Consider the following 144179-nt stretch of genomic DNA (forward strand, 5'->3'; position numbering starts at 1 on the left):
CGCACGCCGAGTGGAAAGTCCGGATGAACATACGGGCGTCATAGCCTTCCAAAGATGGTTTAAGATCGGGAACCGTGAGTTCATGAGTCCAGATAAAAGATTGAAATTACTACGTTGCATGCTTTATACCCGAAGGTAGAGAAATACATACGATATGAAGATATAATGCAGAGAACGGCAAAGGAACATTAGAGGTCGGGAAAGGCAGTGCAGGAGGTTGAGAAAGATGATCGAAAGGGTAAAGGTAGAATAGAGGACAGAGAAAGAGGATCTTACAGAGGGGAGAAACGAGGGCCAGAGAGAACACTAGATCGGGGCAGAAGAGAGGTGCGAGAGAGAAGGCCATACCGCGAAATGGAACAGACTCCTTTTAACCGACCATTAGAGGAAATCTTGTCTCTAATTAAGGAGCACCAATGTTATGAGGGGCCGCGGAGTATCCCAAGGGAGATAGAAGGGAAACCATTTTGCGAGTATCATCAAATCCTAAACCATGCCACGAACGAATGTTACGCCTTGAAGTGGTTAGTAGAGAGGATGATTGAAAAAGGAATGCTTAGAGAGTTTGTCGCTGAGGTGCGTCAAGCCGATAGAGTGCCAGCTCCGGCTAGGATTTTGGGTACAATCAATGTCATCTTTAGTGGAGAGACTCTGGGGAGGAATGCACACAGGGACAAAGTAAGGAAGACAGCAAGCCTGCGACAGGTGAATGAGGTGGTGAGTGTACCGCGGTTAGTTAGCGGAGCCGCGACGGCCGACGGGATCATTATGTTCACCCCGAAAGATTTGAAGCCGATAATTTCGCCGCATGAGGACGCCTTGGTGATTACCATAGCAATGGGGAATTATCTAGTTCGGAGGGTGTTGATAGACTGCGGCAGTTCAGTTGATTTGTTGTTTAAAGGGGCCATGGAGGAGATGAACATCGACAGAAGCCAGTTGAAGGTTCCTCAAACCAATTTGTATGGGTTCAACGGCAGTATGACAGAGCCCATAGGGGAAGTAACGCTGCCGGTGACTGCAGGCCCGTCGACAGTATTCACTAGATTCATAGTGGTGGACACTGCGTCACAGTATAACGCAATTTTAGGAAGAAAATGGATTCATGAAATGAAAGCCATTCCATCGACATATTACCAAGTGATCCGCTTCCCCACGAATGGGGGACATATATGAAATCGGGGGATCAAGGGACGCTAACATCCAAAGCAGATTACGGTGGACGAAGTTTCAACCGAGGAACAAAGGGGAAAGGGCCATCACAGAACAAGGATTCGCGTAGCAACTACAGGAAGCGGCAGTGACAAAAGGGTGCGAGCCGCCGTTGGGACCGAAGACATTGGATGCGATTGAAGTAGTTAACTTGGGAGCGGGAGTTGAAGAGAAATTTACATCCATAGGGATTGATTTGCCCGAAGAATGGAAAAAGAAGCTAGTGCGGTTCTTGATAGAAAATTCAAGTGTGTTCGCATGGGCAATTGAGGATATCGCGGGTTTAGACCCAAAGTTTGCATGTCACCATTTGCACATGAATGAAAGTGCCAAGCCGGTTAGACAAAAAATGAGAAGCTTACGTCCCAAATATGCTGAGGCTATTCGCGAGGAGGTGGCACGATTGAAAGGGGCGGGGATAATAAGGGAGGTAGAATACACAGAATGGTTGTCTAACGTAGTCATGGTCATGAAAAAAAATGGCAAGGTCAGGATGTGTGTTGACTTCACGGACGTAAACAAGGAGTGCCCAAAGGATTGTTACCCAATGCCGCGGGTGGACGAGTTAGTGGACAGAACTGCAGGGTTCAAAGTGTTCTCTTTCATGGACGCCATCCCATGGGTATAATCAGGTCGCTATGCACGGCCCGGATCAGGAAAAGACCACGTTCGTGGTGGAGGGTGGCACATACTGTTACACCAGGATGCCCTTTGGTTTGAAAAATGCTGGGGCGACATTCCAAAGATTAGGAGAAAAAATGTTTCAAGGGAAGATTCGAAAGGGGATGGAGATATATAGTGATGATATGGTGGAAAAGAGCATGTCGGAGGAGGAACACTTGGAAGGTCTTCAGGAAACTTTTCATATACTGCAGGCACATAAACTAAAACTCAACCCCGAGAAGTGTACTTTTGGGGTAACTTTTGGAAAGTTCTTAGGTTACATAGTTACACACCGCGGTATAGAGGCAAATCCTGAACAGATCAGATCGCTGATAGAAATGTCGTCCCCTCAAAATGTGAAGGAGGTGCAAAGCTTAGCAGGGAGAGTAGTGGCACTTAACCGATTCATTTCAAAGTCATCGGATAAATGTCGACCACTGTATCGATTATTAAGGAAAACACAAGACTTCAAGTGGACCGCGGAATGTGAAGAAGCCTTCCAAGAGTTGAAGAATTATCTAGGGAAGGCGCCTTTATTGTCGTGACCGGAACAGGGGGAAACACTATATTTGTATTTGGGAGTTTCAGAGTACGCGGTGAGTTCTGTCTTGGTGCGCGTCGTTGACAAAGTAGAAAAGCCAGTGTACTTTCAAAGCAAGACCATGTTAGAAGCAGAGACCCGATACAGCCGAATTGAGAAATACGCTTTGGCTTTGGTATTTTCTGCCCTAAAGTTGAAACCTTATTTCGAGGCGCCCTCAGTGGTAGTAATAATAAATCTGCCTTTCAAGCAGGCATTGAGGGCAGAAAAGTCAGGAAGAATGCTAAAATGGGCGGTAATGCTGAGTTGCTATGAAATTCAGTACCAAATCAGAACCGCAGAAAAAGCACAAGCAATGGCGGAGGTATTGGCAGAGTTCCCAGCCGAGGACCCGACGTGGGGTGAGGAGATGGTAATGGACCACGAAGGAGAGACTAACCACGACCCATTGGACCCATGGGATGCCCGAATGGGTGGAGAGTTTTCGTGGATGGCTCTACTACGGATACAGGGAACGGAATAGGCGTAGTCCTGGTAACTCCGGAGAATACTAGGCTGGAGTTATCAATGAAACTGGGATTCGCGACTTCAAATAATGAATCAGAATATGAAGCTGTAATAGCGGGTTTAGATTTGGCACAAGATCTGGGCGTGAGCGAATTATCTGTTTACTCTGATTCTAACCTAGTGGTGTGCTAAGTGAATGGGGGATTTGTGGCTCGCTGCCCGAGGATGGCAAGATACTTGGAGGTCCTACAAAGGAAAGCGAGCAAATTCAGTAAGATCAAGTTTACCCATTTAAACCGCGGAGAAAATAGACATGCTGATGCATTAGCTTATGTTGCGGCGGTATTACCAGGTTCGGAGGGGCGATCTATTGAAATAAGGGTGTTGAACAAGCCCAGTACCGCGGAAGGAGAGTATGTTTGTCTTACCACCGAGATTGATCCTGAATGGATAGCTCCCATCAAGACTTTCCTGATGGGGGTAGAGATTGAAAACACACAAGAGAGGCGCGAATGGAACAAATTGAGCCAAATATACACTTTACTAGATGGGAACCTATATAGAAGAAGTTTCGAGGACCAATGTTAAAATGCATAGGGTCGCCGCGATGTTCGTGAAGTGGCAAGTCGCAGTGCACGGATTGGGATTGTGGAAGTCATTCAGCGGGGCTTAACAACCACACACCGCTTGCTCTCTCGGATACTTTTGGCCACACATGAAGAGAGATGCCACGTAATATGCCAAAAGATCACGAAAAATGCCGAGGGTTTGCAATCGCCGATTCATGCGCGGCCGAGCCGCTACACAATGTGCTTTCGGCCAGGGCCATTTGCCATGTGGGCAATGGATATAGTTGGACCGCTGCCCATGGCAAGCGGTAAAAGGAGGTTTATGTTAGCGGCAACAAATTATTTTACCAAGTGGGTTGAGGGCGTGGCGCTGCAACAAGTCAAGGAAGAGAATGTGAACAAATTCCTATTGGAGAATATCATTTGCAGGTTTGGATTGCCACAAACAATCATCGCGGATAATGGGACACAGTTTACTGGGAAGAAAGTCTGAAATTTCCTTCAAGCATTCAAAGTGAAGCAAAGGTTCTCAGCCCCAATCTGGAGGGAATGGACAGCCGAGGGCTTCAAACAAAGTCATTATGGATAACCTTAAGAAAAAAAGCGAGGAGCCGAAGGGAGCATGGGTGAACACTTACCTCATGTCCGTGGGCATACCGAACTACACCAAGAACATCCACTAATGAATCACCGCTCGCGAATGGCGCACGGTAGTAGAGGTCGCCATTCCAAAGAGATGATAGAGTCCACGACGAGAACGCAAGTGCGGGAAAGCGGGCTGAATGAGAAAATATTAGCCTGGATTTGAATCTTGTGGAAGAAAAAAGAGATAGCCCGTGATTCGGTTGGAGGAATACCATCGGACTCTGCAGAGACATTATAATAAACGAGTGAAGCCACGGAGTTTCAATGTGGGTGACTATGTGCTGCGACGTGTTACTCCAGCCACCGAGAAAGAAAACGACGGAAAGTTGGGGCCAAACTGGGAAGGTCCATATGTCATCAATAAGAAGGGTACATCTGGAACTTATGGATTACAGACTACAGCAGGAGAAAAGATAGAAAGACCATGGAATATCAGAATGCTGAAAGAGTTCTATGTCTAGGACCTTTGTTTAATCTTTTCGTGTTTGATAGCGCATTATCTGTATTGTTTATTTTTATGACTATGAAATAAACAAGCACTTCTTCCAAATGAGTTAGCAGTAGAATATAGAAATAAAATAAAGGATGAATATAACTGTCCCGGCAAAGCTTCAATACAACAAGAGAGAGCGGGGGAAGAGCCTTCATACTTCATGTCCGAATCAAATCAAGGCAACCCTAACTAGCTTCACAGCTAGACAAAAAGGGAGTCTTGGGGAAAAGCCCTTCAGCGGACTTCATGTCCGAATCAAACTAGGGGCAACCCTAACTAGCTTCCACAAATATACAAATAGAGAGTCTTGGGGAAGAGCCCTTCAACTTCATGTCCGAATCAAACTGGGCAATCCTAACTAGCTTCACAGCCTATACAACAACAAGAGAGCGGGGGAAGAGCCGCCCGCGGACTTCATGTCCGAATCAAACCGGGGCAACCCTAACTAGCTTCACAGCTATACAAATAGAGAGTGCTTGGGGGAAGAGCCCTTCGGGCTTCATGTCCGAATCAAACCGGGGCAACCCTAACTAGCTTCACAGCTATACAACAAGAGAGAAGCAGGGGGGAAGAGCCGCCCAGCGGACTTCATGTCCGAATCAAACTGGGGGCAACCCTAACTAGCTTCACAGCTAGACAAAAAGGGAGTGCGGGGGGAAGAGCCCTTCGCGGACTTCATGTCCGAATCAAACTCGGGGCAACCCTAACTAGCTTCACCGCTATACAAATAGAGAGAGAGCGGGGGGGAAGAGCCCTTCGCGGACTGCATGTCCGAATCAAACTGGGGGCAACCCTAACTAGCTACACAACTATACAAAAAGAGAGAGCGGGGGGAATCCCTTTGCGGAGTTCATGTCCGAATCAAACTGGGGGCAACCTTAACTAGCTTCAAAGCTATGCCAAAAGCGAAAACGGGGGGAAGAGCCCTTCGCGGACTTCATGTCCGAATCAAACTGGGGGCAACCCTGACTAGCTTCAATAAATTCAAAAGAGCGGGGAGAGCCTTCAACCAACTGAACGTCCGAATAACATGAGGGCAACCCTAGCTAGTGTCACGCTAACTGAGTTTGCAAATGCAAATGAAAAAGAGATTAAGTCAAAGTACCATATAGATCAATGGCTCCAATGCATAACGAAGTAGAAATACGCCGAAATAGAAGTACGACAGATAGTAAATTACAATGCAAAAAGAGTACAATACAAGTCGATTGACACATACTACGCAAAAGTAGTGTCTCGATGAAGCATTTGTCCAAACACATAACAAAAGACATTGTTCCTCACAAACACAACGATAATTGTTCAAACTAAATTACAAATCCAAAGACATCTGCAAAGAAAGAAATCCGACATGTGTTACTGCTGAGGATCAGTAGTCGGTTCTTCATGAGAAGTATTTTCATCTTCATTGACAGCGATGCTGGCGTCTTCATTCGTCTCTACTGGAGAAGGGTCAGCGCTGGTAATGGGAGTCGTCACATCAGTGGTAGGGGTCTCGGCAGCTTCAGGATGCACGGTTGGTGATACCAAGGGCGGTGTATCAGCAACAGGAGGAGGCGATGGAAGAAGTCGGCTTGCAGCGCTAAGCTAATCAAGTTGTTGTTATAATTCGCGTGCAATCTTCTTCGCAGCGAGACTCCGGAATCGATCCGCGGCCTCTTTGACGGCCTTATCTACAGCAACTTGAGTGGCAAGTCTCTCCGTCTCTTTGAGGCTTTCCATTTTAGAATTGACCCCGGCTACGTAGTCGCGGTGCTTGTCCTTAGCCACCTGGAGCTCCTTGTGGACCTTGACTGCCTTTATCCGCAACTCGTCCCTATCCTTCTCCAGCTTGGCATACTTTGCTTTCCAGCCATCAGGGCCATGTATCTCCTGCTTCGCCGCCTCCAAATTCTCCACGGTGTTGGTAAGGCCGTGTAGCACATAGCCAATATCTAGACTCAGCTGCAGAGACATATTGGGTATAAAGGGTAACACAAAGGATAATGAGCAAGTAGAGTCAATAACACATACCTTTTCCCATCCAGTGTAAATGGAGACCCTATGGGAAGCAACGGTACCAGAATCTCCATAAGCTTGATCCCGAGGGAGATGAGAGCTGAAAAATAAGGAGGAGGCAACAACTGGATTTTCCAAAGCTGAGTCTCGCGTAGTGACATCGCGGTCCCTAGCCTTGAACTTGGGATGCCACACTTCGACAGGGCCAGATGTTAAAGGACCAGCTGAAGAGGAATCCTGTCTGGGGCGGCGCGAAGATATAGCAGACCACGGAGGTTCATTGCGGCCAGTGGTATGTGGAGGAGCAGTGGAAGAAATTTTAGCCCTTTTGGTGGGAGGGCTCTTGTTTGACACGTCGACAGGCGCATCTCCATCAGAGTCGCTGTCCCAAAGCTTGTACTTGTTCACATCCATTTTGGGAGCAGAAGGGGGGCGGAAGTATGGACAAAATCATCTTCTTACTCAGCCACACGAGAGTACGAAGGATGAAGGGTGTCCGTGGTAGTAGTCTTAGTTTTAGCAGCAGCGGCACGTTGGGCAACTGCTCGGGAATGAGAGATTTTGGTGATATAGTTGAAAGACTTGTAGGCCGGGCGCTTTCTTTTTTGAGGTGGGGATGGTTTGGGCTTTCTTTCTTTGGGGGGGGGCAGACGATAGAGGGGGCCTTGGTATTTGCCAATGTCTTTTAGAGAAGGGTCAAGTAAGAGAGGAGTGGCTTTTTCCGGATCAATGCCGAGGACTTCGCACTGTGCACTCCCTAGTTCGCGGAGGGATTGGAAAATTTCTGAGTAAACACCGTTGTATATCTGGGATCGCGAATCGGGTCTCCAACCTACATCACCAAGAATAAAGACAAATTAAAGACAAGTGAGACATAAATACCGCAACTCAAAACGGCTTACTTACCACTTGTTAGGAAATGGAGATGCCTCAGAGAAACTTCCGAAGGGAGGTCCGCGGATAAAAAACTACCGGACACATACAACGGGTACTGGTGCCACACCTTGTCAAAAGTGGTGATGTGAAGAAGGAAAGACTTCTTTTGTGGACGAGTGCAGAAGGATTGATATCCCACACTCCCCAATTTAGTGCTTTTTTTTATATAGAAGTGGGCAAGGATATCGCAGAGTTGGATTTTGGGGGAGTGAGTCTCATTGTAGTGGTTGGCGGCATACATAACACGCCAGAAGTTATCTATGCCTTGGCACGGAGGAATGTTGAAATGGTTACAGACCTCGACGTCAAGAAGAGTCAAGGGGAACGAAAACCGCCCGCTATCTATCCGGCCCCACAAGATGGCGGCGAGATAACCGGGGCGCGGTGGTACCAAGTGAGGAAAGTGGGTGACGCCCGACACGTGTTCGAGAATAATGTCACTAGGTATGCCATAAGCGGCTTTAACAACATCTAGATTGGTTCTGCGGTAGTAGGACGGCGGTGGAGGCAGAGAAGGTTTCCTACCAGAAGTAGATGGAACAATGGGGATCGGTAGTGTCGGGTCGGATTCGATCGGTTCGCGGAGTGCTGGCTAGATCTAGGGGTAGAGGATCCAGATTTACCGGATTTGGTGGCGGAGGATTGGGTGGAGGAGATGGCCTCACATTCCGATGAAGACATAATGGAAACAGTGCTAAGAGGGAAGTTTACAAAAAGATAGATGCGCAATCTTAGAAAAGAAGAAAGTGAGGAAGCAACCCTCCCAAAAATAGTGAATACACAAATAATGAGAGGAAAGGAAAACAATTTAAGGGGGAAGACAAACCTGTAACGAGAGAGGGCCAAAGCAATGGAGGGCGTAGAACCAAACTGTGCTGGAGAGCTATCGAAGAAAATGACGAGGGGAAGATGAGGGAAGAGTTTGAAGAAGGGGAAGTTGAAAAGATGGTGAGGGTTTACTGTTTTGAGGGTTTTGAGAGAAGAGAGAGGTTTGAGCGGGATTTGAAGGGGCAGGGACAAAAGGGTACTAACCAACAAAGAACCAAGGAAATGGGGACACGTATAGTCTCGATTTTCGAAGGGGCAAAGTACGAGGCGCGTGCGCCGTATTTCCAGGTGGCAGCACAGAGGAAGCACGTGGAACACGTGCTGGGAGAAAGAAGATAGGGGGACAAAGTGGGAGGGTCAGGAAAGAGAAGTATTCCGCGAAATGTGTATGAAATGAGAAAGGGAGTTCTCGGCCCCATTGTCGTTCGCGGACCATCAATAAGACCGAGAGAGGGCATCTGTATAGGACGTATACATGACCTAGGAGGTTAGTGGTAACAATGGGACGGATCTGATGGTATAGCCGGGGAGATAGGGTTGCACAGATCGATCTGCGGTATCCCAACCGCTCGAACCTAACTGCGAGACGGGAGAGGAGAGCGGAACCATAACTGCAAGATAACTGCCGCGATACGTGGAGGGAAGAGAGACGATGGACGAGAGAGGAAAAAAAAAAAAAAAAAGAAACCAGAAGAGAAAGAGAGAGGAGAAAGAGAGAAGAGAAGGACTAGAGAGACTTGTGAGATTGTAGGTTGTAATACTAGTTTATACAATAAACTCGTAAACCTGTACAAGAAAGAGTTTGTAAAACAGTAGTTCTAAGTTCAAACAGTCTGAGAGCACAAAATACGTGGGAAAGAACAATCAAAATGCTTCATTAAGGAAGTTTTTAGGCCAGGTTCTATCACAATCATAAAATCTTTGAATGGGCATACCAAAATTAGTATTTCTAAACTCTTAAAGTGCTTCACACCAACCACCATCTACTTGGGTCTATATCAAGCCATTCCACACTACACAGCTTTGGGTGCTTATACTTGTCACATTACTACGGAAACCCATTCAGTTGACTTATTAATTGAACAAGTGTGTTTCTTATCTTAGTTTAAAAATCCTATTGTCTCATCATTGTAATAAAAAGTTTCCTCAACTACTATTTTAAGACCTCTGAGAATTTATTTCAATCCAAAAATTTACCTTCAAGAAACTTGAATTCCAAAAAAAATCCTACATACCATCCATTCAAAATCTTATATATAAAGCGGATACCAGATTTCCCAATTAGTTTCCGTATTCCCGGTTTTACACCAAAGTTTTTAATGGGAAGGGTACCGGAAAGTTAGACAGCCACTTATTTTTTGTTCTTCATTGAAAGGGTACATTTGTAATTAGCTTTGTCACCCGAAAAATAACTCCAAACAGACGCCGCTTCGAAAGCGGCGGTTTACCAAAATTAGAAAAACTAAGCCGTTTCGGTCATCTTCTCTAAACCAATCTCTTTCTCAACTCTCTATCTCTGCGCCTTCACATTTTTTTTCATAATCGATTGATGCATTAAAGAGGCGATTGTTTGAGATAAATCCGTTTCATGAAGAACTGCAATACCAAAACTCGTTTTGAAGTTCGTTAATCTGCAATGAAATTTCTGATTACTTTCTTATCTCTGAACAAATTTGTTGGATTTACTGGTATGTTTTCCCATTATAATTTATTATTTTGTTTAGATTAGATTTGTATTTAGAGTGATTTTGTTGTACTTTCATATTGCAATAGCACTATTAGGCTATCAACAATTAATCCAGGAGTGTGTGTTCTGTGACTCCCATTTTTCAGGTGTGTTCCATTCAATTTTCGTCGTTGGTGATTCTCTCGAGAGTTTAGTACATTCTTAATAAATAAGTACTACTAATTTATTATTAGGACTGATTCTGTGTGAACCAGAATGGATTTCCATACTGTTATTGCTTATGTTCTTCATTTTATAGTTGGTATCATTCATTATGTTACATGTTGCTCGTTTGTTTCCCCAAATAATAATATTCTTTTTTTGCTTTGGGAATGATTTCATTATTGCTCCATATATAAAATTATGGTCTCTGGATTATTTGTTTAATATATAAAATTATGGTCACTAGGGTGTCTGCTACATACCATTCTTTTGTGGGTCTTTAATTTCTATATCTCTTAAGTGTTGACTCACAATGTAATAAGACATCTCTTTGGATGCATTACTTTTGACATCATTTCAGTTTACCAATCTTAAATGCAGCTAGCATAGCCAAAAAGTTCTCCCCTTCTTTACCTTTTATAGTCTGTAGCCTATTTAACTTTTTCCTTCGTTTATGGAGACTCACTTTTACATTTATATTTAGCGATGCTATTGTTCAGACTAAATTGTTGTCTAAGTTACTGTATATAGTATTCTGTCGTGCTTAGCTTCCCTACATAAAGTTTTAATTTTTAACGTCTCATCAATAATTTCAAACAGAATTCACATTTCGTCTATTTTTCAACCATCTGCTATGCATTTTGTAGTTTGTTCAGATAGTTCAAACTACATTTCACGGTAAACAATTGCAATTTAGTTCAATTCCTAATGTACTGTGATTTTCCTCTCTTTGTTGGCGTCTTGGTGTATGTTCAAGGTTTATGAGGACGAGTCCAATCAAAAGGATCTTCTCCCTCTCAACTCCATCCACTCCTCCAATATTCTTTTTAATGTGTATTTCTTAATATTTTTCTAATGTCACGGATTTAATAGTAATTACATTATTGATAGGGCTATTTTAACACCGAGGAATGATGTTGTTGATAAACTTAATAATTAGATGATTGGAATGTTCCCAGAACAAGAAAAAAACTACACTCATTTGATATTGTTCCACCTGATCTTCAGAACTTATATCAACAAGAATTTTTAAATTCTATTGCACCAGGTGGGCTGCCACCACATCAATTAACTCTGAAAAAGAGATGTCCAATCATGCTTCTTAGAAATATTAAACCGAGTATAGGGTTTTGTAATGGTACTAGATTAATTTGTCTTCATTTCTATGATAATACTATATATGCTGAGATTTCGACTGGACAGTTTAGAGGTAAAAGAGAGTTTATACCACGGATACCTCTTGAGCCAAATAAAAGCGAACACATGCCGTTTGCTTTTATAAGGAAACAATTTCCAATTAAGCTTAGTTTCGCATTGACTATTAATAAATCACAAGGACAGACTATTCGTGATGTTGGTATAGTATATACCTTCCTGATCATGTTTTCACTCATGGCCAACTATACGTTGCATTGTCGAGGTGCGTCTCAAGAAATAACATAAAGATTTTAGTCAAAAATGGAACCTTAACTAAACGTAGTGGAACTTACACTAGAAATATAGTATATCGGGACGTGTTACTTAAAGATAATGATGATGCTTTGGATGCTTTACATTGAACTTATTTTCATGTCATTATGCTATCATGCAATGAATCATTATTATTATTATTATTATTATTATTATTATTATTATTATTATTATTATAAAAAACTCCCTGATTTTTGTCTGTATAATAAAATCTGATGTATTCCTGCAGTACCTTTATAATTTGATTTATTTGACGATTATTTGTCTACCGCCGTTTAAATAAACAACATGGTTAGTTCGGGATACCCACCCACAATTAATAGTTGCAGTTAGGCATACCTCATCCCTACTACTCCCCACCTCCTTAGACAAAAAACAGAAAACTATTCAAAAAAAAAAAATGGTGATACCCCCGCAGTTGAAAAATCCACTAGCGATGATTTTTTTTTTACATGAACAAGGTTTGCTAAGCTTTCCTTTTGTTGGTACAATACATGAGTGCCTTTTGTTTTTACAATTAAGCCCTTACTGTAAACAAAGCAAACAGCCAAACAATAAGAATAACAACTATTAAAGGGAGGGTATCCACAAGTGACCCAAAACATTTTTAACTTCGCCAATGCATTTTGCGTTTTTGCGTTGCTGGTCCCAAGTGTTGGAATCTCTTGTGTATTTCTAAATACTAGTGTGTGTGTGCAAAGTGGAGGAGATCAACAAAGTGTGTTCTCTCCACTTTAGTGCATAGTAGATAGTCCCACATTGGTTATCCACCACATCGGGTTGGGTTCGGGCTCGGGCTTGGGCTTGGGCTTACTGTTGTGGGTAGTGGTTTGACCAATAACCTAAACTTGTTTTGTTTTTTTCTTGAGCAGCAAGTTTTGGTGTTCTATTAGGAGTTGGTCTCTCTTCCTTATCTGTTTAGGAGACCAACCTAACCTCTATAAATAGGACTGTGAGTCCATAGAGGTATGGACTTGATCAGAAACTCAATTCAGAGAAACAGAAAACTCAAACCTGTCCTTTTCTTCTTCTCTTCTTCCTGTCAGCCGCCAGAGAAAGTTATATTGCTGTTCTAGAGGGTAGTCTGTTCTAGTGCAAAGTCAGGCTGCTGTTAACCATTGAATCCTGTGAGGAAGACGCCATTGTTGCCTTTCTGCACCATTGGAAGGGGCGAAATCATTCCTTAAGGACAGCCTAATCCGCGCCTTGGTTATTCCCAGTTACTGCTGTCCTTGTCTCTTTATTGCTACTGATGTCTACTGTTCATTCTGTTCTACTCTAGTTGTTGTGTTGATACAACTATTCTAACAATCTTAAGGAAAGATTTTTGTAGTAGAACAAAGGAGAGTGCTTTAATCCGACAATCAAAAGATAAGTCTTTTACTTTGAGTTATTGTTTGTGTTATTGGGTTATGACTTTAGAAATTTTCTAATAATTTCGTTTTTGTTAGGAAAACCAATTAAAGATTGAATATTTATTGATCTTTTGTGGTTTATCAAACCCTATATGGTTGTAGACCTTACTCCTACGTTTGTGGGAGTCAAATATGAGATTTATATCAAGAAAAACGTCAAAGTTCGTCTTTTTGAGTGCTGCGTCACTCGTTACGGAAATTGCTATAACTTACAGCTCAGAACTCGGTTTTGCAATCCGCTTCTTGTGTTGGATAGCTGATTCAAAGAGCTTTCCAGTGGTATAAGGTTTGATACCCAATTCGTCCTGAGCTGGTTCAGAGTTACAGTTCTTTTGAACTGTTTTTCTGGAAGGAGGAAAATATGGTAATCCGGTTTTTCAATCGGTTAGGTATCGTATTCTTTCACTCTTTGCAATTCTTTTGGTTTGATTATATGGTGATATTCTTGCCTTGAGTTGCATGCTAGTTTTTCTTATGAGGGAAATCCCTAAGCTTAATTTTTTTTTAATAACCTAGTCAACATTATACATGTTGACTAGAAGTAGTTTGATATTAATTTTCTTTGTACATATGTAGATGTACGTAGATGGTCTAAGAGAGACCTTAAGATAGTTAATATCAACCACATTCAAATCTTTGATAGTAATTATAATGTATTCAATGCATAATTGCTTATCTCTATTGAGTGTACGTGTTGTTAGACGATGGTTATATTTGTACTATTGTGCAAATACATGTTAGATGAAGTAACTTGTAGCTTATATCCAATATAGCATATGTTAAAGTTGTATAGCATGCTAGTTTTGGATATTAATCATCGTGGATTTACTTTGAACTTGATGATAGTTTATTGGTAAATTTTTTATAGTTTAAGACATTAATGGGTTGAGTCATTAGATGTTGTGGTAGTACTTGAGGTCTTGCTAATAGGGTATCCTATCTTGCTTGAGCTCATGTAAAAGGAGGAGGTGGAGTCCTCAGTTATTTTACATATTTAGTGGCTCGATTTGCTTAAATATCGTATACTTTTTGTTGTGAGGGGTACAGTTAAAGTTTACTTTTTCTGAACCTATGATATGATATTAAGCATATTTGGCATGGATGCATTATTTAACATTGACATGAAGCTTAACCATGTCATATATTATTAAGTAATGAGCATCGTTGTCTACGAGAGGAAACAATATGGGAAACAATCAATATCCTCTTAAACCTAATTTAGTCAAGGAGATGTAAGGTAATGGATTATCTTCTTAGACAATATCCTCCAGTGACTATTTTAGACAAAGAGATGTAACGCTTGTAGATTGTCTTATTCGGCAATATCCTCCTATGACTATAAATAAATAGCCAAGGTGATGTACAAGTACGTGGATTATCTCCCTATGACAGTTGGAATGTTGAATGATGAAAAGAAGGATGATAATGATATTATCTCGGGTAAAACCCTTTTCGGTTTGACCAATAACCTAAACTTGTTTTGTTTTTTTCTTGAGCAGCAAGTTTTGGTGTTCTATTAGGAGTTGGTCTCTCTTCCTTATCTGTTTAGGAGACCAACCTAACCTCTATAAATAGGATTGTGAGTCCATAAAGGTATGGACTTGATCAGAAACTCAATTCAGAGAAACAGAAAACTCAAACCTGTCCTTTTCTTCTTCTCTTCTTCCTGTCAGCCGCCAGAGAGATTTATATTGTTGTTCTAGAGGGTAGTCTGTTCTAGTGCAAAGTCAGGCTGTTGTTAACCATTGAATCCTGTGAGGAAGACGCCATTGTTGCCTTTCTGCACCATTGAAAGGGGCGAAATCTTTCCTTAAGGACAGCCTAATCCGCGCCTTGGTTATTCCCAGTTACTGCCATCGCTGTCCTTGTCTCTTTATTGCTACTGCTGTCTACTGTTCATTCTGTTCTACTCTAGTTGCTGTGTTGATACAACTATTCTAACACCAAGCCCAGATAAAGAAAGAGGGAAAATAAATTTATTTTGATGTTCTCTGCTCTTAGTTATTCTTAGTCTTGATAGCTCATTTAGGACTTTAAACATAGCATGTCAGGCTCTCGAACTTTTCTTAGGAAGTGCTTACTATCCAGCTGTTAATTCCTGTCATTTCGTCCTTTTTCCATTTCAGGTTCTACATGTGGTGGTGGAGCAATCTAGATGTCACTGAAGCTGATTTCAGTTTTTGCATGTGGTGGTGGAGCAATATACATGTCGCTGAAATTGATCTGTAAGTACAGGTTAGTAAATGTGTTATACAAGATGTGCAGCCATTATTGGGTCTATAAGATTAGGATTTAAGAATTTAACTCTATACAAGACTATTTTGTTTTTGGATTTGATTTATGCATTTTCTCTACAATCTGTGGACTGACCTCTTTTGGAATTCAAGTGAGTATAGTTCTATTGGCCCATCATTGGACCAGTTTCCGATATTCTACACGCTTTACCTCCTCTTTCTTTTTATCTTCAAGCCAGCTTTGTTCAAGATATACAAGTAATCACGTCTAACTTTTGTTACATTAACAATCGATTGTGACTCTGAAAAGGTCCAATAGAGTCAATGGTGTCGCAAAGGATGGGATACGAACAGTGTTTTCAGGCTGAACAAAATGCAAGGCTAGGTGTTGCCGTCATTGTGATTAAACTTTAAATGATGATGAATATGTTATCACTCGAAAGAAGCCGATGCACATTGGCATCGCTCTCATCAATGGAAGATTCCTACAAGGAACATTACTCTACTCCTACAACCATGTTATGCATGGCTTTAGTTCGAGAATAACACCATCTCAGCTATCCGAGTTGCATCAACTACCAGGTCATCATGTTGCATACCGTGAGTCATATGGAAAGCTATTCACCACTCGCACCCCCAAGTTCCTTGGCTTAAAACACATTTCTGTTTTATGGTCTGCAGCTTCATATGTTAAAGATGTGATTATTAGATTACTTGACACTGGCATTTGGGCAGGTTGCAGTAGTTTCAATGACAAAGCAATGACACCAGTGGCAGAGAGATGGAAAGGTAACTGTGAAAATTGAACAACATTCAGCCCTTTCAATTGCAACTTCAAGCTCATAGAGGCTATGGAACGCACACATCCTCAACAGCTGTAAATAAATCTGTAATCACTGCAGCACATCCCGCATATGCCAAGGGAACATTAAGAGGCGTCACCCCAGGCGCACTCTTTGGACTTGATGTTGGAACCCCTTAGCCAGCTGGTTTTGCAAAATAAAAAACAACTGAGTCAGTGAAAAGAAATGACAGAGAGGAGGTATTTGAGAGAAATTTCAAAGAAAAAACAAGTCTGGAACACAGTATTGAAAAAATGTCGCTTGATCACAAGAAAACCCAAGGAGTAGCCCATGTGGAAGGAATCAGTAGGGAGAATCTTAATGCAAAAACTCCTTATTCTAATCTCTTGCTGATAAATCGTACTGCTAGCCCTCTTTCATGGTAAGTTCATTTTCAACGTTGGTATTTGTCTTTAGTCCTGTATTGATAGAAGGGTTGAGCAGCTCCTAAACAGTGTAGTTTGACCATAATCAAAACTGACTTTGATGTGAAGCTTGAGATTTTTAGACCTAGGATTTGTTTGACTTATAGTGCAAGTTTTTCATTTCCCCTGTCAACTCAGTTGGAATATGTGTATAGGCGTAACATTGCTAGCTTCTGTTATACACTGATCATAATTATCAAAACTTAAAACTAAAATAAACAAACAAAAATAAATAAAAACTGATCGTAATTGCCATCCAGGTTTATGGAGTGCAAGGATAGAAACAACCGCAGTGCTATAATGCTACCATATTCATTTCTCCCTTCTATGGCATCAAGGAAACTAAGAAATGCAGCAGAGAAGGTGTGTTGGTCTATAAAATCTATTTGTATACACATTATTTGCTCAGTGTATCTTCTTTTTTTCTATTTTTATATAATGGTTATGCTCTCTAGCCAAGTAAAAATTGGTGGACCATGTTACATGCAAAATTCTGCTATGAGTATTGCCTGGTTAATCATCATTGAAAGTAGCTGTATTTTCTTTGTCCACACATGTGATGTGCAATGTGTAATGTGTTGAAGTAACATGTTAAAACCCATAAACCGATACCCCTTCATTTTGGGGTGAGGTGTACGGGATACATCAACATTAGACTTTGGAAAACAACATAAAAATTAGGTGCATGTAGAAAATCTGGGAATCGTAATTGGGATTTGGTCAGCCGTACAAGTCATTTCTTACTAATTGTGCTTTAGTAATATGCTAAATTACTTATGACTGCACTGTTGGCTTCACTCTGGACTTCTGCCGAATGGGGACCTGATAGACTCTAGAGAATGGACACTTATAGACGCACAATTGACTACACTTGGTCCGTACTTTTATCTGAAGCATGATCAGAGATCTTCTAGAACATTGCCCTATCAATTTCCACTTTCTTTTTGCTCTTTGCGGAAAGGATAAATATGTAATTACATGGTCCTCGTACTCTTTCAGTTAGAATTGTAAAATTAAAATACTCGCAAAACATACACACCGTTCCTCTTTCTCTACTTTCTCAATTACAAAAAAAAAAGCGTATCTCCATGGCATGCGCTTCTCTCCATTGAATTCTGCCGATTTGCTACAAAACCGTCGATCTCCTCATCTCTCCTCCTCCAAAACACAACCAAACACGACGGGAAAAAAAAAATTAAAAAAAAACTAAAAAAATAAAATAAAATCAAACTTTATGGAAGAAGCTAAGTGAACTATTTAGAATTAAACTTTCTCTGTTTCCACTTTGTAGGAAACCACTTTCAATTATCTTGATTTTCTTTTGTAGGCAATCACAACTATTATCTTATGTTCCTCAATATCTTAGGTTGCACTAGTTTGCCGCAGAATGACTAAATCAATCAGAATATGGTCAAAAAATAATGGTTATTATCATACCACTTTAGACGAAACTCAAATACCGTCACAGAATGAAGGTTTCATATTGATGACAGAAGGATCATTTGACAATACAACCCTCCTAATGAAATATAATGTACATCTCATCGTCGACCTTTGTTTTCATTCTAGATTGGAAGAGTATAAAAGTGACGCACAAGTCATCTTCAACTATCTTTATCGGATTCGAATGAGAATACTTTTTTTCTCTTGCTTTCACTTTTTTTGGATTTTCAGTTTGCCATTTGATTTATTAGTTGCAGGCTACTACTTTCTTCCATTGAATGAAAACCAATAGTTAAATACCTTTTCAATTATATTTTTACTTTTGTTCCTTTATAACTTTTTTAGCCATGTGGTTATTTCTTCATCTTTTATATCCCCATCTCATTCTTAATTAAACCAACTCTATTGTTTACATATCCTGTTCCAGCATTCAAACTCATTTCCAAACAAAGCATTTCTATGTAAAGACTCAATTTTTTTTTTACTGAATTATTCTGCTTTTCTGTTTGCTAGCGCAATTATTGACATTGACATCTTTCAAATAAAAAAATTAACTATTTTTGCAACACGTGCATCGCAAGTGCCCATTTACTAGTAAATCTAAAGAGCTTAAACATTACACTTCATACATCAACAACTTCATACATCAACAGACAACAGCAAAAATGAAAATAAATTATCAAAAGGATGATACTTGCACTTAAATTTTGGTAACTTAACGAGTGAAATGAGGAGGGAAAGAAAAGTACTTGCACTTAACCCGTAGTAGTGGTGATTTGGGGAGTTCGTGAGAAGATAATCAAGTAATTAATGCGTACGTAGCGAACAGCGTTTCGGAAGGCGTGGGCGATTGGGGTATTTTCTTTCATAAACAAAAATAGGTCAAGAGTGAAGGAGGAGAAGTGAGTTGTAGATAATTAGATATTGCATGGAACCCTGAAGGAACAATATTTCCATTCTCTCTCTCTCCAATTCTCTATCTCATTTCAAGCATATAGTAGCAACAATATAGAACTCAATTTTCGAAAATAAATGCATGTGCAATTTTATAAGTTAATATCTCATACAGTTAAGTTATATTGCATGGATAATCTTATGCATCAAAAATTCAAAATACTTGATCTTAGTAGTGATCTCATACAATATTTAGTGGAGCTCTGGGCTTAGGTTTCTGACAAATATTTGGGTGAGAACAGCTGAACAAGACTATCAATCAGCAGGTGAAAACCAACAGTCACTGGCTTTACACCAACACCGAACTTACTTGAATAGCATGGAGATGAGGAAAACAGACAAACTTGCGACTTATTAAAAGTATGCACCGTGTGATCGATATCACTTTAGATGTGGTGTGGTGCTTTTGTTGAAGGCTTAAAGCCAATTAGCACCTGTTATTGAAATTCCAAAGTTCGCGCAAAATAGGTGGTGACCAGTGGCCGAATAATGTTCAAGACTTGGGGGACTAAGTGCACACTTAATTCTCCGTACACTTCGTTTTCTTCGAATTCCCCCAACTTTTTTTTAACAATCTCATTTTCCCTTTTCTAATTCATAAGATTTCAATCTAAACAATCTCTGAATTATTGTGTAAAGATATCTTCCTCTCCAGCGGGACATGTATACTGTATAGCTTTATGCTAAATAATGTAACTACATTTGCGCAAAGTAGGCTAGCGACCTTCAAAATGTTGACAACTTAACACGTGCCAAGATACTAGAGTGCTATAATTTTCGGCTCGCAATCTCGACGAATCCAAATAAGTACCGTCCAAACAAAAGTGACGGGCCTGGACTCTTTTAGGCCCACAGACCAACATAGAACTAAAACTTGAGGTAGATCCATGGATTTTAGGATTTAGGAAACCGAAATTCTAGGTACCAATGCGCTACACAATCTTAATCTTTGAATCTTTATCTTGAAAAAATCTTTGATGCCAATGCCTTGGAGAGGTGTACTTCTGATACAGAACGCATGTCAGTGTTTCATTGTGACATGCGTTCTCTTAATACTATAGATCTCTGGACTCGACAGAATACCATACATCATAACTATGACTCGTTCCCAGCGCGAGGATGAGTGTTGGGAAGAAATGAAGGCAGAGATGGAAGCACAGCGCAAGTTCCGAGAAGAAATGTTTGAACGCTTCCCACCCCAGGGGGGTTCTTCTGAGGAGGAGGCGTTTGTGAGGCACGAACGTCGTCGCCGAAAGACGAATGGCTCAGGCCCATTGGGAACTCAGGCCCAATCTTCATCTCATGTTCCATCTTCAACCAGTAGCGCGTGGTTTAGGGAATGTATTGATTGATGTTGTTTTTATTATTTTTATTAGTTCGGATGTTAAGTTGTTGAATTCAGTAGTTAAATTTGAATTCGGTAGTTAATTGTATTTGAATTTCGATTTTAATTTAATTTGGTTCTTTTCACATTATGCATTGATTTTAGTGTTAATCCCACATTCCCGAATTGTTTGAGGGTGGTATTATTTCTTTTAGCATGGTTTTTATATGATCCACAATTTTAGAAGTAATTTTGCGATGATTGTTGGGAATGTTGCTGATATTAGCATGCCTATGATTAGATATTGTGGTAGGATGAAATTTCAATGAGTTAGGAAGTTACTATTCTAAATTCAACCTAAAAGATATTAGGTTTGTTTTAGAATAAGAAATATGAGTTGTTTCCATTTTAGGTTTTGAAAATATTTTGTTTCCGGCAATTGCCTTAAAGCTTTTTAGCAACTTATCGATTCGTTTTAGAAACTAAAACCATATATATACTTCTTTCATTCTACACTCACACCCCACACTACAAATGTCACACCCCGAATTTCGACAGAATTCGGAAAAACTCTTCGATCTCCGAGGTGTGACGCACTCTCCACTTCCAAAAACCCATAAACAGTTTTAAAATATGCGGATAATTAAAACCAATAAAAATTTTAACTTAAATAACAGTCATCTTCATTACCAAAAACAATTTACAAATGAAAATGCAAATAACCTTATCTCAACTGAAAATCTATATCACCTCGAGGAAAACAAAACTTATCCTCGAGATGAATGCTAACGCAAAACCACAAGCAAAGAACCAATCTTCTTCATCACTAAACCTCGTCAAGGCTTATGAACTATGTTCATTTAATGAACACACACCGATAAGCAAACATGCAAATCGGGTCAGCATTATAAACAATGCTGGTGTGAGTAGCCCTAAAAACAACATATACTTATACAAATTAGTTCCTCCACCGAGGCGCCTTAACTTTCAACGACAAATACAACATCCTTAAGAATAATAATTAAGGCAGGTAGTTCCTCCACTGAGGCGTCTTAACTTCCCACTAACCACACAACAAACTATACACATAATAAGTAAGGCATGTAGTTCCTCCATCGAGGCGCCTTAGGTTCAACTAAACAAATAACCAAACAAACATATTATATATAATTCCTCATTTCATGCTCAATCCAGAGTGGGTCGTCTCGCCCAAGTAATTAGTTTGACCCACCCTTCAGCAAAACCATATATAATTATCTATCTACATATACATCATTAACAAATATATTACCATAATTATATTAATTAAGGTTTTCTTTCGCGTGTCCCTAAAATCACGTCAGATATCTATGTCTTACCTAGTTTCCTCGGCTACCACAATCGCTACTCAACGCCGAACATGTACATCCACATGCCTCCCCTTAAATAATGAACCACTCGTGCGAAACCACCTCGAAATGGATGCCGCGACACCGTAAATCCTCACACGGGAAGCAATTATGTAAGTAATGCCACTATTCGCATAAAATATCGCGATCATCGCTTCTATTTTCGCGAACGGAATAATCAAAAACATTATTCGGGTTACGCCAGAGGGCCATTCAAACTTTATGAAACGCCGGAAGGGGGCCCGAAGGCCATTCAGATTAACTCAAACGCCGTAAGGGCCAATCACATGAGTTGTGGTAGTCGTTCTGGATTTTCGTTATGTAATTTATTCGTGTCATACATTAATGACTCATAAACATTCCACTATATCATCGATGCGGTCAATTGCCTTTTATCAACTAAGCCACAAAATATAGAAATATCTCAATTATATCTCATAACCAATTTAAATACTTTCACGTACCAATATATTATTGCAGACTACACCACACTCCCGGTGCAAATATTCACCAATACTATATTAGCATCTCACATATAAAATAATGGAAACAGATATACATTTCTCCAAGATATTGCATTAATATAAATATCCCAAAGATATTATATCATGTCACAATGCTTCAACGATCACATACATTTTATTATAACGTTATTAGGAATATAAAGTCTCCTAACATCTCAATATCGCCACGCAGTCAAAAATACACAACATCAATGTCAAATCTTAATTAGATAATGACCACCACCAAATTTATACAAGCTTCCACAAAGATTTTAGCATTTGATTGTCCATACAATATACACATAAAACGTAACACGCGGATAAACAAATCCATCACCCACAATCAAAGCCCAATATATATATGTTTTACACACTACTCATGTCAAATCTAAATTAGATAATGACAAACCAAGTTATACAATCTCAACAATATTTTATTACTATATTTATCCATATAATCAATATGTGAAAAACCTGAAAAATCGAACATTCTCGATCCAACGGTCAATACCAAAAGTCGACGGTCAACAAATCAATGTGTCATGGTCAAAGTCAAAATCAACATGGCCTGGTCAAAGTCAAAGTCAACATGCCATGGTCAAAGTCAAAGTCAACCTACCATGGTCAAAATCAACAGGTCATGGTCAAAGTCTAACTGTCCTTTCGCTGTTTCGACAGTTCAGGTCATAGCCATGGTTCATGGCTTCAGTCGTTAGAAGAATCGTAGCTCATGGCCAAGACCAGGTAATGGTTCGGATCCAACTCCGCCAAGCCCAACCTAACCCGATAGTTTAAACATAGAAAACCCAAAAGGTCTATTTTAAGTCCTATGGACCTACCAAACAATATTAAACCTACCAAAAACGCGTGGTTCGGGTCCAAAAATACAAATGAAACGGGCCCATAGACTAATATTAGAACTGGTCCCAAAACTTAAGTTAAACTGGGCCCAAACTAAACTTAATTAAACTGGTCCAAAGATTTCAAAACAAATAGAAAAGGGCCCAACCACTATTGAAATTTCGGCCCAAAGAACTAATCTAAACTGGTCCAAAACTTAGTGGAACTGGTCCGACCCAACAACTTAAAACAAATCGGGCCCAACCAAAACAAAACCCATTGGCTTTGGCCCAAGCACAAGCCCAATCATCTAAACCGGCCCAAGCCCACACCGAAATCACTGTTCATCTTCTCCCTCCACCAACAGCCACCAAAAACCGACCACCACCATTCCAATCGACCACCCAAACAAACCAATCGGTTTTAACCCTTGCAAAAACCCCTATAACATTAACAAAAGCTAAAACCTCAAATCCTAAAATCCAAACTTCACCAAACTAGATCTGGAAATCAATCCCGCCGCCATTAATGAGTTTTGGGAGCTTCCAACAGCCCCCATCCATCCCTACTACCCCCAAACATCATCAAACCACCCACAACAATATCAAAACAATTCAAACCACAAAAAAACCCACAAAAACCGATTTCCCTCACCTCCAAAACTCGACCCCCGACCGTCATTGCCGCTGTTCACAGCTTCCCACAGCCCAACCACCGTACTCCAATCGTAATTCGACAGCCACCTTCCACTCACCATCACTAGCCACCCCCGATTCTAACCCGACAACCAATCAACACAGTCCAACCCAAAACTAATAAAACCGATAATCCCAACAATGATACTCACACTAACAGTTGATTATATGTGGATTATTAATTAAAATTAATTAGTAGTCGCCTCCATTAACGAAGCTCCGAAGCTTGAACAGCTTAAGTTCGGAGTTTCCAAAACCACGACCAAACAGAGTATAAACGAACCCAAGCCGACCTCTTTTCCAACAGTTCAACAGTTTAACAGTTTAACCAAAATATAGAAACAGAAACCTATACACCGATATACGAAAACTATAACTTTCGGTGAAATAAAGAAAATAAATACTCACCACCATTTAACAAATTCCCTACGAATTTCTCCGAATCCGAGCCGTCAGCTTCCCACCCTCCGTAAATCCAAATTTTCATCTCTGCTTCCCATTTTTAATATTTTATTATTCTCTTAACCCTATTTTCTAAAAGTGTTTATATACTGGGTCCTAAACCCAGCTCTCAACATGCACTTCGGCCCGTAAAACCGTGCCCATTTGTCTCAAATCCGTCCAAATAATTTTGAAAATAAATAATTAAATTAATTAATTAAATAGATAAAAACGTATTTTTAAAATACGGGCGTTACAACAAACCTTGCACTCTCACCTTTCACTCCCAATTTTTCTCTTTTGTTTTTTTTCACTTTTGAAAGTAGTACACGAGCGCCGCCCCTCCCCTACACACACCATTCCCCGAAGCACCCTCCTCCTCGTTGTCCGAACTTGAGCAAGACCAGAGCGCACCTTGCACCCATCCCAGGTCAGTTTAGAGCGCACCTCGTGTTCTCTTGTCTGGAAACCAGTCAAGGCACGAGCGCACCCTGCGCCCAACCAAGTTCAATTTAGAGCGCACCCCGCGCTCTGTTGTCTGAAACTAGTCAAGCCACGAGCGCACCCTGCGCCCTACCAAGGCAAAATCATAGCGCACCCCGCGCCCTGACCTTCACAGCCACTTTATTTTTTGATTTTTTTTTTTTTTTTGCGGGTGTTCCAAGGTCGTTGCAGGCTTTGTTGCATCGATGATTTGATAGTCTTTGGTGGTCAGTGGTTGTCTTGCTGTGTCAAATTAAAGTCTCAAAGAACTAGAAAGGAACAGTAGTGTTTTTATGGGTGTTTGCTTAGGCTAGCATTTCGTCGTATGCCTTGCATGTCTGACAGTTTTCGTCCTATATATATACAATAATGCAAACCGTCCTAAGTATGGAGGGTTTTTTTTTCTGAAGTCTTGAAACCCGTCATTCAAGATCGATAATTAATATGGATTTTTTGGATTCTAATTGTAATTACATAGGGGAGGCACATCTAATTTAATATAAGAGATAATTATGTTATTTAAGTGATATTAGCGAGTTTTTTTCTAAAATATTAATAAAAGAGGACTTGTTCTAAATTTAGAGAAAAAAATAGAGAATAATTATATAATTTAAATTACATTATGAGGGTTCTTCTAAATTATTAGTAATGTGAGGAAAGTGTTTATAAATTGAGCAAATAGGAGGTTCTCAAAACCGGCTATGATATAGTGTAGAGATGCCCATATTAGTCTAGCACTAGCACAAACTCATGTGACGTCAGCATTTGGTCGGGCACTAATCCAGTTTTATGGGCTTTGACCACTTCAATAGTTCAATCAATAACCCAAAAACATTCCAATTTCCTCAAGCTCAAATTCCTGTTTTCCATTAAAAGAAATAGCGCAAGTATTTACCTCCAAAAATTCTAATAATTCCATCACAGAAATAGCGCATGCATTCATGAACAGTTGGCTCAGCAACATGTAACATATCATCTACAAGATCAGCTGCAGTCCCATAAGCAAGCATTCGTATAGCAGCAATTACTTTTATTTTTGGGTTAATCCCAAACTTACCCGCACAATTAACTTTTTGTTTAAAATATGGTATATTATGATTAAGATGATTGAAAATACGAGTAAATAATGACTGACCCATACGAAATCGGCTTCGAAAGTCGTGGTCACGAAATATAGGATTTGCGCCGAAGTAGTTAGCATTTACACGAGGCAGTGCTGCCTCGTACTGAGGATTCTTACATTTTCTTCCTTTTTCCGAACCACCATGTGGTCTATAAGAAGACTCCGCTTCTTGCTAACGCAATAAACTCAGACGATATCGAACCAAAGGTAGAGCAATAGCCACTAATTTACGAGTTTTAACTACAATGTTATTATTTGAAGAGCTCGAGCTCGATGAAGAATCAGAAGAAGATGAATGATCCATTGAAAAATCGTCAAGAGTTTTGTTAGTGGTTTTTTTTTGGCTCAAGGAGATGAGAGGGAACATGAAAAATGAAGAGAACCTCGCATGACCAAGAGGGTTAAATGGTTATAGCACGCGGTTTCTGGAAAACCGCACGGTTTGGGCAAAACCGCGTGGGCTTGGGCCTGTCAGACGGGCTTCTATGGCGCGGTTTTGGGAAAACCGCGTGGGCTATATGGCGCGGTTTATCCAAAACCGCGTTATAACATCCCGTATTTTTATTTTGGCTATAAAAAATAAAATAAAATAAGTATTATTAATAGGGTTATAATAATAATAATAAAAAAAAAAAGGATAAAGATTAAATAGAAATAGAGAAAACGTGGGGAGAGAGAGTGGGTACGGTTAAACCTTTTCCTATTTTTGGGGGTTTGGAAATACAAAAGAAGATAAGAAAATAAAGTTGTGAGCTAGCGCTTGAGAGGGTTGGATAGAAAAAGAAAAAGAAAAAGAAAATGTGATTAAATTCATTATGAAACACATATAAAACAAATACAACTAGCATGTGATTAAATTCATTATGAAACACAATATAAAAAAACTGAAAACAAAAAGAACAACTCTTCATTCGCGAATAAAACTATTTCAATCATTTCAACTTGGAAGACAAGTTAGTTTTAAATCCTTATATACATTTCCAAGAAACTCATATAACGGTACTAAATATTCCTATTTTCCAAATTAACTCACAATATAAATACCAATTGCATTTCACTTATTAAATACACATATGATAACTTATTTAAATATGAGTTTGATACACTTTACCTTTAAGTCAGCACGTCGTCTTAGGGTAGGATATTTACGTCCCTGCATACAAGATTAACGGATCCTACCCTCCTGCAAAAACAGAGTTAGACATCACAATAAAAGAATTTATCTCAACCAGTTAAATTTCCATTCATAATCAAAACCTCATTTAAGACATTGAAGTCTAATTGATACCACATAGTTCGTCCCACATATTAGGAAATATCACTTATCATTACACTAACAGGTAATTCATGACACATTCAATGAATACCTGATTGGGTCATTCCCGCCACATTCAAGGAATACCCACCACATTCAAAGAATACCCATCATAACACCAACAGGTCATTCATGACACATTCAATGAATGCATTTTTAAACCACCACTATCACGTACCCAATTTAATACTAACATTGTACACATATAGTTATCACTAAAACTAATATATAATATGTAATATGGTGGCTGCACTTTTTCTCAAAGTTGCCTACGTATCCAAATATTTCAAAATTGGAATCAAGCCTTCGTAGTTCTTACACTTATTTGTCTCGCATAAATATCATATATCCCTCTTGTAAACTCGTACTTGTGAGTCACAGCCATCTCTAAGCTTTTAATGCTCATAAAACCAAGCCTCTTATGGGCATAAAACTAACTGGTCCTTCCCGTACATTCAAGGAATCCAGACCTACATTCCCGTACACTCGAGGAATAGAACTAACCCGCAAGGCGAATACTTTAGTTCCTCTCTAGGACGGTTTCCTACATGAGCTCACTAGTCATAATTAAATATTTCTTTTTTATTTCAACCAGGAGGCGTGGAGAGTTATAAGATATAACGTCTTCCATTGTCTACTAATAAATACATGGGTAAATAAATAGGCATGCATGAATATCACAGCAAAACAAATCCTCGACAGACTATTCCAATCACACGTTATCACCCTTCACTAGCATCATCTTTTATGTCAATTCAAATAAGACAACAGAGGAAAATATATTGATGTATAATAGATTAACAATCAGGCATTTCCATTTATGCTCACCATTCATTATTTGAATAGTATGTTATTCCACCTGTAGCTATCAAGTAAATCAAACAGTACCAAGTATCTAATATCATCAGTCACAGAAAAGTCTTGAAGCTACCAATATATCAAATATCATTAATGACCAAAAAAATGCTTGAAGCTATTAAACCTTAAGCTTAACCTTATAACTTCATTCTAACATAAAAGCCCACCCAAATTCTAACATATAAAGTCAGACCAAATCAACCAAAGACCAACAATTATCACTACACATGCCTAGTCATGGAAACATACCTACACATAAAACAAAAAGCCTTGTGCCAATATAGATCACCTTTTTAACAATAATACCATCGAAATAGTAGCATGTAAGTTAAATTTCTAACCCATAGTCTTTACTAACAGTTTTTGCTAAATTCCAAAAATCTAAGTTACTAAATCCATGCCTATTATTTCAATGTAAAAGTGTAAAACAATGTGGTAGGCACATGTCCATGCCGAGAAAAAATTTGCTCCTTGGGCTATATGCTCATTGTGTCATTGTCCAACCGCAACTAGCCATGTGTCATTTTTTTCTCTCACCTCACACACAAGTTTAACAGAGACGGAACTCTCAATTAGGAAACTAACTGATCGAAATAAATTAATAAAATTGAACCACAAAATAAGGAATCTATGAATCCTAGATATTTGGGCGGGATATCTCTCCCTCTCTCTTTTCTGTTCATCCCTCCAACTTCTCCACTTCGTTTCTCTCCTTTTCTTTCTAACTCACAAAACAAAAAGAAAAAAACATGATAAAAAAAACAAAGACAGAAAAGAAAAAGACACAATTAGCATTCCTCACCCCATATGGACAATGATAAAACAAAAACCCAAAGTATATAGTTTCAAAAACATTGAAAACGTACTATGCTTTGACATTTAGTTTGAAAGAGAACAATACCATTTCATGAAGTGCAACAATATGTAATATTTTTGGAACCAACAAAAGTGAATAACTATATATCTATCTGGTCGGGAAGACATTAACATTTGACAAAGAGCGAAAGAGTAAAGTCTGGATATATTCAAATAGATCGTTCATTTCCTAACCATTATAACACAATGACTAAATCTAATTAAAAGATTTACAAATTTTTGGATTCACTTTCTTCATAAGAAAAATGCCCGTTAAAACACTCTTTGACTGCAAGGCTGCTTTCATTAGTTCAAGTCCTATATACATATAGAATAAAAATAAAAATCACAATATATACATAGACAATGATCATCCAAGTTAAAGTTCTTTAGACAATAGTTTCTCAGTAACCTCCTCTATTTCGTAATCACACTATTTTCCTCAAGGGAGTTAAGCAAAGTGATGGTAGAGATAATAAGCATGGGCATAATTACCAGCTCATATTTCACCGTGTACGTCACTTGCCCTTTCACAAAAGCATCCCCATCAGTTGATCCCATACTTTTAGTGGCATCAACAAACCATTTGCCCTTTCACAAAAGTATTTCTGTCATGTTACCAGAATGCTTGGAGATAACAGGAGAATATTCCCAGTAGATAAAACTGCTTTTGGTTTCAATAACAAGTTCTTGTCAAAAATTGGCTGAACGTAGGTGGCACTACTATAGGTCCCATCAGTCTGCAAAGTTAAGCATTCGAACCAGATTTGGTTGCTGCCAATTCAAAGAAATTTAGCTACTTAATTAAGAGGAACTGATAATACATGGGTGTTGTCAACACGGTGAGTAATGAACTAATATTTCCATAAACACTTTACCTCTGAAGGTGATTGATTGTTGCCTGCAAGGTGCGAGCTTGTATGCCCCATTTGATGGATTGAGTTCAGCCTCCCTATTTGATGATAAGGTTCAAGATTACTAGGCATATCAACCTGCTTCCCCAACGTGTATTGCTTACATAATGTTACTTTCAGCAAATATTTTTTCTTCGTTTCCCCAAACACCAACAAAGCAATATCAATAACTTATTACATATTTCACTAAAAGCTAAATAATACAAATAGTATAATACTCACAAACTTACCAGGTTGTAAGTTTATCTTCTTTGAATTCCTTGCCTTTTTTGTTGTTCTTTTCTCCACTAGATCCTTGATTCCTCGCCTTTGGGTTGACTTTTTTCTTTTCTCGGTTTAGGGTCACCCACTTCATTATTGGATCATCAACATTATTTTCTGAAGCCTTCTTACCACTCCCTCTTTCAGAACTTGAGGATGGATAAAATTTTTGTTTGACCTGGAGCAATTCATCTTTGGCCAAATTAAATGCATCACTCGACATTGCTGCTTTTATAACAATAGATTGTGCAATGTGCATGAGTTCACTATGTCGTGCTGACACAAAGGGATCCAGGTCATGTCTAATAACATCTCCATCAGTATCAATAATAAAATCTGATGTAGCATCTTTTCTCCACCTATTCAAGTAATATTTTGATGGCAATTCAAGCCATCGTATGTTGCGTACCAACTTCAAAACATGTCCACATAATACTCCAGTGAACTCAAACTTTTTGCAACTACAATTTAATGTCTGAGTTAGAGGAACATACGTAACAGTGCGAGATCTTTGACGGTTATCAACTGGAATAACTTTATATGTCTTTGTTGTGCCATCGTCCTCAATGAATTCCAAATCCCAATCAATCAAATGAACTAATTCATTCTGGAATTCTCCAAATATCTTCCGAGTATATGTCCGTGAAGCTTGAAGTTCTAGCTTCCAGTGTGATCGAAGTGGAGGTAAGAATTGATGTGACCTCTTTCCTCTTTGCTTCTTCAGCTTCTTTTTCCCGTCTATCTGCCAACACTCGGTCATACTGTTCGATGAACTCGCGGAGAATTATTGTTCTTGGGAAGAACTTCTTTAAGAAACTGTTCACACTCTCACTTCTTTGAGTTGTCGCTATACCGCACAAAACTTCGAACGCCCATACACTTGAGCCCACTTCTTGTGCACTTTGTACAAACCCTTCAACCACTCATTTTCTACTAGTCCATATTTTTCAAGCAACTTCGTCCAAGTTGTTTCAATTCCTCTACCGCCTCTCGGGTTCATATACGCACATTTTCATCTCTATCGAAAGAAGGTATGTTGCATATAAACGTGTTTTAAGTGCTTTGAAGCATTTAAAAAATATGCCACAAGCATAATCTATGGTGCGCACTGAAATACTATTTCAATTGCATTTGCCATTGATCGAGCTTGATCTCAGAATATTGTTTTCGATGTTTTCCTCCCATAGCTTCCAAGAACCTCTGGAATAACCAAACAAATGAGTCTCAGAGTTTCATTAACGAGTAGTCCACATCCGAATAGGATCTGTTTTGCCTGCCCATGGTTGTTCACCCTCGCTATTGGAGCACAAATCATATTATAATTGTTGGTGTTATATGTGGTGTCAAAAGAAATAACGCCACCAAAAAATTATAGTCGATTCTCGATTTCAGATCACACCAAAACAACCTCGATATAATGATTATCATCATCTGTCATGAGCCTAAAAAAAAAGACTTGTTGACTTTTTGCTTACTTTGAAAATAACTAAGAAGACAATTTGCATCCCCCTCGCTTTAGAAAATCGACATACCTTCTCCGAAAGCAAGATTATTAGAATCTGCTCAAGTAAAATTTAAGTTCCGCTTCCACCGCTTCGACCCGACCAAAGAAAGCGTATATGGCACTAGGCCCAATTCCAAAGAAATCGCATATTGAAAATGATGTCTTCTTGAGAAGGTTCGATGCCTCGTTGTGATCTTAATTGATGAACTCTGGATGGAGGTTCAAGGTTATGATTATGCCCCTCTTTGAAATTCGTAACGGTATAGTTTCCACCATCAACAAGTCTAATTTCCAACATTGCTTCACACCCTGTTCTTCTTACTGCTCTTTTCTTCACTGGAGTACTTTTCTTATGGTATTCACCTTCAAAGGAACATGTTAGTTGCCTTCGAGTTATCTTTCCGTCTTTGTTCTTACTCATTTGATTTTTCCTTATACTAAATCCAGTAGCCCTCGCATACAAATTGTAAAAATCATAGGCTTCTTCTTCCGAATCAAATGTCAGTCCAATCATACTTTCGCCACTATCAGTAGTACTTTGGATTTTTGTTTCATTGTTGTCCATCTGGGTTGAGGAATGTCTTTTTCTTTTATTTTTTTGTTCTTTTTTGTGAGTTAGAAAGAAAAGGAAAGAGACGAAGTGGAGAAGTTGGAGGGACGAACAAAAAAGAGAGAGGGAGAGATACCGTGCCCAAATATCCCGCGTAGGATTTATAGATTCCTTATTTTGTGGTTCAATTTTATTAATTTATTTCGGTCAGTTAGTTTCCTAATTGAGAGTTCCGTCTCTATTAAACTTGTGTGTGAGGTGAGAGAAAAAAATGACACATGGCTAGTTGCGGTTGGACAATGAGTCAATGACACAATGAGCATATAGCCCAAGGAGCAAATTTTTTCTCTGTCCATGCCTATCTATTAGCACCGAAGTTGGCAAGCTGTCACTTTGGTCTATACCTTTTCAACACTTAACTCATGCCATAATTAGTGTAGCACTAGCACAAACTCATGCCACGTCAGCATGTTGTTTTATGGGCTTTAACCACTTCAATAGTTGAAATAGTTGAATCAATAACTCACAAACATTCCAATTTCCTCAAGCTCAAATTCCTGTTTTCCATTAATGGCTTCTTCACAGACCGAAATCGATGCGAACCTACTAATAGCCCAATCACTATCCTTATCCGGGATACAACACATGTTTGGTGTAGTTGGAATCCCAGTAACTTCACTTGCAAACAAAGCAATTCAAGTCGGTATCCGTTTCATTGCATTTCACAACGAACAATCAGCTGGTTATGCCGCGTCAGCATACGGTTACTTAACTGGTAAGCCAGGTATACTCTTAACTGTTTCTGGTCCTGGTTGTGTTCATGGTTTAGCTGGTGTCTCAAATGCTGCTATAAATACTTGGCCTATGGTTATGATATCTGGTTCTTGTGATCAGAATGATTTTGGGAAAGGTGATTTTCAAGAACTTGATCAGGTACAAGCTGTTAATCCCTTTGTTAAGTTAAGTGTTAGAGTTAAGGATATTAATCAGATTCCTAATGCTGTATTTGAAGTCGTGGGTAATGCGGGTTCGGGGAGACCCGGTGGGTGTTATTTAGATGTACCGTCTGATGTTTTACATCAGAGTGTTGGGGAAGATGTTGCAGTTAAGCTTTTGAGTGAGGCGGGAAAGAAGTTTGGTAATGGCGTGGCTGAGAGTGTTGGTGTGAGGGAGGAGGATATTGAGAAGGCTGTTGATTTGATTAGACATGCTGAGAGACCTTTGATTGTGTTTGGGAAAGGTGCTGCGTTTGGTCGAGCGGAGAATGAGTTGAGGAATTTAGTTGAGAAGACGGGGATTCCGTTTTTGCCTACTCCCATGGGAAAAGGGTTGTTACCTGATACGCATGAGTTGGCTGCTACTGCTGCGAGGTCGCTTGCGATTGGTAAGTGTGATGTTGCGCTGGTTGTTGGTGCTAGGCTTAATTGGTTGTTGCATTTTGGTGAGCCACCAAAATGGTCAAAAGATGTTAAGTTTATATTGGTCGATGTCTCCAAGGATGAAATTGAGCTTAGAAAACCGCATCTTGGTTTAGTTGGTGATGCAAAGTTGGTTTTGAACAAGTTAAATAGAGGGATTAAGGATGACCCTTTCTGTTTAGGGAGATCACATCCTTGGGTTGAATCGATATCAAAGAAGGCTAAAGAGAACGTGTTGAAGATGGAATTGCAGTTGTCCAAGGATGTTGTGCCATTTAATTTTTTTACCCCTATGAGAATTATAAGGGATGCCATTCTTGCACAGGGAAGCCCTGCCCCTATTTTGGTTTCAGAAGGTGCAAACACGATGGATGTTGGCCGAGCTGTTCTCGTTCAGACAGAGCCAAGGACAAGGTTAGATGCAGGAACTTGGGGGACCATGGGGGTTGGTCTGGGTTATTGCATCGCTGCTGCAGTTGCATCACCTGATCGCCTTGTTGTCGCTGTTGAAGGCGATTCCGGATTTGGATTTAGTGCCATGGAAGTCGAGGTTTGATTCCTTCAACTGGCATACATCTATAAATTAACTAAAAATACTTTTTCATGCATTACACTTTCTAGTACGCTACATAGATACAGTCATACACATTGTAGAAAGCTCACCTGCATGCTGACATATTTGTGTTAGAGTGGCATGCCTGCTTGTGTAGTTGTATAGTTTCTTTTCTCTTGAAATTCGATTACCCGATATTGGAAAAGTAAAACCTTTGTTTATTGCTACTCCTCCACCTTTCATCTCTTTGTCGGAAAGGTTAATATGAGAAATGTATGTGTTGCTCAACTGCCGACCTCCTTTGTAAACTTGGGATAAGTTTGTGCTATACGGTCATCGTCATCTGTTAAAATTGAAAACAATCCTGCATTTTCAGTTTTCAGGAAAACCATTATTACTGTTAGACACTTTGGAGTCTTAGCTCTCATTTCTGTCATAAGAAGACCATTTTTCATTATTCAGTCTTTAGTTACAACATTTTGATTTTTTTTTTAATGTATGCTTGTTTACCTCCATAGTTCCATCTGACCATATTTTACTTTTCCTAAACTCGTCACTGAGTGGAGTATAACAGTTTTGTGTCCATCTTGATAAACAAACTTTTCTCATGCTGATAATTGTTTTTCATTGATTCCTGCAGACATTAGTACGATATCAGTTGTCTGTGGTTGTGATTGTTTTTAACAATGGTGGTGTGTATGGAGGTGACCGGAGGAACCCTGAAGAAATTACGGGGCCTCACAAAGATGATCCTGCCCCTACATCTTTTGTACCTGGTGCAGCATATCATACTGTAATGGAAGCTTTTGGAGGCAAAGGTTATCTTGTTGGAACTCCAGAAGAGCTCAAGTCTGCACTTGCGGAATCATTTTCTGCACGGAAACCAGCTGTAATAAATGTCACCATTGATCCTTATGCTGGTGCAGAAAGTGGTAGAATGCAACACAAGAACTAAGACAAGATTTCTGATACTGATAGGAGGAGGAATCGGAACATATTATGCTATGAATATCCTGGCTTTTTACCTTGTGTCTTTTTGATTGAATACTTGAACGTTATTGTAGGCAATAGTTGTAATAAGGTCATATCCCAGTGAATGTTGTCTTTATAGGTTCAGCTTTTATTTGTAAATACGAGTGGATTCATAGTTATCTACTTATCCTAATTATTGGGTTCAGAAATGAGAATGATCCGATTACAGTTTGTGTACGTCTGTAACTATGTGGTGCCGAGAAGGGGTATGCATTCAAGATTATCAGATATTCAGTAAGGATGCTGGCCATTTATTTTCAAGAGCTTGCCTTTATATATTGGAAGTATTGCCTGTCAATAACACCACATTGAGATTTTTGTGCTTCCTCTGTTATCAAGTAGGCTTTTCATGAATTGGGCCCCCAATAGGATTTTCATGAATTAGGCCCCCAATAGGATTTTTTGAAGCCCAACATTCACTGATCATCATCATCATCATCATCATTTTATTTCCAACAGCTGAAAACCTACTAGGCTTTTTTTTTCATTTGCAATGGCTTCAAGAAAAGTGCTTTCCTCTCTACTCCGCTCAGCCACCTGTCGTTCGTCTTCAAAACCCACACTCATATCCTCAAAAACCCAAACCCCATCCAATGAAATGAAATGGATGTGTAATGGCCCCGAATGGGTAAGTTTTTGTAACATTCAATTATACCGTTCTTTTTCTTTAATCATATTCTATTTTTCTACTAGTGATGATATGTAGTCCAATGTAAATGCTCTTGCAGCTTTTTTGTATAATTAGATTATTAGAGTAATTAGATAGTGCCTAATCTTTAACTTATTCAGCATACCAAGATTAGCTTCCACACAGAAGCTTCAACATCTCATTATTATGGTGCATCTTTGTTATCACTCTTCCACAAAAGCCCTGGGCTAGATCTATCTAAGATGGGGATGGTCAGGCCTACTCTCCTAATGAGGTGCATTGCAACTACTGGTCATTCTCAAGAGTCTGTTTCTGCTTCTCTACCTGATGTAGCTCCACGGGTCAAATTTAAGAGGCTCGATAAAACAGCCAGACACATAATGCAGGTATACTATGCTTCATCCCACTTCTTGGACTTGGACCTAGTAATTTTATAATAAAACATATGGTTTTCAGATACTAGACAAGGAAGCAGTGCAGGAAGTGAAGGAACAAAGAGAGATTGCAAGAGAGATTACTGATATAAAGCCCGGATATATCATCCAGCTTAAAGTGGTATGAGAGTTTTACTTTTAGAGTAAATGATTGTATGTTATTGCCTGGTCTGACCCTGATAACAACAGGAAGTTCCTGAGAACAAGAGACGTGTTTCAACTTTGAAAGGAATCGTTATCGCAAGGCGCAATGCTGGTCTAAATTCAACCTTCAGATTAAGGAGGCTGGTGGCAGGTGTTGGGATTGAATCTGTCTTCCCATTGTAAGTAAACTTCTAGATCTACCAACTCATGTTTTTTTCTTTTCTTTTAGACCTCTATTTTGAGAATTATGTGCTTTAGAAGTTAGCCCTCTCTAGATCTTCTTGCATTAAGACCAAATCAAGCCAGACGATAAGGACCAAATCATCGTGTCCTAATCATCTGGCGCTTGGTCTTAATACCAAGTCCAAAAACCTACTTTTGGGAGAAAGCACTAGTGTTTTAGAGAAAACTGAAGTCTGAAAACTTATATTTTGGAGATCGTTTACTGTTTTTCCAACACGGAAACACCCATATGATCTTGCAGTCTTCTTCACTCTTACACAGGTTCACCTTTGATACCTATAGTTGCACCCAACCTCCTTGGCACCCCCATGATTGTTGATCTCTTCCAGAGTTGGTAAAACAGGTTCAGTGCAATGCTTTACACCCCTTCCTAATACATAGACATCTAAGATTAAATCTCCTTTTGTTCATAACTTTTTCGCCAAGCCCCTTTCTTTCACGTACTTGTAGAATTTCGTCATAATGACACAGACTACTCATTACCTGTTGATTTACATTCATTGCTAACCTTTTTGCAATATTCTGCCAGACTATGAGCCCATAATTATAGTTGTTTGCAGTGCTACCATTACTTATGATGAATTGACTTATGAATATATTAGGAAAATTGTAGTGTAACACAATGTGTTACCCTTCAAATGTAACACAGGCCAGTTAAAAAGCCCCACGTGGATAACCACCTGTGGGAAAAGGAGTTAACACAAACAAAAATATGAAAAATGTCTTCCCCTCTCCAATACCACCACAGTCTCCACCTCTCCACTACCACCCACCGCTCACCGGTCACTGGTCACGCCAACTAAAATTTTGCTGGTGTCATCCTCCTCTCTTTACCTCCTCTCCATTTTTTATTTTTCCCACTTCCTCCCCAAAAGTTTTGATTACGGGTTCAATTTAAAAATTTTTCAGATCCCACACAAAATTACATGTTTAAATTCATTATTTTTCAGTGTGAATCTGTTGCAATTTTTAATTTGATTTAAAAATTAAATTATAAATTTGGTGTTTGGTTCGAGAGGAGGTCCCTGGCAGCAGAGGTGGAACATAAAATGAAGATGGCAGTCTGTTTTTTTTATTTCTTTCTTCAAGTCAGAAACCGGTTGTTGTGGTATCCAGGTCGTCCATCCACATGGCGAGATTGCATTGGTTTGTGTTACATACTAATGTAACACAATTTGTTTCGCTAGAACTCAATATATTAAGTTGCAACAATTCTTCATTGTTGCCGTTATCACATCCATTTGCTGTTGGCCCACTTGATCTCCACCTAAAATTTTTTTTTGCTGGGGTGATGCAGATACTCTCCGAACATTAAGGAGTTGAAGATTCTTGAAAAGAAGAAAGTGAGGAGGGCCAAGCTCTATTACCTGAGGGACAAAATGAATGCACTGAAGAAACAGACCAGTAGATAATTGTCGATGGAAAAGATTAAGAAAATGTTTCAACGAGTCAGGGTCCCTCAGTAAAGGGAACATTGTCAGCTCTCTTATTCTCTCGCCTAAGATGAATGCTACTTGCATTAAAAACAAAATTCATATTTACTGAAGGGAGTTCTCTGTACTTTTCAAGATGTATTTGAATTACCACCGGAATAAATTGATGTAGTTATTGGAGTACCTTCAGAAACAACGATTTATTATAATTTGTGGTTCTGTTCAGTGAGGATATCAGCATGAAAATTGAAACCAATGGGGAGTGTAGCGCCGCCTCAATAAGGGGATAATATTTTTTCGTAAAAGTCATTAATGTTTTCCCCTAGACCCTCTTACAGGCTTACAGCATTGCTTTCTGTTTCTCTAGCTAATGATTTTGAGGATGACCTAATCACCTAATGCGATGAGAGGTTGTTGCAGAATTCCTTCATGCAGTGAAATGATAAGTGTTCGAACTTAATTTGACACTGACATTAACTTGTTATTCAAAATCCACTTTACAGTACTCTCCAGCATATATCCTAATGCTGGCCATGCTTTTATTATGGTTAGAGACACTCTTTTATGTTGCCCACAATGGTATCCTCGCCAATTTGTTATCCCAGAAAGTTTATATTCCATGACTGATGCAGGTTAAGCTATGAACGTAAAGCCAGAGAATGAGTTCTTTGTGATGGATATAGTAGTATGTTCAATTTTAGGTAGTACTTCGAGGGTTACGATATAGCCGTAGGTCCTAAAAAAAACACACATTAGATTTTAAAAAAGAATCGCCCATATCTTTTTCGCGTTGCAAAAGATATTATCATTCAAAATTTATAGCAGATAAGAAGATAACAGAGTGAGTACAAATTAAAACCCTTAGTAAGCAGAGAGCAGATTCATTACACCAACTGGTAGCTTGCTCACTTCTGTGCTAACAGGCATGTTCATGTGCTACGTTCTAGTGTTCTAACCACATTGTTTGACGTCGAAATTAAATAGTGAAAATAAAGTAGACAATCACAAACTAGTGCCGGACTTATCCAGAAAAAAAACACTAGAGCCAGACTGAGTACTAGACGGAGAAATAGGATCCAGCAAACTCATGCACTCACATCCAACTACCAACTTCTTGACTTCCAGAGTTCATGCTTCCCACAATGTAATGATCTTGCTTCCTCTAGACCTTGTACACCAGTTTTCGTGCTTCCTGCATGGATTAATTCGGCAGAGTAAATTTCAGATTATAGTTCCTTCATAAGAGAAAGAGCAATCAATAAAAAGCAGACAGATCTATCTTCCAATTGTTGGGGACATGTAACTGGCAAGTGGATACAGGATGAAGGGGCTTCGACGATTGATATTAAGGTTTTAGGTTTGAGCGTGGATCATATGCGCTTCCTTGGAGAGTAGAATGATTGGTTTTCAATTTAACCAAATAAAGTAAGCAGTGCTTGCAACAAACATAGAGAGAGCTCTTCTAAATTCTAACTTAACCTTGCATCGAGTTTCAATCGTCTTAACAATAACACAGATACTAAGGCCATAACCCGAAACTCTGAGGTCTCAAGTAAAGGGGAAGCAAACCATATCCTATCTACCAATATATTGGCAAGTGAAAATAGTGTCAGGAGCTTCACGACATCTTTCACAAGTATCGTCACTATCCAATAGTATTAACAATAATAATAAACATTGATTCTGATTTTCACACGAATTGTTGCTATTCATGAATCTAATATGGAAAAATAAAAATAGCAGCAAGTCTTCCTAATCCATTCTCAGAAAGGTTCCCCCTGCTCCCTATATACATATACAACAAAACACAAAGGAACAAGGAGACCATCAATAAAACAACACACTGGACTTTCAGATGCTTTGGAAATCATCAGTCATCATGCCCATCGTTTGTGGCGAAGCCTTTGGTAATATAATATAGTGGTTTTCCTCCAGCATTTGTTCAATTTTTCTATCGGGATGATATATATTATTGAACTACATTTCTCGAGCATTAAAATCAGTAAGTCAAATCAGATGCAACTATCGCCTTTCCAACCTTCGATGAATGACACTCTCTAGGCTTCGCTATCGCTCATCGGCTCATGACCGGTATATGGATCTCTCTATGTAGTGGTCGGCCTTCCAGAACCTTGGCCCGAATGCCTCCTTTCCTTGCCTTCTTTTTCTGGTCGTTCCGCTCTGTGGGATCGATGGTAGTATAAGATCTCAAGATGGCCACATTCTACCGATATAAGGGCAAGTGAAATAACATGATAAAATAGTTCAAGGATCTTCAAGACATCTTTCACAAGTATTGACTATGCAAAAATAATCACCTCTGTCATCAATCTACTAGGCCAAAATAGAAATAGAAGAAAGTCTTCCTAATAAACCATTCTTAAAAAGGATCCCTAATTTCCTAAATACAATAACCAAGCATTAGAGTTGCAGATGCTCTGAAAGTTGTCAGTCACTATAGGGAAGCCTCTGATTACATAATAGATTGGATTCCTTCAAGCATTTGCTCAACCTTGATTTTGAGGAGACACTCTCTTAAACTATATTTCTTGAAACAACTAATTAGCTAGCCAAATCACTGTAATTGTTTTTACAAGAAAAAATAATGAAGCTGCCTACACAAGAAAAAAAAAGGCAAAGCTTCTTTGTTCAAACACAGCGTAAACAACTTTTGAACATTTAGATTAAGCCTCGCCACAATTATATGTTGCCATGTGAGTTCATAATTTTGCGAGGCCACAAATCATTTCTGTGTTATAGTAATAGACTAATAGCTATCTTCTTGATGGCTTCCGCGTTATCAGAAGCAGTAACCTAATAAGAGTCAACAGTTTGGTCAAATTTTAAGTGTACTAAACTACTTATAATAATCACCTTAATTATCTTTGTAGCAGGGGATACTTGCATAGGTTTCAATGAAACACACTATACATACCACAAAAGTGCACAATAGACTGAAAAAAGGGAAACAAGCAAGACCTGGACATCAAAAAGCGAAATACAGATCAGATAAACATATTAAGAAGAAACACATATACAGAGGAAGTCTTGTCCACTGGTCCATGCAAGAGCGCAAAAAAGTATAAAACCAAATGTTGCATAAATCTAAACATAGTGATGATACTCTATACCATAGAAGTTATCCAAGAATAAACTAAACATATAAAATGGCTAATCCTTAAGCAAGGAAGCCATGTTGAGAGAGAATAAGGGATGCACCGGGAGAAAGTATGGGTTCTAAAATCATTGATTATTTCCATCCTTCCTATGTCGATTTGAAGTAAGACAACCCTGTAACTCCCAAAATCGTCCACAGCAAACACAAACTCCGCATTAAGTGGATGAAAAGCCAATGTACAGAACGTATTACTTATCAAAATTTTATACTCAATACTGTGCTTCAAAGACCATTCAAATTTGCCAAGAAGGATCCATACACTGACATAATTCATATCGTAGCTAATGTAACACAGTGATCCAGATAATACCCCAAAATGTGCACTCCTATACTCAACGGAAACTATCTACAGTTTCTGTTTCTGATAAAAAAAAGCATGCATGCTGAGTGCTCCAGAAATAGACGAATCCATTCCAATTTGATGATGTGGTATTGTAGACTTGTTCCATTCTCCTGTATCGAAACAATATGTATCCACTGCTAATTCATTTACTAAATCATATCCATTTACTCCCACAGTCCCACTAATTTCTTTACACGCCCTATTTTGAAAGCAAACACTTTAAACTTGATTATTCGGCCATTAGACTCAGTCTCATAGTCGTAGCAATACAAAACAATATTTTTGGTGGGATGCCCGGATTCGGGTAAATACACCCATTCCATTCCTTCGTCAAAGGGTTACAGAGGATATAACGAGAATGAGAAGGGACTAAACTAGTGTAGTAATAACCCAGATATGATTGAAGGGACTTGTAGTGACTTTGATCTCCTTATGAAGCTGTTGATGAAAGTTTGATCAGAAACCAAAATTTGCCAGTTTTTGCACACACTTTAATCTGAAAAACGTTTTTTGTGGCACTCGAATGAGTATTTCTGCAATCAAATCATCACTTAGAAACAACAACAACGAGGCCAGTAAGTTCACCCCCCTGTTAGGAAACTAGTCTTTTATCATTAGGAAACTAAGGCCACAGTAGTAGCTTATTTCTATTTTGAGTCATAGTTGGATAAAGTTGAGTCAATTCTCCTGTGTTGTGATTTTTTCAGCAGTTCAGAAATAATATTAATAGCTTAATTAAAGTAGTTCAATCTCTAATCAAAAGATCAATTGGTGGTTTGATTCTCAATTAGTTTTGGTTAAGGATTTATCACCCTCAGCAATTTGTTATTCAAGAAAACTGGCATTCCATGAGTGATGTAGGTAGCTTAATATATAGTTGATACTGTGATAGATAGTACCTTGAGAATGAGATCGGTCTTTGTGGTTTTGTGGTTGTCTTTTTTTTTTCGGGTCACATATCTTTGTGATTGATAGTTGGATACAAGTATTCAATGATCGGGTCTTCGGGCTATAAGATAAGTACATAACCAAATATCATTTACAACTCTAGATAATCAATTATACACAACCAGATAGGCAGGCTCATTCCTTTGCTGACTTCTGCCTAAACAGGCATGCTCATGTGCTTATGTGCTACCACACTATTGACAGTGAAATATGAATTATAGTGGGGATGAAAGCATCTGCACCAAATTTGCACTGTCGCCATGTTGAGGGTTATTTCTCCTCCTCACAAGGCAATGATCTCAGCTACTTCTGGACCTTCAACAGATTTTGTTTCCCTTCTCGCAGAGATGTATAAGGATATGATATATAAGCATTCAACCAACTGAAAACCCCTTGATCCCCCAGGAGCAGATACATTAGAGCTACAACTAAGCTAAAAGTTCTGACAGGAGACAATGGATTTTCTCACTATTTAAGTATCTAAGGCTTAGGCTTCGCATATTGATGTAGGAGCCGAGGGTGGAATATACACACATTTCCTGAAGAAAGCTAATAAAGTACGCAGTGTTTGCAAACACGCTTGGAGCTTTTATAAATTTTGACTTAACCTTGTTTAGAGTTTAAGATGTGGGGGAGCAAGCAATACTGTAGCAATATAAGGTCAAGTACTCAAGTTGAAACAGCATGTAAAATAGTTTCAGGAGCTTCATGACATATTTCAAAAGAATTATTACGAGGAAATATTTCTTAAAGAGAAAATTAACATGCTTGGAAGGCAGAGAACCATTAACAAGTTTCCAGAGAACAGGTTACATAGTGGAGAATTTACTTCAAAATATATGTGCGAATATATTCAGGACGTTTATAAGAGAAACCAATGAAGTTTCCCTGACAGCGTTGCGTAAGTCAGTCTAAAATAAATATGCAGCTCCATATTAATTTTCATGAACCCAATTGTCTTGTCAGATGATATTGAAAGTAATAGCTTTAGTAGCGTTTACTTCATAATCAATTGAGGGGTGTGTGCTTATCAAAAGGGCAAGGAACAAATTCAATGGACTACAGGCCGCGAGTTTTGCAACATTAAGATCTAGGCAATAGAAGACTTAAAGAAACCACGAAGACATCATTCAAAACAAAAGAAACCCTGTCTCATGCTAGAGCAAAAAATATAATTACAAAGCAGATGTTGCACCCAACACGTAAAGCAAAACATGACAATGAAAAAGTATAGCATAAGAGATGTCCTAGAATAAATGGGGAAATTATAAATGTAACACAGTGCAATGAAGATCCATAGCATACACGGTGCGTGTCCTAGAATAAACGGTATGTAATAAAAAATGTAAAGGGTATAGATACAACTTACTAAGTGATCTTTACGCAAGGAAGCCATGCTGGAAGAGAATAAGGGATGAAAGGGGAGTATAAAGTGGATATAGATTCATTTACGAGTTCTACCCTTCTTGAGTTCATTCGATAGATGAAAACCCTGACACCTCCTATAATCCCCACAGGAAACTCGTCATTTTGTGGATGAAAAGCCAGTGCACGAAACAAATCTCCACATTTTAATATCCCTGGAAACTCTTTTCTCAAGATTTCACCATCAATAAAATGCTTCAAAGACCAGCCAACTTTGTCACCAAGGATCCATATTCTGAATTGAGTCCGGGTTGTTTCAAAAAAACACAGTGATCCAGATGATACTCCTATGCGTCCACTCCGCCAATAACCGGAAATTGAGGGTAGTTCCATAATATGTATGTCTTCTGTTTCCAAATCACAACGGCACAAATGCGACTGGTTCCAGAAGTAGACAGATCCATTTGACAAAGTTTTACGATTTAAGTGGACAGGACCCATTTAGACCATGAGCCATTGTAGACTTCTTCCATTGTCCTAATTCCGAACAATATATATCCACTACTAATTCATTTACTTCCCATGTAATGAAACAAAAAACCTTAAACTTGATTCTTCTGAAACTAAACTCTGTTTCATCTTCGTAACAATACAAAACAATTTGTCTAATGGAATGCGAGCGAGCTGGTTCGGGTAAATACATCCATTCCTTGGTTAAAGGGTTACAGATGATGTAACGAAAGTAGTAAGGAACTAAAACATCACCGAAGTCTAGCTTTTCGGCGCAAAGAACAAACCCACTGTGGGAATCTACTACATTAATAGAGGGGAGTTTAAGAAAGCTCAAACTAGTATCCACACCAATAAGTTGTCCATCATCATCAGTAGTAGAAGAACTAGCTTCATAGAAGCTCACCTCTGTTTTTGATCCATTACATATACGTTTCTCATAATAGTAACCAGTGATGAGTGGAGGGAGTGGTACTGACTTTGATCTTCGTATAAATCTTGTGATGAAAGTTTGATCAGAAATCAAACCATGCCAGTTTTTGCAAACGCATTTTGAGCTGAATAAAGTTTTTGTTGGAAGTCTGATGAGTATCTCTGCTATCAAATCATCACTGAGGAACAACTCACGACTAGTTGACTCTGATGAGACTTGTTGTTGCACTAGCTCTTGTTCATCCCTTCCTTTTCGCCATTTGAAAATGTTCTTTAATCCCTTCATCATCTGGACGTTAAGGCTGCTGCAGCACAACGCGCCAACTTGAGAACCAACCGGTTTGTCCAAAGTCTTGGTGATTAAAACTCTGAGTTTGCCTAGCTTCAAAAAAGAAAAAAGAGATGAAGTCTGGTTTTACTAAAACTGATCAAATGTTTTATAGAGAAGAGGAGGAAACTGAAGATGAGCTTCTTTTGATTGTTCAGGAAGTTTCTGAAAATTTGGTTCTTTTGTCGTGTTAAACTTTTATCTTTTATGTGATGGACAAAAAGTCACCGTATACTTATCCAACACGTCACGCTTTCCAATTTAGACATAATACTAGATTTTGGACCCGGACCATGATGTGCTGAAAAGGATTTACAAAATCTCTCACACAAATTAACAATCAGAATATATTTTTATTGAAAATAAACCGAAATACGTTAATGAGAAGCGATTATAGTGCATAATTACTTGGAAATTAAGAGCATCTTTAGGAGAGAAACCAATAAAACACCAAATATTTGAACCAAACCAAATATCAAACCAAAAAAACACCAACCAACTTCAGGAGCGATATCAAATAGTTAACATCAAATGACGCTTTTTGATAAATCAATGTATTATTGATATTATCACGCAGCTTTTTATCCAGGTTCCCAATTTAACTCGAAAACCGCACCATAGAAGTCTAAGTCCACGCGATTTTCCAGGAACCACGCAATGTGTCACACATCAACTTTATTCTTTCTTCTATTTTCAAATCTCTCACGCAATTTTCGCAAAACTCGGTGATTAAAGCCCGCACTCTAGCCCAAGTCTATGCGGTGTTAAAAAATCACGCGGTTTTGGAAAATCAAAAACATGTGCGATTTCTGAGATTTTGATCTGACAAAAACAAACACCAAATTTTTGTTTTTCATCAACATGTGTCTCTCCTGAAGATGAAAAAACACAAAATTATTGAAAATTTGGTGTTTGATGCTAGGATAGTCTCACCTAAAGATGCATTAAGGAGTCAAATTGATATAGCATCCCCACTTTGTGGATTAGGATATTAATCTGTAATTTTCAAATAGAATTATCTTAAACTCAATCTAGCTTGTATAATAGTTTTCTTAGATTTATGGTGGTTTAACTGCAAATTTTTTAATCAGAATATATTCTTATTGAAAATAAACTGAAATATGTTAATGAGCAACGATTATGATGCATAAGTACTTGGAAACTAAAAGATCAAATTGAGATAGCCTCTTCACTTTATAGTTTAGGATATTAATCTGTAATTTTCAAGTGAAACTATCTTAAACTCGATCTAGCTTGTATAATAGTTTTATTATATTTATGGTGATTTAGTGGTAAATCATCACTTCTCGCGCGGCTTACGTACTAATGTGTACAAATCACTAAAACAGGTTTATTGTTTCCATATCCTCAAAGAATACACTATTTCCACTTGAAAAGATTTATCATATAAACGTGTCCTACGAACGGGTGTCGTTATATTAAATTATTCTAAAAAATATTAGCAACTATGCATAGCTATGAGATATGAAAATGATATTAATTACTCATTTAAATTTCTTGCACCACTCTCTATAAAAAGGAAGTATCAAACCTTGATAAAACTCATCGACTTCTTTTTATTGTTAGGTTTAACAATATAAGTTTGATTAAAATTTTGTGAGAATGCCCAATATGGCAAAGATAATATTGAAGCTACTTGAATAGCAAGACATTCCCAATCACAATAAAATAATTGTGATAAATACTACTTAAAATGCAAAACTATATTTGTCGAGATATTTATTCCCCCTACATATAATACAAATATATTTTAGGGTTATTAGTTCAATGCATTTGCATTAAGTTTATGATTTTCCATTAATTATTATTTGAGATTAGTTTAATGTAGTACGTTGCATCAAGTTTCTAATTTCTCATTAATTATTCTCTGAGGTTAGTTCAATGCAATTGCATCAAGTTTCTGATTTTCCGTTAATTAGTATTTGAGGTTAGTTCAGTGCAATTGCATCCACTTTATGATTTCTCGTTAGTTATTCATTAAGGTTAAATCAGTACGGTTGCATCCAGTTTTCGATGTTTCATTAATTAGTATTTGAGATTAGTTCATTGCATTTGCATCCAGGTTCCAATCTCCTGTTAATTACTCTTTGAGGTTAGTTCAATACATCTGCATCCAGTTTCTGATTTTCCGTTAATTATTTTTCTATGTTAGTTTGATAGTTTACAATTTCTATACAATTTGCATATATGTAAGAGTTTGTTTTTATAAATTCACTTTCGTTTTTGGTTCCTAATTACTCGTAATTACTCATGTGAGATGGCTAAAAAAAGCGGACATTTATACTTTGAGATTTTAGTTTAATGTAGTTGCGTCCAGTTTTTGGTTTTCCGTTAATTATTTGTTGAAGTTAGTTCAATGCAGTTACATCAAATTTATAATTTCCCGTTAATTATTCATTTAGGTTAGTTCAGTGCAGTTTCATTCATTTGTCAATGTTTCGTTAATTAGTATTTGAAATTAGTTCATTGCATTTGGATCCAGTTTATGATTTCCCGTTAGTAACTCTTTAAGGTTAGTTCAATATATCTGTATCTAGTTTTTTATTATTTATGCTTTGATCGAGGTTAGTTCGATGCAATTATATCCGGTTTCTAATTTTCCGTTAATTATTCTTTGAGATTGTTTCAATGCATTTGCATTTAGTTTCCAATTTCCCACCAATTATTCTATGAGGTTAGTTCAATGCAGTTGCATTCGATTTTGATTTCCTGTTAATTATTTTTTGAGTTTAGTTCAATGCATTTGCATCCAGTTTCCAACTTCACATTAATAATTATATGAGGTTTGTTTGATGTATTTGTATACCGTTTCCGATTTCCCGTTAAATATTTTTCAAGGATTTGCATATAATTTCTAATTTCCCATTAGTTATTATCTGACGGTAGTTTAATGCAATTGCATCCAGTTTCCGATTTATATTTAATTACTTTTTGAGTTTAGTTTATTGCATTTGTATAAAATTTCTGATTTTCCGTTAATTACTTTTTGAGCTCAGTTATGTATTTGAATCCAGTTTCCGATTTCATTTTAATTATCCAATGTGGTGTATAATATAAACTTTTACTAATCCATCTGTAGTGTCCTTGCAAACATGACATAAAAAGCAAATTATGCTTGATTTACTATGTGGGATCATCGAAGATTATCCAGTTCCCAATTTTCTATTAATTATTATTTAAATTATGAATGACTCACTATGTGGAATCTTCAAAGATTATCTACAAACGGGTGTTGTTATATTAATTATTCTGAAAAATATTTGCAAATATGTATAATTATTATATATTAATATTATATTGATCACTCAACCAAATTTCTTATAACGTGAAAACCTCACTCCCCATTAAAAAAAAAAAACTCACTTTTGATAATAACCCTTCAACTTTATTTTGTTGTTTAATAAAATAAGTTTGATTAAAGTTTTGTAAGATTGTCTAATAATGTGAAGTTTATATATATTGAAGCTACTTGAATAGCAAGGAGTTTCCAATCATACGGAAAGAGATAAGATAAACACAATTTTAAATGCAAAACTATATTTATCGAGACATTCCCACAACATATAATCCAACTATATTTTGAGGTTAGTTCAATGTATTTGCATCCAATTTCTGATTTTATGTTATTTATATTCTTTTCGGTTAGTTAAATACATTTGCATCCAATTTCTAATTTCTTGTTAATTGTTATTTGAGGTCAGTTCAATACATTTGCATATAGTTTCTGATTTATCGTTAATTATTCTATGAGATTAGTTTAATGTATTTGCATCCAGTTTCCAATTTCTCGTTTATTATTTGATAAAGTTACATTTGCATATAGTTTCAGATTTCTAGTTAATTATTGTTTGAGTTTAGTTTAATGAATTTGCATCCAATTTCTGATTTCCCATTAATTATTTCTTGAGGTTAGTTCAATGCATTTGCATCCAATTTATTTTTTGAGATTAGTTCAGTGCAGTTGCATCTAGTTTCCGATTTTCTGTTAATTATTTTTTAAGATTAGTTCTACGCATTTGCATCATGTTTCACATTTCCCGTTAATTTAATATTTGAGGGTTAGCTCAATGCATTTGCATCCAGTTTCCAATTTTTTGACAATTAATTTTTTATGTTAGTTTGATGTATTTGCATCAAAGTTTTGATTTTCCGTTAATTATTCTTTGAGGTTAATGTAATGCAGTTGTATCTATATTCCAATTTTCCATTAATTACTTTTTAATATTAGTTTAATGCTTGCATTTGCATCCAGTTTTCGATTTCCCGTTAAATATTATTTGAGGTTAGTTCGATGCATTTGCATCCATTTTTCGGTTCCCCATTAATTAGTTTTTTATGTTAGTTTCATTCAGTATTATATATTTTTTAAAATATTTGTCATTATTGCTTTGCTGTTATTTTTTTTTTTCATTTTCTATTATATATTTTGTGATGTTATTTTTTGTATAATTGCATGTTTTTAACTATGTGTTTGAGGTCGTGTTAATTATATATTCGAAATAAGTCGGTGCTTTATCATAGACACTAAAATTATATGATTTGTAATAGGGAATTAGTTTATACAAATCACCTATTTTTTAGCAATTTTTTTTATTTGATCAAATATATAAAAATTGAAACACTAAAAATGTTTGATTCATAATAGGAAATTACTTTTTACAAATCACCTATTTTTTAGCAATTTTTTTTATTTGATCAAATATATAATAATTGAAAATACACTCAAATTCTCCAAATATAATAATTAAAAATACACTCAAACTCTCCAAAGAGGTTCTATATACATGAGATTGTAGACTATTAGAAAATATTATATTTCATATTAGAGTGCCACATAGGAGAGAGAAAAAACTAACTCTCATATTAGAGTGCCATGTAGGAGAGAGAAAATCATAAATTAGAGGTCTCTGCTTTAGTATATAGATAGTAGATTATAACGTTGATTTGTTTTAAAATAGACAGGGACACGTAGCTCGATATAAATCAATATTTAGGATCTGTAGTGTTGACCAGTGTAGTCCAGGCGTAAAGCGCAACTAAGGCGCAACAATCTCTTTGTGCATTAGGCACAAGGCGTGCCGTGCGCCTCATTGAAGTGAGGTGCGTAGTAATAAAAGAAAATATATATCAAATAAATAATAAAATAAATATTAAATATTACATGAATTATCATTGATTTATTTTGCCCAAACTTTGAAATTAATTTTATGTGATTGTAAACATGAAACCATTGTAGTCATTTAAAAGAAAAATCTTAAACAATAAGTAAATAACAAAAAAAAAACTCATATCTCTCAATACAATCTAGTTCTAACTTCAATAAACTAAAATAATAAACTAATTGAATTGAGTCAAATGAGTTCTTTATGAAATAGAACACATGATTCAAATTTTATAATCCCATAAAATTTTATTTAATTCATTTTGTGTCTTATCTCAATCCATACAACTTAACAAAAAAACTAGTCAAAATTAAGTTGAATGTACTCCAAAATGAAACTTACTAAATTTATACAATTTATTGTATCATACAATAATTGGATAGAGTGTAAATGTGTCACGTAGCAAAAATTGTAAAAAAAAAAAAAAAAAAAAAAAAAACAAAAAAAGTTAATAAGGCACAAAAAGGCACAAAAACTCTCGCCTTATGTTAACTCCTGCGCCTTAGTCAAGGCAAGGTACTAAAGTGCACCTCTCCACGCCTCGCGCCTTATGCACCTCTTTGTGCCTTGACTACTACTGGTGTTGACTATTGCCCATAACTAGTATGTAACTACATGGACATCAAAATTTTCGTATTGAAAATTGTTCATCTAAAATTTAAAATTTTGGATAATCAAGTGAGTGTGTATGTGAACCTTTTTGAGTTGGCTTTTTTTTGGAGAGTGACTAAATGTAACTTGGTTTATGTCTGTCTATGCACTTCGTGATAGTTTCTATTTTCTTATGCATATTTTTTCATTTTCCTCTTCTCACTCTCTTTGTTCTCCGCTCATCTTTTTATCTTCTTCATCCTCTCATTTCATATCCTTGCTACGCTCACTTCCCCACTCTATGCAGTAATTCTAGTAATTTGTTTAAAAATTCATTACAAAAAATTTCATAACTAGTAAGATTTTTTGCAGTGATTGTACCAGCCGATAAAAAGCTTGCTCAGTAACAAAAACACAGTCAAAATTCACTACAAAAATAATGCCACATACATAGCTCTGTTTCTATCTTATTATTATTAAGCCCAAGTCCAAAATGAGTGTGAATTGGGCCCCCAACAGATTATTTCCAGCCCAACAATGAGTGATAAAATCCTGATCACATCATTTCCAACAGCAGAAAACCTAGCCTTTTCCTCATTTTTCATTTTTCAATGGCATCAAGAAAAGTGCTGTCGTCTCTGCTCCGCTCAGCCACCCGTCGTTCAAAACCCACACTCATCTCCCCCAAACTCCAAACCCCATCTCGTCATTTACCCAAATCGTCATTCCTATTATCTCAGATCACAAACTATTCCACGTCAGCAGCAGCAGCAGTAGCACCACCACCAACAACACCCTCAACATCACCTTCATCAAAAGATTATGGTGGTAAAATCACCGATGAGTTCACTGGTGCTGGATCAGTTGGTAGTGTTTGTCAAGTTATTGGTGCTGTTGTTGATGTTAGATTCACTGAAGGTTTGCCACCTATTTTAACGGCTCTTGAAGTTTTGGATAATTCGATCCGATTGGTTCTTGAAGTGGCTCAACATATGGGGGAGGGTACTGTTAGAACTATTGCTATGGATGGTACTGAAGGTCTTGTTAGAGGTCAAAAGGTTCTCAACACTGGCTCACCTATCACTGTAAGACTACCCCTTATTATTATTATTATGTGTAGATCTAGTCAATTCAATTTCTAATCACTCAAAATGCTACATTTTATTCACCTTATAATTAAAGGTTTTAAATTGCTTCATTTTTAATTGTTGTATGCGTAATAATAATTTTATGACTTTTTTATTGGTTTATAATACATTGATTGGTCGGAAGGTTTTTGGACGATGAAATGGGTAATCTTCTTTGAGATTTCTAGTAATGTATTTTGTCTAGCTGGTGGTTCAGAATGAGATTTGATATATCTTAGATTGGTCTGAGTTTTCTTCTACATGGAATAGATATCGAAGTATTTCTACCAAGTATTTGTGAGCCTATCCAAACAGATTTTATATATTGGGTCAGTGTCATTTGTCCTTCTGTCACTCTTCTTATCCGTCTAAAACAATTTAATCAGAATTATATTTTTCTTTTGTATGATTGAGCTATCTCTGTTCATTTGACCGTGGTGGCAATGGAGTGTGTTTTCGCTTGTGTTCGTGATTGGCATTGTATGATTAAGCAGGAATGTCGCATTGAGATTGCACATCTTTTCAAAACAATTTTCCTGTGTTTTCTGATTGTGCTATTTTGCATCCTATTTAATCTCGTCAATGACTTTTTAGGTCCCTGTTGGAAGGGCGACCCTTGGCCGAATCATAAATGTTATTGGGGAACCTATTGATCACAGAGGAGACCTTAGTAAGCAATTTGATGAGTGTTTTCATTTCAATTATATGGAAAGTGTTCTGGCTTGTCTAATTCATGTTTTGTCGTTTTATTTGTTTTCTACTAAACAGAAACCGATCACTATCTGCCAATCCATCGTGAAGCCCCAGCATTCGTTGAACAGGCAACTGAACAAGAGATCCTTGTCACTGGTATCAAGGTCTGCACATTACTTTCTCTTTCTTGCATCATATTGGTCTGTATGGAGGCACCTTACTTTTGAACGCATCTTCTGTCTCCATTCATGTTTCTCAGGTAGATTCTGTTTAATCTCATACTTTGTCCTTGTGTTACTTTATCGTGCATATACAGGTTGTTGATCTCCTTGCACCATACCAAAGAGGTGGGAAGATTGGGTTGTTTGGCGGTGCTGGTGTAGGAAAGACTGTGCTTATTATGGAACTTATCAACAATGTCGCAAAAGCTCATGGTTGGTTTATGAAGAAAATGCATTTAGAAACCATTTCATTCGTTATTGATGTATTGTGTGTTGAAGCGATATTTGTTTTGTTTCAGGTGGTTTTTCTGTCTTCGCTGGTGTTGGAGAACGCACTCGAGAGGGTAATGATTTGTATAGGGAAATGATGGAGAGTGGTGTGATTAAGCTAGGAGACAAGCAGGTTCGTATATTTTTGTTACTATTTCATTCCTTTTAATTGCATATTACTTTTTGTTAAATATGATACTCTTGATGATTGTCATAGATTTTTTGATATCTCTAAATATATTAAATTAATTCTTCAATTTATACGTGTCAGAGTGAAAGCAAGTGTGCTCTTGTGTATGGTCAAATGAATGAACCCCCTGGTGCCCGTGCTCGTGTTGGGCTTACTGGGTTGACTGTGGCTGAACACTTTAGAGATGCTGAAGGCCAAGATGTGCTTCTTTTCATTGATAACATTTTCCGCTTTACACAGGTAAGCGCACTTCTTTATGAATTAGCTTCAATACATTCTTCGTTTTGCATGGAAACATTTTCATATCTAATGTATGCACTGTGTTTTATAGGCAAACTCGGAGGTCTCTGCTTTGCTTGGACGTATCCCATCTGCTGTTGGTTACCAACCAACTTTGGCAACCGATCTGGGAGGTCTCCAGGAACGAATTACTACTACAAAGAAAGGTTCTATCACATCTGTCCAAGCTATCTATGTGCCTGCTGATGACTTGACAGATCCAGCTCCTGCAACCACATTTGCCCATCTTGATGCAACTACTGTCTTGTCTCGACAGGTATTCTACCTCTTAGTTATTTTGACTTAATTAAACCATATCTTCAATTTATTATTTTGATTAAAATAGTAGATTTGATGTTATTGCAGATTTCTGAGTTGGGTATTTACCCCGCCGTCGATCCCCTAGATTCTACATCGCGTATGCTTTCCCCTCATATCTTAGGAGAGGATCACTACAATACTGCTCGTGGTGTACAGAAAGTTCTACAGAACTACAAGAATCTTCAGGATATCATTGCCATTTTGGGAATGGATGAACTCAGTGAAGATGATAAATTGACTGTGGCACGTGCTCGTAAAATCCAGAAGTTCTTGAGTCAGCCTTTCCATGTTGCAGAAGTCTTCACCAGTGCCCCTGGAAAGTATGTGGACTTGAAAGAGAGCATTGCCAGCTTCCAGGTATAACGTCCTTTCTGTTTAATCAGGTTTTCTGTTATATTTACTTTGTTATACTATATATTAAAACCAAAAGCAAATAAGCATGGGGGATTTGTTCCTTTCTGTTTAATCAGGTTTTCTGTTATATTTACTTTGTTATACTATATATTAAAACCAAAAGCAAATAAGCATGGGAGATTTGTTGTTATAGTCCTCCCCAGCATGTTTACAATAGTAACTAAATGTCTGGGGTTTTCCTCTGAAGAAGTTAGGACAATAACTGTAGGGGTTATAGCTTTCCTCTTGGTTGGTAGTCACTGCTAGTAGTAGTACATGTGCTAAAGCTTTAGACCATAGCAGCGTCGGTGCTTATTCTGTGTGGGTATGCATGGATGATCCTTTGGTTCAATAGCTTATGTATCAACTATTTTTCATTTCTTTATGGAATCCACATAGCAAATGCCAAAGCGGTAATTTCTAATCATAAGGGTTTTTATTACTTTTCTTTTGTGGGGAGTTGGCTTAGAGCTGTCAGATAAATAATTCTTTGCTCGCATCCTATTATCCAAAGGTTTTGTAGATGATTCATCACTTCATTACCACCAAGCCAGACTACGTTTTAGTTTGATGTCTTTAGTATTCAAGCATATATATTTTTATATTTGGTTAGTTAGGTCCTATGCTCTGGTAATGATTATGTGCTGATTTTAGTGTGCTATTTCTGATGTATGTTACGGAAACTGTTTTGGGCAGGGTGTCTTGGATGGGAAGTATGATGATCTCTTTGAGCAAGCATTTTACATGGTTGGAGGAATCGATGAGGTCATTGCCAAGGCAGAGAAAATTGCCAAGGAAAATCCTTAAGCCAAATCCTGTTTCTTCTTTTTGGGATTCATACTCACAGAACATTAATAATTTAGTTTTGTTCAGTTGCCAAAACATTCGGGAGTTGCAATTTTTGAGATAAACTGTATCTCTTCCTGTTTCTGTTGCAATTATGTTGAATATTGTTGGAAGATGGTGTTTGAGTAGGAAAACAAGGGTCTGCGTTTAGACAAGCAAAATTGCCCTTTTTGATTAATAAGAAAATATGATGATGATGTCGACATACTTGTTTTGGTTGCTGCTTCTTCAATATGTGCTAGTTTATGTTTGTGAATTGATTCTGACTCTGAAAAAGGGTTCTTCAATTTCCCTTGAAATGAAACTCTCTGAACCTATTTTACCCATCTATACCAGAAAAATGTAGTACTCTAAAATATTTTGCACGAAAAATACCGTGTAGACTGTTATAATGGTGCTAAGTGGCTAAAGCAGCTAACACTAGAATGTCTAAATGTAGTTGGGGGTTCTTAATCTGTTCATGGGCAGAATTGCAACTGTACATGACTTCATGGAAGGTCAGGACTAGAGACATCCTCAAATTTCCTCATCAAGTCACCCATACAATACAAGTATACCAGTAATAAGCAGCATGCGCTCCCACATACTTCAGAAGAGCTAGACAATCATTCTTGGAACACTCTTTTATCACTAGCTGTGTGTTCATTGTTCTTTGGATCAAGGCTGTAGCAAGTTTAGCTGTCATTGGAACGGATTCAAGTCGGAATCAGGTGGTTCAAGTCATACTTGCGACGGTTAGGACTCAGGTCTTAAAACCGTTGCACTGATGCGGGATGTTTGGATTTATCAAACCTAGAAATTGGGCTCTAGACACTATCCAGAGTGTGCTTTTTGTCACTGTTCTAAAAATCGTTCTAGGCGGTCTCTAGACGCTAGGCAGTGCCCAACCGACTCACCTAGGCCCAAGTCGTTTAAAAAATTGGTGGACCGATTAGACGGGTCTAGGCGGACTAATCGGCCTCTAGGCAGTCTAGTCAAGTTTTTTTTTTTATTTATTTATTTATTTATTTTTTTAATGTTGATCGAAAATTAAAGACCCGTGTAAGTTTAAGATTTGAATGAGTTTAAAAGACTAAAGTCTAATGTAAATTATATGCCACCATAAAAAAGAATATGTTTTTATATGAAGTTGATCTTCTTCAACTATTACGCATTTTTGTAATAAGTATTTTTGTTTGTATTTATTTTTTGAATTATGATAAGTGATTTTCTTCATTTATTGTAGTATATATGTGTATTACTATATATATTATAAGATATATTATGAAAAAAAACCGCCTAGCCCGTCTAGGCATTGCCTAGAAGGCCTAGGCGCTCTCCCACCACCCAGCTACAGCCTAGTGTTTTTTAGAACATCTTTATATATATATCTTATATCTTATATATCTTATATATAATGGGAAAACTTGCCCCGTTTATTAGTTAGTGTATTCTCGATTTTAATCCAATCATTTAAATCAAAAGGGTACCCGAAAGTTTCACTCACTAAAATTTTCTACACTTCACGTTTGAAGGGTAAATCGGAAATTTAAAACATTTCGAGAACTATAAAACTCAACCTCATCGGAAAAGCGCCGCTTTTGCGGTTTCCCAATTAAACAAAACCGTTCGTTCGTCTTCTCGTTCCCTAATATTCCCAAACACTTTTTACTTAAACCCTGTTTTCATTTTCCCAAATCACAATTTCCATCCAGTTTCTTCAATTCTTCCGAAACTAAAGGTCAACTTATTCAAAGAAGCGTAGAGACGAGACACCGTTTGGCCGGTTTCAAACGTTTTTTCATTTTCGACCCAACTTTCCTCATCAGCCCTTTCGTTGGTATATTGGTAAAACGAACTCACGTAATAATAACCCGAAACAGACGCATTGTTTTGATAATCTTTTCATAAAAGCGATAATCCACATTCTTTTCAAATTTGAGCCTCCCTCCCGCTTTCGGAGATTTTATTTGTGGAAAAAGGTAAGTGAACTTCTTCGCAATAAAACTTTCTTTGTTGGAAATTACATTCAATTTTCTTATTTTGATTTGCAAGCAATCGCCTAGAAGGCCTAGGCTCTCCCACCACCCAGCTCTGACCTAGTGTTTTTAGAACATCTTTATATATATCTTATATCTTAGAGCATCTCTAGGTGGTGGTAGCATACTCTTCAAATTTGAAGAATGCGACCCCGAGAATCGGTAGCAAATTTCGACCAACTCTAGGTGGTCGCAAATTCGCGGGTCGCAAAAATTCATTGGAGATGACCTGCGCGACATTAATGCTTGGCGCCCGAGATCACCGTCCGCGACATTACCACCGCCGCCCCAAGTTAAAAAACTCACGCGACATTCCCAACATCGCCGCACCAAATTGAAAAAGTAAAAAATAACTTGTGCGACATTAGTAGTGGCGCCCGATTTCTCTTGGCGTGGTGTTGGTCAAAGTCAAAAAAACTTGGGGCGACATTAATGCTTGGCGTAGCGACATTACTATTAATAAGCTCGCGCATCCGCATCCAAACCTCCGTTTTTAAGAACAAGAATCGCGAATGCATGCGGGTTATCACGACCATGAATGCGACCACCTAGAGTTGGAATTCCGGGAAATTCCGACGCATTTCTTCAAATTTGAAGAATGCGACCACGGATACGTCCACCTAGAGATGCTCTTATATATCTTATATATAATGGGAAAACCTGGTTTCCTCAATTAGGCCCCGTATTACCGGTTTTAGACAACTTTTAAATCAAAAGGGTACCCTAAAATTTCACCCTCTAAATTTTTAAAAAGCTTTAAGTAAAAGGGTATGTTGGTCATTCTATGTACAACAGTTATTTTTTTTGCAACCGTTTATAATCCAAACAGTACGTGCGTCTTCAGTTACCAAAAAAAAAAACAGTGCGCGCGTCTCCTCCAAAATCGCAATTTCCGTCCAGTGTATTCAATTCTTCCCAATACGAAAAAGTCATTGAAGATTGAAATTTTCTATTGCCCTACTTTCCCAATTACATGCGCTTCTCTCCACTAATTCTGCCGATTTCCTACAAAACTGTCGTTCTCATCGTCTCTCCTCCTCCAAAACTATCCAAAACTTTGTGGAAGAAGGTAAGTGAACTATTTAGAATTAAACTTTCTCTGTTTCCACTTTGTAGGAAACCACTTTCAATTATATTGATTTTCTTTTGCAGGCAATCGCAGAAAACAGGTTCTTCTTTTTTAAAAACAGGTTCGCTTTTTTTTTTTTTTTTTCCTCCCGTTTTCGTTGTCTTCGTTGTCGTCTTCATCACTTCCATGTTCCACACGATTTTTTTTTTTTTTTTGTGTAGTGCAACCACTTCATTTGCAGCAAGGATACAACAAAGTGGCTATATTGTCAGAGACAGTGGGTTTGCAGGTAATAGTCACAAATATAGATATCTAGGGTCACGTGATCTGATGCCAACATAGGTCTATATAAAAATGCAAAAAGCTAGATTGGCACATGAAACAAATACTCTCGCAATAGGCACCAAGTTTTTTTTGCAACACATGAGGGAAATGTGAGCTTTGTTGCGTAATTGTGCTCTATTTCTACGGATACAGCCTATTATGTTAGTTATAGAAAACTTTTTGTGGAGTAGTCACTCATAGAATTTTGTTGATTCAGTTATGTAGACAACATGCGATGCTAGACACGGTATCATGAGTAAATTTGGTGTCTTGCCAAGGAGTCTTTGTTTTCGTGACTGTTATTGCTACTCTATCAGAGATAAGTGTTCGTACATTGTTTCTGCATGAAAACTGGTCTATGATGTGGCATTACCGCCAAGAATTGCCATGTTTCTCCTTCACTACAGTACTTTGAGATTAGTTCACTGATGCTTCCCTTACTTTTAATAGTCATTTTGTATCCGAGTTCAAATAATGAAGAAAAATTTAGTAGCAAATATATATATTTGAGTTAAATTGTATATATATTAATATTTACATATATCCTTGCGCAGAATTATGGTGCCTTTCAATATATGTATTCCAATTTTTTTCTTAGTACGTGACTGCCCCATAGTTTTTTATTTCACATTTTCATTCGTTTATCCAGATTGCAATAGATTTTCATTCATTTAGAGTGATTTTGTTGTACTTTCAGATTGCAGCACTATCAGGCTATCAACAATTAATCCAGGAGTGTGTTTTGCGACTCCCATTTTTCAGGTGTGTTCCATTCAATTTTCGTCCTTGGTGATTATCTCGAGAGTTTAGTGCATTCTTAATAAATAAGTACTACTAATTTATTATTAGGACTGATTCTGTGTGAACCAGAATGGATTGCCATACTGTTGTTGTTTATGTTTTTCGTTTTATAGTTGGTATCATTCATTATGTTACATGTTGCTATTTTGTTCCCCCAAATAATAATATTCTTTTTGCTAGGAATGATTTCAGTGTGCTCTATATATAAAATTATGGTCTCTGGATTATTTGTTTAATATCAGATTAATCTTCACTAGGGTGTTTGCTTCATACCATTCTTTTGTGGGTCTTTGTATATCTCTTAAGTGTTGACTCACAATGTAATAAGACATCTCTTTGGTGGATGCATTACTTTTGACATCATTTCAGTTTACCAATCTTAAATGCAACGTAGCCAAAAAGTTCTCCCCTTCTTTACCTTTTATAGTTCATACTTCGTAGCCTATTTAACTTTTTCCTTCGTTTATGGCCATTCACTTTTACATTTATGCTTAGCGATGCTATTGTTCAGACTAAATTGTTGTCTAAGTTACTGTATGTAGTATTATGTCGGGCTTAGTTTCCGTACACAAGGTTGTAATTTTTTTTTTTGAAAAAAGGCAGCCAATGGGAACATTTTTAACGTCTCATCAATAATTTCAAACGGAATTCACATTTTGTCTATTTTCAACCATCTGCCATGCATTTTGTAGTTTGTTCAGATCGTTCAAACTGCATTTCATGGTAAACAATTGCAGCTCAATTCAATTCCCAATGTACTCTGATTTTCCTCTTTGTTGCCGTCTTGGTGTATGTTCAAGGTTTATGAGGACGAGTCCAATCAAAAGGATCTTCTTCCTCTTAACTCCATCCATTCCTCCAATATTCTTTTTAATGTGTATTTCTTAATCTTTTTCTAATGTCACGGATAACGTGTATTTATTGTTGCGTGTGTTGTGTTACTTTACCGAGCCATGTTTGTTTATGTTAAGTAATTTCTAAGAATGCCCTGGATTTTCTACAACTGGTAGCTAGATGATGATGCAAAAAACACATACATGACTCTGAGAAAACCAATTATTGAGCCTATATAAAATCTTCTGACTTCACTGCAATCACTTCTATTGCTATAGTTTGATGGTTTGGTGGCAATGCATTTCAAATTTTTGCAACGATGGTAATGGATGAGAGTTTTTAAATCGGAATCATTTAATCTGCGTAGAGCTGCATAACCAATCTATTTGGTAGCCTTTATGGTGGAGTTATACATGTTCTGTTTTCCTATTTCCAAACTATTTACCTTCTCAAATGGGATATACTTCTAACTATTCCCATGTTGCTCTAGGAATAGGTTTGTCACTGATGCTGTTGTGGTGGTTTTGGATGTAAGACATTGGTTTAGCCTGTTGAGTTACTACATTTTGTGTTTAGTTCTTTTAAAACTTTAACATGTACATTCTTGCGGGTCACTCAGTCATACTTAAAGGATTTAGGTCGGGCAAGGTAATTACTTTGGTCGTGATGAATGTGACTTCACTTGCTTTGAACGTCAATGATGTACAAGTGAAATGATCATTGAGGTTTATTAAGCTTTCTTGGGGATTTGTTGCTGACATTTGATGTTCTACTTTTCTATTTTGTACTATGAGCCTCCTCGTGATGTGAGAAGAGGGTGTAGGTAATTTGTTTTCAGTTTTGTTTAAGCCCTTTCAGTAGTATATTGTTTTCAGTTTCGTTTAAGCCCTTTCAGTAGTATATTTTGGCCTCTACCGATATTTAATATTATTATCAGCATATTAATGCTTACACATGTTTAACTATTTTGTAGGGAATCCTAGAGTTGCTTTGTTGGCTTTATGATCTAGGAAGTTCTAATTTTTTTAAGATGAAAACAGATTCGTTAAATAAATTTTAAGCATGTATCGGCTCAAATAGGTACAATTTTATGGGTTTTCTTAACACAACATTGCTTTTATTGTTGTTCTACACCTGCATGGTGGGGTTCTCATCAGAACCGAAAATAGGAGAGGCATGGTGGGGTTCTCATCTCTTGCACTCTCTGGCTTTCTCACATACCCCTCTATAATGAATGCATTGCACTCAGGTCTTCATGTCTCTCTATCTTTCACTATTTCGTTCTTTTGCTCTCTAATTTCCTCTATTTACAAGAACACCCATTTTTTTTATATTGATGGAGGTTTGTAAGTCATTGTCTTTGCCAAAATCATTTAAATAGCTCATCGTTATCTATTAAACTAATAAATTGAAAAGTTATATTTCAGGGAGATTTTGGTGGGGATAGCCTAACGGATATGTTCCCCAGCCGGTCATGAATGTCCCCACTTGCTCTCACATTTCTCAGGTCAGTATTACTATCACTTCTCTCTTTATTCTATCTATTTTGTTTGATCATGTTCTCTATTTCCTGTAGAGTTCAAATTGAATTTTTCCTTTGTTTTATAATCCCTTTATTATTGTGTATTATGCTTTCTTATGGTTACATTTTCAGCAAGAAAGGTGTGTGTGTAAGATTGTAGAAACTCTACCATGTGTGTTAATTTCTTTGATTCGAAGCTTCATTTTTATTCGTTGGCACAGTAGGTCATATGTCAAACTTGATATATTTTTGATAACTGCATGTTCCAATGGCAGGGAATTCGAAGGTTTAGATGATGACTATGTCATTTTCTACATCGAGTATTTGGTAAGGATGAACGCATACTTGCTTTATTGGCTATAATTGTGTTGTGCTCATTGTTCATTGTTTGTACTTTAGATATTCCGTGCAAGTGCAAACACCTATGAAATTGGAAGTAAACACAGGCTGTTATTGTTTTGTGCTTGATTTTGCATAGGCCTTACTATGGAATGGAGTATCTTGAAATAGCTATTGTTTTTTATGGATCCCAATGCTCACTTATTCTAATAGGTATCATCGTATCGGCAGCTAAAGAGCTACCTCAAACAACACACAACACTATCGCAGCTAACGGCGTTATGGAATAGAAATGACCATTACTTGAGCCTACACCAGTCCCGCCCCCATTGCTACTCTAATAGTGGTCGGCTAGCTGTCCCTGACTGATAGGGTTAGTATAACATGGGGCACTTAAGGAACTAAGGATAGAAGGATGGTTTTGCTTCGGATTCTTTCTACAATACGTCAATACCATATGTGATTTTTAATGTTAGTTATGATTTTGCTTAGTGTGCATATGAATAGCACAGATGCAATGTTTCAAAAATATAGTTTGCCCCTTGGAGTCATCCGCTCCTTATTTATTAGATCCATATCGTAAGGACGGGTGACTTCCCTTCTAGGATTCCTAAAGTCGTTTGCTAAAGTGAACCACAGTCAGTCGCATATCAGTGTTGCCTTCTTTAACTCATATTCTTATAGGATTTTCAAGCAATTTTTCATCATCTTATATTCTTATTATTGTCAAAATTCTTTTAATTATCATTTATAGTATATGGTGATAACCCAAAAAGAAGGTTGGGGTGTTAAATTAGATTACATCTGTATAATGAAGTAATGAACTGATAGAGTTCATTTAAGTAGTAACGTTCTATATAGTATGCCTAGCCAGTAGCTTCAGTTAAAGGTGAAACCGTGAATCCCTTCTATAACTTCATCAACACAAGTACACAACAATGTAATGGCACTAAACCTTTCGTAGTATTTAAGTGACTTATAAGCTTCATCTTAACAGGCAGATGTCCCATTTATACCCTTATTTGTTACTTTTGATAGTCGATAATTGCCTACCGCTGGAAAATAGTATGAACTGTGGAGTTATAAGCATATGGTTCCAAATCACAAAAGGGTCCAAAACCTCATATCTTTTCATATATCATAAATAGTATATTTATTGTGTTGTTCTTTATATTGTTGTTATACGATACTAGCAGATGGTAGGATGCCCCAAAACTGCATGTACTAGGAATTTAACTCTTTGTTGAAAATGACTCCGTCACAACACCTATTTTAAATAATTTGGGAATTTTTGGTTTATTTTAGCATTAGACAGATGAGCCAGGAGGGTGTTCTAAGGACTATTTGATTTCATCCTGATATTTCAAGGAAAAGGTCTTTATGTGAAAAACTAATTAGCTTAGCCCTCAAAACTTGAATTCCGTCTTATACATGCTCTTATGTAATATTATAAATTGCATACTAAGTTTTTTTGTTTTGTAGCCAGTGCCATTAAGATTTTTCAGCAGATATCTAAAAAATGGCTCGAGGAGTTTAATACTTAAGTTGCCAAATGGGCGTAAGTAGGTTGTTGGATGGATCAGTTTTAAGTGTACAATCATTCATGTGTAAAGGTTGGCCAAAGTTCGTAAAAGGAAACAACCTTGAAGAAGGGGATATTTGTGAATTTGAACTGATTGAGGATGCACTGTTGAAAGTTCACATCGTCTCAAAATGTGAAGATGTGTCACCAACAACAAAAAACATGAAAGTTCTACCCATTCATGAATAACATTTACGTGCTAAGACTTCTGTGCCTCCCAAAGAAAAAGATATAGTAATGGAAGCATGAATAGCCTTGAAGCTTAAACATCCTTCTTTCGAAGTTGCTATGAAATTTCAATATGTGAAGCATGGTTTTTTGGTGAGCATTCTCTTATCACAAAAACTCTATAGTAATACAAAGTACTCCACCAGGCATGATTGTTAGAAATTTATGTGTTCCATCGTGTTGTGTTCTCTGTTTGGTTTTTGGTGTAGAAAATGACTTTAGGAAATGTGTTTTGGATACGCCAAGTAGCCTCGGTCACACACACGAGTCTTCACTGAGTAGAAACCAAATTAAACACACTATCTATACACAATCCAAATAAAGTAAAGACAACTATTCTGCCGTGAGATATAATTATTTATAACAATTCATAGATTAAGGAGAGTGAGGGATTGTGGAAATAGTCGGGATGGTGGGAATGGTAGGGATTGTGGGGATGGTTGGGATGGTAGGGATTGTGGGTGTAGTTGCCAAGGATGAGTCTGAAGGACGAGGAGTAGAGAGATTAGGCAATTCGGTTCCTGGAAGGGACCTCAATGAACCCCCTGGCATCAATGTAGGAAATATATATAGTTGGACCTCCTGGCGTCATTGAACCTCCTGGCAACGTAGGAAATGGAGATGAACCCACTGGCATTGTAGGAAATGAAGTGGAAGGAAATGGAAACGTGGGCAATGTTGGAGCCAAAAGACAACGTGCCGCAAGGCTGACATCGATGCTTGAACAGGACAGAGTGACTATGAAAATGACGATGAACCAATTGCGTGGTGCTATGGCTTGGTGGAATTCAAAGATAAGATGAATGGTCTGCAGGACTGCAGATATAAAATGATATCTAAGGCAGAAGTCGAATTTTGTTTACTGAGGATGAAGACAGTACTCCTGGATTCTTATAGACTTACAGTTGGAGACGTGGGAGGTATGTGAGTGGTATGCAGAGCCAAAGTTGTTGGAGTGATATTAATGTGTTTTTTGGCACAAACAAGAAAGCATTATGGGTCTGAATTGTTAGCTCAGCTTCTCATGTATTGAATCCAATGGCCTTAGTAAATGGTTGGGCATTTGGTGTCAGATATAACAGTTTTATGACCTCCGATGCCTTCATGATTTTAGCAAGACAATTCGAGTGAATGTTTTGAACACATAATTTTATAAATCGAATAGTAAATGGGCTTGCTAAGTTGACAGTTTTATTACCTGTTTTATAGTAAACAGTTTTATGGCCTCCGATGTTCAATTGACTTGATTTGATGTATCCATATTAAAACTACTTGCTAAGGCACCTACACTCTCCAAGGCAACTGTAAGTCCAAGTTCTCATATAGTGTGTGATATATTAATTGTTTTCATAATGCAATGAAGTAACCATGGTTTCTCTTTATACTGAAATAGAGATTGGGTCTGTATCACTTTTGTGTAGAAATGCATTGATATTGACACCTATTATCTTATGTTCCTCAATATCCTAGGTTGCACCCGTTTGCCGCAGAATGACTAAATCAATCATAATATGGTCAAAAACAACTCAAAGACTATCACAGAATGAAGGTTTCATATTGATAATAGAAGTATCATTTGACAATCCAGCCCTCCTAATGAAATATCATGTACATCTCATCGTCCACCTTTGTTTTAATTCTAGATTGGAAGAGTATGAAAGTGACGCATAAGTCATCTTCAACTGTTATTTCTTGATTGGATTGGAATGACAATACTTTTTTCTCTTGCTTTCACTTCTTTTGGATTTTCAGTTTGCATTTGATTTATTAGTTGCAATGTACTCATTTTCTTCCATTGAATGAAAACCAATAGTTAAATACCTTTTCAATTATATTTTTACTTTTGTTCCTATATAACTTTTTAAGCCATGTGGTTACTTCTTCATTTTTTATATCCCCCGTCTCATTCTTAATTAAACCAATTCTATTTTTACATATACTGTTCCAGAATTCAAACTCATTTCCAAACAAAGCATTTTTATGTAAAGATGAATTCAAACTCATTTTCAAACTCAAATATTTTTACTGAACTATTCTGCCTTTCTGTTTGCTAGCGCAATTATTGACATTGACATCTCTCAAATAAAAAAATTAACTATTTTCGTAACACGTACATCGCACGAACCAGCTCAACAAGGAGGGAAGCTTATTCACTGTTTTTTTGCAAATCACAATGCGATACAAATATTGAATGGATCTCAGTACACATTGACTGCCCACATTCCTGAGCATGGCCCATGAGTTGCAGAACATGGTATCAATTAGTTTTTAAAATGTTCATATGGAATGATAGGTTATGTATATACATTCCCATTGGAGGATGGTGTTCTGCTTGGAGTCCAACAAAACTATTTTAAGGAGATTATGTAAACCTTTTTAGTCATGGCCTATAACCCAACATTTTTATTCATTTTTGTTATTACTTCTTCTGTGCAGGTGTATCCGAAGTCATGGAATGCAATTTACGTGGGTTCGGATAATGTTGGTATGTGGAACATAAGGGCTGAAGACTGGGCTCATCTGTACTTGGGTCAGCAGTTCCATCTTCGAGTCTACTCGCCTGTTGAATCATGGAGAGATGAATATCCTATTCCAAAGAATGCTCTTCTCTGTGGTCGTCCATCAGGTCGTACAACCAGACCTCTATAATCCAGTGACACCCAGTTTCAGTCACGAAAGGGTGACAGGTTCCTGGACTAGGATTAAAATCACGGAATCTGCATTTTGCACAAAAGAGATTGCTAGCTAGAGATAAACCCTCAAGTCAACCGAAGATTAATGAATTTTTTATTTCTTCTTTCGAGATGGCTATGTTTTGTTCTATACATTATTTCATCATTATTCTTGCAAATCCGAAAAATCAAATCCATTTAGAAGGCTTCTGCTTCAAGAAACAATATATTAACTAATTTAACTTATCTCCAGTTTCGTTGTATACTTTAATGTTTTTAGGGAGAGGGAGAGTGAACTGTGAAGACTGAAGGTAGTGCAATGAACCAGCTCAAAAAATTCCATTGTAATTCTGGGTCAAGGTTCGCCACCCTCGGGACTGAACAGGCCAAGACTGGATTTTGGCCCGATTTTTTACCCATTCTGAATTAATCGGGGCACTGGGCAAAGCGTAAAACGTAAAACATTACAGATCCTTCAACCCCGTAATTCGGGTCAAGGTTAAGCCACCCTTTCATGTCTCCAAACTTGGGCGGGCACGTGGGTGCCTCGGAATTTGAAAAAGCCAAAGACGGATTTTGGCCCGATTTTTTACCCATTCAATTAATCGGAGGCCTTTGGGCAAAGCGTAAAACGTAAAACATTACATCCTTCAACCCTTCCAACTATAGCATCTCTCATTACTACTAAAGGATCTATTTTTGGATATGATGCTCTTCTATCCTTCTTCACATGTAGTCTAGAAATTTTGAGTGGTGCATCGTACCTTCAGTGATCCTAATTCTTGCAAGCATGCTTGCTGAATGGCCAAAAGATTGTAAACTTGGAATAAAAACAACAATTTGTATATCACTTGCAAGGCTTTTAGTGCTTCTTTTATTTGGGATTGGTGCCATTGCTTTGGCAAGTCAAATAGTTAACATATTGGATCGTGGTGATTAAATATATAAATTTGTGCTTCTACTACTGAACGCTACTCCAAGTGCCATATTAATTGCTCGGAGTATTTGCCAACATATCTTTGTCATTTTTTAATTTGCTACAATGTATTTGAGATACACAAGGAAGATTTTGTTTAAAAATTCAAATTTTTGGTTATGTTTACGTTCTCCAGCACATGTCATCATGTCAACAGATCAATGTTGCGAAATACCAGAGCCAACGTTCTCAGTCAAATAGAAGCAATTATTCAAAACCACCTCACCAGTTCATGCTCAACGAGCGTGCCCAAAAGCTATATATAAATCTAGCTATACATAAACACTGCACAATGCCTAGGACTGCAACAAGTACACCTATTTGGAGACATTCAATGTGTCACTAAAGCATTAACTGGAGGAACTACTGCAGTCAATTGGGAATGTCAAAGTGTCCTTTTAAATTCTATTTTGGTTTTTTTAAAATTCTATTTTGGCATCCATAATTTTTTCCTTTTGTCACATCCATACAGATGGTTTGAAAAAAAAATCAACACTCCATCATTTGAATCATTCAATCTCCATACACATAAAATAAGATCCACATTATATTAAAAGCTTTTAAATTGTAATCTTGCCACATAGCCATCTTCCGAAAAGCTATTATTTACACATTCAATTTACTCCACATATTATATCCGATCTATAGAACAAATATTAACAGTATCCAATGCATTTTTCTAATTGTTTCCCAATGTGATAGTTTCTAAATAATAAAACAAAAACAAAAATTGCTTTTGTTAGCTAGCTACAAATTCTTTCTCTGTCCAAGCTACCTACTTATTTAAACCGACCAAAAAAAGAGTTGATGGATTCGCTAGATCATTTTGAAGACAATGATAAAAAAAAAAAGTTGTTCTTCTTGCACTTTTTTTAGATATTTTTTTCTCCAATGTAGAATAACAATTATGTTGCACACCATGATATAATATTTTTATATCTTACAGGTAGTACACTTCTATGAATCCAACAATGTTCCTCAATCACATATAAATGCTCGACAAGATAATTACACAATTAGCAGCACAAAGGTTAACTTCATTAACATAATTAATACCTATTTTTTTGTTAAATTAGTTTGTGACATATGCACTAATAATTATATATTGACTAAATTACAGTTGGTTAAATACATTTTCGAATATATTTATCCGCAACATGGCAGGGCGGCAAAAATTGAATCGAACAAAGAATACAACTAGCGTATTGAAGTGTTCTTTTCTTATTGAAGTTTTTTGTTATACCTCAGCCTGTATTATTCTAAAACATTTTACATAATTCATTCAAACAAATGTAATATGTTACTATTCTAATTTAATTACATGCGTTCATTCATTTAATTTTTCCACCCCAATTTTGTAGATGAGGTTTTTATTAAACATACCACCTTTTACATATAGAAGTTCTGTATATTGCAAGCAATATTAGAGTTTTTAATATCAGTGTAACAATTTTTTTTTTATGAAGAACACTAGCATTTTTCTCAGTACCTATTTTTTTGTTAAATTAGTTTGTGTTCATTCCTTTGATTTTTTCCATCCCAATTTTATTTCCTAGCACGTGCAACGCACGTGCCCGTTTACTAAGTATATATAATAACAGTCCCTTTTGGAGTGATGTGAGGGTATCCACGTCGACATCCACTTCGACAGGGGGATTACGAGAAATGGGGAGAAAAAAACTGCAAAACTAAAGAGTCCCACAAAATTTAACCCCACCGAAACTATATTTTGGGTTTACACCCTCTCTTCCCTTTCGTCTCCGAACATTATGTTAAATTTGGAGATATCTCTCTGCCAATTCTAAAAAATATGTCTCTTCATATTATCAAAATCCACAAAACCTCAAAACACTAACCGCCAACTCCAATTACCCACCCCCATTCGATGACAGTGATTTTTTTTTTTTTTTCTTCACGTAGCCAGCATAGACTATCCAAAGCATAGACTCTCCTCACGTAGCCAGCATAGACTCTCCTAAGCATAGAAGGTTCAAAGAGAGGTCATATAGAATCAATGGACCAAGCCTACCAATTTTTGAGCAAGGTACGAAATCGTGCTACAAGTTTTTGAGTTCTTTAGAATATAAAAAGAAAACACACCGTTTCAATTTTTTTCCCCCCCGAGTTGAGTTTTTAGTGGTTGCTCACCACCCCGAAGTTCCTCTCACATTCACTCTACATTGGCGGGCGGAGATCTACTTTTTCCAGTTGAGAGGGGAAAAAAGGGAACTCATAACCCAAGAGAGGCAAATGCAGTTATCCGTGGTGCAAATGAGAGGCAAAGAGTTTTGACGATAAAGGATTTGGTCCCCGCTCCTCGCAAAATGGAAGGAACTTGCCGAGTCTTGATAACTTTACCGCAATAAGTAAATTTGTTTCGTAGCAATATTATTCAATGTTTGTATGATTACTCCAAATCAAATTTCATTAGAAACCGATAAAGTTTCATTTTGACAAAGAAGGTCATTGGAGCTCGATTCTACAATAGCGGGGTGAATATGATAGCTCGACTTCAAATCTCCAAGAGATTATGAGGGACATAGATCCCATACCGCTTCAACAAATGGAGGAAATGTTGTAAAAGGTGCTAGCTATTATGGACTCATTGCGGTGAAGTAAGAGGTGGACTTCGGTATGGTGGTAGATGTAATCTTGCAGATATCTTAGTCGCTTTTCGGCGATGCAATAGCGGATAGAGTCAACGTCATATTAGTTTCTCTTGGTCCGAGGAGCCACGAGAATACTTCAAGGACCCAATAGCAATTGGCTCTTTCCATGCAATGAGGAAAGGAATATTGACCTCAAATTCAGCAGAAACGCCGACCATTTCGAGGGGCGGTCTCCAACTTCTCACCTTGGTCTTTAACGGTGGCTGCCAAAGACCATCGACAGAAAATTTGTGTCCCAAGTTGTGCTTGGCAATGGACAAATCTTTACTGTAAGTCCCCACAACATCCTTTGCTATTCATTCATTACCATTTGATTCCCCTTCTATAACACTGTGCTTTTGCAAACATGAAGGGAATTGCCATCAACAATTTTGTGCTCAATGGAACATCATACCCCTTAATCTGGGGAGGAGATGCAGCTAATGTGTCTGCTGGTGCAAAACCTGATTTTGCACGTTTCTGTTTGCCTGGTAATCTGAATTCTCTCAAAGCGGAGAATAATAGTTGTAATGGCTGATATCATGGATGACTATGCCTCCTCTTTCCCATTACCGACCACTCTAATCAGCATTGAAGACGGCATAAAAGCACTAGATTACATCAGGACTACAGAGTAAATATATATAGTACATTGATTTATAATCATTGGAGAGTAAATAGGTTGGTCTGAAAAAATCCTAATTACAATGTCTTACCTTATCGAATTTAAGTTTCATATGTTGTGTTTTTTGTTGCAAGTTTATTTATCTCAATATAATGATATATTGTAATAATATTGGCAATCTGTTGTGACTTTGAATCTCCTTAGAGCCTTTGCAATTGGAGGATACGCCGCAATACAGTGAGTAACTCAATGGAATCTCGATTTTGTGGAGCATGCACAGGGAGACAGGTACAATTTACTCGCTATTAAATAGTTTTCAAACACATGTCGTAGTATATAATGTTGCGTTATAAAATATTATGATAAATATTGTGTTAATTTGTTGATAAATGGATTCTTTGTCCAATTTCATGGTCTCCATTTTGGACTACTATGAAATATAATAAAATAAACAAAAAAAAAAAGAATTGGATGATTTGTACGTGTCAAACATAAATGATATGATTCAATTGGGCATGACATGCATGGTCCAGTTTGTAGTTTTATTATCAACTGATTGCATATTGTGTTTGAATTGATTAAGTCACTCTTTCGAAGTGTCTAGCACCCTCAAATATACATGTTAAGGTCATAGTTCTGCTGCACAAAAAGTTTATTTTAACCAAAGGATTTTGGGTTTTCATGAGAAGGTCAGGAAAGTTGTTCAGGGGAGAAAATTTACTAATTCACCGGATAATTGACGGTTCTTTTTAGAAAAAATAAGTGATTGACTGTTCAAAGTACTCCATGGCTTTTAGTTCATGTCGTAACACCTTAGGTTAGTTTTATGCTTTGGGCCAGAGATGCTTTGTTCATGCTTATACTCGATGTAAGCTCACCCACCACTCCCTTCATATCTAAGGGTGGAATTCGAAAACAAACAAGCCGAAGTTTTACCATGCTCAAGCTTGAAGTTCCAATCTTTGGCGACCAAGCTAATTACACGATGTCTTGCTTTAAAGTGAGCTCGAGCTCGGGAGTCTCATATAGTAAACGTAATATCATGCGAGCTCGAGCCGATCATTTTTGTATAAACGAGTTAATTTTCAAGCCCATAGTTTTAAGCCGACCCTCCGAGCCCTCTCTTGTTTTACACTATAAATAAATATATTTTGAACTAAACGAGCCGAGCTTCATCAAGCTCATTTGTTACACGAGCTTTTATTTGAGCTCGAGCTCGGCTCATATAGTAAACGAGCGAGCTCGAGCCGAGCTTAAACGAGCCAAGCCCGAGCTGAGCTCCGAGCCCTCGGCTCAAATTCCACCCTTATTCATATCCTCTGTTCTCATAAACAATGTAGGACACCAATTTAATTGTAGAAGTTCAGAATGAGGAAAACTAAATAAGAAGTTCGATACTTAGAATGTATAAGGCTCAGACAAAGTTTAAGTTTTGGAAATTTAGTCTTTTGGTTTACTTACCAAGAGTTGGGGATTCAACCTACTTGGGCCGGTTGGATGTGCGAGGCGAGTAGTGTAACATCACGCTCGTGCATCTCAACCCAACTTGGAGGTTAAAGTTCCAATCTTTGGCGACCAAGAGTTGGGGATTGAACCTACTTGGACCGGTTGGATGTGCGAGGCGAGTAGTGTAACATCACGCTCGCGCATCTCAACCCAACTTGGAGGTTGAAGTTCCAATATTTGACGACCAAGAGTTGGGGATTCAACCTACTTGGACCGGTTGGATGTGCGAGGCAAGTAGTGTAACATCACGCTCGCGCATCTCAACCCAACTTGGGGGTTGGAACTCTAAATAAGAAGTTCGATTCTTAGAATGTATAAGGCTCAGACAAAGTTTAAGTTTTGGAAATTTAGTCTTTTGGTTCACTTTGGTTTAAGAGTTGGGGATTCAACCTTGGACTGGACCGGTTGGATGGCGAAGTAGTGTAACATCACGCCACAAGATCTCAACCCAACTTGAGGTTAAAGCTCCAATCTTTAACGACCAAGAGTTGGGGATTCAACCTACTTGGACCGGTTGGATGTGCGAGGTGAGTAGTGTAACATCACGCTCGCGCATCTCAACCCAACTCGGAGGTTGAAGTTCCAATCTTTGACGACCAAGAGTTGGGGAGTCAACCTACTTGGACCGGTTGGATGTGCGAGGCGAGTAGTGTAACATTACGCTCGCGTATCTCAACCCAACTTGGGGGTTGAAGTTCCAATCTTTTTTTGACGAACACTTTCCAAGCTTATACGTATTTTGTATAATTAATCATTAGTTAATTAGCTAAGCGTAGTTAATTTTCATGTTTACCGCTTCCATAGTTTTAAACTCACCCACCCCTCCCCTCATATCCTCTGTTCTCATAAACAATGTAGGACACCAATCTAATTGTAGAAGTTCAGAATGAGGAAAACTAAATAAGAAGTTCGATTCTTAGAATGTATAAAGCCCAGACAAAGTTTAAGTTTTGGAAGTTTAGTCTTTTGGTTTACTTACCAAGAGTTGGGGATTGAACCTACTTGGACCGGTTGGATGTGCGAGGCGAGTAGTGTAACATCACACTCGCGCATCTCAACCCAACTTGGGGGTTGAAGTTCCAATCATTCTTTGTCGAACACTTTCCAAGCTTATACGTATTTTGTATAATTAATCATTAGTTAATTAACTAAGCATAGTTAATTTTTATGTTTACCGCTTTCATAGTTTTAAGCTCACCCACCCCTCCCCTCATATCCTCGGTTCTCATAAACAACGTAAGACACCAATCTAATTGTAGAAGTTCAGAATGAGGAAAACTAAATAAGAAGTTTGATTCTTAGAATGTATAAGTTGAAGGGGAGTCAACCTATTGGACCCGGTTGGATGTTTTCATGTTTACCAGTAGTAGTGTAACATCACTCTCCCTCAGACATCTCAACCCAACTTGGGGTTTGAAGTTCCAATCTTTCTTTGACGAACACTTTCCAAGTTTATACATATTTTGTATAATTAATCATTAGTTAATTAGCTAAACGTAGTTAATTTTCATGTTTACCGCTTTCATAGTTTTAAGCTCACCCACCCCTCCCCTTATATCCTCGGTTCTCATAAATAATGTAGGACACCAATCTAATTGTAGAAGTTCAGAATGAGGAAAACTAAATAAGAAGTTTGATTCTTAGAATGTATAAGTTGGGGAGTCAACTTACTTGGACCGGTTGGATGTACGAGGCAAGTAGTGTAACATCACGTTCGCGCATCTCAACCCAACTTGGGGGTTGAAGTTCCAATCTTTCTTTGATGAACACTTTCCAAGCTTATACGTATTTTGTATAATTAATCATTAGTTAATTAGCTAAACGTAGTTAATTTTCATGTTTACCGCTTTCATAGTTTTAAGCTCACTCACCCCTCCCCTCATATCCTCTGTTTTCATAAACAACGTAGGACACCAATCTAATTGTAGAAGTTCAGAATGAGGAAAACTAAATAAGAAGTTCGATTCTTAGAATGTATAAAGCCCAGACAAAGTTTAAGTTTTGAAAGTTTAGTATTTTGGTTTACTTACCAAGAGTTGGGGATTGATTCTACTTGGACCGGTTGGATGTGCGAGGCGAGTAATGTAACATCACGCTCGCGCATCTCAACCCAACTTGGAGGTTGAAGTTCCAATATTTGACAACCAAGAGTTGGGGATTCAACCTACTTGGACCGGTTGGATGTGCGAGGCGAGTAGTGTAACATCACGCCACAATCTCAACCCAACTTGGAGATTGAAGTTCCAATCTTTGGCGACCAAGAGTTGGGGATTCAACTTACTTGGATCGGTTGGATGTCGAGGCTAGTAGTGTAACATCACTCTCACAAGATTTCATTAATCTTATCTCCTAAGTTTGCTCGATTGCAGAAAATTTAATTAGTCTCTATGATAAGGTGGAAACAAATCACAATCTCAAGATCATTAGACGCCTCTCTAAACTTAGAAACCCATCCAATACCATTCATGAATAATACACCTGATTCTGCCTCTCGAAACTTAGAAACCCATCCAATACCATTCATGAATAATTCTAATTCCGAGCCTTATTCCTATTTTGTTTACACCCCTCATCCTAATATTCCTGTTAGATAATCTGCGTATTTTTTCTTTAATATTGGTGTTATTTCCTTAATACTGCTTTTCATGTGTTGCATATTATGTTTTGGAAACTCCTTTACATCTATGTGAAATTTTTGGTGATTAGTGATTTTCCGTATGGTGTGGATTTTCTTTGAGATTTAAAACTACTGAAGTTGCTTTCTTCAATGTATGAATTAGATGCCCCTCAAAGTTGATATTGGATTTTATAACTAAGATTGCATAGTTGGATTGAAGAACGCCACGAAAAAGGCTTTGTTAGTCACAACAACATAAATACTCACACATAACTAATTCAATTTGCACCATCCTTCACATCCTTTTCATTTTTGCTCAAACCAACACCATGGCTTCTCATGACACCGCTCTAGAAATTTAGAGACTTCCCTTTGGACATGGATAAACTTTTGTCAATGAGCTATACATCCTTGGACCTAGAATGTTGTCTGTAGTGAGTCTCTCATCGGATGCTTGCCACAGAGATTGAAACCGCGTTAGATCTTGGTTTTGGAGGGTATTTCCAACTGTCAAGGTGCAACTATTAGTAGGGATAAGTCAGATAATGGTATAGTTGATAAATTGACCACCCTGCTGATCTTTCAAAGTGTTTATATCATTTAAGGAGAAGTTCATCTTCTTCCAGCTCAGAATTTTAGTGAGTCGGGCTTCAATATTGAACGTCATCTTATAACATGAATTTTATATTATTTGTGCTAAGTTGTAGGTCTCTCGATACAACTAACAAACTTACTATATTAGTGGCAACAAAAAAGGGAAAAAGGAGGGTATTTTGCTTTGATATGAATCAATAACAAAATTTTATAATATTTTGCGAATGATTCCGCCTAGAGCTTGACCGGGTGAGCCAGTGTATAGTGTAAAGCACCTTTTCAGTAAGGTCCAATTCAAGCAAAGAGAGGACAGAGAGAACTCCAATGGTCCTTCCTTGGTCAATGTGCAGAAAATATTCATTTGAATCATTTCAATTAACTTTCATCTTTGAAAATATTAGGGGTGATTGAAGTTTTTGTTTTGTGCAATTGGAGAACACATTAGATATGAACATTGTGTGGGTCAAATTCGTGGAAGCACCGAGGAAAAAATGGCACGTGCAACAATCCTTTATTGCATTACCAATTTCTATAATGCGACAATACCTCCACATCAGTTTACACTGTTGTCAAGGTTGAGCTCTTTGAGGAGGGGTAAAATAAGTGGTGTGGTCATATCTTTCCTTTGGTATTGGATCACCATCTCTCCATAGAGGAAGGATTATAGGTTTAGGGACTTGGTACTCCATTGAAAGCTTTTTATAAATGGCGAATAATTAGTTTTTGCGCCCTTTCTTGAGTGTGCACTGTTTTGTGTTATGTTGTGCTGTTATAGGTGAGGCTCTCTCTCACTCCTTTTGTATTGTCTCTAGTTTTAATAAATTTCAATAATATTCACTTTTCAAAAAAAAAGTGGTGGTGCATCACTTTAGTTTTCCTCCAACATGGACATCTACATAATCTTCTTGTGAACGTAACTTATTGTTCTTTTGTTCTTCAGTCTGGTACTATAAATCCCATGAATTTTCAGGTTTGAGTTAACTATGATGTATTTTTTGGCTTTAATCGCAGGTAAAAGTGTAAAACACAATGCATCAATCATTTTAGGATAAATGACAGTTGGTACCTAGTGGATTTGCCTGGATATGGGTAAGATCTGAAACTTAGTAACAGGTATATGTAGTCTTTTTCACTGCTTTTGAGAACCTCTGATGTTGACATGCTATATACCTCATTGTACCAATTTTAAGGGGAAACTGTAGTTTCTAACGCAGAATACGAGATAAGTGCCTGTGATTTTCAAATTATATTTCATTGTCATAGCAGTGATGTTTGAGTTTGAAAGTTCGGACTTATGTTGGTGACAATATTCAAACTTCCCAGTTCCTATATACATTAATTATTTTGGATTTACGAAGTGAACTGAAACAAGGACATGGTCCATAGTTGCAGCGAACTCACTGAGCACCCAGGCCAGTACTGATCATATTAATGAGGTGAATAGTTGGTCAGCTAAGTGATGCTAGCAGCTGGCAAATGCTGCTTACAGTTGTTATGTCCAATCTTAAATGCTAGATAAAATCCTAAAACTGCCGAATAGTACTTTGGTTATACGTAAAAGGAAACTTTGTTACTTTTTTGTCCAGAAGCTGTGAAGAGCCGTGCTATATCATTGGGAATTCACGTATAAATTGAACAGGTATGCAGCAGCTCCAAAGGAAGTTCGAACTGATTGGAGCAAGTTCACCAAGGATTATTTTCTCAACCGCTCAACACTTGTTTCTGTATTTCTCCTTGTAGATGCTAGCATTCCTGCTAAAAAGATAGATCCTTGAGTACGCTAGTTGGCTGGGTCAGAATCAGGTAGTTTTTTTTGTTTTTGTTTTTCTTAAAAAAAATTGTTTTATTTTTTGTGCTTTGGTAGATAGAAAGAATATGGGCCTCAGGTGGGACAGAACCACTACATTTCCCGCGAAGTGGCTAATTTTTCTTTCTTTTTGATCAAATTTTGTTTCTTTCTCATCTATTCATTTCTTACCATCTACCTCTTCTCCTTTTTGTATTACCCTCTTTACTTTTCCTTAACCTGTGGGAGAGTGCTTCAGCAGTCTCATGTTTTGAGCAGTCTCATGTTTTGATTAAGGTTTAAACTGTTAATTTGTAGTGGTTAAATAAGTGTATATCCTTGGAAAAAATCCCATTTTTCTGTTTTCATGTGCAAATCAGTTCTGCTTACATTTGTAGACTTTGTTCCATCAACATTCCAATGAAAAATAGTAGTTCTTTTTAAAATCTGTTCCATCAGATTCAAGCGAAAAAGAAAAAAGAACGGCGGGAAGAGAGCTGAGGAAAATGTGGAAGATTTTCAGGGTTTGATACGGGAATTTTTCGATGCAACGCCGCCATGGATCATGACCAGCAGCGTCACCAATCAAGGCAGGGATGAGATACTTCTTCACATGGCTCAGCTCCGTAACTATTGGCTCAAGCATTAAGGAAAGACAAACAAGTTTCCGATTTGTGCCCTTGGTCCTTGCTCACTGTTCTATGGCGCTAAGATACCCAGCAGCTCCCTCCTTTGCGGAAATAGTATGAATGATTCATCAGAATGATGCTTGTTGGCAAATGGGTTAACAGTAACATGTAAGAGAGAAGCAAAACGAAAAGGATATATATTACCTCAAATGTCTAATGTTTAACAGGTTTAAACCAAAGATCAGACCGTAGTAACTTGGTATCAGTTTCCCCCTGGACTATGATAGTCAAATTCTACTGTCAAATTGTATATGACATTAAAGTACGAAACTGCCTCCTGAAAAGATTGGAGAAGAATTTTTTTTCTTTGTTTCTAATGGTAGGAAGGATATTTAGAAAGTTGTATATTTCAGTACTTCTCTTTAAATGCTTCCGAAAATATGGAACACGTTTTAGCGTGCACGAAGCAAGTTTTATTTTGTAACTTTGTAAATGCCTGGTGTGAAGAAACGAGAAAAGGATGACTGAGTGTGAAGAAAATAGGATGTGGTCTACTTGGCTGCAGCAAATGCCTGTGGTGCTTTTTCTGGTCATGGTGTTTCCAGTAGTGGTGATGGTGAGACTGGTGAGAAGAACAAGAGTACGCCCATGAAGGTATGAAACATGATGCGGCAAGGGACCTTTCGAAGTATCTTGTTTGGGTTTTTCCCATATTTGCCTAGGTTGTTTTCATTGTTTAGATCTATACTGGTGTTTCTCTACTTATTTGGACAGCACTGTTTCAGCCCCACCTAAATTTCCAGTTCCTCCTCCCAGTTGTCTTGGAGTTTGGGGAACACAAATGAATGATAAGGTTGCTACTTCACTGAAAGAAGTAGAGAACAACATGAACAAAAGCTTCAGGCACCGACTAACGAGGAACTGACAGTCATTGGACCTGACAATGATTTAGACGGGTGACGGCCTAGCTAGAAGTATGCTCTGTTTTTTCAATATGTCACCGAAGGTTTCTCTCCTTAAACTGAAATAAGAGTGACTTTTGGATTTTGGTTTTCTTGTTTAAAGGAGAGAAACCCAATTGGCTTTCATGTAAAGAAGAAATAAAGTTGGCTTGATAATCTCTCTTAATCTCTTTGTACCACACTACCACATTAAATCCTGAAAGAAGTTGAATATAAAACATGCGCGTTAGATGGATTTAGATCCGACAATAATATGCAGAGGATAGTGTTGAATTATTTTCCTGTGTCATTTTGTGCGTTATGGCAATGAGCAGATGGCCTTAACCAGTTGGAACATCCTAGCCTGTCACTCCTCAAGGGCCTCCTTGTACACTTAGACACTGGTAGTCCATGCGATTATATAATATATTTTTAGCAGACCATATTATCCTCAGGAACGAAATACGAACAATTTGAACTCTTCAGTCTTCTATAGCACCGCGTTTATCGTCAATTGCTACATGACGCCATGACCTGAAGCTCTTCTTCTATTTAGACTAACTTAAAATAAAGATTTAAGTCATTTTGTTTGTTACTGGCAAATTGTAATTTATAAGAACTGGGTGGTTTATCATTACTAAAATTGGATTGACTATTCTTCATTCTGGCGCTAGATTTGCTTGTGTAGGCAAGAGTACAAGTAGACTTCCTTACAAACATTACAATGAAGAAGTACAGTGTTAACCTCTTAATTCCTTATCCAAAACAATTGTTATAGAGTTTAGATATAGAAAAAATGACAGCCATTTTTAGAACATACCCTTTAACATTCCTGATGGGAACAACTTCCATGGGTTGCTTCCTATCTAGGACCTGACAGAATAGATGGCAATAATGGAGTTGATGTTCCAAAATTTTCTTCTCTCTGAACTATCTTCGGTATGGATGTTGTGGCTATGCTACCATAATCTAGGTCAGATTCGACATCCATTACACCCTCCAAAACCTTCACGACAACTGACATGGAAGGCCTTTTCATGAAATCACTTTGAAGGCACCACACAGCAACCTTAATCATTTCCTTTGCTTCTTTTCTATGTAAGAACATGTCTTCATTGTGTTTGTCAACAATATCATATAGTAGGTCTGCTTCTGCTTTTATTTTCAATAGGCTAAGTAAATGCATGTTCTCCTCAGCCTGAGAGGAGTCCAGATTCTTCCTTCCACACACAATCTCCAGGGCTACAACCCCAAAACTATATACGTCCACTTTTTCTGTAATGATAGAATTCAACCATTCAGGAGCCAAGTATCCAGGAGTTCCTCTCATTGTGGTCATAATTTCGCTTTGGTCTTTCTCTATCAGCTTAGACAACCCAAAATCAGAAACTCTTGCATTGAAGCTTTCATCTAAGAGTATATTTTGTGGTTTAATGTCCAAGTGGATAATCTTCTGCCTGCATTCTTCGTGGAGATAAGCGAGACCTTTAGCTACACCTAGTATGATATTTCGCCTTGTTTGCCAACCAAGTGAGGGCTTATCATATTTATTGAAGATCCATTTCTCCAAGGATCCATTTGGCATGTATTCGTAAACTAAAAGCCTATGTGATTTATCAGCACAAAATCCAACCAATCTCACCAGGTTGGCATGGTGAATACTTCCTATTGTCTCCACTTCGGCTAAGAATGACCTCTTCACTTGGCCTACACCATCCAGACATTTTACCGCAACTTTAGTCCCATCGATCAGAGTTCCCTCAAATACCGACCCAAACCCTCCTTGTCCAAGCTTTGTAACAAAATTCTCCGTGGCAAGTTTCAGTTGTTCATAAGTAAATCTTGTAGGCATCCCTGGTACATGATCTAAATAATCCTCTTCCTCACTCTCAACAACTTTTCTGAGCCTTAAAAGAACAACTGAAATGATTATCATAAGCAATACACCAAAAAAAGCTCCAAGGCTCGACCCCAATATAACTGTGGTCCGGTTTGTTTTGGTTCGAGAAGCCGGAGCATTTGGTGAAAATTCTGTCTGGGTACTTGAACCTTGATGAAAGCCGACGAGTTATAATGGGTCTTATCCTTTTCATTATTCATCAAGGAAAAGAGTTGGGGTGGCATGAAGCAGTTTCCATTGGAATCATTTGAACCATATTGAAACAGAGCGACGTTGCAAGAACAGTTATTTAGACAGGCTTGCTTGCAGCTTTCAATGTCAGTATTTGTGATATTGTCTGGATAGTAGAAATATGTAGCGTCTTTTACTTCTAGAAGACGGTGATACTGAGGAGCTTCACAAGACAATGGGGTGATTGCTGAACAGCCAAGGCCCGGTTGCCTGTCATTTAACAACCTAAAATAACTTGTATCATTACTAGTTCCTCCAGGACAGCTACACATCCCATTTGAGCAGATACCATAGTTCCCACAAACCATAGGATATCTACAGCCACCTAAATCACCAGTCAGGAGATCAGCAACCTCCTTCCACCCTGACAACCACTCAAAAACTCTCAAATGTCCATCCCCTCCCAATTTCATATATTGAGATGACGATGGTAATGGAGTTGGAATCACAGTATCTGGTGGATTTGGCTCAGAATTTAGAATAAACAAAGCAAGACTTCCATTCAGGAACTTGACATAGCTTGGTTCCTTGTTCTGTTTGGTGCCACTAACCCCAGCTCTATAATAAATCTGTGGAGGATTTGACTCGATAGAAGCAAACAGACCTTCCCTTGTAACAGAAAGAGAAAACAAACCTCCTTCGGTGAGTTCGGTCCTATTCAAGGCTGACACACGAGCAGTGAGCTGTTGTCCTGCCGCCAACTTCTGCCCTGGAACTAATGCGTCTGTTGGATGATCAAAAGATTGCCAGACAGTGCTGTTACTGTTGTCAAACAACACAAGGTTTCCCATGTCAGTCATGTTTAAGCCTACAACAGACTTCCCAGTAGTGTTTGTAGACCAAACTAATGTACCATTGACATCTCGCAATATCAAGTCTCCATCTCTAGTGAGCTGTAATGTTGCATTTTCTCTAACAGGGTTGTTTCGATTGGCAGACCAAACTACTTGTGGGAATCCTATTGAAGGAGAAGTGATACCAGACCCGCTATTTGTTTGGACAATGAAAATGGCAAATAAAAAGAGCTGCAATCTCCATTGCAATAAAATCCACAGGCAAAACGTGGACCGAAGCTTCCACGGAGAAGGATGGATCTTACACTAGACCCATCAGTGAAATTTACAGAAGGTCGAATGGAGAGGTTATTAGTCCATGAATTAGACAGATTGGCGATTGGATAATCGAAAGGTTGGGCATACGTTGAATAACAAGAAAATGTTAGAATAACAAGGATAACATGAACTTGATACAAATTCCAGCTGATATCCATAAATTCTGCTATTAAGAAGAAAGAATTTCAGATTAAATGAAGTACAAGCAGAAGAAAGAATGGATGAAGAACAAAAAGAGATGGTGGGTTACAGAGTAATACTGTAATACACTACCAGCATGTTGACTTTCAAGTCATTGAACACTTAAGATAAATATTACAACTTTCACCTGCTTGAGCGTGTCTTTCAACTGTAGCTTTGAAAACTAATAAGAAAGAGTCCATAAGTTCATAGCTTTGAAGAGTAATAAGAAAGAGTCCATAAGTCCATAGGCTGACCACTTTAAGACGTTTATGATCTTGAGAGATTTTTAATTTACTTATTAATCAAACAATGCCCCTAGAGTTGTTTGCCGAAACTTGAAGTTGGTTGTTGACTTGTTGCCAATGATTATGGTATTTTGTGGCATATGATAGTGATGGCGATGGCATTAACCGTCAGTCCTCACTCAATTATGTATAAAATTCTATACTAGGGAGGAAACATAAGGGCGAGCTTTATTAATGCAATACGAATGGCTTGTGGTCGACCATCTAGTAATTTCTGCAACTTGAAGATGGCTCTTGGTCCAGCATCTACTAATTTCTTATTTCGTTTGATAGTCTGAGATAACCAACTTGATCAGTTGATCTATCACCCCATGAGGGCTAAGATAACGTTATGTAATAGCTAATACAAATGCTGGAACCACATTATAGTAGGAAATGGATCTGTACAAAATATTAGACAGGGCTCGACAAACATTACTCAATTCCGGGGTCAATTCCAATCACAGATGCTTCATTCTTCATAGAGAGGAGAACCATATGCAATTCAACTTTTAATGGGATTATATTAGCCAAATCCCTATACATCGTACAGACTACAGAAAAGAAACAAGGAAGTGCAACATAGCTCTGCTTGCTCTATAATTATTTAATTATCTAGCACTCCACAAAATTTACCTAATGGGTAGGTAGCAACCACCATCACAAGATCTGGATACTGTACTGCTTACAATCTCCAGAAGCAAAGTACCAAATAATATTTCAAACAAATTTTCAATGCAATAAGGCATTCAGTTCTCAAGCAGTCAGATAAATGTGTCACGTAGCAAGCCACAGATAATTCTTGCATACATAGGAAATGCATAACAAACCCGAGGCAAAAACGCAAGTAAGAACTAGTGAAGCGCTTTCCTAGCAATCCTACCGAGCAAGGGCTCTCTTACAGCTCTACTAAAAAAAACTTGTGTAACCCAACCCAGAAATATTTTGAGCAGACCCATTTACAAATGTCAAGTATGACACTATCACTGTAGTAGTGCAGTGTACCATAAGTCCATAACTGACTGGAGCATCATAAGATTCTTGCATCGTGGTATTTAGTCAGGGAATAACAAACTCCACAGCAAGAAGTCAAGAACACAAGCAAAAAATTACACATGTTAGCTAGTATCAGACTAGGCATCTGAATACAGTCAAAACTACTACTAACAACTCTACTAAAAATTCCAGGTAATAACCATATTTTGTTGCCTTCATAATATTAATAGCTCTATTATTAATTGAAGCTCTATAGTATATTACCCACAGGACAAGTGATTGTCACCCATATCCCTAGTCTGTGGGTAGGAGGGTCTCACCTTAGTTTGATACATTCTTCCCAGGCCATTACAGTTTGTTTGGTTGGGCCTTGTTGATTGCAATCAAAATAATTATGAAAACCACTAATGATGAATATGATTTGCTGAATTATGGCTTTGCTGGTCATACTAAGCCAAATTGATTTGATTGATCGATGATTGCAACAAAAAGCTAGGCTTGTTTAGTGAGCACTCTTATTGACTTATTAAGTTGTTGTTTCATAGGGGTATGCAATAATTAACAAATCAAATATAATTCACAGCACCATTCAAGTTGATACAAATTCATCAAACACCATGTATACAATAAACACCACTAATAGAGTTTATACAATCCATAATTTAAAGATACTGAGAAAGAGTGTAAATCATTGTTGAACTCTATATTGTCTAAATTAAGTATTCAATCAGCAAAGAAAAAAAATACAAAAGAAAAAAAATTTGTAGAAAACATTATTAGCTCACAAATTAGCTTATGCACATTGCGTCCTGTGGGGAGGTAGCATTTGCTAATATACTTCATAGTTATACTCATGATCCAATGGTATTAGGTAGTTATACCATATTATGTTCAACGTCACCATATCGTAGAGGAATAAGTTGATCTATAAATTATATTGACGATAGTAGGGGTATAAATCTATAAATAATTGATATCCCTATGAACGGGTGCCGTTATATTAAATTATTATGAAAATTATAATAACTATGTGGAGCTATGAGTTATAAATATTATATTGGTTTTTACTTTATTTTTTTGTGTGTTGTTCTTTGTCTTTTCCAGTTCGGTTGTGTAATTGTTATCCACATATTCTATGTAGAGCTATGAGATATGCATATTATATTTTCTTTTACTTAATTTTTTATGCGGACGGTTCTTTATCTTCTCAAGTTCGGTTGTGTAACTGTTATCCACATGTTATATGTAGAGCTATGAGATATGAATATTATAAATATTGCTTCAATCTAGTTTCTACATTTTTTTGGCAGGTGCCGACTAGCAAAGTCGGTAAAACCTTTGGGTGATGATATATGTAGGTCCGGGGATCGAACCCCACCAAAGATCAAAGAGTTACTGATCTCATTTAAAACAGGCTTACCAATAAATAAATAAATAAATAAATAAAAAAAAAAGTTTCTACATTTTTTCAATAAAATGACCAATGCAGCTGTTGTGGCCATGTCAAAGAACTGTCCAGATCTTGTGGTGTTCCGTCTTTGTATAATGGGGCGACACCTACCAGACCATCTGACAAGGTGTGTGTGTATAAGGTACAATATAGTATATATATGTAACTAAAGTATAAGAAAATGCATGTTTTTATATCAAAATTATGTAATGCTAGAACCAAGTTTAGTGGTATATATATACCTGCAGTTATTCACTATAGCCCACTTTGACACACATTTGGTATCCTCCCACAAAGCCTACAAAACAGTAAAAGATCCATCAATAAAACAAAACCTAAAATTTACATGTTCTAAAAATACCAAAGTACTATATGCAATGACAATGGTGATACTGTATATTTCTGGATAATATAAAAACTAATGTAATTTTTAAAATGCAACTCATGGAGTATGAAACCAAACACAAAATTTCACTCAAGACAGCGTTGAGAGAAATTATAATCAAGGAAAAAATCCAGAGAGAACCAGTTTACATATCAAAGATTGAAAACAACCGATACGCTGCAGATGTCATAATAGATTTGCCGATAATGAGAGAAATCTTCAAAAATCCGAATTATCCTATAAGCCAATCATTTCCGGGGACATATCAAACTAAGAAAGTGGACTCAGAAAATGTAGCTGCAGGAAACGCTATCCGCTTCCTACAGCAGATATACAAATTTGAGGTTTTAGACGTCAACCACAAAGAAGTCATTACTAAACGTGAAGAGCTACATGAAGCAAATACTAGAGAAAAACAACTTCATCAAGATATTGAAAACTTGAGAAAAGAAAATGCCTATTTGAAGTCAATAAATGAAGCATTGCTTATAGGAGGACCAAATTGGGATATGGACTACCTAAGCATCCCAAATAATTCATCAGATTTGGATGAGGATTAGCGTAGTGTTTTTCAAGATGAATACTATATTGGATGAGGATTAGCACAGTGTTAGATCCATCAAATTTATGTTTTTGTTTTTTCAAATTTGAATTATCTATAGTTCATCATAACTTAATGAAATATTTATTTTAGGACATATACAGAGTCGTTCAGAATTTTCTTTTGATGACATTAAGAACCTGTTTTGGCTTCAATCCACCTAAGGTCATCTGAAACAAAACCTTTTGCTCCTCACGTGTTAGCCTACCCCCATATGTATGACCCCCTAAGTCAGTCTTTGCAATCATAGATACATAATTGCGGTTTATGTATGTATTGGTAGCATGACAGCTTTTACTGAGATAATGGAATTAAAAATGCAAACATTATCCGCATGATAACCCAAACCTTCGCTTCCAATCCAACCCAGCATGAACAAGATCAGGAACAGTTAACCTCCCACCAAAAATCTCATTCACAGCTATAGCTGCACTCGCAGCACTCAAGCCCAAACCACTCTCTAACCAAAAATCTCATTCACAAACTACAAATTATGTAAAGCAAAGACTTCCCCGCTCGACCACAAACCACTCTCCTACCAAAAATCTCATTAATGACTCTGACAAGAACCCAAAGAATGCTTAACCTCCCACCAAAAATCTAATTCACGGCTATAGGCTGCGTGAAGACTCGCAAAGACCCGAAAGCACAAACCACTCTCCAACCAAAAATCTCATTCACAGCACTACAACAGAGCGGCAAAAATCACTCGACCCCAAACCACTATCCCACCAAAAATCTCATTAATAAGCTCACATACCGCAAAGAAGACTTCGCCCGCTTTTCGACCCCAAACCACTCTCCCACCAATAACTCTCCCACCAAAAATCTCATTCACTGCTACTGCTGCAACGGCAGCACTCGCCACACTCGAACCCAAACCACTCCCTAACGGCAACCCTTTCTCAAGCGAAAGCAAGCACTCTCTTCAAACACTGCTAGGTAAATTTGTAAAGGAACACACTCACTCTCTCAAGTATAGATCGAGAGTAAGACCAAATTGAAAGGAAACCTATTGTTAAGGCATATGCATTTTGTTAAGTGGGTTTCAATGGTTACAAATACGTATCCTGCAACCACAGAAGTTTAAACTGAGGGGTTGGGGATAGACATTGCCCGAGCTACACACTTCAAACAATACTCAGAGGAATCAAAACACAGGAAACGGAAACAGCTCAGTATGAGAAGAAATAGCATAGTTATATCATCAGGGAAAAAAAAAAAAAAAAAAAAAACATTCATTCGAAACTGACACCTCACAAACGGTTTCATCAGCTTTTTACCACCTCTCAGAAAAACGATGCTTACAGTTCTCATGAAGATAAGCAATTCCACGAGCTGAACAAGTAGCAACTTTAGACGTGGTTCACCATTCCATAGCAGGCCTCCCCTAGCTTGAAAAATGAGAATGACAAAATTAACAGAAAACCTAAAGATAAAATTCTTCAGAACACATCCACATAATCAGATACATATCTTAACAAGAAGATTGAAGCAATTTAGTTGAAAGGAAGCTGCGTGGGAAAAAGAGATAGCAATTCAAATTTGAATTGAATTTTAGATTGAATACCCGCAATTTGTTCGGCCCAGGCCCAACAGTAATAGTATACTTATGGGTTTCTAAACCCAATAGCTTCTACCTAATTAAAAAATATATATATCTAATTTAAAATAAGGTGATTTAGCTTTAGGTCGTCCCAATAATATGGGTATTTGCATTGGACCCAAAGTTTTACGTTTCTTAACTTTAGATAACCTTATCGTTAGTTAACGATTCATTTACCAAGTTTGACCGTCTATTGTGGTGTGTCTGGTGTTATGCCCTTTCAAAATGCAACAATTACCCCTCACACGTTTTGCACGTGCCCACACCATAAAACTCAAAAACCAAATTTCAAAATACCCGACATGTGTCATAATCCATGCTCCTAATAGAGTGGAGGCTGCAAAAAAAGAGAACCTCGATGTTCCAAAATATCAAAATTTAAGAGATATACAAAACTAAAAACCTAGGAAAAGTGAACTTCCAATCACTTAGTAAAACATAATCTATTAACCTAAAAAAAACAATTTAACTACACATATCCAAAAACCAGGTAGCCTATTTTCTTCCTTCTCTATTATTTACAATTATTTATTGACTTCAGTTTATTATGTATATTGCGATAATGGCGTATGAAAATTACATAACTTGTGTAAAAAAAATGTTAAAGGAAATTCTAGAAGTAGGACTTAATATTCAACAAGATCCAAATCTACAACATACGTAATTAGAGAGCGGGACGATTCAAAAGCACTGTGACATTAAAGGTACCAAAAGACTTGTTCTTTAACAAAGGAAGACGCCATAGTTAAAGAAATTGATGGAAGCCCAACATATTCTGTTGCAAAAGCAGAGGATTCAGCAGCTTTTCACGCAATACAGTTTATAAAGGATGAACGTGCACTACAAGAAAACAAGTTTTACGCCACGGTCTAAAACCGTGGGAAAAGTCTTTTTCCCACGGTTTTAGACCGTGGAAGGACCGTGGGCTTTTTGTGCGTCGGGAATGATCTGCCCACAGTCATGACCGTGGGAAAAGGTCAGTTTTTCCTACAGTTTTGGACCGTGGGAAAAGGTTAATTTTTCCTACGGCTTGGGTCCGTGGGAAATGATGTTTTTGCGACGGTTATAGACCGTGCCAAAGTTCTTTTTTTTTTTTAAAAAAAATATTGATATTTTAATTCTTGGGTCAGTTCACCCACAATCAATAGAAACGTACCAATCACCTAACAAAACTCCCATAACCATCCTACACCTCAAAATCACCATTTCCCATCATCCTAAAAGATAGAATTCCATTGATTAAATCATACAATCAAAACCTAACTAATGCTAAAAATATTTACGACTAAACCGTATTTTTGTTCTCATTCTTCATGAAATGAAAGACAAATAATGTAAACGAGAAAGAATTCTTCGAAGAACAGGTAGACAACCCTTGGGCAAAAGTGCTTTCTTCGTTCTTCCGCCATCGTAAACTCATGTGAACTTCTCCAAGTGCTACAATGTCGATCCTGAAATCTGTCATAGTTCAACACTAAAGTATAAGAACTTAATTAGTACGCCAAATACAAACACGTAGATGTCTTGATTAAGGGGTTGATGCGTTTTTTAAGACACTGAATACGTAAAACAAGAAACGCAATAAGTACCAACAGCATATTAACGTTAAGCAATAGAAATTTACTGATACAAGTATGAGTTACCTTGTCTGCTGTGACAAATAACTTGTCTCTAGAAACAAATTTGACATTGTTCACCTATACAATGTTCATAAATTGTTGACTAAATAGCTAAAAAACTCGAACCTTAAAAATCACAAGACATGACAAACCAATATGCAATACCTTCTTAGAGTGGCCACTAAGTGTAGATAGTATCTGTCCTGATGTCCAGAATTTTTAAAATACTCCTCACAGCAAGCTAAAATACATGTAGGCTTTTAGATCACATAACAAAATAGAACTGGATCATAAGGCATGTAGAATAAACTCAAATTAACCGTGTGCAAAGCCAACTAGCAAGAACCTCTTTTTCCATTAATAAGCACTAAAGCATTTGCTGTAGCAGCAGGCAATGCAGTCATAGGTATCTGTCTTTCTGCCTAAGCCAGTAGCAACCTCACATCATCCTGTTCCTTTTTAAGTCTTGCAATAACTCAGTAAGCAGCACTATGTTGTTAAAGCAAAAGTTGACTAATCAGAAAAAGCAACATTATTTCATGTACACTTGAAACCTTGACTGGTACAGAAAAATGAAAATCATATCAACTATGTGAACAAGATGAAAACTAAACATGCTTAACCAAAAATTTGACAGCGTCTCGGATTCAGAATGTTGGTCAGCATACTTAACGATCCTTACCGCAAGCTAAATGGCACTTTTACAATAAGTTTAGTCTACCGGTATTATGTGCATCCAAGTGAGCAAGCTTTGTATGAGCAAGAAGGATAAAATCTTTAAAATGAGCAAGCTTTGGGTACTCAAGAGATGATAATCAATTGCCATTAATTTGTTTCATTTATAGGCCCAAGAATTCCTTGCCCATACTTCACATGCCATCTGACTTGATCTCAAGCTTGTAACAACTCTACAAGGCTTGAACGATATCATATGTTCAGTTTCAAAAAGAATGCACAAATGTTCGATGTTACAGTTATCTAATCAAACGGCATAGCATATCTTATAAGTTTGAAGTGGTGATCAAGAACTATAAGAGACATAAGAGACAAGCTATTCATAATAGTGATCAAGAACTGACCTTCATCTAAGATGTCAATTCACAACTATACAACCCGGTGTCCTCGAGAGGATCTCGCTAGTTGCTGGAAAAAATATATATCTTAATCTCGAGCTTCTAACATGCATAAGGTATTCAACTGTGAGTACTAGATGCAATCATCATAATATTTTATAGCCAGTAGAATTTAAACGGACTTACAAGCCAAAGCAAGCTGGGTATGGTCTCCTTCCAGAAGTCTAGAATCCTTCATGAAAATAACTATCCGACAAGTTGAATTCTCCTTAAATCTACACATGAGCATTTTCTCTAAGGCAGTAACACCAGAAATCAAAGCAAATATAATTACACTAAGAATTATAGAAAATTAATAGAAAATTTAGTCAAAATCATAACTGCAATTATTTAAACTTTTCAAATTTTCAACACCTAGTCATGTTAGCTAAACAAGAGAACTAAAAAGCATGGGCCGAATAGATGCAAAGCTACCATCTCAAAGTGCTTCATGTGAGAATGAGCAATCTTAGTATTCTAAATTTGTATCTTAAAGCTCATCTAGAATAGTATTTACAATTTGTATCTTAAAGCTCATCTTGAATGCTATGTCTTATAGGTGAAGGCTCAATTTGTATCAAATATTTGAAACCTGATCATAATGGGTGCATCAAAAAAGGTATATATTACTAATTTAATGACAATATCTCTTGTATCCCCTTCGACATATATCAAACAAACTAAATTTATAAAATTGAACACTTAAAGTAACAAACAAAGAATACAAGACGATGATCCAGATTTCAAAGCTTAACAATTTAAGTTTATTTGCAATCTAGTTGGATCACCTACTTGAACTTTTTTTTTTCTATAGAGAATCTCTTACTTGAACCATTTGTAGTATATAGTATGCAAGTTATACAAAGACCCAAGTCGAGTACTCACAAGACCATTTCATCACCCCAATGAGTACATTTTTTTTTCTTCTTCTTTTATAATCTAGTATCTAATCCAGTTCTAAAATAAGGGTGTGAGGGACACATGAACAGGAAATAGGGCATACATATTCAATTAGAACAAACGCAGAGTTAGAAAAGATGTTGGGCATTCTGATTGACCAAGCCAGCACACTGCTACCAACATTCAAGGGTGCACGAACTCAAGTTAATCACCGCACTACATTTTTTTTTCTAATGATAAAAATTGTTCAAAAGCCATATATCTCATAATTTGCTCAACTTTTCTATTATTTATTTTTTATCTAAAAGTACGTAGGTATTTTGAAAATATGGAAGAAATTCAGGTGTGAAGGTTTTGAAAGTCGTATTTCCAATTTCAAAACCCTAGATACTCAATAAATTATGATTTTTTAAGGAAAAATTACACTTTTGATGAATTGGGATTTCGGGAAAACCTAGCTTCATAAAAAGTTGAACCAAACAAGAAAAGTGAAACCCCAAAATGAATCTGTAGAATTACCTTGATGAAGAACAAAAGCAGTCATCTAACCTCAAATCGCAAGGATTTTTAACATTGAATCGGGCAGTCATTCGAGTCTTCTCGCGAGACAGTGTGTTGAGTATTGTTGATGGAGTTTCCTTCGTTGGTATGAAGAAGAAAAGTTTCAGGGCTACTCAAGTTTTCCTTTTCGTTTTAGCTTAAGGTGGACCTTTTTCCTACGGTTCACAAGATCTAAAGCCCGTGGAAGAAATTCACGCAAGTATCCAAAGGTGAAGTCCGTCGCACCAGCCACGGCTTGAACTGGTCGCACAACAGTGGCTAAAGCTCACAGAAACTTGCCACAGACCTTGGTCAAGTAGCTACGGTCTATGGCTGTCGGTACACAGGCGAGGGGTTTTGGCCGTGGCTAAAAATATCGGGAATCCGTGGCAAAAAGCCCATTTTCTTGTAGTGGTGATGGAAATTGAAGACTTCAATTTCAAAGAACTTATGAAGAAAAGAATAGAAGTTGAAGAGAAACAGAATCAACTCGATATCCTCAAACATATTATGCTAGATTGTTTGGTTGATGATAAACACAACAAAGATAAAATATATTATCTCGAAGAAAAAATTAAAGGAATGAAAGACATGTAGAGTTCCATAATAAAGAAAAGAAAACCATGAGGATTAATACTTTAATACCAAAACTTTATTATGTCGGTCACATAGTATTTTTTTAATGGCCGAGGTTTAACGCTTTTTATTTATGAAAGTTTGTAACTATTGAGTCCGTTAATTTTTAGTTTAAATCTATAATATTAGCACACTCGCTTTTCAAATTCGACTACTTCAAGTTATATTGTGATCGATATCGAAAAAAATATAAGTCATTTGTCACCTTTGGAGTAGGTATTCGTATCATAACATTGTTTCGTTTGCTGACCTTCTAAAATAAGTGAGTAATTGTAAATAAGTGGATGCACTGAACATTCAACAATGTAAATACTGGAAAGTGTCTTCCAAATATTAATGAGATAGTGAGTTCCTCCTTCAGTATTCTAATGTCAAATACCATATGAACTTTTAAAAAAAACACACCATTGGTAGTACGAAAGAATTAGGCAGTCAGCAACATTCTTAGATGTCTAGATTTTTTTAGTATTATCGGGGCAGTTTTGCAACTCCATTATATAAACTCTCCTAAATCACCACAAATTACCACAAGAGCACAATCGATTATGAAAATGGTGAGCTAGAAAGCATTATTATTATAATAGCTTTGACCAAAACTGAAAGATACTTAATAAACTTGGATCAGGTTTTGACACACTTAAGTTGTGACAAAAACCGCTTTGTTCTCAGACTCACCTGAATTATCATCAAAATGTCTACTGCAAGCATTAGGGGCTCATCTTTGCTAATAACATGTGGCGTAGAGTTTGCTTTAGTTCTGCATAATAATGTGGTGAATATCTTTGATCTGCCCTTTCAACATGAACATTGGTTAAATAGCCATTCCTGCTCTTTGTACTCCCTCTACATTGCCCAAAATCCATTTCTACAACCTTGACATTGTCTTCAATGTGTCTATCAATGTACATGCAGAAAAATCATATTGCTGATTAAAGGGTGAATAATTTGTATTTCTTTTATTTATAAGAGAGATTCTCCCATCATAATAGTGGATATGCTCTTAAGTAGTGCAAACTATTTTCAGTAGGATGCATGTGGTAATTTATTTATATAGAAATAATTTTATATCTGTGTTATAATTTTATATCTGAGAAACGGCAAAAATAAGTTCTTATCTGTGTTATAATTACAAAGCAAATACAAGAGCTTCACCTTCGTTTACAGCAGCACAGTCCATATCCACATTTGTATTTAATTTAAGAGATTTAGACGTGAAATCAAGTGGTATGTTGAAATAACCAACCTCAAACATGAAAAAGAAAATAAAATCCTCAAGTCTATACGTGAAAAATATAATGGGCTTATGCCCAAGTTAAAGACACCAAACCATATTTGTGACATTAGTCGAATAGTACAATTATAGATATACATGAAGTTATAATAATAAACAAACTAAACTTCTAATCAAATAGGTAACCCTAATCAATTTAAATCTATAAATACTGCGTAGTGAGATAAGCTTTGAAGTAGTAGACAATAACTACGAAGAAATAGAATAAATTTGCAACAAACTTGAGATTGCAAAAAAGAACGACATGCTTAGAAATCAGTGCATACAAATTCAGGAAAAAGAAATTCAGAGTCTGAAAAAAGATATTGATTATCTAAAGGCAATTATAAATAGGGAATGATAGAGTTATGATTATCTCTACGTAATTATCTGTTCAATCTTGGAGTTGAGATGACTTATCAGACATTTTTACATATATGGAATCATATTTTTAGTAATAAATGTAATCAAAATCCACAGGAAGTTAAAAATTTAGTTTAACTAGTGAAAACACAAAGATATCAATAGATGCCACAGGTCTATATAGTCAATCTGAGTTTTTAACCGGTCCAAAATCAAAGTTACCAACAGGAAGATACAGTTTAATTTCTATCTATGATGGAACCCTAAAACAACAAAACTTCAAAACAACCCAACTATCCAACAGGAAGTCAAAACCACACCTTAATAAGTTTCTTAGACAAATGAGAAAAAATAACATACCTACCCCGACTGTTTGCTTTATTCTCTCCTATACGCAGACCACTTCAATAAGTTGGTATCGTATTCTGTATTTCTTAAACTCTGAAGTTGATAAACCATCTGTTCGTTGCCAGCTCTCAATATATTGCTATGAATCAGCATGAGTACCTAGGTGTAAGACATTTCAATATCTCCATAAGAGGTAGCAACTAGCAACTCCAATTTGAATTGAATTTGAGATACAATACCCGCTTAAAACATATGTTATAATTTGTTGGGCACAGGCCCAACAGTAATAGTATACTTAGAGGTTTCTAAATCCAATAGCTTCTACCTAATTAAAAAAAATATCTTTGTCTCTTAAGCCTCACAGCTATGGGACTTCCTAAAGAAAACAGCAATCGCAATTTATCAACCACTCACAAGACTACCAAGATCTTCTGCCGCAATAAAAGAATGCTATACTCAAGTGAACATACAAAGTTATAAACTTCGCAATTTTTAAAATGTCTTGAATTTCACCCTTACGCTAGCAAAGCTTCTGTAGGAATCTGGCTCGAGCTTAAAAGTTTTAACAACAAAGGATCCTCCTGCAAATTGAAATTGGACTTACCAGGTGTTGGAGTTATCCCTCACATGAGGAGAGAACCGAGCGGAGAGAAACGGGCTCCTCGGCATCGAGGCGGCGCCAACCGGATAGAAGCGACCAGCCGCTCGAGTTCCATAACATAGGGCTTACCAGCTCAAAGTGGCCCGCCAGGCCGGCTTTCCAGTCTTCAGCGACTCGCCCAGAGTGAGCAGCCCAGCCTCGAGGCATAATTTTTGTGGGCCTTGCTACAGTACCCGCGAAATTTGGTTTTTGGAGATAAAACCAAAAATCAAGGTTTTGGAAAACCTAACCAACAGAACCAAAACAAGTCAGAAGGATTGGAATCCAGACTAAAACAAAGAGAGATAACCTTTACAGAGATACAACCCTGTAAAGAGATAAGAGTGATCTAGTAAAGGTGAGAGACCAAAAGGAGATTGTAATCTTCCTTCCCACGTTATTAAGAACTGGCTCTTGTGGAAGTAGGCATCATTGGCCGAACCACGGTAAATCTTTGTGTTGTGGTTTGCCTTTTACTGCTTTACATTATTATTTGTTGTTGATAGTTGTTTAGCGAGTTGGGCATGTTAGTATAGGTTGTAGTTGATATTTAGATTTTGTCCGGAGTTGAATTGAGTTCACATACAAGTTATCTGTGTAGTGGGGAACCGATTGGTATTGGTATAATCCCCAACAAGTGGTATCGAGCCTTGGTTGAATAGCCTTAGGGTGTTATCCGAATCTTGGTCGGGCGTGTTTGTGAAATTCACCGAGAGAAGATTTGAGGTTAAATAACTTGTAGAAATGGACCATTCCGTGAACACTCGTATGATGAGTCCGAATAGGAAGAACTACACCATCCGGAAAGCCAAGATGGAAGACTTGCTATACTTTGCAAGGACTTGGCACTTCCCATTGAGAATGAGGGAGTAAAACCGTAAAAAAGATGATGATTTGAGTGGAAAAAGCTTGACGAAAAGCTATTGGGTACATTCGACAATGGATAGACGACGGTTGTCTTTCACCATGTGGCCCGAAGAGACTACGACGCTTCGATCATGGAAGAAACTTCGAGACCTTTATGAGAGGAAGTCGGGTGGAAACAAAGTGCTAGTCGTTAAAGTTTTGCGGACCACGAAGTACCAAGAAGGTTCTTCAATGTCCGAGCATCTTAATGAAGTACGTAATATCATCAATCGGATGCATTTGATGAAGATCAATTTGGGAGGCGAAGTTGAGGCTTTGTTTCTATTAGCTCTCTACCCGAAAGTTGGGAGACATTAGCGGTTTCTACATGGAGCGACGAGGATGGAATTGTTACCATGGAGATGGCTACCACGCCTTTGTTGAATGAGGAGACTAGAAGGAGTGCAAGCGCTCTTCTAACTTCGCAGGTCCTTTTCACGCAGAAAACGGGGAGAGGTCGGCGAAAAACCATCTCGTTCTAGAGGTGATGATGAATAAATCTAGGGGTGAAGCTAGAACTCCTAAGGCGGAGAGGCAATGTTACTATTGTGACACCAAAGGCCACTTCGGATATGAGTCGCGACAATCAAGAGGGATGAGAAGAATAACCGTGGTACATGAAGACATGGTGCGAGGAACGGAAACACAGCAGAGATACTACCGCGACTAGTCGATGACTGAGTGGGAATCAGTGTCGATGTGGTGTGTCTTTGTCCCGAAATTACCTCATGTCGGGGATACGAGTGGGTGATAGATACGGGAGCATCCTATCACGCCACACCGCCGCAGGGGATTCTTCACTACCTACGGTTGTGGTGAATATGGTGAAGTGAGGATGGAGGGTAACGATGCCTCAAGATTATAGGCATTGGAGATGTTCATGTAGAAACCAATGTCGGCTACACCTTGACACTCGAAGGATGTAAGACATGTCCCCGACATACGGTTAAGCCTTAATTTTTGGGAAATTAGATGATGATGGCTTTGTAAACTCGTTTGGTAACGGGTATGGAAACCGAAAGCGCAGGTTCCATTGTAGCAGCGTGAGGAAAGAAAAACTTGCTCTCTTTACAAAACACAAGGCTAGTTTGTGTAAAAGCGAAGCGAATCTGTGCGCGAAGAAGCTTCATCCGAACCGTGGCACAAGAGACCGTGTCACATGGGCATAAAAGGGATGGAAGTTCTTGCTAAGCAAAAGGCCATGCCGGACATTAAAGGTACACATTTAAGTACATGTACTCATTGTTTGGTAGGAAAGCAACACAGGTGTCTTTCCAAAGATTCCCGTCTCTCACGAAAAGGACAATCGCCCTTGAACTAGTGCACACTGACTTATGTGGTCCTATGAGAGTGAAGTCCCACGAGGGGAGCCGTGCTTTTGACATTCATTGATGATCGTCAAGAAAGATATGGGTCTATAGTCCGAAGACCAAGGATGAAGTACTTGGCGTGTTTGAGAAATTCCACAAAGATGGTGGAAAGAGAGATTAAGTTGTTGAAGTGTATTTCGCTCGGATAATGGGGGAAAGTACATTGGGCCATTTGAAGAGTATTGCGAGTCATGGGATTCGTCATGAAAGCGGGCGTTCCCAAGACACCGCAAATGAATGGAATAGCAGAGAGAATGAACCGTACCATTGTAGAGAGGATAAGATGCATGTTATCTCACTCTAAGCTACCTAGAAACTCTTGGGTAGAAGCAATGCGTCTGTTGCGTGCATGTGATCAACCCGTCACCGGCAAAGCCTCCGAATAGTGATTATCCGGAGAGAGTATGGTCGGTGAGAGATGTTGATTATGGATACTTGAGGGTATTTGGGTGCGGGGCATTTGTGCATATTCGAAGGATGAGAGATCAAGCTTGATGACAAAGCCAAGCGGTGCATTTTTCCGGGTTATGGAGATGAAAAGTTTGGTTACAAACTCTATGATCCGATTAACAAGAAGGTAATCCGAAGTCGAGATGTTGTGTTCTGGAAGACCAAACCATAGCGGACTTTGAGGAGGGTGAGAAGCTTCTGATCTTTCACCAATGATCTTGTTGATTGAGAACCGAAGTTCCTACTTGTGGAGCGTCACGGGAAAGGCATTGAAATCACGAGAACCATGAGTTTGAAGCTCGCGATGAGAATCCTATTGCTCATGATGGGATAGAACCTATTGGTATAGAAGATGCGGATGAGATGCATGAACCACCACCGAAAGCAAGCGAAGTCGCAACCTCACGAGGCACCGGCCAGGATGGGGCGAGGAGGTCCGACAGAGAGAGACTAAGCTCAACCAGTATCCACCACATAACGTGCGTCTTTACTATCGGATGGTGGAGAACCTATGTACTATCAAGAGGCACTTTGAAGGTCTGCACGACAAAGAAAAGTGGTTGAAGGCCATGCATGACGAGATGGATTCTTTGCATAAAAATCACACTTATGAGGTTAGTTGAGAAACCCAGCGGGGAGAAAAGTTCTCAAGAATAAGTGGATATACAAAGTCAAGCATGAGGAGAACAATCCTCACCCAAGGCACAAAGCTCGCCTTGTTGTGAAGGGATTCGGTCAAAGGAAAGGGATTGACTTTGATGAGATCTTCTCTCTGTAGTGAAAATGACTTCTATCCGGGTGGTATTGGGTATGGCCGCAAGTATGAACCTAGAGGTTGAAGCGACTAGATGTTAAGACAACTTTTCTTCATGGAGACCTTGAAGAAGATGTCTACATGGACCCGACCCGAGGGTTTGAGGTCAAAGGCAAGGAGCACCTAGTATGCAAGCAAGTTGGTAAAGAGCTTGTATGGATTGAAGCAAGCAGAGGCGATGGTACATAAAGTTTGATTCCTTTATGGCGAAAGCAAGGATACAAGAAGTCCGCTTCCGATCATTGTGTGTTTGTTCGAGATTTCGGATGGGGATTTCATTGTCTTATCACGTATGTGGATGATATGTTGATAGTTGGCCCAAACATCAACAAGATATCAAAGCTGAAGAAAGACTTGAGAGTAAGTCCTTTGAGATGAAGGATTTGGGTCAAGCAAAGCAGATACTTGGGATCACGGATCACCGTGTGATGAAAAAGTGGGGAAGTTGTGGCTTTCAAGAAAGCTACATTGAAAGGTGTTGAAGAGATTGAACATGGATCAAGCCGGCCCGGTCGGTTAATCCGCTTGGTGGCCAGTTCCGCATGACCAAAGAGATGTGTCCTAAGGGTGAGCATGAGCGAGTCGGATGGAAAAGATTCCTTATGCATCCGCGAGCGGCGGTTTGATGTATGCCATGGTGTGTACTAGACCGGATATTGCTTTCGCCGTTGGGGTTGTAAGCAGATTTCTGTCAAATCCGGGTAAAGAACATTGGGAAGGTGTTAAGTGGATATTGAGATATCTCAAAGGCACTTCCAAATCATGTTTGTGCTTTGGTGGAAGTAAGCCCTTACTTGAAGGCTACACTGATGCAGACATGGCAGGTGATGTTGACTCGATGAAGTCCACCTCCGGTTATCTGGTTACTTTTGCAGGGGGAGCAGTTTCTTGGCAATCTAAGTTGCAAAAGTGTGTTGCCCTCTCCACTACAGAAGCCGAGTATATTGCAGCCACTGAGTGTTGCAAAGAGTTGCTATGGATGAAGAGGTTCTTCGACGAACTAGGGCTAAAGCAGAAACAGTTTGTAGTTCTATGTGACAGTCAGAGCGCCATCCACTTGAGCAAGAATCCGAGTTTTCATTCTAGATCCAAGCACATACACGTGCGTTATCATTGGATTAGAGAAGTACTCGAAGACAAGCATTTGTGTATCGAGAAGATCCATACCGACAAGAACGGGTCGGATATGATGACCAAAGTCTTACCGAAAGGTAAGTTTGATGTTTGTTGTGCTATTGCCGGAATGATAGCACACTCCTCCTGTTGATTTGGCAATTGCATGGAGGTAGCCCCCACCGTTGGGAGGGAGATTGTTGGAGTTATCCCTCACATGAGGAGAGAAACCGGGAAAGAAAAGAGAAAACGGTAGTCGGCATCGCGAAGTCGAGGCCTGGCCAGCGCTCGAGATAGAAGCGACCAGAAGAGTTCCAAGATAACATAGAGGCGACCCGCTCAAAGTGAGCTTCGCCAGCTCGGCTTCCAGTCTTGGTAGCGACTTCACGAGTGAAGCCGCCAGCCAGCAGGCATAATTTTGGGGCCTTGCTACAAGATTACCCTTGAAATTTGGTTTTGGAGATAAAACCAAAATCAAGGTTTTGGAAAACCTAACCAACGAACCAAAACAAGTCGAAGGATTGGAATCCGGACTAAAACAAAGAGAGATAACCTTTACTGAGAGATACAACCCTCAGAAAGAGATAAGAGTGATCTAGTAAGGTGAGAGACCAAAAGGAGAGATTGTAATCTTCCTTCCCACGTTATTAAGAAGAATCGGCTCTTGTGGAAGTAGGCATCATTGGCCGAACCACGGTAAATCTTTGTGTTGTGGTTTGCCTTTTACTGCTTTACATTATTATTTGTTGTTGATAGTTGTTTAGCGAGTTGGGCATGTTAGTATAGGTTGTAGTTGATATTTAGATTTTGTCCGGAGTTGAATTGAGTTCACATACAAGTTATCTGTGTAGTGGGGGAACCGATTGGTATTGGTATAATCCCCAACACCAGGCTGCTAAAAAATCTAGCTTCAATAGGTAAATATCTCTTTCTATAGCCCTTAAATAAAAAAATCATTTTATTTAAGGGCATTTGTTCAGTGAACGGGTATGAAATCTAAAGGCCCGTTAATTAAAAAAAAATAGCCTTTTAGTATGAGAAATTATTGGCGCTGAGAACTTTGATCAATTAATTTATTGTCTGAGAATTTATGAAGAAAAGAATAGAAGTTGAAGAGAAACAGAATCAACTCGACATCCTCAAAAATATTATGCTAGATTGTTTGGTTGATGATAAACACAACAAAGATAAAATATATTATCTCGAAGAAAAAAAATTAAAGGAATGAAGGGCATGGAGAGTTCCATAATAAAGAAAAAGAAAACCATGAGGATTAGTACTTGAATACCAAAATTTTATTATGTTGGTCACATAGTATTTTTTTTCTTTCAGTTAAACGCTTATTTTAAACTTTAGATATGCATTAATTTCATTTATTTACTTCATTTGTAGCAAAATAATGTTGTTTTGAAATATATTCGTAGTTAATGTGCTATTCGAACTACACCATTACAAAAGAAGTCTTCTGATTTCACTGAAGTTCATGCCTGAAACGAATAAACCTAAAAATAGACGGACATTAATCTAAATTTATTGGAGGAAGCAATGAAAAATTAAATCTTGAGGATTCCGAACATCATCTCCCAATAACTAAAAAAAAACATATTTAGAAATATACATGGGCCTAAAAGAATGCCTAAAGATCAAGAATAGTGCTCTTTTATCTGTTTCATCTTCAAAGATCGTGAGCAAACCATTTCCCATATACTTTAACAGTAGTCAAGCTATATCCAATAATATAAGCATATGCCATGGTATAAGTTTTTTTCAAACTTGCAAAGTATCAAGACATATTATATTTCAAAACATAAAAAAAAATGCCCTCCAAAAACATAAAAACTAACAACAAATTTTTAAAACTAACAAAACATCAGTTAGTATTTCTCATTCCAAATCCATAATAGGGAATATTACTACTGATGCAGGTCCACTACTAAACCTGTCAAATCAAACATAAAATATTCAATTCAGCCAAAACATAAATTAGGATAAAGATAACACCCAAGTCCCCAACACATGCACATATACAACTCAGCCCATTTTGTCTCTTAAGTATCTTAAGCCCAAGTCCCCAACACATCTTAAGCTCAATTTTGTCTCTTAAGATCTTAAAATTGGACTAAAACAATATTTGACTAAAGAAACTTACCCATCCATGGCGTCTACGGTAGTAGATAAGTAAGACTACAATGAATATGAAACCAAAAGAACAGAGAGCGACAACTAGGAGTTTAGGAAAAATGGGTTTGTGGCTGGAGGTGTAAAGAATGATGACGAAAGAACTTCTACACTTTAACCGAAACAAACTTCAAACATCATAAAATCATATTTAGACAAATGTTTACAATATGTCTTATTTTCAAAGCAGTAAATTTACACCGAACCACTTATTTAACATTTTAACCTACTATTTAAATATACTGATGTATCAGAACTCCTAATAAGTGCAAATTTATACATCAAAGTTAAGATAGTTGTTAATCCTAATAATTCAAACAACCCACCATTCGTTAGACTTAAAAACCAATGACAAATGAAATAAACGAAATAAACCGAAAAAAAAATTTAAACATCGAGTACCAATATAAAAAGGAAAATAGTAATGCTGCTCCAAAGTACAAAATTATGCCCTGTTGGCAAATGACACCGAGTAATATATGCGTACTTCTTTGCTCCATAGACAAACATAAAGATAGACGTAAAGTATATTGAACCACATAAAATTGTGTTTAGAATGTATAAGGAGGTAACACTTGCCTAGAATGCATCAAATTATTCCCGCCCTTACTTATAAAACCTCAAGCCAAGTTTATCAACACAGTGAGGCCAGTGATTTCAGCATGATCATAAGGTAAGTGCCATGGCACAAAATATTCATGTTGGTTTCCTTACAGAATGAAGTTAGGCCTCTTCAAAGTTTTTTTTTTTTACTTTGAGATTTCTTTCTACCATAGTATGAAGAATTTTTCATCTAATTCATGGAATATTAACCATCATGTATTAATAAATGAGAGGTAATTGCTACTGGACATGTCATGCTATCAATTTTATAATACTACGAAGATGCATTGCGAATTCTTATTCTATATATTGTGAAACAAAGATTTCATATTCTATGTTTGTTTTTGTAGTTATCTCATTTGTAAGTTGTTGGTTAAAATATTAATAATGTTTAAAGCAGTTTTTGACAATTTTCATATGCATGTATTAATATTAGCATTCATGTTTTTTTTTTTTTTTTTTTAAAAGAAATATTCTTCATCTTATTCTTTATATTGTAAAGTATATGTTTGTTTAAATCAATTTTTGACACTTAATTTCTCTATTAGCATTCAGGAAGGAAAAGAAATAACAACATAAACGTTTACAATGTTTCTCAGAAGTCTACTTCTTCAACACTTTCTCAACATACTATCTCACGAGGGTTAGTACCTACTCGGCAACAATTGGCTCAACGCGCTCGCCAAAAAAAGAATCATATGCAATGAGTATTCACCTCTCCAATGGATGTAGATGTACCTACTCCATATAAAGGAAAACATTATCTTGGTTGAATGGATGTGCAATGTGGATTCTGTTCTGCCCTACATTGGAAAGATGAACAAATATCAAAGTCAACCAAAAACAGACCTCTATTTGGAATGTGTTGTTTACAAGGAAAGATCAAACTGCCTTTGCTTTCTGAATTGCCCCCTGCCTTTAAATCATTGTATGAAGGATCTAATGCCAATGCGAGGTCATTTCGTGAGCACATTCGGTCATACAATGCATGTAATGCTTTTACAAGTCTTGGTGTTAATCCAGACATGCGTGTATTGCATGGGCGTGGTCCAATATCATTTATTATACACGAAAGACTCTACCATAGAGTCAGATCATACATAATCAGAAATAGCAACAGAGATGCATTGATAACATTTCTTCTGTGCAGCTGCTGTTAGTTGCTCTTACTTTCAGCCATTACAAAATTTTATAAATTTACACCATTTACATTAAAAAAATGAAAAATAACATCATCTCCAATCACACAACAAGTTCTATGTACAACGAAAGAGTTGTGGGATAATGCAACATAGAATAACCTTTCTTCTCAAATCCTACAGTTTTCGGCCACCTTTAATTGACACCTCTACTCTGTCCATAATCAATTATTTCCCAATTGATTTACATAAACACACAAAATATAGCTGATAATGGATGTAAACTTGAAAAGATTAACACTTTTTTCCTAGAAAGCAAGAAACCATTACTAAATGCTCAATCATAATTTATTCATAGTGTACCCAAGTATCATTATCTAATAACTAGATTGAAGCAATATTACGTGACAGCGAGATATACTAATTTATGATATTCATAGGAATCACATCAAAAATATTGTGAAACCCAATATAATATTCATATCTCATAGCTCTACATATAACATGTGGATAACAGTTACACAACCGAACTTGAGAAGATAAAGAACCGTCTGCATAAAAAATTAAGTAAAAGAAAATATAATATGCATATCTCATAGCTTTACATAGAATATGTGGATAACAGTTTACAAACCTATTGGAAAAAGACAAAGAACAACACACATAAAAAATAAAGTAAAAACCAATATAATATTTATACCTCATAGCTCCACATAGGTATTATAATTTTCATAATAATTGAATATAACGGCACCCGTTCATAGAACGGGTTCGAAAACTAGTTGCTTTTAGTATAAGGAGACACCAACATTTTTTTACTACTCCAACTTTCGTGACACGTCAGTATTAAAATTTTCTTAGTACTCCATTTTAACCATTTCTTTTTAACTACCAATTTCTTCCACCAAAAAACAAACTATAACCATAATGCAATATCCCCCTCCCAAAATAAATTCAAACGAAAATTTCACTGCTGGAGTTTCATAAAAATTCATCTCTTTGTTATATCAATTAATTCATGATTTTTTTTTTTTGGGATTTTTCGTAAATGAACTAATTGTAGTAGCCAAAAAGGAGCCGTAAACTTCTATACAAACAACAGTATCAATCTTCATGGATTTAAAGCATCATCATCATCATGGTCGTCTTCTACGATATGGAGTTGGTTGGGATGATACTCGTTGAAGACAAAAGCAGCTTTCTTGAGTAAACTAGCAAAGCGGAGATGATTGATGCTAAGTTCAAAACAACCAAATCCATGAAAAAGATGAAGTAAGATATAGCTTGAATCTTTTAATGCTATTGTAGAACAATGGATTGTATCATTCCGCCTTGACAACTTGGGTTTTCAAAGAACACTAGTCAGTTGGTTAATATTTGGTATTATATCCATACCATGCCAAAAAAAAAAATGTGCCAAGTCATTGAATACTGATAGGTGAGTGAAGCTGCCAAAAAGATAAAAGGCTACCATCGTGTCAGTGTCGATAGAATAAGTTGACGAGGACTTCGGACTTTGGAAGTGTGGTGGAATGTTAGAATTCTGATTAAGTAATTGATTATCCATTTCTTGACAAACTCGGGTTTTCAAAGAACATTGGTCAGTTCCTTAACAATTAACTTTTTTGATTGAATCTTCTTGTTATTCGATATTGTTTGATTAACTTTTGAGTGATTGAGATGGAAATTTGAAGAATTGGGATGAATTTTGAACCCATGTGTGTAACTGATTTCTAGCCTTTTTTTTCTTTTTTGGGTTGGTAGTTGCAATTTTCTACTTATAAAAAGGAGGCAAAAATTGTCAAAAGTAGATTAGACCGTAAGAGTTTTGTGTTTTTTATCTGCACCCAAATTTAAACGTTGACACGTGCGTAGAAAGTAGATTAGAGAGACGCGGGAGGGAGCAGGTGATCAAAACTCCAGTCATCTTTTTAAGGGTAAAGAAGTAGATAAGAGGAACGAACTCTTTCTTGGTTACTGAGGATTTTGGAGTTGTCGTCTAATTCTTCTTCTTTCGCTTTACATTAAGGTACACGTTCACTTCTTCTTCTCTTTCTTTATCATTTTGTTCTCCAAGTGCTTGCCTTGTTGTTGTTTAATGCTTGACATTGGGCCTGAATGAATAATTGCATATTTTATTTCGTTGTTTGGAATGTGGTTGCAGGTTCTCAAATTCCGTTCATCCACATAGCATTATTAGTGAGGAAGAACAAGTGTGTAACTGTGGAGAAATGGCACTAGTCTCGATTGGTATTACTACTTCTGGTGGTGTCATCCACTGCTCTAAAACGAAACCACCCCACTATGCGTCACTACACTCATCGTTGTCCTCATTATCATCTCAGCTTTCACTTCTTGGTCTTAAACAATCAACAAGCAGTAGTTGTAGCAATCCTATGAGGGCACGGAGGATGGTGACACACAGCAGCATGGAAGCTGGAATTGGAGTTATGGGGACCAAGCTTGGTATGATGACTTACTTTGAGCCCACAGGAAAGGTTGTTCCAGTCACTGTTGTTGGTTTTAGAGAGGGTAACATTGTCACCCAAATCAAGACGGAAGCTACAGATGGCTATGACTCCGTCCAGGTCGGTTACCGAAGAGTTAGGGACAAGAAGCTTACTATGCCTGAGATGGGTCATCTCAACAAGGTTGGCGCTATCCCAATGCGTCATCTCCAGGAGTTCCGCCTCACTTCTGTTGAGGGGTTTGAGCCGAATCAGCGCCTTGTGGTCAAAGACATCTTTAAAGAAGGTGATCTTGTTGATGTCTCCGGCACCACCATTGGAAAGGGGTTTCAAGGTATCTTTCTTGATCCTTTCTGCAATATACTCAGTTATACAGTACTAGTTCTGAACTGATTACCTTGTTTATTTCCTTTGTTAAGGGGTCCCTTTCAGTTATACTAGGCCACTAGCCCTTATGTATTTTGTCTTTCGTTGTTTACTTTGGTCCCAAGATATTGCACAAGTGGTCTAGTTGTTTAGTAAGTAGATGGGAAGGCCCTAAGTAGAAGCAACAGACACCTCTAGCATGGATAAAACCCGAGTCAGTGCTCTACTTGAACAATATTTGTAGTACCTTCTCATATTGATGTCAAACAGCATTCTATGTTTTTTTTTGGTTAGAGAGAAGTTCCCTACCCCTTTTTATTAATAAAATAATAAATTCTTGTTACATTCTCACATAATGTTTACCCCGAGCATCATTATAAATGATTTTCTTGACATCTTCAGAAAATGAGCTCGGGATTAACTCTATATAACTAACAGTAGGGATATTACTATATAAAGCATCAGCTAGTTTTCCAGTTTCCCCATACACATGAAAAATAGAAAAAACTCATATGCTTCCTTCATGTGCTCAATACTTCTTTTCATCTTCTCTGCTTGCCAAACATGCCTGCTCTTCTTTGTGATAACTGCAACTATTGCCAAGGCATCAGTTTGTACTATAATTTTCTTGCTTCCATGTCTCGATGCCATGCCCAGACCATGTGCTACTGCTCACAGTTCAACTGTCGAGCCATGGCTTGCTGCTATACCCTCACCTTTGTCATTGTGTAGTGCTGCAGCCCATCTACCCACTAATCCTTTTAGCGGCCCATTAGTGTTTAGATTGTGGACCACTGTTATTCTGAAACTGAAAAATTTCGGCATATTAGTTTCATTCCGCGTTTTCCCGAGCCAGTAGTTACACCCATTCCACATCAGTCATGTTGCATCCTTCTGTAACTCCCTAACTTTTGCAGTTTTGCAGTAGCACTCCACGTAGCTTGTAAGTATGAAGAAAATGCTACTCCGGTTCAGTTTCTCTCCAGCAAAGAACGTACACATCAGACACCACAGTAGTTTGCTCCACTGATCTGGCTGCCTTCTACCTCGCAGCCCATCATATGTCTCCGTCATGCTGTCATCACCATTTCCTGCAGCAGTCCAAACAAACTTGTCCTCATTGCCCATGGTTTCTACTGCTTCTTGTATTCCATCACTTCTCTCACCTAGATGTATCCGAATGTGCTGTGGTAACTCCCATTTATCTTCTTCGATGATATTGGAAACCTTAGAATTAAGATTACATGTGGAGTCATACAAGAGCGCTTGCGAGAACTTATCTCGTAAGCTTCCAGGTGGATTCCCTGTCGTCATCTGTTCTTGGTTGCGTGTCATCCTTAGCTGTTGTAGTCTCCCCTTCTGAGTAATCAGTTGGCATGAATAAGTGTTTAAACCGCTTATCTTCATGCTGCAACAGTAAAAGTCTCCATTTGATTTGTCATTTGTTTTCGGTTCTTCTTCATTTCTGCTGCTGCACTTTGTATTCCTTGTCAGAGTTTCTTTCCATACTTCTGTTCCTGGGTACATGCCATCCCTGATCACTTCATTCATCCCTTCACTCTCATCAACACTCATAAATAAATGCTTAAATCTATTATCTCCATGTTGCAGCAGTAGAAGTCTCTTTTTATCATTCTCCGCATCTTCCTTAGTTCGCTCTAATGGCAAGGTTCCATCTGCAGCACTACCACTTCCAGTGCTCTTGTTAACAGGCCCTCAAGTTTCTTCCTCATATGAATTATTATCCGCACTTCTGTTTCTAGATTTGTAGCTGTTTTCCCTTTTCGGAGATTGCCACCCATTGTCATCACTAACTTCTGGGTCAGTTATCATAACTGCTTCAGTTGGTTTGTCCCTCGCTGCCTCTCCTCCCGACACTGTGTTTGTAGTTTCAGCTTTGCTTTCTTTTTGAAGCCATACTTTATTCATAGTCACTGCTGGAATTGGTTTTTTTGGGCAGTGTAGGTCCGCATGCCCAAAAACCTTGCAAGCACTGCAGCATGGTGGTTTCCAATTGTACTCGAAGGATACCTTGTATGCTCTTCTCTGATCTAATACAACAGGGATGTTTTCTGGATAAGGGCACGTTGCATCTATCTCTATGCACATTCTTGCATATGCTGTTCTAGTCATATTCTCCGTTAGTCGATCTGTAAACATCAGTATTCCTATAGCACTCCCCACCTGACTGAATCCATCCTTGTTCCACATCTCCATTGGTAGTCTTTTCACTACAACCCAGATCAGTATCGTTTTTAATTCTCTTGTTTCCGCCTCTACAAAGAGTCTCCATGGACGTATCACAAACAACATGCTTGCAATATGAAACAATCCAATGTCGAGTACTGCTTTATGATCGTCTTCTTTTTCAAACTTAAAAGTAAACATGGTGTCCCCATACGGTTTCATTGTGAAGTTCTTGAGCCCCCATGTTCTACTGACAACCTCCTTAACATACTTATAATTTAATCTCCTCAGTCCTCCCCACGACAGAACCAATCACCAAATTTTTTGTTATAAGCTGTGAACTGCAAACTTTTGACATGTATAATTGGCTTACCGTTCTCCATAGTTAGTGGTACATAACTCAGCTCTTCTCTTCCTGCTACTGTTTTGCCAATCACTTCAGCCCATGTGCTTTTGGTGCTCGCGCTCTCATTCTTGCATGGTGGCTGATCTTTATTCTTTACAGCAGCAGCAACAATCTTTACCGCAACAGTAGCATCTTCTGCTATTAATCCCGATGGCTTAGTTGCTTTAAAATATTGCTCTACATCTTGCTGCAGTTTCGCCACTACTGCCTTCCTTTCCAGAGCACTAACCAGTGCTAGTTCCTCACTCTTGCAGTCTTCTCGGTTTTCAGATCCGAACTTTTCGTTGGCTGAGCTTTTCTCAAACCTCTCCAATGAACCAACACCCTTCATCTGAGTCATTCCCCACGCTGTAAAAGTCAAGCTTTGCATGTCCTCCACTGCTGGCATCTCTAACTCTGCTGTAAAAGTGGTGTCTTGCTCATCCTCCACTGCCGAAAGTTCTTCAGCATGGTTTAGAACAAGATCCAAAGCCTCCTTGATCTTATGGCCTTCTTGGTTGGTTGCCCACCTCTCATCAGCTCCGACTTCTTTGAGGTCGAGCCTTCTCCTGAATCTCTCCAGCGGGACTATTCCATACTTCTTTATGAACGCAGACGTGATGAACTCTAAATCCTCATCTTCACTTGTTGGTGTTGTGTTCTCAGACTCATCACCCTCATGGGAAACCCTAGCTGGTGTACTAGGGTTTTCGGCTGCCAAAACCCTAAATTCACTTGAAGTTGGCATGTTTTTTCTGATTTTTGTGGTTAAAGACTGATTTACCCCTAAGGCTTAAAATCGCCCCTTAAAGCTCCCCATTAGAGCAAAACCAAGCTTTTTATTTCTTTGACGGAACGTAGTCAAGCATTCTATGTCGAAGCATGCTTACAGTCATCGTATTTAGTTTTGCATCTGTATCTAGCTTTTTCGTTATAGATGATGACTTCAGGTATATCAAGATTATACAGCCCTCCTTTGAGCAATTAATCCGTAGTTCAGGGGCCGCTCTTTGATGAGGTTAACATATGATATCATGCTTTATAATGCTACTGTACGTACTTTCACTTTTAGTACAGCTCGCCATTTTTGGATTTTTTTTCCCTCGTAAATAATGATTTCTAAAGGGGCGAACTACGCAATAATTTGAAGAGGACATGTAGTTTCATAATGATAAAGTTGTTAACATACAATGTAGATATCTCACAGCAATGCTTTTGTGTATATTAGCTAACTTTCTATATACAATTTCCTGTGCTGGACTGGTTTTGACTCTGCCTCTCAATCTCTTCAGGCGGAATCAAAAGGTGGAATTTTAAGAGAGGACCAATGAGTCACGGTTCAAAGAGTCACAGAGCTATAGGATCCATCGGTGCTGGAACAACTCCAGGGCGTGTGTATAAAGGGAAGAAGATGCCTGGGAGGATGGGCGGGACTAAAACCAAGATACGTAAGCTAAGGATTGTCAAGATTGACGAAGACCTTCGCATTGTTATGATACAAGGGGCACTTCCTGGTAAGCCAGGAAATCTTCTCCGCATAGCACCTGCGAAGATTGTAGGGAAAAACATTCCAAAGAATTAGCTTCGTGCAGGTGACCAAGCCTTGTTGTCTGATAGAATTGTACCAATTTCCAGTCATCTTGTAGGGTTTTTTGTTGCCAACTAATTTTACATGCACTGCAAGGCAGAAGAGTGATAGATTTCCTTTGAAAAAAGAAATGTTCAAACTCATACCCTGTACTTATTTCCATGAAGATATATCTTGCTGAATCTCCCTGGCAATTACAACAAGCGTAATAAAGCTGTAGTGATCAGACAATCATCACAATACAACGTTCAGTTCAGGTACAATAAAATCAGGAAATCAGCATACTTCCCTAAACAAGAATTTAGGATTGTGGGCCCACCATTTTATCCACTAAGTTCAGTGGATCAGAAGTGTGTGGGTATTATCAAAAGCCCAACTTACAAACAAAAATTTTAGACCAGGGTGCATTATAACCGTACCTCGAATTCGTCAAATGGCGGCCCAACTTTAGCGGCAACTCTTCAATTCTACGACCAAACCAAAAACAGCAGAAAAAAAAATGTCAATCAGTTTTCTAACACCCTCTCATTCTCTCCACCTCTCAAACCTACGACCCGATGCGCACTATACCCAAAACCAGCGTCCCATGTCTATCTTACGCCGCATAAACCACCGTAACATTTCTCTCTCTGCTGCCCTTCGTCAAGACACAACAATTTGGACCCAATCTCCAATCACAACCATCCAACAAGCTGCTGACTCATTATTTCATATTAAAATAAACGTGTCAGATTCACCGGATCTTATTTCTACCCATACCCGACCCGGTCAATATCTCCAATTCCGTTTACCCGACACTGATAAACCTTCTTTTTTAGCTATTGCTTCTCCACCGTTGATTACTTCCTCGATTGGTGTGTTTGAGTTTTTGGTTAAAAGTGTCCCTGGTTCTACTGCTCAACTTGTTTGTCAATTAAAGGAAGGTGATTTTGTTGAGTTGAGTCATGTTATGGGCAAAGGCTTCGATATCGATAAAATTCAACCTGCTGAGCATTTCCCTACTGTTTTAATTTTCGCTACCGGTTCCGGTGTTAGGTAATTGTGTTGTTATTATGTATTTTTTATGATTTATTTGCTAAAACATTATTAGATATAAATGTGTGCCGTGATTGGCCAGTTTATGAATTCCAGATTATGCAATGCCATTAATTTAGTATCTAGTCTGCCATTTTTTAGGATGGACTGTCAATATATTATTAGGTGTTTCTTGATTGAATAGAACCCTTTCTCTGTCAATGATTTACTGGTTACTTATACTCAAGGAGACTAGGCTTGATTCACGATTCATATGTCAGACTTACTTTTTTCTTTTATTTTTTGTCTTCTGCAGTCCAATAAGGTCCCTTATTGAGTCAGGTTTCGGTGCCGATAAGAGATCTGATGTGAGGCTTTATTACGGTGCCAGAAACCTTCAGAGAATGGCTTATCAGGTCTGTTAAAGGAATCACAGTTTTAATATGTTAAGATTATAACATCAAAAGGCCTTGTACCTTTTGATTTGCTCCTGAATCTTTTTGATCTTTCTCTGACAGGATAAATTCAATGACTGGGAATCTACTGGAGTTAAGATTGTACCTGTATTGTCCCAGCCGGATGATAGATGGAAAGGTGAACAGGGCTATGTCCAGGTAATATTTGTGCAGCTTTTATTATAGATACTAAACCAAATTGTTATAATTGGTTATTATGAGCAGTAAAGCAATAAAATTGGATCTTATTTTGTCTGTGTTTTCTTGACTACGAGGGAAAAGTTATTTTGGTTCATCCTTCTACAGAAAATCAACCTTATTTGTTTTTATTTTTGTTCAGCATGCTTTCGCAAGAGTCCTGCAGAGATTCAACCCTTTATCCACTGGTGCTGTGCTCTGTGGACAGAGACAAATGACTGAGGTTTGTAATTTTACTTTTCTGAGAATCAATTGGTATAGCTATAGAAAAAGGCTTCTCTCAGCTGCGGTATATTTCATTAGTGATAATTACTTTATTTGGAATTTATTAATGAAGCCACTTAAGATCACCGAAACATTTTCTTATCATTATTTCATACCGTAATCGGCTCTCATAGTATAGTGCACAGTCCACATTCATAATAGTTTTTTCCAATTACCAATAGATGAGAAAAAAGTATCAGTTCATAGTCGGATTGGGTTTACTGTGTATAGCTGTTGAACCAACACTTAGTGGTGAAATTGTTTTGACGTTGGTATCCATAAAAGTTGTCCTTTAGGTTGATTGCTTCTGGTTCTGGTATTGTCTCAATTCTGCCCTCACGTGAGAGTTGTTTCTAGGTCTCTCTATTTTATGGTTTTGAAACATTTATGAAAATTGATACTAGTCATGGCTTCTCTTTGCAGGAAGTTACTTCTCTTCTCTTGGCTAATGGAGTCTCAGAGGAGAAGATATTGAAGAATTTCTGACAATTTTCAAGCTCTTCTCTGTTGTATCATTGTTACTTGTTAGAATCCAATTCTTTCATAGCCTGCTGCCGAAGTTCTCCAATATTTTTTAATCCAATTTTATGGAAATAAAAGCTCATAGTGTTGGTTTAGACTCCACAGTCCACACATATAACCTGCTTCATCAACTTATATTCTTTTAGCACATAGTGAGGAACCAGAAACAGCGGCATGGAAAAAGTGTCCTACTGTACTTTCTTCAGAATTCACCTTGTTAAAATAAGGCAATGCAGCAAGTGTTAAACAAGAAAAAGAAACAATTTTGCCTGTAACATTATGATTGCTTGTAATATCTCTTAAAGAATTTTGAGATGTTTGTTGGATGGACGATGAAGGCCTTGTGTCGTTTAGATCATCTTATTTCAGTTTAAGAATCACTTCTAGATAGTTATTTATAATTACTTAATTGGAGTTGGGTTTCACTGCCAGGTGAGGGACATGAATGATTTGGTTCAATTGTCGCATATACAACCTGAAGAACGACCACATCAAGCATCTACACTGCGTTCTGGTTAACATAGCCAAGAAGGCAAAAACTTTTAACTCGCAATAATACCATTACAATGACTACAGTGATGGCAGGGTCTTATTCAACAAGTCAGCATTTAAGTTGGGATTGATCACTGAAACTATGGACAGATACAATCTCAGATTTCACTAATAAAATGTTGGTAGATTTGGCCAATCGGAAGTCGTTGTTCAGGGCTTCTCAAATACAATGTGCAAGCTAAATTGAGATTTTAAAACTTTTAAGGCTTTAAAGAACAAAATAATGAAAATCTAATATGCACTTGAATAGGCGATAATCAAGAGAGTCAAAACCCAAGTACACGTACTACATAATCAATCCACCGATTCGATCAGAAAGATTAAAATGAGATAGCATAAAGTTAAGAGTTTAGACAACAAGTAAAAACATCAAGCTGAAAAGCAAACGTCTAGTGTTCTGTGTTAGACCTATATCATTTAAAGGTCGTCATCACCGTCAAGGTCAATGGTATCAGCCTTTCTGCCATTGTGCACCAAGGGTTTGCCATTGTGACCATCTTGGTTGTGCAGCTGACGTTGATTATGGTGGTCATGCTTATGTCCATTCTGGTGAATAGGACCTTGCTTATGCCCTAATTTTCCATGGTTATCATCTGATGACTTCTCCAGGGACCGGCCCTCTGTCTGTGTTTCTACTTGTCCAAATCCGAAGAGAGAGAGTCGCCATCACCATAATGCCGGTGGTGCTTCGATCCACGACTTTTTCTTGCCACATCCTCACTTGAAGAATCAAAAGTGCTATAATCTGATGTTGAACCCCGATGCTTGTTTCTAATATTAGGGTGCCTTGCTTTCTGATTCTTTCTTGTCACACCATCACCGTCACTTGAGGTGTCTGAAGAGCTAAAATTTGACTTTGAAACCTGATACTTGTGTTTCCTCTTGTAGTTCCTTGCTCCGTGATTCTTCCTTGTCATATCTTCACCATCGTCACTAGAAACATCTGAACTGCTAGAATCTGATCTTGAACTCCGGTGCTTCTGCCTCCTATTGTGATGCCTTCTTCTATGAGTATCCCTTGACACATCCTCACCATCATCACTTGATATATCTGAATCAGTAAAATGCCTTCTTTTGTGCTGTCTTGATCTATGTCTCTTTCTTTTCCCATCCCCATCATGATTACTGGTATAATATGAAGGGCTAGAATCGGATCTTGAGACCTGATGTCTGTGCTTCCTCTTCTGGTGCCTTGCTACATGACCATATTTGGTCATGCCTTCAACGTGATCACTTGGAAAGTCTGAAGAGCTGGAGTCTGATCTCAAAACCCGATCTTTGTGACTCTTCTTCCAGACTCGCTTCTTTCTCCTCTGACCTTCCTGTGAGTCGCTCTCATAACCATCATCGCTGCTGTCATCACCTGAACTTGATGAGCATTTCTTAAGCTTTCGCCTTGACTTCTTATCCTTTCCCTTCTCACAGTGGGATGAAGAGTCTGAATGACTATGTTTCCTGTACTTCTTGTGGGCCCTTTTCTTCAGCCTTCTCTCCCTACCACTGCTGTCACTTCTGTCATCATCAGAATCAGACATAGATCTTCTTTTCTTATGTTTAACAGCTCTCAGCTTTGCCTCCTTTGCTTCACGATCAGCTTTTGCCTTTACAGCGGCTTCAAGCTTTTGTTCCCATTTCAAGTGAGCTTCTTTTTTCTCCAAAACCTTCTTCTTTTTCTCTTCAACCAACTGCATGAACTTCTTACTATCCATTTGGATACAAAAACAGGCTCAACAACTGCATGTTTGTAAGATGATGACCGGAAGTGCATCTCATAAAAGAGAACGAAACAATGTTAGTTTTTTCGTCATCAGCAGCAAATTTTACAATGAAAAGGAATCAATGCATTATCATGTGTATTATACAAACAAAGAAACTGACACTACATATCAATCAAAATTCAATGTCAAAGCATTGCTTCTTACACGCAGTTGGAATTCCCTTTTGACAGTAAGATATAATTTGAAGATTATTATTAACCTAAGTTACAATGACACGGATAGGTGTGTCCGTATGTGACACGGTGAAATATAAAAAACTGAGGTATATCACATACGACACGTGGATCCGACACAGTTTATTTTTAAAATATGGCGTGTCCTTGTAACATAGTTATTAACAAATAGAGAATATAAGCATTCAATGGGTATCCTTATTGCAGGTACTTCTATAATGAACAAGTGAATATATTGAGATATCGCCATATCAATTCTAAGTTTCTAACCTTAACAAAAAAAACAAGTCCCACAAATTTGATCATAGTTGAACATGTACAGATGACAGACCTAACAAACTAATACAAACTACTTATCTTCCCAATCTACATTCAATGGTTTAAACCACAAATCTTAAATAGCAACTAAATCATGCATGGGCCGTTGACTAAAAATCACAAAAGTCAAAACCTAAATTTGTGTATACATTAAATATAAAACGATAAACAATCAAATGAATGAAATTTGTTACCTGTGTTAGAGAGACAGAAAGGCCAGATCCGTCCTTAAAACAGTTGAAAGAGATGAGCAGTTTTCAGGAGAGGACTGCAGGGGGTCAATGTATTAATAATGTGCGTGCACTTGTTATATTATATTTTTAATCCACCCCGAATGTTTTATTTTAAGGCACCCACTTGACAAATTCGAGATTTCAAATTTCACTAAATTTCGTGACACTGGTTTCTGAGATTCATGTGTGGACTTCAGGAGCTTTAATTTGCACGTGAGTGTGTACAATGGCGTGGAAATTGTTGATGCTAAAAAAAATGTAGTAACTGGGTACCATCATTCATAGTACAAAATATCAGGATATGGGTATTTATCGATATTCAATTTCTAGATATGTATCGTGGATATATCCTCCTTTTTGAAGATATTTGACATTGTTTCATATGCAAATATCGTGGATATATCCAAAATATCGAAAAATATCGTGGATATTGTGGATATTTCTTGATATATTATGATATATTATTTATATTTATTTGAAATATAATGATAAATATTAAATAAAATTATTATATACACAAAATATCCCAAATATCACAAATATCGTTGAAATATCACCGATATTTGCAGTCGTATATATCTCTGAACATATCATGATATTTATATATCTTTTTCTGGAATATGGATAGATATCCCCAAATATTGGGATATATCGGGATATTTTGTACTATGCCATCATTAATGTTCTGATAATCTTGTGCACAGCTGTGGAATTATGGAGGGGAGAAAGTTGAAACATTGCTGCTGATTATAATAGAGTTTTCATTGATACATGGAAAGCAATTAAATTATTATTATTTTTCTGCTAGAATGTATTTAATTTTATAAAATGATAATATATATATATATATATATATTGAGACAATTATAATCCAATTTTCTTATACCATTTAGACGGCACATGTACATAAAATCTCATATGTATTTTTTTTTTTCCGTCTTCGATTAAAAATACTAATTTTCTTTGTGATGGCATTGAAGATTGCAAACAACCAACAAACTAGAAAGATTACACGGTAACTACTCCTTAAAGCTTCGTCCACAATCATCTCTTGATCAAAGAGATATTGAATGTGTTTTTAATTGGAAACATAGAGTATTACTCTATAAAAGAGATTTAACTGTTTCTTTCCTCATTGAAAAAGATATATATTGAATAAATTTTTATCGAGTTCTCTTAATTTTTGTTTACTTCAATTAATACTCACCATGTGATTTTCGTAGGCTGGATAAAATCACTAGTAAGTTGTTTGATATTGATTACATAGACAGGAATAATAACAAAAAAATAAACAAATAATGCAATGTGAAAATATTTTTGTTCGAGAGATGTTTGCGTATATAAAAAAAGGAAAGTCGAATGGAACTAACTTTGTTGAAAATATTTTTGGGCGGGAGGTCTGTGATTTTCGTAGGCTAGACAAAACAATATTAAATTGTTTGATCTTGATTATATATAAAAAAAAAAAATAGATAAATAATGCGATGCGAAAAGATTTTTTGTTGGAGCGGTATTTGTGTACACACAAAAAAAAATCAAATGGAACTCACTTTGTTGGAAAAAAAAAAAATTTGTGGTGGGAGATTTGTGGATCCAAATATATTTGTAATGAACAAAATAATAAAAATAAAAATATATCTTATATCAAATAGATTTCATAAATTTGTTGTGAAAGTTCATCAGCTCATTGCTTATATTTAGCATGTTTTATATCTTTTATTGTCTTTGTGTAAATGAAGATATTATGCACATACATAAAAGAAATTGAAATATCATTCCACTAGTTTTTTTATCTTGTTAGTGTGACACGCACTTTTTGCTCGAGAAGAATCATTCAACTTCTTGTACCCTAGCTGCCATGATACCTTTGTACAGGGTTTTCATGGTCTTTGGGGAGCTTGTGAATTCTCTAGACCCTACTAATGTTTTTGCTAATTTGGCGAACGAGTACTCTACTGAAAAATTTCTCATGACATTTCTTTCTAACTTCGGATTCAACAATTTTCTCATATATATAGCACTCAGCTATGGAAGTTGAGTCAACGTTCAACAAGCTGAGCGCCCATATGGATGTGCAGACATTGGAAATGTTCTATAAACAAGGAATTCAGATGTCGGTAAACTTCTTTTCTCAACAACTTATGTTGCAGCTGACTATTGCTCCTGTATGGAAATCCGGAAGTCACCTCACCATGTCAATCTTTTCTGAATTTGGTACCGCTTGCACATCACTCCCTCAACCTTACAATGAACTATATAATGCTTGTGCAAAAAACACTCTCCCAAGTGAGAAAGGTAAAGTTGTTTAGCGCAATTTACTTTTAAAAATTTATGATAAAATATAAATGTCTAACGTGCATTGAATCTTTTGATCGCAAATGGGTTTGATCATGATGGACTATATATAACACTTGAAGAACTTGAAAAAAAACCTTAAGGAAGCCAATGAGAAGATGGTATAATCACAAAAGTTAGAGGGTCTTTCTTTGAAGAATCAACAGGATTGTCAAAGGGTCCTAGTTCATGACCATTGGCAAGAATTCTATAAAAATATTACGAGGAGTGAAAAGCTAAAGGGACACATAATATCCCCCAACTAATTTTCTGATCTCATTAGTTCAACACTTTCTTTACTTATTATACAAAGTTTACTTTTTATTTTTATTGTTTTTATTATTATTATTATTATTATTATTATTATTATTATTATTATTATTATTATTATTATTATTATATCCCAAATTAAAGCTATAAAAAAAAAGAGGGAACTGAAAACGAGGGATATAAGGATATAATTGGAGTCTCACGAGATATACAATTTTTATGGGGGAAAAAAATGAAATGTTTGTGAACAAAAAATAAAATGAAATGAAATGATTTAGAAAGAGAATGAGTTAGATTTTTATTAATTAGTTAATAAATCAATAGGTTAAAAGATGGTAGAAATGAAGTGAGCACGTAAAAGCGATTTTTTTTTTCTCGTTGGATGTATATAACTGCCGAGTGTCCAGAATTTTAAGATGACGTAGACTCCCTCCCACGTGAGAATTTAATTAATATTTTTTTTTTGTTCAAATGTATTTAATTTTATAAGATGATATTTCTCACAATAGTTAATATATATGTTGAGACAATTATAATCTAATTTCTTATACCATTATATTTAGAAGCCACATGTACAACATAGTTTCTAAACGTAATACAATAATTATATACAAACCTACTAATTCCACCTACTTATATACTAATTGATATATACAGTCCGGCTCCTAAAATGACCTTAAATAAGTACCAAATCTAAAACACCCACAACTTCACCTACAAAATGATTTAAAACCTAATTTTTTGTGCATATGATATTCTAACCATGAAGAACATCTCCACGAAAATTCAACTTGTTTGACAATTTTTAACATTGGCAAAAGATTATTGCAAAAACTAGACATTTCTGGACTATTAGATATTTTTTCAAAAGTGGACAACAATTTTTATCTAAGTTAGAGAATATCAAACGAGTTTAATTTTTGTAGAGATGTTTTTTATGGTTAGTAGATCATATGTACAAAATATTAAGTTTTAAATCATTTTGTAGGTGAATTTATGAGTGTTTTAGATTTGGTACTTATTTAAGGTCCTTTTAGGAGCCGGGCTTTTGATATATATATAGTAATTATCTAAATAGTAACTACTTAAGTTAACATAAAATAAGTACGTACGTAAAACTTTACCTATAAAATGAATTCAAATCTAACTTTTTGTGGTTATGAAACACTCATCATAATGATTATCTTCCCAAAATTTAAGCTCACTTGAAAACCTCTAACATAGATAAAAATTGTTAACATATTTAAAAATAAATCTAACGGCCCAGAAATGTTAAGTTTTTGTAATCGTTTCTTGCCAATGTTAGAGATTTCCAAATGAGCTGAAATTTTGTAGAGATGATCTTAATATTTAGTATATCATATCCACAAAAAATTATGTTTGAATTCATTTTGTAGGTAAAATTTTACTTACGTACTTATTTTAAAGTTAACTTAAGTAGCTATTTTTTAGAGAATGACTATTTAGAGAATGACTATATATATATATATATATATTTGATTGACAAGTCTGTTTTTAAACGATATCAATAGTTTATTGATGTGGCGGGTTTTGAACCCCAAACCTCTGGTATTATCACCACCTAAAGGTTTTACTAACTTTATTAGTTGGCACCTGTAAAATATACAGATGTGTCATTGATTACATCGAGATGCAAGTAGTTTATATCCACCCTCGCTATGCAGCTCTGGCATGGAAAATACTAAGACAAGGTGTGCCCATAGATGTGCGTGTTCAGAAAGTTGGTGTGCATTTAGCATCACGTTGTTGTCTCTGTAAAGATCATAGTGAGTCATTTACCCATTTGTTCTGGACGTGCACCTTCTCTCAAAAGCTTCAAAAGTGGATTGCATTAGCTTTTAACTGCTCCACCCCTCTCATAGACTTCAATTCAGCGATGAATTTAGCTAAACTATGGAGCAATAGTATAACAACCCTATTTTTTTTCATTCCCAATTTTTATTAAATATATATAAAATTAAATAATAATAAAAAGAAAAGATAGAGATAGAGATAAGGATAGAATCATAAAAACGTGGGAAGTGGGATGAGTAGTTGCTGGAAATAAGGGATGGGGGTTTCGGGTGTTTTGGTTTTACCAAACTCTCGTTCTTGTTTTTGGAGAGAGTTTTTTTAAAAGAAAAAGAAAATAAAAAGAGAAGGGACGTGCTTAAAAAAAAGGGAGAAAAAGTTATAGGTTTAAAAACAAAGAGAAAAGAAAATGGAAAAAGAAGAGGTATTGGCGTCTTCATTGTGGCATCACTTTCCGGTTTTCTTTATCAGACTCTAACTAATATTTTTGCAATCTCGGGTGAGTAGCCTAAACTCTAATCCGTATTTCTTTAAAACCTTGATACTGATTAATATATATTTTTCTATTAGTAATTTAGTTCGTTGATTTATTGGAACCTTAAGATGAAACCAAGTATTGTTAGTTTGATCGATCATACCGTGTTACTGAACTTCTATCGCGTTTCCTTTCTCTTTACATACAATATGTGTTTCGTGGGGTATATGCATGTGTAGATGCTAACTGTTGGACTGTTGGTCATTCATTGACTTAGAATATTAGAATCTTAGAGGTGCTATCATAACTTTTTATACCAAAACGAACTTTCAAACCCTCTCCTGATATTACAAATCCGCTGATAATAAGTTAATAACCGAGAGTTCGAGACTATAAATAAAAGAGTTGTACAACCAACACTAAACAACGATTTAGCCACTACAAGAAAAGTGTTGCGACCTTTGCCGTTTTTATGTGGTCATGTAATCATGTGGGTACTGTTTATATATATGATATTAGCTTTAGGTACTTTTTCTTTTATTATATTAGATATGTGGCTACTTGGTACTATTTAACTCTACACATGATACAGCTACAGGTGAAATAGATTACTATTCAATTGAATGAGATGTGGTCAAAAGTAGAAATGTTTGACTGAGATACATGAATATATTTTTCTCTATTCCATATTTCCATGATTAAATACCGAGTGTTGTCGCTGGTCTGATTTCGAACTAAATTTTGATTTAGTTATAGTTTGAACTAGAATTTTAGGAAAACATAAAAATATAAGGTAAGTCTGCTTTCCAACCCAATTGAATAGATCATTCGAGGTCTGGGGTGAAGATTGGTTGGAAGTTTGGTTGACAGAAAACAGTGTGTCAGAAATCAGTTTCTGCGTACTGTGTTCAAGTCCAGTTTTAAAATAGTTAGGGTGAGAGTTAGAATTTTTATAAAACATAAGAAAATAAGATTTGGAAGTCTGCTTTCTATTCCAATTGGCCTCATCGCATTCCGAGACCCATGGAATTTATTATGGTGTCTGGAAGTTTGACTGGCAGAAAACAGTGCATCAGAAATCAGTTTCTTCGCACTGTGTTCGAGCCTAGTTTTGGCATATTTAGAATGAGATTGGGTATTTTTGTAAAACATGAGAAAGTAAGTTCTGTGTGTCAGCTTTGCAACACAAAAAGCCTCGATGCGTTTGGATACCTGTGGAAAGAGTTGTGTCATTCGGAAGATAGTCCGTCAGAAATCTATTTTGCTGAATATTAGGATTTTTACCGTTTTCGACCTAAGTTTTCTTCTAGATGGGCTGAGGTTGGGACTTCGAGTTCTACATGAAAAAGTATATCTACATACCTTAGTTTCTAAATAATTAAGTTACATGTCATTTGGATGAATGTAGGAAAAACTATAACATTGACTATGTAGCTGATAAGAACTACGGAGGCTTTATTCCAATCTTGAAAGATTTGGATACGTAGGCATCTTTGAGCAAAAGTGCAGCCACTACACTATATCTATAATATATATATTAGTTTGTGTGATAACTATGTGATTGTGTTAGAAATTACTGTTGTTTTGATACTACATAAATATATATGTGTGAGATAGAAGTTGTATATGAATATAGACTTTAGTATATGTGGATATGTTTTGGACATTAGTGTGTGTGGACTTGAATTTGGACTAATGAACTATTTGTTTACGATATTGTATATATGAGTGTGGTTATGTAAATTGTATTTGTTTGATTATAAGTCTATTTACATTTAATAATATTTAAGTGTTTGATTTGCCTTGTCGCGCAAAAATGACTCTCTGCATGTGTGGTCTATTTTGACACGACTAATGCTAGTATAATTATAAGTGATAATAATTTTTTAATGTATTGCCCACATCTTTAGAACTCTCCACGCCTCAGGATTTGGTAATGAAAAGAAATGTTTATGACTTGTGATGTCATGTGATAGATGGGTATTCATTGAATGTGTCATGAATGACCCAATCGTTTGGACTGCCCTAGAGAGGAACTAAGGTATTCGCCTTGCGGGTTGGTCGTATTCCTTGAATGTACGGGAATGTAGGTTTGAGTATTCCTTGAATGTGGCGGGAATGACTCAGGGTATTCATTGAATGTGCCATGAATGACCCGTTAGTGTTATGATGGGTATTCCTTAAATGTGGCGGGAATGACCCAAGGTATTCATTGAATGTGCCATGAATGACCTGATATTTTGTTATGCCCAAATGAGGCTTTGTGATTATGTGTATGGAAAGCCCAGATGGTCATGACTCACAAGTTCGAGTTTACAAGATGAAAGTATGTTTCACGGAGGCGATATCCCGCTTGGGACATATGTCTTGTAGTGGTACTCGGTGTGTGAGTGAAGGCGACGGATATGTGTGATTTGGCAAATGTGTGTAGTGCAAATCGTGGAGTAGGAACTAAAGGTTGGTGGTGTCTTTGAATAAATGAGTCAACAAGATAATTAATAAGCAAAGTAAAAATATTGATTTTACGTGTGATGGAGTTATTGTATGTGATGTATATGATTTCTTATGAGAAATATATACATGGTTTGTATAAGTTGATACTCACAAGGGATGAATGTACTCCTTGGTTGTGACTTTTCCTCGTTCTCATAAGTAGGCGAAAGGATACTAAAGTAAAAGTATATGAATTGTGTGATGTTATGGATATAAAGTGTGACGGTGAATAATACTAGTAAATGATTGTGAGTTCTATGTGACTGTGAATTGACTATAACTTGAAATGTTATTACGAAACTATTAATGACTTGTGATAGTCTGAGATCTATGATTATGCACACAGAAACTTTATAACGTAATGATGTCATATGAATGACTACCCTTAATATAGGTATTATGATAAGTGGTATTCCCCGAATATGCGGGACGAACCAGGTCATATCAATTAGACTTAAATGTCTTAAATGAGGTTTGGTTATGAATGGAATTTTGACTGGCTGAGATAACTCATTTTTATTGTGATGTCTAACTCTGTTTTGCAGGAGGGTAGGATCTATTAATCTTTTCTGCAGGGACGTACATATCCTACTCTAAGACGACGTGTTGGCTTAAAGGTAAGGTATACCAAACTCATTTTTAATTAGGTTATCATATGTGCAGTTAATAAATGGAACGTAAGTGGTATTGTATTGTGAGTTATTTTGGAAAGTGGGAATGACGAGTACTGTTATATGAGATTTTTGGAATTTGTATGTTGGGGGTGAAATCTTACTTGGGAAGAAACTACACGCCGTTTTTGGAAAACGGAACTATATTGTCTTCCAAGTTGAAATTGTTTGTAATGTTATATTTATTCATTTGAAAGATTATTATATATATTTTGTTGTTAGTCTACTCATACCAAAGAAATTCAATTTGTCAACCCCATGTTTGCTTTGTTTTGCAGCGTGGGTGTGTTCTTAGGAACATAGATGGTGGAGTCACGATGGATAAGGAGGCGTGATTTGGAGATGCTCTTGGAGTCTTCTGGTTTAAGATTTTCTGAAGAGTTGGTTAGTTTCTTTATAGTTTAATAATGTGATTTAAGGATTTTTTTCTTTTCGTTTCTTTTGATTTCAGTTTTTGTATATATCGTGTTTGATAACAGGGTTTTGGGTTTTGTTTCACCCCGGGTTTCCAGATAATTAAATATAATTGTTTTAAATATTGTCTGGAAATTTGGGGTGTGACAAGTAGAATACAACACTTATGGAGCTCAGCCATCATTGCAGGAATGGTAAGCATTTGGAAACAGAGAAACAAAGTGTATTTTGACAATAAAGTGGGTAACTTGTGGGAATGTAAGTTACTCGTCAAAATACAAGTAAAAAGGTCAGCCAGACTCTCCAAAACACATAGCTGGAACACCGAGGGTGATAATGTTGTTCTAAGGTTCTGGGATGTCAATCCGAGACCAAAGAGAGCACCAAGCACCAAGCAATGTTGTTGGATACTTCCTGACAACAATATCATCAAGCTTAATACCAATGGTTCATCTATGGGTAACCCAGGTCCATCAGTCATTGGTATAATTTATAGAAACTGTTTGGGTGAATTCCTTCTCACTGTGTGGCAGAATATTGGAGTGGGCACAAACTTCAGAGCTGAGTGCCTAGCAATTATTGTGGGGGTCGAAATAGCTTTACACAAAGGTTGGAAACAACTATGGGTAGAGTCCGATTCTGAAGCGGCTGTCAAGGCTTTTGAGAATGACCAGATCCCTTGGGAGCTTGTATCGAGATGGTTGAGCTACAAACACCAACAACTACTCACCACCATTCCCACTTCCCACTCTCAAGTAGTAGTGAAAACCCCCCGAAAACATATCATTTTCATTAACCATAGGTACCTCCATCGAGCCCCTCTTAAAGCATCCCACGCTCCCTTTAGTTGGATCATATATGTTTACATTGGGAAGATAAACCATCGTACCACTTTCCATGAATAAAGAACATCATTCATCCTAGTACTCCATTCCTCTCATCTCAACTCTCAACTCTCAACATGGTGCTGATTATGTTTTTGCGCTTTAAAGTTTTCTCCATATCTACTACCTTCCTACTTATACGACTTTTGAGTTACATTACCATTGGTTTACAACTTATTGTTGCCAAAAAAAACCAAGAAACTCCCTAACTTTGCAATTAATCTATCCTCGCGCTATATTTGATTAATCTATTCCACTTGAGGTGTGCTGATTTTGTTGACTGTCCTATGGATTTCATAGATATGTTGATGAGCCAAGTATCTTCAAGTATATCAAGATCTCAGTTGCACTACCAGAGAAGACTGTGCGTGATGTTGCCTTGAGGTTTTACTACTTTAGGTCGGGGAAACAAATATTATGTTGTTAGCGGAGGCGGTTTTAATGAATTAGACGTTTTGGAATTGTTTGATTTGTATCATTGTAAAATGATGGTTATCATATGTAAATGTGCTATAATATCTTGGATTAAACTTTCATCCAAAGTTTAATTGGTTTGTGCATTTACATTTAACGTACAGGCATACTTCAAAAAGAGATACTGTGATGTTAGTATTCTCACGTGCTTTTATGCATCAGTAGGGCACATGGGCCTCTTACCTAGTTCATATTTCATATTAGATTCTATCTGTTACCTTTTTCAGAATTTGTCTGGTTATGATATTTTTCACAGAAAAAGGAAAATGGAAAGCGGAGGAAACCTGAAGAATTTTACACTGGAAAGAAGATGAAAGATAGGAAGGTAACTATCTCCAAACAATATTTTCACCTTTATCAGGATATAATATCACTCAAAAAGTCCAAAGCAATTAGAACATAGCAGACAAAGTTACTGAGGTAGAGACGTCTTGCAGAATGATCTCAAGGCACTCAGGGGAAGTTCTAGTACTGCAAGTAAATGTGTTCCCAGTTTATCAAGGCAGGGCAAAAAACCAGAAAAAATTAAAATAAAAATAAAAATAAAAGTGTGCAATGGTTGTGTTTAATGGATAATTCGGATGGTGTTCACTAGGTGCTTAGTTCTCCATGTTGAGGGAGACTGCCACATGATATATTATTTCAGCCTGCTTTATAGTTCATGTCTATTGCTGACTAAGACCTAGAGTGCAACTTTATTTAGACTATAGATTACATAGAGCCAGCATAAATGGGCAAAGAACTCGATACTGACTAATGGAGTGTCCCCTTGCTTTGGAGAATGGCCTCGACTACCTTCTGCAATTGGTTAATATGAGTTTTATGTTCAATATGACGGAAGCTGTAAATACCTTTTCAAACCTTCTAATTCCGTTGGAAATTCCGTTGTTTTGTTCATCCCATCTAGTTCATGAGAAACAATATCCGTTGTTCACATGTTTCTTATCTAGTGAAAAATTGCAATTGCTATTACAATATAGATGGATATTTTCATTTCTTTTTTATATATGACTAGGAATCTTTTGTTGTTCTTGAACATTTACGTTGTCTGAATGGCATGCGTGGAAATGCATTCACCAATAATATTTGAGGATGCCCTTCTGGCAGTATGACAACTTTGACCCTTATGTTATTTTATTTTTTATTCTTTTTTTAGCGTAAAGATTTGGCAAAATGACCATAAAATGAATTCCCTCTGGAAATATATGTATCTCCTCTTCTTTTCTTTTCTTTTTATTTTTATTTTAAAAAAAAAATTTCTATATCTTAATATTAAATATCCTCGAGTTTTTTCAGTTTCTATTAAAATTCCACTTTTCTCCTATTAAAACAATTTCTATCCTTTGAAAACTTTCACTTCTACTATAACTGATGTTTTCATATTAAAACAAATTCTAACACTTTTAATTAAAAGCGGAATCCTTCCTCTATTAAAATGAGAATTCAGATTGAAAAATTAAAGCTTAAAATCTAATCAATTAAAACAATCATTCTCCTATTAAAACATAATCTCTCCCCCAATTGAAAAAACAGACCAAACTTAATTTAAAACAATTTGTTATAAAATTAAAAATAGTTAGGTTAAAACAAGAGTCCCAATTTTTTTTTTTTTAAAAATATAGATGTTTTCAAAAGATTCCACAAGGGGTTTTTTCGTAATTAAAATTCTTTCTCCTATTAAAACGATTTCACATTTTTTTCTTTTTGTTATAACGGAATTATTCTCCTATTATAACGAGAATTCCTTTTCTATTAAACAAATTCTAGCACTTCTAATTAAACCGAAATCATTCTCCTATTAAAATGGGAATTCCTCCACCATTGAAAAGGGAAAATCTAGCATATCTAATTAAAATGTGAATTATTTTTATTAAAACAAAGATCTCTATCCCAATTGAAAAAAGCGGTTTTTAAAACTTAAGTCCTACAATTTGTTGGAAAATTAAAACGGGTTAGCAAAGAAAACCGAAAATTTTCTAAAAAATCTAAATATTTTCAAAAGAAATTACTATATATATATATATATATATATATATCTCCTCGAGTCTTAGTGCTTTTCAAAGATCTTTTCTCTTAATACAATTATGCTTGACTTCACTACAATGAACTGATGTTTTACTTAAAATGTCTTAGGAAAAGCCGAGAATCGCCCTCGAACTCAAGTGTAGCTCCGCACCCAAATGCAAACATGGGCACTTATTCCCTTATGATGCACCATAGGGACCAAAATGGTCAGATATAGGTTGGTTGGTCATCCCTTAATGCTAACAAATTTAGTTTTTTAGTGATTATCTTTATGATCACATTTTTTTCTTTTGGCGTCAGTAACTTCAGTTCTATATTCCTTTTACCAAGTTTTTTTTTTCTTTTTTTCTTGATCGGTAAGCATAATTTATTTATTTATATGAAACCAATCAAAGAAAGTAAGATGAGATGTCCTACTAGTATATCGACAAAGAAAACAAAGAAAGATAAAAACAAGAAATTACTAAACGAGGTCCCTGATCAACACATCAAGGAATTCCATCTAAACATAAAATGGCTGAAAGGTATATCCCTCATCTCGTCATGCACCTTGGACCAAAAGAATAAAAGGCCCTCCATAATCTCCACCTTTCCTTCGAAATCCTTGCAATTCCTTTCCAACCAAATTCCCCACAAAATAGCAAAGGGGATCATGCTCCAAATATGTCTTCCATTTTAAATGCGTGAAATCTTGAATCCCATGAGGCAAGTAACACTTTCAACTTAGGCAAACCCACTTTCCCGACACTGCACATACAACCGCTCCAAATTCCCCAAGAGAAAGGACACCGAAAAAGGTTATGATTCATGCTGCTCCAAATAAACAGTCAATAAGAATTTCCCTAACACATTTTTCTAAGGGCATCTCCAATGGGGTGTAAACCGTATAGAGTGGAAATTTTACACCCCAAATATAAAAAAACTCTCCAATGGGGTGCTATAGTAGGTAGTAGTGTATTAGCTAATAGAGAGGGTGATGAATTCCCCACTCTCGCTATTAGTTAATAAAAGCCCGGACGTCACTTAAAATAACGTCTATTTAACTTAAAAACTTCGGACGCCTCAAACACAATTTATTTTTTAACCCGGACGCCACTCCAAGAGAAAAAGGACGCCACTTGGTTATGATTTAAAATCTATTTTTTTTTACACTTTTCCATTTAAGAGTATAGAGTGTGGATATTTATGAGCTATACAATACTATACAATTAGAGGGTGTAAAATCCTAATGGCACCTCTTTCCTAAAGGAAGTGTAATTTTACACCCCCCATTGGAGATGCCCTAAGGAAAGGTGAAAACACGATTTAAAGATGCACACCACACGAAGAAAGCAATTTTTGAAGTTACTTTGGAACACCAAATAATTGTGCTTGGAAAATTAGGGATAGGTCCCAGTCTAGATCTAGGAGGGGGAATTACTGACCACAGCCAAAAATAAAAAGACTTGGTAGAAAGTATCCCTTGTCGTCACAAGACCAAAGTCTTCCATCTTTGTCCGATCTTGCAAGAGAAATATCATCCAGTGATTGCGTGAGGGAGGCCACACTCACTATGTCCCTGTTCGAGAGTGTAACATGAATTTCCAAGTCCCAAACACAGTTTCCATTCTCCTCCTGCATAATTAAGTTAACTGGGTGATTCTTAAGATTAGATATGGCATATAATCGATGAAAAACACGGAAAAGAGGTCTCTCACCCAACCACACATCCTCTGATAACCAGATCCTCTCACTGCAGGACCACTAATCCACCCCATATGATTCTCACCAAACCTAAAAGTATTCCCTTCCTCCAAAGGCTCTCTCTCTCCTCCCCGAACCTCCATAACCGTTTATGTAACAAAGCAAGGTTGAACACGTATAAACTCCAGACACCCAAAACACCTGCCTGTTTGGCCAAACAGAGTTTATTCCATCCAACCAGATGGAACCTATGTCTTTCCTCAGTCATCCAAAGAAAGTTCCTAATAATCGCTTCCAACCTATGTGCAACACTCGAAGACATATGAAAAGGAGACATGTAGTAAACAAGCATGCTAGAGAGAGTGCTCTTGATTAAAATAACCTGGCCACTTTTGGAGAGGAAGCATCCTTTCCAACCAGCAGTCTTCTGATTGCTAAAGCTCTCAACCACCGGGTCCCAAATAGCTTTATATCTATAGCCCGCTCCTATAGATTTTACATCATGATATAACCCAAAAAATCCCAATTCACATGGTCATAAGCTTTACTGAAGTTTATTTTGCTCAAAATCCTTGATACTCCTCTCTTTCTTCGATCATCAATTGCTTCATAGACAATCAAAACCCCATCCAAAATGTGATGAACAAACATGAAAGCCCCCTGCTTTGCTCTTGGGATACCACTCTAGAGAGCACCCTCTTAAATTGCATCAAGAGGACCTTAGAGATAATCTTGTAAGCACTACTAATGAGGCTAATAGGATGCATATCACTTATGTCCTCCACACGATGTCTTTTAGGGATGAGTTTGACAAAGGTACTATTTTTAAACTGTGAGCCAAAAAAACTCGTTTCACAAAAGTCTTCAACCATTGCCATAAAATCCAATCTCACCACATCCCAAACTTATCAGGTCTTGGCAATTTATTGGTTTTCAAAACAGATATAGCCTCCCATTCCTCTTTAATACGTCTCCCAAGGTCCTCCCTCTCCTCCTCCGAAATACAATCCATATAAAGATTATCAACTTTGGTTCTCGCAAAATTATTCTTTGTACAGGAATTCTCTTAAATGGACATGTCCATTGATGGACATGTTCTTCGAAAGCTTATATAGTGTCTTCCAAAGCTTATATAGTGTCGTTTGTTAAACAAGTTAATAAGCCATAAATTAAAAAGTTTTGGACGACACTGTATAAGCTTTCCAATACACTATATAAGCTTCCCAAGAACATGTCCGTTTAAGAGAAGGCATGGTCTTTGTATACAATTTAGAGTAATACCCCTCCATCTTCTCCTTAAGATTCTCCTCACTACAATCCTCAACACCATCAATGTGTAATTTATCAAGATAATTCTCTCTATGCCTAGTCTTGGCACATTGGCAAAAATTTGGTATTTGATTGACCCTCTTTAAGCCACTAAACACCTGATTTTCGTCTCCAAGAAATCTCCTCCAAAAAAACCACATTCTCAAAATTCACCTTTACCAAGTTTTTTCCTGATTTTGTTTTTGTTTTAGATGCTATTCATAGAATTATTGAGTCTTGTGGCCTTTGCATGTGCCTTTTCTTTTCTTTTCATACTTTTTTTTGGCTTATGAGTTAAGGCCTTGTGAGAGCTTATGTAACTTTCTTTGAACAACTTTTCCTTTGGTCAATGGTCATTTACAGGGTGTTTACAACATTGAAATAATTCCCCAAATGTACTATCGCGTTATCTGCAATATTATGTGAAACATCATGGTAGATTCCAATGTTAGCATGGCGAGATATGCTGATATGCCACACGAATCTTGTGCCCATAATTGTCAGAATTTCCAAATTTCAGAATTGTTATAATTAGCATTGTGTATACAATTTAAACGAAACTACTGCCGACTTCTAATTCGATTTATTCTTAATTACTAAATAAAATAAACACAAAAATAGAAGTTAGAGCATTGGCCTTGATGGCTTGAGGGCTTTGAGGCTATGGTCCCGTCTTCAGCGGTAGGCGCTCACTAGGATGTGCTGCATCAGTTTCACCCTCTTATCATGTATTGTTTAAGGGGCCAACTTCTATCACCCCTCTCGATATCACACTCTATGGTGGGGGGCCTTGGCTGTGCCGCTGTACCTGCCAGGGTTACCATGCATGATTGTGTAAAAGTTCATGTACTCCCACTATGCTTTGACTTGCTGCTACCTTTGTTCAGTGGGAAGTTGTACTTAATAATTTCAGACCTTTGAGTCTTGTTGCAGAGAGGAAGAGGAATGTTCATGTATAGGGCTTGGAGTGAGGTTGGTGCTTGTATCTAGTTTGAATTGGGAGGTCTGACCTTGATGTGGATGGATCAAACCTTGGTTTGATATCTTGGTTATGTATATGTACTTGTTGCCCTGCATGCTGTATGGTGTATGCAATTTGGTATGTATGGTGTGTGAGAGGATAATCTCCTCTCCTTTTGTATTTAAATATATTTTGTCTAGTAAAAATTTGAGGTTGTTTTCACGGGTGGGCATCCCATTCAGAGAAGAAAATATAGTAGATAACTTTTCATGAAGGTAGACACACTTTTATATCACTCTGGAAATTTAGATATTTGTTGAGCTTATGTGAGTTTGATAATACCAGGAGTCGGTGGCACAACAAGGCATCTTCTGGATGAGAGTGCTCAAGTTTTCAGCCACATCACAGCTAACCTTTCAACATATAAGGTGACTAACTCAAGTTAATTTTTGGTGCCAGAGATATCTGTTTTCTTTGATTTTTAAAATGTGTTGATTCAAACCACCTAACTTCTTTGACCGCTGTAATCTTACACCTAATTTAAACCGTTGGGGCGTGTTTCAGTGAAAAGTATTGTTTGCATGCCCGGCTTGTGGACTTATACCTATTATAACCCTAGATACTCCTTGTAGCTAAGTGTGATTGTTCATATGTATGACTGAGGATTTAAAGACTACTTTATTTTCTTGTACGGTCACTTTTGTAATTGGACTCACATGTTTTGCAAATGACTGGTTATGGAGAGGATGATCTTTTCTGGTGGCCATAGTTCTCTTGTTGATTTGTGGTCCATGTTTCTCTTAACGAAAAGTGGCTTGCATGTAAAGTTATTCTGGATAACCCATTTTTCTCATTAAAACAATCCCTATTTAGATATAGTTAATGAGATTTTCAATTATAAGTCAGCACCACGTGTCTGAAGATGTTGATGTGTAGGGACTGCAACATTAAAGCTGAAAGACAATGTTTACATCACCACTAGTGGGCAATAGGCAGGGTGGGTTACTTATACTGGAGAAAGAGAATTTAATGATTGTGGGGGAGGGAGAAGACTTATATTGAATGGTGTTGCCGATAGATATAGGTGTCAACTAGTAAAATTGGTAAAAATTTTGGGTGATGATATCAGAATTCTGGAGTTCGAACCCCGCGGCATCAATGAGTTACTGAACTTGTTTAAAAACAGACTTACTAATAAAAAACAGAAAGTGTTAGATTGTACAAGTCTTATTTGATGTTGTTATGGTTTTGTGCAGATACAGGAAAATATTGATTTGTTTTCTCGTACCTGGAACAATATTTTAGCTATAATAAACGAGTATGTGGTTTGCTTGTCATTTCTTTGCTTCGCCAAACTAATTTCTGATGCATATTTGGTTTTGAGGCTCTAAGCTAGACTAAAACTCTCTTTATATGCAGCATGAGAGCAATGCCTGGAATAATGAGCCAGATGCCACCATTGCCTGTGTCAGTCAACGAGGAACTTGCTAATATTGTTCTACCTAACACACCTCGGGTAATATTTTTGTAGATCCTGTAGGAATACTCCCTCCCCCCCCCCCCCCACCCCCCACTAGGGGTGGCAGTTTTGTATACGACCCACTAATCCGACACGAAATTAGCTGGTTTGGGTTGGAAAAAAAGGCTTTTGGGTCATTTAAGGGTTGACCCGCTAAACCCGTCAAATAAATAGGTTGGGTTAGGGTCACACATGTTAACCCGAATAACCCGTTAGTATACCCAATTAGTTCCTGGGTCCAATAGGTTGGGTCATCAACCCGTGACCTGTATGACCTGTTTTAAGTCCTTAAACATATATGTTTCCGAATTTTATTAAATCTCATAATCCCAATTACCTAAAAGAAAATACTAAACAGAAAATGATCAACTAGATTTAGAAGGATAAGCCGGCAATCTAGCATATAGAATATTATAGATTCATTCAATAAAATATATTATCAATACATTAATATTGAACCCTTTTACCCTGGTCCAATTATATAAAGTGAACAATAAAGCCGTCCAAAGTCACGATAATATTTGCATTTATTTAATAATAGGTTTTCCATTTAGGTATGAAGTGGATAAACTGTATTAATGTCGTGGTTGTTGTTTCTACTTGGTTATGTTTTTTGTTTGGCTAACAAGTTGTTTCACTTGTTTGGTTCAGGCGTTCAGCAGATGCATGTGCATGCTTTAACAACTCTACTCACTTTTGCAAGTTCTTTTATTATTTAGATTAATAAATATTCTTTATCCAAAAAAAAAAAAAATAGAACTTACGGGTTATCTGTTAACCCGATCCGAAATTGACCGGCTTTAGCGGTCACCCGTTAGGGTAACCATTACATATCGGGTTGGGTTTGGGTTTGACAAACTTGACACGATTAGTAATTGGGTCAGGTTTGGGTTTGCTCTCCTAACACGTGACCCGAGTATGACACGACACGAACCCGACCCAACATGACCCATTGCCACCCCTACCACCCACACACACTATTTTACTAGAAAACAACATAGTAAAAGTCAAAAGTTGTAAACTGTTTCAGGGGTCTCATTCTGTTTTTTGGATTTTTAAGAAAAGAACAATTACATATTGTAGGACTTTTGTTTTCAAAGATGGTTTTGCATAACTTCCATTTCTGGGTTTTTTTCTTTTTTTTCCGGCTAGCTTAGATTTTTCATTTCTTTATTTTTGGTTTTTTGGGACTGGGCATGCATGGGTAATGTTACCTGGGCAAGGTATAATGTAATAGCTTTTCTGTTACTGACTTTTATTTATCCAAAAAAAAAAATGTAGTAAAACTTCGATTTCTTGTATAGTACAAGAAATTTTCATTAAGTTTATGAGGAAGTATGTGCCATACTGCCATGTAAGCTGGTATCTGGAATGATTAGGTTCAAGGTCTATTTGATTAATTGATTTAATTCTAACTAAAAGCCAGACTCAATAAAGATCTAGTGGAGGCTACGCTAATTTGTAGATGAGTTCTTGAGTGGGTAGTTGGCCTCATTCTGTTTTCCAACATCTGCTTGCATGGTTTATTGTTTGATGAAGGTTGGGTTACGGTTTTATTTTGATTTGTCTTGTATCTTTTAGAAACTTAGCTTTTAGGCAAGTGGTATCGTATCAACAGGGGCACATTTGTAAATGAGCATGAAGTTCGAGAGAGAAGACAAAACTGGCTGATGTATACCATTGAAAGGGAGCTTTAGTTATGTATGCATTAGATTATATGTAGCATGGTATGTGGTATAGTGGGGTAAAGAAGCGTCTTAGGGAGGTTCTGTAACTGATTCCAACTTTCAGGTGTGTAGGGTAAAATATGGTGAATCTAATGAGATGCTTAAAGCGTCTTGGCTTTTGTGGCGATCATGTAGATAGAAGTGTAAGGTGAAAATGGAATGTTCCATTGCAGCTAGTCATGTTATAGGACGCAAGTGAACCTTTGCTTGGGTGTTCTTACTCTTGTTGTGTCGTTTTTAAGGTTTGATGTGGTGGTTGTAATTTCCTTGTAATTGTAATCACTTGACCAAGTATTAGGGCCTTTCTAGTTGTTTGGTGTATGTGTCCTCTGAGTTCATTGATATTTTATGAGAGGGAGGTACCTGAATGTATGATTTATCTTGTGAATAGAGCTTGGGGTCTGCTTATCACCCAATCCCCATAACTATATCAAAAGAGAAAAGAGAAACTTTTGACAAATTAAATAAAGATTCCAAGTCATCATGTTGTAATTGTGGGTATATATATGGTTTTAAGATTGGATCTGAATTGAGAATACTAGTTTTTTAATGTGTTCATAAGCAACTCCATCTCGGTAAATTTGCTCTGAACGAATGCTTGTCTGCAATGGCATAGCAATGAAAAATGTGCTGCTTTTGCCTGAAAGAAACTTAAAGCTGCATCTTCTATTCAGGGAATGAAATGCAATATCATATACCAATATCTTTATGATGAAGTTACTCTTCCCGTGGTTGTGATCATTCTGCAGACAATGACTTATTGCTCACCTAGTACAATCTATCGGCACCCAGAGCGGAGATGTTGATGTATATTCGGAGAAAAATGAAGGGGTTCATCTTGTCTGTATAATCACTAGAACATTTCTTTGTAAATCCATAACAAGCTGCTGAGAAGCCTGAGATTGTTGTTCTCGGGTGTATTCGTATAACACATGCACTCAAAGACTGGGTCCCTGGTTCCAAGAAGATGAAATTTGTAAAGATCACATTATACAGCATAACAACCCAAGCACCGAGAAATAATTAGACTAGCAACCGCCATGCTCCATGTAGGGGAGTGATATTCTATCTCCAACACGCGCTTAACAGGGTGGGAATGACACATCGACCTGTGTATCCAGGTCGCATCCATGAGCTAGTAGAACGCTACAGACAGATCGCAGTATCACGCGAACTACACGAGGAAGTGACACGGATTCCCTATCCATAAGCAATCATGACCAAAGGTGTACTTACACATATCTTGACCGTCGACCATCGATCCGCGGCCGCAAGCTACTTGTACAGACTGCCACTCCACATCATTACAAAGAAACCTAGGAGGCGGTTCTCACATGTGATCCTAATCTCCACCCCTCATTTGGGACATCCTTGACACGTGGTGAGCAAGGATACACTCTCAACCTCCATAAATACCTCCCCTATGAACTTCGCCCGACGACTGATTCTACTCTCCCCATACAACCCGAGTAAGATAATCGTGGCGCTTAAAGCTCAAGTCGAACTTCGGTCTCATCCAATAGTCTATTCCAGTCCCCGAGACGTTTGTAAGGAAAACCATATCACACATTTACATTGGCGGCCGCCGTGGTCTCCGATTACTTGAGAAACCGGACCATTTCCAAACAAATCAGTAGCCAAAACTCTCCGAGCCCACGAAGCATGGCAAGCCTCGAAGCTCAACTCCACCTTTTAGCGAGGCCAACTAGGGGCGATTGAACGAGCAAATAGGCGAGCTCGGGCAAGAAAACATCACACTCCGTTACATGTGGACACACGAACCCACTAGGAGTCACCGCAGAGGGACGGCGTCATCAACGTCGATCCAACGATCATCGAAATGAACCAAAGGCTCGACAAAAACGCTAGTAAAGAAAGATTCCACCCAGATAGTGCAAAAGATGTTGAAAACCTACCGCGCATCTCCATTTGCTGCTGAAATACTTCACAAAGTCTCTCCTCCAGACTTTGTCCAACCACGGTGTAGGGGAGTGATATTCTATATCCAACACGCGCTTAACAGGGTAGGAATGACACATCGACCTGTGTATCCAGGTCGCATCCATGAGCTAGTAGAACGCTACAGACAGATCGCAGTATCACGCGAACTACACGAGGAAATGACACGGATTCCCTATCCATAAGCAATCATGACCAAAGGTGTACTTACACATATCTTGACCGTCCCACCATCGATCCGCGGCCCTGGCTACTTGTCTGTTGCCACTCCACATCATTACAAACAGACCTAGGAGGGCGGTTCTCACATGTGATCCTAATCTCCACCCCTCATTTGGGACATCCTTGACACGTGGTGAGCAAGGATACACTCTCAACCTCTATAAATACCTCCCCATGAACTCGCCCGACTGATTCTACTCTCCCCATACAACCCGAGTAAGATATCGTGGCGGTTAAGCTCTCAAGTCGAACTTCGGTCTCATCTAATAGTCTATTCCAGTTCCCAGACGTTTGTAAGGGAAAACCATATCACACCTTTACATTGGGCGCCGTCGTGGTCTCGATTAGAGAAACCGACCATTTCCAAACAAATCGTAGCCAAAACTTTCCGTTCCAGCCCATGAAAGCATGGCAAGCCTCGGCTCAACTCCACCTTTTAGCAGGCCAACTAGGGACGGTGAACGAGCAAATAGCCGAGCTCGGGCAAGAAAACATCACACTTCGTGCAATGTGGACACACGTAACCCACTAGGGTCACGCAGAGAGGACGGCGTCATCAACGTCGGTCAACAGATCACCGAAATAACCAAAGGCTCGACAAAAACGCGGTAAAGAAAGATTCCACCCGGATAGTGCAAAAGATGTTGAAAACCTACCACAAGCGATCTCCATTTCTGCTGAAATACTTCACAAAGTCTCTCCTCCGGACTTTGTCCAACCACGGTTCCCGATGTATGACGGCCGCATTACCGGCAGCCAATATATATAGCACGATATGTTCAAAGTCTTGCACTCTACAACGTAGCACGTAGTTCGACCATCTCCATTGCAGATCAAGCTTTTCGGCGAGTCTAAAAGATGGCTCACTCGGTAGGTTCTTCTCCCCTCGAGGCGGACTTCGGTAAAAGCTTCAACGACTCCGACTGCTTACGTTAGCCAATAATCGTCCCACAATAGACGTAAGAAGGGTGATCTCAACTCACTCTTCTAGCTCGCTCTTGGTAAGGAGGAAACTTACGGCTCCTTCCTAAAGCGGTTCAAAAACGTAACTCTTGGACATGGAAAGCGGCCTCAAAGAGTCATTTGTCGCAGATGGCTTTCACAACCGCTGCCGCATGATACCGACCTAACCGGATCGCTCCTGAAGACCGGCCCGCTAGCGGCGCCGGTATCAGACTTCGAGTTGATAAATACATCAAAGCTGCAAAGGGTTTGAAAAAGCGTAACCAAGAAGAAGACGAAAACGTAAGAAGGAGAAGTTTACGAGGTAACATCATCCTCTAAAAAAGACCCGACAACAAGGGCAAACCTCCAAACCCAAACCGAGCAATAACCGAGAATTCGCCGTGCTTACTCGATCTCCTAGCTACATACTAGAGAAGATCAAGCGAGCTGCCTTCTACCGACCGGAGATAAGGCAGCCAGCAGATCGCCCCGACTAGCCCTACTGCACATTTCACCGTGCTAGCTGCCACGAGACCGACGTGTGCTGGGGGCTCAAGCATTATTTGCAGGACCTGGTCGAAGCCGGACACATCAAGCAATACACCAATATACCCGACGGTGACCTGCGTCACAAGCTCATGGCCCGCAGAATACGAAGTAGATCCCCACCCCGACGGAGCGATCCGCGGTCCCGAAGTCGTCCTCACAGCAGAGGACGATCCAGAGAACGCTCCCGTCAAGATCGCTGTCAACCATCAAGAGGTCGCGAGCATGACAGAACCATCCACATGATCACACTTCAGGACGATTCCGTCTCAAGTTCGCGAGAAAAGAGAAGGCGTGTTGGCGCTTTTCATGAAGTTTACAACTTTTCTTCACAAGCCGCACCCGCGCCACGCAGTTCAGGACGTCGGACAGGAGACATCACCTTCTCAGAGTCCGACCTCAACAAGGTTTGCCTCCCGCACAATGACGCACTCGTGGTCCACGTCAAAATCAGCGACTGGACCGTCAAGCGAGTTTTGATCGATCCTGGCAGCTCCTGCGATATTTTGTTCTACCACACGATCCTAGAGATGAACCTGCCAAAGTCGGTCTTCATAGACCCAATTGCACCCCTCTTCGGATTCAATGGCTCCAGGGCCGACCCAATAGGAGACATCATACTCCCAGTCTGAGTGGGCTCCTGAGAAGACAAGGTCAGCTTCAACACGCATTTCAGCGTCCTAGATACCAAGTCGTCTTACAACGCCATTCTAGGACGACGGTGGATCCATCAAATGCAGGCAGTACCGTCCACTTTGCACCAAGTGGTCCGTTTTCCGGCCTAAGCGGAATGATGGAGCTTCGAAGCAACCAGCTCGAGGCCCATCATTGTAACCAGATCATCGCAGCAAACAAGATCACCGAACCTCCCATCACCGTAAAAAACGAGCCCACCAGCTATACAATGACCAAAGACTTGGTGGCCAAGGTGAGAGCCAGCGCACCAAAACAGAACGTTGGGGGCTCCAACAAGAACTTCCTCTCACCAGCCCAGATCCCGACCTCCACCAAGGCAGCTGTCATACCAGCATTGCAAATCCTTGAGGTCGCCCCAGTAGAGAACGTCACGTGCAAACAAAGCCTCAAGATCGCCCCACCAGCTCTCATACAACCAGCGGAGTTGCAGCGAACCACCCCAGCTTCTGTTGTCATGGCAACAGCAGTCACCTCTGACCCTGTTGTCGTAACCACAGAAGACGCTCCAGTTCCTACGGCTAATCCAGCCAGTCACCAGACCAGCACAGCATCTGCAAAGTGCAATCCTCCAGAGAGCACTCAAAACGCGCAGAACCAAGCACCGACTCAGAAAAAGCAGCAAGTAAATCTAGGAACCGAAGACGACCATAAACTCGTCTATGTTGGGGCTAACCTCGACCCCACACTTAAGGCTCATCTTGTAAATTTTCTGTCCATAAATAAAGATGTGTTCGCTTGGTCGTATATCGACGTGTCTGGCATAGACCCTAGCGTTGCATATCACCGGTTAAACGTTAACCCTGACGCCAGACCAGTTCGACAACGACCTAGAAGATTGTCATTACGTTTTCAAAAAGCAGTCAACGACGAGGTCGATAAACTCAAACAAGTCGGTTTCATACGGAAGGTCGATTACCCAGAGTGGATAGCAAACATAGTGGCCGTTCCAAAAAAGAATGGTACAGTCCGCCTGTGCGTCGACTTCACCAACATCAACCAAGAAACTCCAAAGGATAGCTTCCCATTACCCAGAATCGACCAACTTGTCGACTAGACTTGTGGGCACGAGCTGCTATCATTCATGGATGCATATAGTGGGTACAACCAAATACCACTCGCTGAAGAAGATCAGGAGAAGACCTCATTCATCACTGAGCAAGGAATTTATTGTTACAATGTTCTCCCGTTCGGACTGAAGAATGCAGGGGGGACATATCAACGACTAGTAACTGACATGTTCCAAGACATGTTAGGAGATACCATAGAGGTCTACATCGACGATATGGTTGTCAAAAGCAAGAAAGCAGGTGACCACCTCACTCACCTCGAGCAAGTGTTCTCCAGACTACGACGAACCGGCATGAAGCTGAACCCAGAGAAGTGTCTTTTTGGAGCATCCTCCGAAAAATTTCTCGGCTATCAGGTCTCGCAGCAAGGTATCGAAGCGAATCCATACCAAATTCGGGCGTTCCTCGACATGCCCGACCCGCAAACAAAGAAACAGATACAAAAGTTGTCGTGCATGGTCACCGCGACTCAACCGATTCATATCGAGCATCGGACAAATGCCGATCGTTCTTACAGATACTAAAAAATGCGGCGGTTTTCATGGAACGATCAATGCCACCAAGCATTCTCCACTCTTAAGGAATACCGACAACACCCCGTCTTAGCTAAGCCCGAAAAGACGGAGAAACTCGGGGCTTTATCCGCGAAGATCGGACTTAGCCATCGGTTCGGTCCTATTCAAAGAGGAACACAATTCAGAAAAAGCGATCTACTTCACAAGTAAGACACTCACTCCAAAGAAGGAATTACTCCCATCGAGAGAGATCCTTGCTTTGTTATACTCGGCAAGAAAATTCAGACCTTACTTCCAAGCCCATCCAATCAAAGTACTTAGCGATCTCCCGTTAAAGAGGATCCTTCACAAGGAAAATAAGACCACTAGGATGGCAATATGGGCCGAAGAATTGGGCGAGCACCACATGGACTTCGTCCTCCTCACGTTGCAGAAAGGTCAGGTCGTCGCAGATTTCCTAGCAGATTTTCCAGTCGATGACCACAATTGGGAGTCAGAAATAGAGGTCGCACCCACAAAAGCGAACATAAAAACAGTTTGGTCCCTCTACGTCGATGGTTCCAGCAACCCCGGAGGCAGTGGTATCGGAATCGTTTTAGTATCCCTTGAGGGAGCCATGATAGAAAAAGCAGTCCGCATAGACTTCGCAACTTCCAATAACGGCGAGTGCGAAGGCACTAATAATGGGAATCGTGTGGCAATCCAAATTCGGTGTAAGGGAGATCCAAATCTTTAGTGACTCGCGAATCGTTTGTTCGCCCGATTGCAAAAGAGTACACTACCGATTGAAGGTAACCTTTCCGGTACCTTCAAGTTTGTTAATGATTTGCTTCCTTCTTTTAGCGAGCTACGGTACACCATTTTTTTTTTGGACGAGAACCGCCACGCATATAGCTTAGCATACCTAGCCACTCGGACCTAATCGTATTGCCGCCCTTAGCGACCATTGAAGTGGTCGATCGACCCCCTTTTACCAAGCGACTATATCTTGGCAATCGGTGACTGCCCACTCTCTCGAAGATCGATGAGTCAAACATGGATCTGCACCTATTATACAATACATCCAAAGACGACATACTCCCAGATGAGCATTCCAAAGCCAGAAAGGTTCCACACCAGGCACGTAGCTATTGTTTGGTGAATGACAGGTTATTCCGTAAGTCCGCAGGGGGACCTCATCTGAGGTGCGTTAGTCCGGAGCAAGGTCAGTTAATTTTTGCTGAGATTCATGAAGGAGAGTGTGGCAATCATGCCAGAGGTTGCTCATTGGCCCACAAAGCGATCTCCCAAGGATACTTCTGGCCCCGTATGCAGATTGATGCCAAATCGTATGTCCTCAAGTGTGTCAAATATCAAACATTTGGTCACAACATCATACAGCCAGCCCGCGAACTGATCAACATCGCGAGCCCTTGGCCGTTCCACATGTTGGGCATAGACATTATGGGACCATTCATCCCTCGAAAAAAAGGCTTCCGTTTTGTCTTGGCTGCCACAGATTACTTCACTAAATGGGTCGGGCGTTCCGTTGGCTCACGCCAAAAAGAGTCACATGTCAGGAATTTCATTTGGACTCATATCATTACCAGATTCGGCTTACCACACACACTAGTGATGGACAACGGTTCCCAGTTCAAAGGCAAAACAATCCGAGATTTCCTGGCCAAGTGGAAGATTGTTCATGCATTCTCCACTCCCCAGTACGCTCAAAGCAATGGACAGGCAGAGGCCAGCAACAAAGCCATTCTAGAGAATTTGAAGAAAAAGATTGAAAAGAACAAAAGCCAATAGCCAAATCAGCTCGAGAACATACTATGGGCTCACCGCACCACAGCTTGCTCCAGCACCGGCGAATCACCATTTTCCTTATGCTATGGCACAGAAGCCGTCATCCCCACCGAGCTGATAATCACGACAACTCGATCTGAGCTTGTCGAGTCAGGTCATAATGACTCAGTGTTAGCTCGAGAGGTCGACCTCCTCGAAGAACGGCGCGATCTAGCAGCTATCCGAGTAGCGTCTTACCAACAAATCCTAAGGCGATCATATAACAAACGAGTACATCCTCGATCTTTTCAACTTGGCGATCTAGTTTTGAAAAAAACTCAAGATGACTCTAAGTTAGCGCCAACGTGGGAAGGCCCGTACATAGTGGAGCGCGTAGTTGGTAATGGAGCGTATTGGATTAAAACCCAGGAAGGGAAGTTGTTGCCACGACCTTGGAACACGTAACTGCTAAAACAGTTTTACCAGTAGTTGCATTATGTATTGAAAGTCATATTTCCATTTACTACAAGCTCAAGTGTAAGATACTCAAGATTGTTATCATAAACTGCGTTATTTACTCGCATCTCCAAGCCACGCCACTCGTACCACAAGAACCATCTACATACGCTCTCAAGCGAGCAGAACGCTCTCAGGAGCTTACAGGCTCATCGCCTCCTCGAATCTCGCTAAGTTGAGGACCTATACTCCTAGGATCAACTCAGCGAAACGCCTCGCCAGAGCAAAGACGCCTCGGGGGCTACACGCCTCTCTTGCGAGAACGCTCTCAGGAGCTTACAGGCTCATCGCCTCCTCGAATCTCGCTAAGTTGAGGACCTATACTCCTAGGATCAACTCAACGGCGGCTCGCGGCCTCGAGCAACACGCCCGTGGGTTAGACACGCCTCGAAACAACACCCTCGGGAATCACAGGGCCACGAGCCCCCTAAGTCTACACTAATCGGACACCTACATCTCCTAGATCGCTCTTCCGAGCAAGAGTACACAAGCATAACGCTTTACGAGAGTACATCTCAGAAACAAACCAAATGAACAGATTAAAAGAGAAATAGCTAGAAACAGTCAAGCAAAAGATAAGCATTAAGCAGAAAGTTACCACTTAGCATTACGCCGTCCGAGTAAAATAGTTCAAACCCACACCGACTGGCCGGGTTTACCCGTGAAAATCCAGATCGGACCGATGAACAACAAA

The 144179-nt window shown here is 37.8% G+C and overlaps 8 protein-coding genes, 2 long non-coding RNA genes and 3 pseudogenes across 39 annotated transcripts; 8 read left to right on the forward strand and 5 right to left on the reverse strand.

The window, feature by feature from the left end:
* The first annotated feature begins 354 nt into the window (after positions 1-354).
* On the forward strand, positions 355-1176 carry LOC147479265 (uncharacterized). The gene has a single exon (XM_086576549.1). The coding sequence runs from the start codon at positions 355-357 to the stop codon at positions 1174-1176; it is 822 nt and encodes a 273-aa protein (XP_086432675.1).
* Positions 1177-32555: 31379 nt separating this feature from the next.
* LOC147479266 (2-hydroxyacyl-CoA lyase-like) lies at positions 32556-35269 on the forward strand. Its single transcript, XM_086576533.1, has 2 exons — positions 32556-34085; positions 34729-35269. The coding sequence occupies exons 1-2, from the start codon at positions 32688-32690 to the stop codon at positions 35041-35043; spliced, it is 1713 nt and encodes a 570-aa protein (XP_086432659.1). The 5' UTR covers positions 32556-32687; the 3' UTR covers positions 35044-35269.
* A 187-nt stretch (positions 35270-35456) lies between these two features.
* LOC147479267 (large ribosomal subunit protein bL19cz-like) lies at positions 35457-38248 on the forward strand. Its single transcript, XM_086576534.1, has 5 exons — positions 35457-35748; positions 35910-36155; positions 36226-36324; positions 36393-36526; positions 37888-38248. The coding sequence occupies exons 1-5, from the start codon at positions 35614-35616 to the stop codon at positions 38000-38002; spliced, it is 729 nt and encodes a 242-aa protein (XP_086432660.1). The 5' UTR covers positions 35457-35613; the 3' UTR covers positions 38003-38248.
* Positions 38249-39649: 1401 nt separating this feature from the next.
* On the reverse strand, positions 39650-45328 carry LOC147479268 (uncharacterized). Of its 2 annotated transcripts, XR_015204105.1 has the most exons (3): positions 43862-45298; positions 40959-41002; positions 39650-40204 (listed from the first exon to the last, which is right to left on the reverse strand). It is a non-coding gene; the product is annotated as an uncharacterized LOC147479268 (long non-coding RNA). The 2 variants fall into 2 exon arrangements; XR_015204104.1 differs by lacking the exon at positions 40959-41002 and having other exon boundaries at positions 43862-45328.
* Positions 45329-51460: 6132 nt separating this feature from the next.
* LOC147479269 (ATP synthase subunit beta, mitochondrial) lies at positions 51461-55444 on the forward strand. The gene is made up of 9 exons (XM_086577289.1): positions 51461-51986; positions 52623-52698; positions 52797-52885; positions 53038-53155; positions 53242-53345; positions 53484-53642; positions 53734-53958; positions 54048-54359; positions 55092-55444. Exons 1-9 carry the CDS (start codon positions 51513-51515, stop codon positions 55200-55202), a joined length of 1668 nt encoding a protein of 555 aa, XP_086433415.1. The 5' UTR covers positions 51461-51512; the 3' UTR covers positions 55203-55444.
* Positions 55445-57982: 2538 nt separating this feature from the next.
* Positions 57983-66758, forward strand: LOC147479270 (protein SKU5 SIMILAR 14-like). 20 transcript variants are annotated; one of them, XR_015205759.1, is made up of 9 exons: positions 58089-58328; positions 58412-58449; positions 58550-58617; positions 59350-59414; positions 61261-61367; positions 61715-61794; positions 62085-62136; positions 62362-64051; positions 66395-66758. XR_015205759.1 is itself a non-coding variant. In XM_086580131.1 (8 exons), the coding sequence occupies exons 6-8, from the start codon at positions 61766-61768 to the stop codon at positions 66605-66607; spliced, it is 294 nt and encodes a 97-aa protein (XP_086436257.1). In that variant the 5' UTR covers positions 58081-58328; positions 58412-58449; positions 58550-58617; positions 59350-59414; positions 61445-61536; positions 61715-61765; the 3' UTR covers positions 66608-66758. The 20 variants fall into 20 exon arrangements, 4 of the variants coding, with proteins under 4 accessions (XP_086436257.1, XP_086436258.1, XP_086436259.1 ...); XR_015205761.1 differs by having other exon boundaries at positions 57983-58328; positions 58412-58428; positions 62085-64051; XM_086580131.1 differs by lacking the exons at positions 61261-61367; positions 62362-64051 and adding an exon at positions 61445-61536 and having other exon boundaries at positions 58081-58328.
* A 3863-nt stretch (positions 66759-70621) lies between these two features.
* On the forward strand, positions 70622-79139 carry LOC147479271 (GTP-binding protein At2g22870-like; annotated as a pseudogene). The gene is made up of 5 exons (XR_015205397.1): positions 70622-70745; positions 76610-76685; positions 77236-77534; positions 77701-77711; positions 77842-79139. The product of XR_015205397.1 is annotated as a GTP-binding protein At2g22870-like (transcript).
* A 440-nt stretch (positions 79140-79579) lies between these two features.
* On the reverse strand, positions 79580-82353 carry LOC147479272 (EP1-like glycoprotein 2; annotated as a pseudogene). The gene has a single exon (XR_015205776.1). The product of XR_015205776.1 is annotated as an EP1-like glycoprotein 2 (transcript).
* LOC147479273 (G-type lectin S-receptor-like serine/threonine-protein kinase SD2-5 pseudogene) lies at positions 79646-80888 on the reverse strand (annotated as a pseudogene). Its single transcript, XR_015205777.1, has one exon. The product of XR_015205777.1 is annotated as a G-type lectin S-receptor-like serine/threonine-protein kinase SD2-5 pseudogene (transcript).
* Positions 82354-88784: 6431 nt separating the features above from the next.
* LOC147479274 (uncharacterized) lies at positions 88785-92250 on the reverse strand. Of its 6 annotated transcripts, none has more exons than XR_015206631.1 (6): positions 91851-92249; positions 90579-90667; positions 90399-90462; positions 89485-89878; positions 89344-89397; positions 88785-89158 (listed from the first exon to the last, which is right to left on the reverse strand). It is a non-coding gene; the product is annotated as an uncharacterized LOC147479274 (long non-coding RNA). The 6 variants fall into 6 exon arrangements; XR_015206628.1 differs by having other exon boundaries at positions 89485-89560; positions 89666-90462; XR_015206630.1 differs by having other exon boundaries at positions 89485-89808; positions 91851-92248.
* A 12945-nt stretch (positions 92251-105195) lies between these two features.
* On the forward strand, positions 105196-110877 carry LOC147479275 (Ribosomal protein L3 family protein). Its single transcript, XM_086581405.1, has 3 exons — positions 105196-105730; positions 105866-106503; positions 110400-110877. The coding sequence occupies exons 2-3, from the start codon at positions 105933-105935 to the stop codon at positions 110687-110689; spliced, it is 861 nt and encodes a 286-aa protein (XP_086437531.1). The 5' UTR covers positions 105196-105730; positions 105866-105932; the 3' UTR covers positions 110690-110877.
* Positions 110878-111086: 209 nt separating this feature from the next.
* LOC147479276 (FAD/NAD(P)-binding oxidoreductase) lies at positions 111087-113506 on the forward strand. The gene is made up of 5 exons (XM_086581404.1): positions 111087-111730; positions 112026-112125; positions 112228-112323; positions 112505-112585; positions 113050-113506. The coding sequence occupies exons 1-5, from the start codon at positions 111195-111197 to the stop codon at positions 113110-113112; spliced, it is 876 nt and encodes a 291-aa protein (XP_086437530.1). The 5' UTR covers positions 111087-111194; the 3' UTR covers positions 113113-113506.
* Positions 113507-114006: 500 nt separating this feature from the next.
* On the reverse strand, positions 114007-116299 carry LOC147479277 (FAM133-like protein). 2 transcript variants are annotated; one of them, XM_086581403.1, is made up of 2 exons: positions 116164-116299; positions 114007-115434 (listed from the first exon to the last, which is right to left on the reverse strand). In XM_086581403.1, the coding sequence occupies exon 2, from the start codon at positions 115407-115409 to the stop codon at positions 114333-114335; it is 1077 nt and encodes a 358-aa protein (XP_086437529.1). In that variant the 5' UTR covers positions 115410-115434; positions 116164-116299; the 3' UTR covers positions 114007-114332. The 2 variants fall into 2 exon arrangements, with proteins under 2 accessions (XP_086437529.1, XP_086437528.1); XM_086581402.1 differs by having other exon boundaries at positions 114007-115468; positions 116164-116296.
* Between the last annotated feature and the right edge of the window lie 27880 nt (positions 116300-144179).

Source organism: Coptis chinensis, chromosome 8 (genome assembly GCF_015680905.1).
Source record: "Coptis chinensis isolate HL-2020 chromosome 8, ASM1568090v1, whole genome shotgun sequence".
Classification (NCBI taxonomy): domain Eukaryota; kingdom Viridiplantae; phylum Streptophyta; class Magnoliopsida; order Ranunculales; family Ranunculaceae; genus Coptis; species Coptis chinensis.

Bases quoted from the DNA above. Each gene is read 5' to 3' on its own strand.
- LOC147479265 (XM_086576549.1), top strand. From the start codon at position 355: ATGGAACAGACTCCTTTTAACCGACCATTAGAGGAAATCTTGTCTCTA.
- LOC147479266 (XM_086576533.1), top strand. From the start codon at position 32,688: ATGGCTTCTTCACAGACCGAAATCGATGCGAACCTACTAATAGCCCAA. The intron at 34,086-34,728 runs GTTTGATTCCTT...TGATTCCTGCAG, and splicing joins TTAGTGCCATGGAAGTCGAG to ACATTAGTACGATATCAGTT.
- LOC147479267 (XM_086576534.1), top strand. From the start codon at position 35,614: ATGGCTTCAAGAAAAGTGCTTTCCTCTCTACTCCGCTCAGCCACCTGT. The intron at 35,749-35,909 runs GTAAGTTTTTGT...TAACTTATTCAG, and splicing joins TGTGTAATGGCCCCGAATGG to CATACCAAGATTAGCTTCCA. The intron at 36,325-36,392 runs GTATGAGAGTTT...TGATAACAACAG, and splicing joins ATATCATCCAGCTTAAAGTG to GAAGTTCCTGAGAACAAGAG.
- LOC147479269 (XM_086577289.1), top strand. From the start codon at position 51,513: ATGGCATCAAGAAAAGTGCTGTCGTCTCTGCTCCGCTCAGCCACCCGT. The intron at 52,699-52,796 runs GTAAGCAATTTG...TCTACTAAACAG, and splicing joins TGATCACAGAGGAGACCTTA to AAACCGATCACTATCTGCCA. The intron at 53,643-53,733 runs GTAAGCGCACTT...TGTGTTTTATAG, and splicing joins ACATTTTCCGCTTTACACAG to GCAAACTCGGAGGTCTCTGC.
- LOC147479270 (XM_086580131.1), top strand. From the start codon at position 61,766: ATGTCCCCACTTGCTCTCACATTTCTCAG. The intron at 61,795-62,084 runs GTCAGTATTACT...TTCCAATGGCAG, and splicing joins CTTGCTCTCACATTTCTCAG to GGAATTCGAAGGTTTAGATG. The intron at 62,137-66,394 runs GTAAGGATGAAC...TCTTCTGTGCAG, and splicing joins TTTTCTACATCGAGTATTTG to GTGTATCCGAAGTCATGGAA.
- LOC147479275 (XM_086581405.1), top strand. From the start codon at position 105,933: ATGGCACTAGTCTCGATTGGTATTACTACTTCTGGTGGTGTCATCCAC. The intron at 106,504-110,399 runs GTATCTTTCTTG...CAATCTCTTCAG, and splicing joins CATTGGAAAGGGGTTTCAAG to GCGGAATCAAAAGGTGGAAT.
- LOC147479276 (XM_086581404.1), top strand. From the start codon at position 111,195: ATGTCAATCAGTTTTCTAACACCCTCTCATTCTCTCCACCTCTCAAAC. The intron at 112,126-112,227 runs GTCTGTTAAAGG...TTTCTCTGACAG, and splicing joins TTCAGAGAATGGCTTATCAG to GATAAATTCAATGACTGGGA. The intron at 112,586-113,049 runs GTTTGTAATTTT...TTCTCTTTGCAG, and splicing joins GACAGAGACAAATGACTGAG to GAAGTTACTTCTCTTCTCTT.
- LOC147479277 (XM_086581403.1), bottom strand. From the start codon at position 115,409: ATGGATAGTAAGAAGTTCATGCAGTTGGTTGAAGAGAAAAAGAAGAAG.